At 38.2% G+C, this 139028-nt stretch overlaps 1 protein-coding gene across 3 annotated transcripts; it reads left to right on the top strand.

Annotated features, from left to right (window-relative positions):
* Positions 1-17453: 17453 nt before the first annotated feature.
* Positions 17454-83303, top strand: ETV1 (ETS variant transcription factor 1). 3 transcript variants are annotated; one of them, XM_030500637.1, is made up of 13 exons: positions 17454-17613; positions 18139-18272; positions 19076-19163; positions 20960-21007; positions 30847-30900; positions 50494-50623; positions 52162-52350; positions 56209-56456; positions 68274-68342; positions 70758-70826; positions 73894-74063; positions 77799-77900; positions 80412-83303. In XM_030500637.1, the coding sequence occupies exons 2-13, from the start codon at positions 18228-18230 to the stop codon at positions 80631-80633; spliced, it is 1434 nt and encodes a 477-aa protein (XP_030356497.1). In that variant the 5' UTR covers positions 17454-17613; positions 18139-18227; the 3' UTR covers positions 80634-83303. The 3 variants fall into 3 exon arrangements, with proteins under 3 accessions (XP_030356497.1, XP_030356507.1, XP_030356518.1); XM_030500647.1 differs by having other exon boundaries at positions 17476-17664; XM_030500658.1 differs by lacking the exons at positions 17454-17613; positions 18139-18272; positions 19076-19163; positions 20960-21007 and adding an exon at positions 21058-21542.
* Positions 83304-139028: the final 55725 nt, after the last annotated feature.

Raw genomic sequence — 139028 nt, 5'->3', positions numbered from 1 at the left:
TGCTTAAGGGTTATACTTTAAAAAGTAGATCTTACTGAAACCTTTTCCCAGGTTTTCCTATTGACTTTAAAAACAAAAAAAAAACCCACCCAAAAAACCACAAACCAACAACCCACACACATATTTGTTTGCAAACAGCACAGGTTGAACAGCTGTATGATGCTACCAGGAGTTGATCTCTGCTCTTGGGGGATGGACATGGCTGCAGTGTTAGAGGGCAGATGGAGGTGTGCTATGTAGCCCCCTAACTGTTGTCTTCTTATGCAGGAAGGAAAATATATAATTCTGGATAGTACTGTCCAGCATGGGTGACATCTTTATCACCCTCCTACTTTTGTATTGTCTGTCCCCAATGAATCCCTTTCTAATCTGTATTAGGGATCCAAGATTTAGTCTTGTGGAATATCTGTGTGGTATACTGGTTTATCACCTTCAGAAATGAAGTACTGGCTCAAGTGACAAGCCGCTGAATGCAGTGGCTGCTTGTCAAAATTCTCTACTTTGCTATATTGCAGTTTCATAGCAGAGAACGGGTTGATTAAAAATGTGTGCTGATTACTATACAGCTGGGACTTTTTAACAAAATGGCTGCATACTTGTGGTACACCAAAGAACTGAGCTATGTTCTCAGGAGCACTTAAACTGTGAAACTATGAGGACTCTTACTTGTGGGGATGAGGTTCCCGCTTCAGTCCCTCAGCATGCTCGGCTGTGTTCCTTGTGTGGGTGATATTTCTGGGAAGCATAGGAAAGTTCTGTGAGTCTCTTTGGTCTGATATGGTCAAGAGAAGTACAACACACTCTGCTGCTTTTTTTTTTTCTTTGTTTCTTCCCACGCACTTCTTCTGTTCAAATACAGTAAAAGGCAAATACACCATATTGGTTAAAAACCTCACAAACATTTGAATTGCATTCTCTTTTCACTTTAAGGAATTTATTTACTCCAAAAGCTAGGCAAATTAGGTGAACTGGAACATACAATTAACACAACTTGCCAAGCCTAAAGGAGTCCAACTCTAAATACGGTCATTGCTACCACCTTGTCAGTAGTGTGTGGTGTGTGTGAACTGAAGTCTAACATCAAAATTCATTTTGGCTTGAAATGTGAGAATAAGTTTTTCCTGTCATCTCCCTCAACATTTTTCAAAACTTTTCACTGAAATTCAGAAGTACACACAAAAGTCTTAAGCAGAATTTCTGACTGTAAGAATGTCAGGTATATGTTATTTTGGATATGCCCGTTCTATCTGACTCTCTAGTGTTGATATAGTGACATTATTTTTTTACTGCATGTGCTCTTTGTTTTGCCCATTTCCTTGGGGGAAAAATCAGGTAATTCTGTAAATCAGACTCCTCAGGTGATATTTTGCATTTCCCTACCACGCACACACTTCAGGAGAATGTTCTTCCTTTTCCCAGTTTCATTGAATATAAAGGGTATAGAAAATTAAAAGATTTGTCTTCTGTCCTTTGGTATGTAACTAAATAATTGCATATGACAATTCTGTGTTTTCCTAGTCCCATCTCAAGACCCCTAGACCCCACTAGTATTAGTTACACTGACCATTACCAGGGACAGCCCCCCTAGACAAAAAGAGTGCTGAGCTCATTCTGCATAATGCCATCTGTATGTAAATTTTAGTCAAAACAAGAAAATTAATATGAGTTCTGTTAGAAAATCAGACAAGTATCAATAATTAAAATGAAAATAAAACCTGTTGAATCAAATTTGTACTGACAAGTCAGATTTGGGTTTAGAAATAGTGAAAAGTTTCTCTGCTCCAATGGTGACTCACAAAATTTGACCAATTAAAGCAACAACAGTCTTAGCTCCCCCCCCAGAATAAAGGAAACTGAGACAATCCTTTCAGGTCATGCCAAAAGTCATGCAGCAGATGACTATGGAATGAATTGGTCAGCTCTTGCAGTTTTCCAAATCTCTTCTTTAGGATTGCTAGATGTGGCTTATTTGATATTTAACATTTTTGATAGCTCTTTCTGTTTTACTATAATGGTTACTAAACCACTGTGTAAAAAAACCCCTGCTATTAATAAACAGCATATGACACCATCATCATCACTCTAAGTAAGGAAGCTACTTTTCTTCGTACTTGTCATTCTGATATTTACTAATTTATCTTAACAGTAATAAATAGGATGACTGTGGTTTTGCATTCATGCTGAGGTGAGTTATGTTTAGTATTTCACTCTAAAGCTATGTGTAGTATTTTTCTAATAGTTGATTCTGGAGATGTTTGTACAGATAAGAGAGAGCTTCTGAACATGTTTCTATATACTTACATTGCACCATTAAACATTCAGAACAGCAGATGATATCCATATGGAAAGCATGACAAATATAAGAAATGCTATATTCAGACAGAAAAATAAATTGTGTTTAGTGGTCTTGCAAAAGCACCACTACAGTTGGCAAGAATACTTTTCTTGTTGACAGTCTTTGCTCAGAAGCCTAAGCCTAAATGCTCATCAAGACTCAACTGCACTCTTGCCTTAGACATGTTCCCCTTGGAAAAGCTGAGGGATGTTTGTCAGACAGTACTGGCAGCACAGATTTCTCTGCTATATTAAACCTAACATAAACCTGCTACTTTTAAAATGCGCAATGTGGATACTTCTTTGGATTGCCATTCCAGCATTTTCCCAAAGCACACAGTTCCCTACATGATGATGTGTTTTGCTGCTGCTGTTGTGGTTTGGTTGGGGTTTTTTTGGTTGGTTTGCTTCTTTTAAGTAAATGCCAGAAGTATCTGGTCTCTATTAGCTCTGATCATAGAGGTGCTTGTGCTTTCAGGAAAAAACTCTGAATTTAAGCTCTGATAAGGGCTTTTTGAGTGAACTTGCAATATTTCATAGACTGCACAACCCTATAACTTACACTTAGCTGACTGCCTCACATGCAATAAAAGACCTATGGCTAAAAAAAAAGCCACAGGATAAATTAGAAATATTGAAAAGTTATAATAAATTATCTCAACTAGTCTTGACTTAATACGCTGTTGAAGCAAAATGGCATTGAAAGACTATTGAAGAGCCTAAGCTAGTTTATGCAGAAACTACTTCTTTATCATCACGTGCCTTCTGGAGAATCAAAAGCCATTAGGAAGCAACTGCTAGTTGGAAAATGGTGAAATAACATCCCTTTTCTAAAGCTGTGGAAGGAATTTTACAAACACTGGCTCAGAATTGTGACCTGAGATCAAGTCCTTTCTTCAATTCTCAGGAAATCAGTGCAATCTACAGTTACTCTTTTCTAGTCAGGAGGAAAGCTAAAACAATTACAGAAGCACTAGTTCAACTATCTGTCACTGTACTTTATGCTGGAAATTAGGCCAGCATCCCTCTTTGTAGCCACTACTGTTCTGGACTAAAACTATGTGAATAATTGACTTATCTTGAGTGACTTCCAAAAACTTGAAAGGTGAATTTGTTTCAGAACAGCTAAAATATTTTTTTTAAATTCAGTCGTCAAAAAATATCTATAAACTTAAACCCTGTTATTTAAGGTAATTCAGAGTATTTCTACCTACTATTTTTTAAGTGTCAGAATAAAAATATTTGTATTTGCTCAGAGTTGGGTGGTGGGCTTTTTTGTTGTTTATTTAATGGGAAGAAATCAGGAATACTTAAAAAAAAATTAGTGATACATTTTAGTGTACCTGAAGCTGGACTGGAAAAAAAAGCCTCATCTAATAAATTTAACTGAAAACCAGTATAGCAAAATACTTCTGGTGACATTAGGAAAACTTGATGTGGAAAATACCAGAATGTCTGCTACATGGAGTATCCCACCTACCACCTTTAAAACTGGAGCTGCAGCTCAATCATCTCTCCAACATTTTCCAGTGGTTTGCTTATCAAATATGTGATAGCACACAGGAGATGTACAATTTTATAAGGGATGATTTAAAAACAGCAACAAATATATCTGTTTAATTACTGTGGAATGGTTTTAAAGCCATGATGGTAACTATGTGAATTTCACAGATGAATTACTATTAGAGAAGAGAAAGGATCTTCTTTAGAGCCTGTGTGTCCTGGGTTCAGCTATAGCAGTCATTTTTCTCCTTCTTAGTAGCTGGTGCAGTGCTGTGTTTTTTGACTTTCAGCCTGGGAACAACGCTGATAACACCGATGTTTTTAGTTGTTGCTAAGTAATGTTTACTCCGACCAAGGACTTTCTCAGTCTCATGCTTTGCCAGGGAGGAGGGGAAGCCGGGACGAAGCAGAGACAGGACACCTGACCCAAACTAGCCAAAGGGGTATTCCATACCATGGCACGTCATGCCCAGTATATAAACCGGGGGGAGTTACCCGGAAGGCCCAGATCACTGCTCGGGTTGGGCTGGGTATCAGTCGGCGGGTGGTGAGCAATTGTATCCTCTCCCCTTGTTATTTCACTAATCGTTATTATCATTGGTGGTAGCAGTAGTGGTTTTGTATTATACCTTAGTTACAGGACTGTTCTTATCTCAAACTGTGGGAGTTACATTCTTTTGATTCTCCTCTCCATCCCTCCGGGAGCAGGGGGGGGAAGAAAGGGGGGAGTGAGCGAGCGGCTGCGTGGTTCTGAGTTACCGGCTGGGCTCAAACCACGACACCGTGGACTGAGTAGCTTTAATGCCCCTCCCAGTTCTCCACGATATATAGTCATACAGAGAACGTATTGAACTAATAAAAAACTAGACTAAAGCAGTAATAGAAGAAGTGATATGTATGATCTAAGGTCCCAAATATATTTCAAGTTCGTGCTGAGAAGCTGCCCCACACCCAACAGATATGACAATTCAGGATTAGAGATGCCAAACAGTTCTGGTTAAACTATTAATGCAAATAAGATAGTGACACATTTCTTGATGTTTAGCATCATATTTAGATAATCTATCCATTATTTATTTTTTTTAGTAACCAGTCAAGTTCAGGGGCAAGTAAATGGTCTGCAGGCAATTCACAACAGCTTCTAACAGGTTCTGATCATGGAGGTGCCCACAGGAAGAAACCAAGCACTCTTTCCATGATCTATTGCAGAAGCAAAAGGCTAAAGATAAAGAGAATAGATCTGGAAAAACTAGCCAGCACCACAAAAATAAAGCTTAGGGCAATTTGCAACATTTATTAACAAAATATGTTTAAACATCTGGGAAGTTCCCTACTTTCTGTGAACTTCCAAATGCCTTTTTTTTTTTTTCCCTTTAATATAAAAAAGGAAGAAAACAAAAGAAAGACATTGATTTATCAATTCTCACATTTTTCTTATTTCCTCTGGATGAGGAAATAGGACTGTGTGTGCATAATCTTCATAAAGGAACTGTGAAAGGAAAATGCCTTGACAAACCTGTAAGTCTCTGGCTCCTATGTGCTGTTACAAGACAGAAGACTGGAGAGGGACTTTTTACAAGGGCATGTAGCGATAAGACAAGGGGCTTTAAACAGGAAGAGGGTAAATTTAGATCAGGCATTAGCAACAAGTTCTTTACCATGAGGATGGTGAGGTACAGGCACAGCTTGCCCAGAGAAGCTGTGGATGCCCTGTCTAACCTGGCCTTGAACACTTCCAGGGATGGGTCGTGCAGCAACCTGGTCTACTGGAAGGGGTCCATGCCTATGGCACAGGGGTGGAACTAGGTGATCTTTAAGGTCTCTTCTAGCCCAAACCATCCTATGAGAAGGAGGAAGAGAGGATTTCTAGTCGCATTTTATTTATAAACACCTACTTTGAAATTCAGGTTTAATTCTCTGATTTCTTTGGAGCAGCAAAGTTTCAGTTAAGTTTTCAAGCTGAATCAGAAACCATAGTTCAGAAAGCAAACCTAGGCAAAGTTGCCTACAGAAGAGACTGTATGCATAGAATGATTACTCTTATAGACCAACAGATTCTCTCATGATCCTCTTTTTTTTTTTCTGTGAGAGGAAATGTGGTTTTAACCAGCTAATGCAAAGAGCTTTAAATATAGAAAAATCTTTGTATATTCATGTCAGTGAAAATGAGCACAAACATGCAGAGATCTCAAGTCCCTAGGAGATACCAAGTAGTTGAATAGAAAACATTTGATTTGTGTGTGTGTAAAAAGTTTGAGTAGTGGAAATTTCTTTAAAGAGGACACCAAACTGGTGCTTAGTTAGCAATATCTGGCTTGAGAATAATTACTCTTTGGATGATGAAGGCACTTTTCACGCATTCAAATGCAGACCATTGGCACAGAGTGGATTCATCTTGCTTTTGATCAAGGTAAGAGAAGATGCTTTGATCAGAATAAATTATGTTAGTGATAAATACAAAATTTGAACGACCTCATAATGAATCATGATGATTGTTAAGAACATTTTGCTACGGGTTTGTGGAATTGTTGGGAAAGAATGGAGAAAAGAGTCCTTTTCATTAAATTTTTTTTGTAAGCAGACCTTAGAAAGTTGAAAATTATTTTTACAGAATCTAACAAAATTAATAAATCTCATGGTCTATATTGTAAGGTTGCTGAATGGTACCTTTGAGGGAACAAAGTATTTTTGTATCTGAAATGACAGGATCTACAGAAGATGTTTTCTTGAGCCTAAACAACAGATTGGTGTGTCTCCATTTTCTTCTCTTTTTTTTGATTTTATTTTCAATTGTATGTTTGAAATAGAAATGCTCTTAAATTGTTCACCAGTTTTGAACATGCAGAATTTCCAAACATTTGCTTCCCTTTTTTTTAAGGTTGGTCTTCTTTTCCTCTTTTATTCTATAAAGATATACAGAATACAAATCAGGAAATGTTAATTGTAAACATATTTATTCTAGTTCTTTATAGGAAACTTTCCGCTCTATTTAATAATAAAAAGGTGTTAATACCTTCATGTATGCCTAAATATGGGAACATTTTAAATATGGGGAGGGCGTTTTTCCTTGCCTTTGTAACAAACATCCATCTGAAATTGGTTGTCTTTAAGAAGTGACATGTTCTATTTTAGATAAATAATTTTGAATTTTTCTTTCTCTGAGTTTTCAAGTTTTCAGCTTCCAGGCTTAGTTTACTTTCTTTCTGCATTTGCTGGTCTGATTCAATATTTAACTCTGGAATATGGATAAGTACTTTATGGACCTCCATACTTCTACTATGTGATTCAACCAAAAATATTTAGATACATTTTCATTTTACTATTGTAATTTGTTGATAATTTAAATTTATATATATAACTGAGGCATCCTTGATGTCATTTGAGCTGAGTTGCATTGTGCATGGCTCTAACAATTTACTCATTGCTTAAGTTTTTGAGCATTGTCCAAGAATGTACTAACAAACCAACCTGTATCTGTCAACTACACCACTTTTACTATCATAAGGGTAGAATTGTGAATGGAATATTTAGGTTTTGCATAATTTTAGGCGTGTCTGTGTGTATAGGTGCCTTTTTTTGCATATGTCACTGCTCCTTTGCATCTATGTTGCCCAAGGAACTTGTACCAAAGATGGCATCTTTATGATGATGACAACATGAACCTCCCTAGGAGGCAAGGATAATTTTCATCCTGTATCTTTTGGGTTTTGAAATTAATATTTTGACATCCTATGAAGAGAACTTGACAGTAAAGAATGGTGTCTAGCCCAGAGAATGAGGCAAAAAAAATCATTGTATCAACTTAGAATACTGAAAGTCCTTCTTGGAAAGTTTTTCTTTGACTTGTAGTCCACTGCTAGCCCTCAGACACTTGGTACATGTTTTGCTATGAATTATATTTGCTAAAACTAATTTAGTAATCTGAGTTGATAAAACAAATCAACACTAAGAGAAAGCAAGCAAGAAAGTTTCACAATTCAGGTATGTTTTCCTTTGTATCTTCCCGGTAGGGGGTGGGGAGGAGAGAAGAGGAGAGGGAGTCACAGTGACTCAGGGGACTGTGCTTAGTAAATTTGAGCTTTCCTTTGTAAGATGTGAATAGAAGCCAGCTTTCTTCCTTAGGCCATCATCAAAAGCATAGTGATGATAATAGAAAGAGTCAACAGAGTTTGTAACAGGAACATCCTGAATAAAGTACTAGATATCAGAGATTGTAACCTTAGATATAAGAAGTCTTACATTCTTATAGTTTTCCCGAGGCCAATCTACAATCTGAGGACTTCTATGTTGTTCTGAGCTTCTGTTCTTATTTTTTGCACTGGATTCTAACTGAATGAGAAGATTTTTTTAAATTTTTTTAATTTTTTTTTTTTAAATATAGCATGGCCCTGTTCACAATGGGATTCCAACATTTCCTGTTAGAATGTGATCTACCATGAATTTAATTAATCTCCAGTTCAAACTGTTCTGCAGGCCTCTAAAATTAAAAAGAAAAATAAACACAGCAATTAACATTGAAAGAGAGCTAAACTTAGCACTTGAAACTAAAATTACAATAAATAAAGATGAACCCAAACCAAAATTGAAAAAATGAATGCCAGTGAAGCCTATTATGTTCAAAAGCCAAATATGATTACTGTATTTTAAATCTTAAGAAATAAAATGGATCATGATACGAATGGCAAAATGTAATCACATAATCTGAGTCCTATCAAAGATAAACTGTACCTTTTATATTGCTGTTTTTCTTAGAGATGTTTATTTCTTCTCCTTTCCTCTTTCTCAACCAAGATGTGATTTCGAAACACAAGCAAATAAATGTCAAATCCTTCTGCCTCTGTTCTGCCATTCCATTTCTGAAATTCTGCCAAACTGAAAATTTCCATTCAGACTGACTGGCATTTGTTGAACCAATTTTTATTTTTTTTTTTTTCCTTATTATTAATATTTTATTTTAACACTCTTTTTCAAAAGTAGTGGAAACTTTGTGCAACCCTCGCTGTGTTTTGCTGCATGACATTTTAAGAGCAGCTGCTTCTGTGGATCTTTTTCACAATAGTACATTTTTTCCTGCAGACGCTCTGAAAACCCCTCACAAAAAAACTTCAGTTACTTGTAAGTCTTGGCCTATGGTGTTTCCAAACTTGCATGTAGAGCAGGTATCACCCAATTTAACACCATGCCAACCTAACAAATACAGAGACCAAATAAAAAGCTACAGTAAAGAGTAAATAAGATCAGATGAAAATTAGTTAAAATCCATACCCCTTCCTTCTCCTTTAAAACAAAACAGAAGATTGTACAGACTTTGGTTTCAAAGTCTCTGCTTTGCTGCTCAGTTATACATTTTAATGATAAAGATGAATAGGTAGAATAATATGCACAAGGAAATAGATGGAGCAGAATGGATTATGAGCAATTCCTTATATAAAAAACGCTTTTCACATTTACGGTAATTTCTCCAGCCTGCAATGTCTTAGAAAGAAACTTTAAAACCATGAAATGTCACTATGCTACAAGAATCCTCGCTGTGGACAGTACGCATGCTGTTTGCTTATTAAGGCGGCAGACAGTTTTCAGAAGATGTACTATTTTAGTTATAGAACTGATTTTCTATTTTCGTGTATCAAAAAAAGTCATCGGTGAATTTTTCTATGGATGTTCAGACCTGAAAAGCCTAAAACTGTGTGGATCCGGAGCAAGATATTTAGAGAGCAAGATGCTCCTTTTCTGAGCAGCTTCCTTTAAGCTGGAGTCATCTCATCTTGTTTACTTCCCTATGGTGAATCAGCAGCAGTAGCAAGTGGGGCTAGACTATATTTGCCCTATTTAGTCCTTGCTGCATACAATGGGGCTTCAATTCCACCTCCGGCTTTCAGTTCCTTTTTTGTTTGTTTGATGGAGAAGTTTTTCAAATATAATTTATTCTTCAAAACAGGCAAAAAACATTTATGAGGAAATAAAATCCAATATGAACCAGCAACTTAATGCCTTATTAAAACATGAGACTTTAAAAAATGAAATTCCTAACATTCAGTGTTCTTCCCTTGCCCCTCTTTTTCAAATACTGAAAACTAATGAATTGCAAAGTTGCGAATGATGGTAACCTTGTGCACTTTATGTAGAAGCCTCTAAAATCAGAGCTGAGTTTGGTGACCCAATATAGCTAGGTCAGTGAAGCAATGAAGTCCTTGAATATGACTGAAATCCTCCCAGCATGCAACATTGTCCCTCTTATTGATCTTTGGTATACTCACAAGAGCTGAATTATGCTTTCCTATCTCAGTAACAGATTTTGGGAGGTGCAAATGAAAGCACATTAAATTCACTGAATGAAGAGATCACTTCCTGCTTCTAAATGTTCTGTGTCTGTTACCTTTATAATTCTAAGGGTTCAAATGTTATTGTGTTGGTACATCCTCTGTGACATTTACTATTTCTGTGGAGACTTGCATAATTCATTTGGTGGGACTCTGGCCTGTAGTTCCCATATGTCCTATTGCATCTGTACATATAATTTTAGGCTCCATTTTTAGGTTATTTCTTCCCACTGGGATTTTCTTCCCAATGAGGAATTTGCTTACCACATAATTGAAATAGTTTTTTAATCCTCAGTCTAAAGCTTGCTAACATCAGGTTTTCCCAGTCACTGCCTACCTGCAATTTTCTTATCTCTGAACTTCACTTTTTTTTTTTGGCACTTCTGCCTGCATGTGCCATATAGTGCTACCAAGGACTAGCTCCTTGACTGTACTGCCATCCTTCCCCTGGTTTCCATGCTCTATTCAACCATCTTTCATAGAAGCAGTCTGCCTTCAGCTCTTTGCAATGTAGTTTAACAGCAGTATCGTCTGTTCTAGGCAGCTGCCTAACAGCTTTAATAGCCATACAAGCAATAACAAAGGCCTGCAGTGACCCACGTTTGCTGCTTGCTTTCTGCTTTGTATGGGAAAAGTTCCTATGGAAAGGTCAGGTACCTCATATGTTGTGCTCTTTCAAGTGCTACCTTAAAACCTCTGATTTAAAATGCATCTGTCTGGCACACAGAGAAGCCATACCTAGGTACTGCCTATTTCCTTACCTCTGCCTCTCAAGGATACCAGTTTGGGGTGGGAGGGAGGGCACATTTTCATTTCTGTTTGATGAACAAACACCTATGCTCTCTAAAGAAGGCACCAGAAGCTTTATTAATGCTGCAAGGCTGGCATTCTTGGCAATTAAAAAGTATGGAATGTACTAAATATGGCAAACTGAGAACATTATATATGTGATCTGATTATCCTCACAGAATTTATTGTTCTTTTCTCCTATGTTAGCTACTCCTTAACAAATTTGAGTTCCCTACTGCCAATGGACACAAAAAATTAATCTCTCGCCTGAAAGTTAAGCGGCAGCACATACCTCTCACCTTCTTGCCAGCAAAGCAGCTTCCTCATTAACTGAGGATTGGGGCAGGGTTTATCTCTGAAACAGCATTTGCAACAAATATGCTCTTCAACTAATGTCATGGTTTACCCGGGTCTTTTTCTAGGTTTGGTATTCTATGATTCTTTGATTTGTTTCTGCTGTAAGACAGGTTTTTACTATTTAGAAAAGCATTAAGAAATACTATTCACTATCTTTTAATTTTTTCTTCATATAAGTAACCTATATCTGCTTTTCAGTGTCTTGCTATTTTATGTGCTTGGAGCTGGGCTTAGATTTTGTTCCTTTTCTTTGACTCTAGTATTGTTTCTTTTGGAATACTCAGATACTGTATTCAGACATCTGGGTATAAGAGTGGGAAGCATGCAAAAATGGATGGTTGAGTCTTAATGATTTTATGAGTTCACATGTGTCTATGTACCTCCTGATGGGAAGATTAGGATATGAAGAGGAGAGAGTCACAGATAGTTAATGTATTAATAGTGCAGGTGTGATAATGCCAGTAATATGATGCTCGCTAATAGTACACTGTAGCTGTAACTGCCAAAATATATAAATGAACATTTGTAGAGAGAGGTTACATTTTTTACTAGCCCAGGTGATCCAGTTACTAAAAAAGAGCAGATAAACTTAAAGCTTTTTGGGTCCAAAAGCTTGTTTGGTGGTTGGTTTTGTTTTTTTGGTTTTTGTTGGTGTTTTTTTTTTTGTCATTATAGCAACTTGTGTAATACATGGCGTTGCTTTTTCCTACAGACCTCTTGCTGCTATATTAATACCTGTGCTTGAGCTCTGAGCATGTCCAACAGTGATCTTGAGTAAGAGTCTGTAATTCCGAAAGGGCACTTTGTACCATATTTGTGTCTTCTGGATTTCAGGCTGTCAGGAGGGCTTAAATCATGAGCGAAGCCATTTAATGTGTACTGAACAACTTAAGAAATGACAGATTTTCCAGCAAACTTAGTAAACACAGTCTTTAAGCATTTCTCTTCCTTTTTCTTCCTTCATGTTTGTCTTAGACTACAAGCCTATAAGGAGGTTTGAGGTTTTCTACAACCCCTATGATCTATAGTGGGGCAGAAATACTCTGTGAAGGATTCTGAAATGTTTGCCCAATTCTCTCGTGGTATTCACAGGGGAGGACATGCAAATTAAAGCCATCTGTGAGATTAGGGGTTGTGCACAAATTCTTTGACTGGCCTGATATTGAAATTACTTCTAGGCTACTTCGTTATCACTTAATCATGGCTGGCCATTTCGTGAGTGTAATTGCAAGGAGAGCAAGCTGGAAACTTCACTGACCCTGCAAAAACCTATTACAATTTACATTTATATGTTTTTACTTGGCTTGTTCTTCCAGTGACTCATATATTGCTATATTAGATCCTGGGCTAGTAATTTTTAATTTTATTTTGATCTGTTCAGTTGGTCAGGGAATGAGCATTGTTGAGACAGGATATACTGATGATTTATGCAAGTCAAACTGTCATTTAGCTTGTTCTTTGGTAGCTTGTGGTGGAGGACTGCTTAGTACTTTGGTTGTAATGGTATGCAGAGCTGAGTGTCCTTTCCTGAGCATCAATTCACAGGTCTACACGACCCACTCCTGTTCTGTAGCAACTGTTATTGAAGTTACTATGTATGTGTAGCACCCTTCACCGATTCAGAAGGAGCTACATTAGGACAATCCCAGGAGCTAGATGCAGCCAGGATCTCAGAATCAAGAGTAGAAGACTTTCTATTTTTTTCAACAGTACTTCTCAAGTGAAGGAAGTATCATTGACTCAATTTATAGGCACAAAAAAACCCAGTGAGATGACAGGGGTTGCCCATGCAGGGATTACCCAGAGGACTACTGTCAGAGACAGAACAATACTGAGGTTACTTTGCTGCAGAAAATAGGCCAGTGCTCTAAGAGAGTTGCCAGCCCTTCTCCTTTCAAAAGCTTTTATAGTCAACCCTAAGTTTGAAGTCTTAGTTATGATGAAGGCTGAAAATAAACTAAATTTATTTTTACCTTTCTGCAATACAAGATTTGTTTGGGCTTTTGGTTTCTTACACTGCTTGTGGAATATCTTAAATTGTGCCAGCCAGGAAAACTAAAATTTCTAGCACATAAATGTTTAATGAAAATTGCCTTGCATTGCATCATCAGGTAAATGGGCATTTAAATGCAGTTACTTATGGAGGCCTCTAGGTTTGTGCAATGCTAGTTCTAAATTACAGTATTGTATACAATGTGTTATTAATCCATATGTTAAAAACAGTCAAACTGGGCTTACTTCTTTGTTTTCTTTCCTTCTTTCTTTGAAGATATTTGTTTGCATGTATTTTTAATTCCACATCTGATAATTTAGCATATGGATATAATGATTATGTGTTTTCTTACTACAGGTGCTTTCCTTTTTCCTAATTTAAGGTTCGGTCCTGGGCACTGCATTTGGATCAAAGGCTTTGCAAAAAGCCATGCTGTTGGGCAAGTATCTGCCCTATTAATTTATCTGGTTTGGTTTTTTTTTTTCTTTTTAATTTTGCTATTGTATACTACTTTGTTGTATGCCAGTAGCATCATGATAAAACAAGCACTGTTAACCTGCTGAAAGAGTTAGCATCAGGAGGTTAAAATGTGGTCAAGGGTTGATTTACTAGACAGAAATCTCATTAGATTTTCAAGGTTTTGCTGTAGTCAGTCACACAGTTAGTTGTTACTTTGAGTTTGCTATAGACTATGTTTTAAAAGTTGCTGTTCAACAGCTGTTTGGACTGACAGCAACCCTTTTGTTGTATATGAGGCCCAGAAGTACCTCAAATTTACTGGGGAAATGCCTGGAAGGAATGCTTGAGCTAAACAATTTCAGAAAAACAACTAGGATTTTTTTAACTTAATGTTGTTTTGAAATTTACTTGCCTATTTCAGTTGTGACTATCTTTTTTCTGAAGGATTTTCTTTGGTGTAAGCATAACTTTATGAAGGTGTCCAACAGCTATATTTTTTCAGCATGAAGCATTTTTAAGTGTAATTCTCTGTCATGTTAACAAGTCAGTTCATAATCTTATTTTATATGCATATATATATATAACACTCAGATTTTATCATACTGGATTATGTGATAGTTTATTTCATTATTTACTGTGGTTAAATTCTTCTCACATTTTCCAGGGGAAACCGGTGTTTATCAAATCTTCTCTTTGCTCTGACTGTCTGGATCTACTTCTGGTTTTTAATGTTACAGCAATTATTTGTAGCTCCATAGTGTGTCAAATCAAGCAAGAAATATATATTTCATTGTCTTCTTCTAGGTAAGTGTGTGAAGTATATATTGCCATTATGAAATGGAAATAATATATGATTTTCAATATATATATAGTGAAGCTTTATAGTGTAATTGAACTTGTTTCTAAAAGAAAACAAGTATCTTGCTTCTAAAGCAGTACCATCAGAAAAGCTGAATTTTTAAAGCAATTATTTCTAGTAAAATAAATTCAGCACATTTTCTTAGAATATTTTCAATTTGGCAGAAACTGCTCAGACCTTTCAACTAAAAATATAAAGTGATTTTGGGGTTAATTTTTGGTTTTCTAAAAGGAATCTTTTTTTTTTTTTTTTTTAAAAAAGGTATTTAAGAGTATTGATTTCTGAAAATAGTAGTTAAAACGTAAGAACTTTATTAAAACCAGGCCAAGGTTGTAAGAATTTTGGACAAAAATGCAAAATTAAAAACTAGTTATAGTGGCCACACCAGTTTACATGTAAGACCGGTATGATGGGTGATGGTACAAGACTGCAGCACACAGTCCTTGGAGTGAGTTGCCAGTAGGTGTGTGGGTGGGGGTTTTTCTGTTTTGTTTTGTTTTTTCTTGTAAGCATCTACCTCTTAACAGTTAATGAAGTTTTCCTGAGTACCACTCAGCACAGTGGATGAACGGAGATGAGGATAAAGAGGGCTTCAAAATAGCTTTACTCTTCTTTTCTCCCCAGCATGTGTGAAAGGGACAGCTGGGGGCAGGTGGGAAGGAAGAGGTGTGCAATGTGAGGAGTGACAGCAAGCAATACAGCATGTCTCCTACCAGGACACCTTTAATGCATAGCTGCTTTTGGAGTTACAGCCCAACTTGGAGCATGGAGAGCTCAGCTGCTGCATAGTACCAACCTCCTTTGTAAACCAGGGTGCCAAACCTGGGTGTGTGTGTGCTGGAAGCTGATCATGGTACTATGCTAGCAGTCTGTGAGCTGCAGGCTATGGTGGGGGGAAGCGCAAGATGGGATCCAGTGGTGCAAATACCTAATGGGTCTGAGGTCCCTCAGAAACTTCAGTTGAGGCTGGTTTAATCAGCTCATCTGACTGACATACCAACAATTTTTAGTGCACTGTTTAAAGGTAAGACAATCCATCACTGTCTTTGGTTTAGAAGAGTATGTGGTAAAGTTCAGTGCTTTGGGAGCTGGCTGATGGGTTGCTCACACATCCACTCAGCAGGGTGGGGTGGACAACTGAGGCCAAACCGCTTCATCAGCTCTTCTGGTCCAGGGATTAAAGTGGCCACGTGCTCCCCAGGGGCAGATCTGTAGCCACAGCCTTCCCACAAGCTCAGTAGCTGCTCTAGTCTGGGTATGAGTATAAATAAGAAAATGATGGCCTCATTATCCAGGAAATTTCATTTATACCTGGAGCATTTGGTGGAGTTTTATTCCTCTATTATATCACAAAAGTGGCTTACAGGAGCAGCAACTCAGAGAGTTGGCCAAGAACACAATAAAATGATTATAGGTTTATATAGCGTTTAGAATATCATTACTTTCTTGTAATTCCAGGTGTGCTGGGGTGTGTGTGTGGAAACAGAAGCATTAAGAACACAGAAAAGAAGCTGATGGTAGTGGATGTTTTCCCTGGCAAGGCAGTATGGAAAGGACAGAAGTGGTGGGAACAGGGTGCTTTCCTCTTCCGTGGCTGGAGGGGACAAGTGGCAAGTGAGTATTGAATAGTGAGATCAGACAGGAGGAGAAAGGAAAAACAAAAGAAGGATTGTGGCAAAAAGTAATACGCTCCAGGATAAAGCATCATGAAACAACTGTAATTTTCAAAACATGGTACAGAAAAAGTAACCTGGATATTGTCAATACCACTGCAAGCAATTTATGCAAACGCAAGTTTCTTTAGTTGCCTTTATACCCTCAGCTATAAAGAAAGCCCTCTGAAAGGGCTGAGGGCAGAGTTGGACTTGCTAGCTTGGGGCTCTGCCTGTTAGTTGCTGAACTACATCAGATCATAATTCGTATCTCGCAGCAAGACAGCGTCATGAATACCTAAATTTAACACCTGATTCCTGTGCTACCTGGAATTCAGTGCTCAAACAGAGGACAAATATAGCTGCTACAAAACCACACAATCTGCTTTGGTGCGTTTTGGCAGTTCAGAGAGGGAAGAGCTTTTGGACACAGCCCTCCAACAGCCACTCTATACAGAGAAAAGAAAGCTCACTTTGAGAAGTCCTCAGAAATTCTGAGCTTGATGGGTCCTGGCACTGCTGCACCAAAAAACCCCCCCTAGATCCGGTGCCTGGATGCTGCCAAATTCTGTCCACAAAACCTAGAAATTATGTCATGCTAGTAGAAATAACAATTGCTTTCTATGATTCAGCTGGGGGGGGGGGGGGGGGAGGGGGGGGGAAGGAGGAAAAGAAAAAACAACCACCAGCCACCCTGGGATGCCACCGGATCCTGACGGAGCGGTGCGAACTCCCCGCTGTTGTGGAGGGAGCCCCCTCACTTCACCTCGGAGCGCCCGCGGCGAGTGGCGGGACTGCTCTGCCATCCGAAAAGGCGCGTGTCTGTGGTGGTTTGGTTTGGTTTTTTTTGTTTGTTTGTTTGTTTTTTCGGAGTCAGGGAGGATAAACTTTTTTATTATTTTTTAAAATAAATCATCTGAGGGGAGGGGGCTGCCTCGCCGCCCCAGGGGGGGGTGTAGGGGACATGGTGTTCCCACAGCAGCATCCCGGGGCTGGGATTTCCGACCCCCATCACCCCCGGCAGAGGAGCGCAGGGGAGAGCGGTGACTCGACCCCCGCGTCGCCGCCGGGGCCGTGGCTGGGGACAGCGGGGCCGGGGCCGGTCCGGGGCGGGCGGGCGGCGCGGCGATCCGGCGATCCGGCGGGGGGCGCGGAGAGCCAATGGGCGGCGGGGATCCGCCGGCGCGGCTCGGGGGCCCCTGGAGGAGGAGGAGAGGAAAAACCACGGGATTGAGCTCTGTCAGTGGCGCTCGCCGCTTCCAAGGGGGGAAGTGCCGGGGAATAATTAATGTTTTTATTAAATTTGGAGGGAATTTTTTGCAGCCGATCGCCGCGCGTGGCCTTCAGGTGGGTCTTCCCCGCAACTTTGTCCGCCGCCCCTCAAGGATTGGCGTGGAGGTGGGCTGCGGAAGCGATCCTGGGGGGGGGTGTGGAGGGGGAAGGTGGCTCGGTGCGTGTGGTGTGTGGGGGGGTGCGGGGTGTGTGTGTGCGTGGCTGCGGCTGGCGGGCGCTGCCGCCGTCGCCTCCGCGGCGGCCGTGAGGTGCGCGGCGAGCCCCGCCGTTCGCCATTACGAGTTGAGCACACGTTTGCGAGAGTCGGGGCTGCCGCTGGCGCGGATCGCCCGCGGGTACGGCGGGGAGTGTAAATAAAACCCTGCCTCTCCCTCGCCGGGCTCTGCCGCTGCCCCGAAGTGCTTTTGCGCTGTGTTTTCCTGGCAGAAGCGTGTAACCCAGGTGAAGGCAGAGAAGGGAGGGTTGTTTTTATGAATGGGACTTTGAGGTTAATTAGCTATGCAAATTCAAGCAGTTCATTCATGATTTTTTTTTTTTTTCCCCCCTTAAATCTAAAAGCCATCTTGTATTCCCCTCTAGGCTGATCGGAGTCCAGATCCCCAGGAAATCTCCATATCAAATGCCCAGTAAATAAAACACTGAGCTAAGACTTGTGGAAGAGCTGCAGAATGGATGGATTTTATGACCAGCAAGTGCCTTACATGGTCACCAATGTGAGTGATCAGTTCAAAGTTGGTGTTTATAAACTTGACTCCGACTTATTTCTGTGAGGGAGTTCTGCAGACAGAGTATCTGCTTTGTTACCGCTGTAGGGGCGACTCTTCGTCTGGGAGCTCTGCCTGCGAGATGAGCCTATCTTCTTAGTTATTTCAGTAAAGCATCATGTTCTTTTAAAGACAGTTTTGGGATGATTAAAAAATCATGCACATGATTAGCGGATGAGAGAGGCGAGAGCAGCAGCAGCTGCATTCAAAGTTTCTGGCTGCGGTTGCCTGCAACATTCAGAAGAATGAAGTTGGGGCAAACGTTAACATTCTCCCTCCCCCTCCCCCCCCCCTTTTTTTTTTCTTTTTATTTCTTTCAGGACTCAGCAAACAGTGTTATAAGTAACACAGGGAAACAAAGCAGTCTATTATAATCTCCTGTCTGGGTTCTCCTGTGTAGTTTATGCAGAGGGGATTTATGTGCTATTGTGTAGGTTTGTGTACTTTAAATGCTAAAAATACATGGTTGGTATTGCATTGCTACTTGAACACAGTATGTGTGTGTATGTACAAATAGATGTCTACATAGATAGATAGAATTGTGTTGCATTTAGACAGAGGAATCTTTTGGAGGATGGTAGGTGCTCAGCTATGTCTTTTGCTGGAAATTGGAGGCTGCAAGACAATCATTTCCCTATTTGAAAATGTAAAGAATTTGTGCTGGCTTTGAGTATTCTTGATTAAATGAGGGGAAAAAAAAAAGACCAAGAAACCCTCAGATTTCTAAAGTAACTGATCTTTCCTGTTTATAGAATCCGCGTGGGAGAAACTGTAATGAGAGACCGACAAATGTCAGGAAAAGAAAATTCATTAACAGAGACCTGGCTCATGATTCAGAAGGTGAGGGTTTGTCATGTTCCCCCCGCCCCCTTCCCCTTTTCCTCCCCTTCCTTAATGCAGAGAAGCTTTTTGAGAGCGCTTTTTTAATTTATTTTGGAGATAAATATATCGAGATCCCTCTGAATAAACAAGAGAAGAAAATTGTGTTTACTACTGCAAAACAAACTGGCAAAGGCAATAAACTGATGAAGTTGATACTCTTTCCTGGACTTAGCCTGTTGCATTTTAGGTACACAGATGTCATGTGGCATACATGTGGCACACGGATGTCATGCACTGAGGCCAAGCCTTTGCAGCATCTGACACAAGTTATGGCACCTAGCTTTTTCACCTTCAGGCCTCTTGAGAGTCAGGGCTTTCCTCATTCCTCCTATCTTTTAACATCCTTTTCACTGGTGTCTGTTTAGTGGTGGTAGCAGGAGTAAGAATGCTGGTGTGGAGACTTGGTTTTCACTCTGGCTTTACTGTAGAGCTAGTAGTCAGGCTCCTCGTGTCTGGTAGTCTGTTTCTGTTGCTCTGTAACACTGTTAGGGTTAAAAATCCTGGGAAATTCAGTTAGGGAAGTCTAGAGTGGATGAAGTTTGGGGGGGACAGAGATTTGTAACTTAGTCTGATCAGTAGCCGCTCACATGATTGTAGCTTGAGAACTGTAGCAATACAGCAGTAGCTGTTAAAACTTCTTTAGGTTACAAGATCAGTATAGATGCTCCATCGACACCCCTGTAAGTACGTAAGACATATAGGAAGGTACATAGGGGCTTACAGCTTAGCCCAGTATAAATCTTAGCGGGGTGAGGACACATTGTTTCACTTTTCCAAATCACTACTTACATGTTTGGAAAAGTTTATTCTAGGGTAGGTTGAAAACAACTTTCTGATTTTCAGGTAAATGATTTGCCAACACGAATGCGAGGTATCAGTCCACAGGATAAATGAATAGCCTCTGTCATTCAAGTGTATGTAAATAGTTATCTGTCAGCATTCATAAAAGAGGAAGTCTCTCAAAATACAGTAACTTAAAAATAAACCATTTGTCAGTTCAAATGTCCTGCTTAGTAAACAAAATTTTCGCAACTGCCTTTCTGAGCTTTGCAAATAAGCCGAATGCTTTCTGGTTTACACTCATTATTAGCAGTTGATTTCAGTGAATTGCAAAAAAAGATAACCGGCTGCAAAACTCAGTCCATGGAGAAAGTGGTTTCACTTTAAAGTACAGGGAGCGCATCATAGAGGAAATAGTGGTGATTCTCTTGTCATGCAAGGTAAAACATAATGGGAAGTACAAAAGATTTCCCATTTCTGCCCATTTCTGATGTTGCAGCATCTTAGGTCTTTGCTGCAAAATTTTTATATGGTAGTTATGACCATACTAATAGAAATCCTCAGTCATTGCTCAGGCAGAACTCCTGGTTGAAGTCCGAGAGAGCTTTATCTGGGGCAGATATTGCAGGAGGAGGCCTGAATTGTGTAAGGAGAAATAGTTTACCTGTAAGAAAGATCATGATTTTTAACTTTTCTATGTATTGCTGAGTGAGCCTTTTATACTATAGAGCTTGGTTAAGATTCTGGTTATTATTTCAAGAGTTGATAATGCAGTAAGTACTTCTTTTGTATTAATAGGTGTAGAAAAAAATCATTAACTGGAACCCAAAAATACCTACTTTGTCTGTTTGTCTGACTGCCAGATAGAATTTATGTACATTGCTCTTTAGGAAAAACATATTTTCAAACATATTTTAATCTTATGAAGAGATTAAAGGTGTGAGTCTTTTATCCATGTCTTCATCTTTTTACAGAACTCTTTCAAGATCTGAGCCAATTACAGGAGACATGGCTTGCAGAAGGTAAGGGAAAAAACTGCTTGTAAAAATAGGAAAAACAACTCTGGAGGGGAAAGAGAAAAAAAAAAAAAAAAACCGAGTCCTGAACTTGCTGTCTTAATGTTCAGCCCAATTAATTGAGCTCTAAAAGAGCCACCTCATGTGTCATGCATACATTAGAGCCTCTGATGAGTTTGTCTTTGGGGACTCTGGGGCTGCTCTACCCAGTGTCATCACAAATTACCAGGAGAAATTGCTTCCAGCTCACAATCACATCTGCTTTTGGCAAGAACTAATGCACCAAGACTTCAAGTTCTAAGCCTCTGTTCAGATTTTAATTGCAATTGATCAGGTTTATATTATTGTACCTCGAGAGACTACATACAGCCAGAACTGGGCTTGCTGTTTCCTTTAGAGCAGCACATATAATTATTTGGTGTTCTGGTGGAGTACTTTTCTGATGGCAGAAATTAGTTTCTCTGGGTTCATCAGGACGGGATGCTTCAAGATTTAAGTGCAAGTGTCTTCTTTCCACCTTGTTCACAACACAGAACGTTAGGTGTGTATGGAATACTTTAAAAGTACTATTTCTTCTATTTATTTTTTATTTTATTTCTTCTTTTTTTTCTTTCAGAAACCTTTAAATATTTTGCATGTTATTTTTGTCTTCGTATCTGTAGTTGTGAGATTGTGTGCTGGGTGATTAGAAAACTGTCATCGGTCTGTTTTACACCTGCTTGTGCTTTTAAGTATTTCAAATAATGTTGCAGAGCACATTCTATTGAAGAGAGAAGGTTTAAGAACAATAATGTAGAAATCTGAATTTAGAGTAGCTGTTGAGAGATTCATTTAACAATAACAAAAAATGAGCTGCTGCATTAAGAGAACTTTAATAAAATGCAAGGTAGTTTTCTGCTTGTTGAAGTGTATTCTCTTCAGCAAAATTTTCTGAATTTTTTTACTTTGATGTTTACAATACTCTTTATTGGAAACAAAGATTTTTATGCATTGTCTCTTAATATTTCTGGTTGAAATTTTTATGTAAACTTCTGCATCTGAAATAAACACGATTTTGATGCAAGTTAACATAATCTCTCCAAATTTATCCTGATGTAAATGGATGTGAATAGTCACATATGTTTGATTTTTATCGTGTACTGGACTATGCACAGCTGCTTATAGAATAGATCTGGTTTTTTTGGAGAGGAGGGTGGAATGCTTGCTGTTGTTTTTCATAGAAAGAGGGAAATACTGCTGATGACTACTTGCTTACTAGATTCTGTTTTAATTCAGCTTTATATGTAGTAAGTCAAGTTCTTAACCTATAAGTAAGTTGTGGAGTATTGTTTATTTTGCTTACATTTTTATTCTCCTAGCATTATTTTTAGCATGTGGTTATTCTATATCTAATAAAAAAATCCTCTTTAAATTATGGAACAGAGGATATATTTTTTATGAATTAATATGATTCTTTCATAATCACTGCAAACAGGATGTCCTGTACTAAGATCATTTTTGTAGTATAATGATCAGATACAACTATAACTGTGTCTCCCTGTGGTAATTTTCCTAAGGATGTCTTTATTTTGTATAATCTCATTCATTTTAGCAAGCCAGAAGAATGTTAAAATACTACTCAAAAGATACTATTTTTTGATGGAGTGGAGAACTTTTAATCTGATTTTTCTCTGGCATGGATGTTTTTGTTTCTGAAAATGATTAAATTTCTTTGATCATAGGTCAGAAAAATGCAGATTCATAATGCATGTGCAGATATTAATGTAAGTTTGAAAAATAATAGGGAATTTAAAATTGATTTTCTAATTTCTGTAGGTACATAAATTACTGTAATGGCAATTTTAATTCTGGAGGCACTGCTTATTTTAGACTAGAACGAATTGTTTGAGAGCCTTTTTTTCTCTTTAGCTGTGTCTGTGTCACTGAATACATTTAGATAGGTTTTGATAGAGAAAGGTGTCTAGTCCTGCGTCAGCTATGTTGAGGAACCTTTGTAAAAGCAGGTAGTATCATCTGGTAAGTATTTAAAAAAAAAAAAAAAGTTGCCTTTTCATCTAGCAGGGAATAATAATGCTAAGTAGTGTTATATTTTCCACAGCATATTACAACTAAATATTACAGATTTTTTTCAGTGTTCTAGAAATACTTTAAGAAATATGTGTGTTTCGGGCCACGCTATGGTTTTAGCTGTTCCATAAAACACAAACTTTGCACAGCTTTTCTAAAGGCTAAACTAAACCAGCACTGAAAAGTCATGATGAGAAAATCAAATGTTGAGCTATTAACTTGATCCTAAATTTTTATTAAAAAAACCCACCCCAAACAACTTTTGGTAGTCTTTATAGTATACTAGTGTTTGAGGATGTCGTAGCTCTGCTCAAATGTCTGCATGGATGAGGTTAGCCAGGAAAGAGATTTTGAAATCAGACTTGTTTACCCATTGCTAGATGTGTCCATTTATGTTCTTCTGGACCTTCATAGGCTAGAAGTCTGCCAATTTGGCAGCATCAGTAATGTTTACATATTTCTTTTCATAATGCTCTGGAGCCAGGGAAATGACCATGAAATTTTAAAACATCTTGACCCTTTTTAAGAAAAGCAGTGGCAGCTGACCAGGTTTCTCCCACGAGTTCAGATCCCCACTGCGGAGTAACCAGGTCAGAAAATCTACTTACTAGTTAGGAGAAGAAAGTGAGTTGCATTTTATGGCACATAAAAAAGTGCTAGCTTCTTTTTTTTTGTTTGTTTGTTTTGTTTTGCTTTTCCTGAAGCTGTCCTTACTACATCACATATTTTAGCCTGGAGATTTTTACAGTTAGTGTCACCTGTGACAAGCTGATGGTAAACAAGTAATCAGAAAAGAAATGTATTCTTTTCCTATTGAAAATGGTGGGAGGTTCACATGTATTAAAGAATTAATCCAAAATGTAAACAGTTTAATTCAGTACCCTCTTTAATGCTTCATTACTCTATAATTAACAAGCTGAATACTTACAGAAAACTTACAAATGTATTCCACTAGCCGAATACCAGATTTTTATGGAAATGGGATCTGCTTCTTACTCTGTATAGTACTAAATGTGTAAGAAAGAATCTGAATTATTTTGATGTAAAGCTTTCTCTCAATAAGGTTTCATCAAGTCAGTTGTTATGCAAGGACAGGAGATGACAGATTATAACTCTTTCCTGATGCCAGAAAGTGGAAGTGAGAAGCCTTTAATAATTGTTTCAACCTTCAAACTTGAAAGGAAATAGTTAAAATTGCCTATTAGTAACCAAGGCAAATATTATTCAGATATTATATTTAAATAAGCTGATGGCAACATTTTGTCATGATAATATTATAAAACAACTTTATTGATTCCATATATTTTTGGAATCAGATTGGTTTTGGCAGATAGCAGTTGTTCAGTGACTTGAAAAAAATGGTTCAAATATTAATCTAATGTTATCTCATTGTGGTAGCTGTTACTTCTTATTCTGGAATAAAATGAGAGAACAAACTCTTGATGTTAAGAAAAAACCAGGTTTTTATTTAAAGAAGTGGCTCTTCTAGACACTAGTTTCTCCTACAGCTTGAAAGCAAAGCAAAGAAAAATGATGAATTTGTGCACTAGGTCTGCTTCTTAGAGCAATAGATAATACCCTTCTCAGGTGGTAATGAACTGAAAAATAAAATACAATGTTCTTTGAAAAAATACAAAAAGATTAAGGGAGCAGTAAATGGTTTGAAATAATAGCTACAGGTAATGGGTTCATGCCTCTACTGCAACTTAGCTAAATTGAGTGGATGGCTACAAGAAGTTACCTATATTTAAAAGCTTGTTCTTGATGCCTGAAAGCAAGTTATTTCCCCCAAATAATACCCAAATGTAGAATGAACTTTAGGAAACAGGTTTCTGCCCTGTTTCCGACTGTGAAAGATGCACCAGCATCGCGGTGATGCCTAAGCTAGTGTTGACTTCTAGTTTATTTCTTAAATAAGAAAGTAAGAAAATAAGTAGTTGCTTGTTCTCAAAATACTATTTTTAATAAAAGAAAGTACTAAAACTTCCAATATTAATCTAGAGTAGCTTCATTTAATTCGATGAACATGTGTCGCAGCTTACCCTGGCTAACTAGTGTTCACTGCCAAAAAGTTGTAAAATTTACCCAGTGTAAGGCAGACGCTGTGTAACCATATTCAAGAGCTATTCACGTTTTTATAGGAGCAAAAATAGTAAAACCCCAGTAGTTTAATACCCCCGTAGCTGAAATCTGTCTGATGGTGACACTCTAAAAAGCAGTGAAAAGGTTTTCGTTTGGAATCTGTAATACAAAGAATAGCTTTTTTTTTTTTTTTTTAAATTCTGTTAGATTCTAGTGATCTAACAGATTTGTCTTTCAAGTACTCATAACTCTTGATCTTAAGTATCTGTGCACAAAAAAAGGAGACAAGGTAGATAAGGCAAAATGGGGAGGGAGCAGGATGCTCTTTAAAAGAAATCCAAAAGAAAGAAACCTACCAGAAATGTACAAGTCTGAAAGTCTGTGTAGTAATAAAATTTTTAACATTTTTCTTGTTTGCTGGAGAAGGAAATGCCTTTTACTCAAAATAATAATTTTCAAAGGCATAGTGGGGTTTGCGTACCGTGAGGGATGTAGCGAAATGTTAAATGTGAGTGTTCCTTTTAAGGTTACTTTTTTCTCATTTTCAGTATAGCAGCAAATGAAGAGCAGATTCTGCAAACCCATCTTCATATTCCTAGGGACTGTTCACATAAGGAAGAATTTTGAGATCTGGAGCCAGTTTTGAACTGCATTTAAGTTCATTAGTCAGAGCATTTCACATTATGTAAAAGGAGTTTGGGGTTGTTTTGACAGCAAATCCAGTGCTTATGGGAAATAATATTTTTTACCATCTTGAAATTTGTCACTGTTTTGCCTTCTGACTGCTCCTTTGTTAGAAACAGTTGTTCCTGGGGAAAAAAAACCAAAACAACCAACCACCCCCCCCCCCCCCCCCCCCCCCCCCCCCCCCCCTCTTTCAGGAGTACTTACACTTTATACAATCTTTCAGATACTAAGAAGTGACAATGAATCAAAAAAACCTCAATAGATTCATTACTGTTGAGGCCTGAAGTCTTATTTTAGCTGGAGCCAAAATACTACTGTTCATATATAATTTCCTGCCAATTTCAATTCCTTTTGCCACTTTGAATAAAAGATGGATATTTTAAAACGAGTTGTTCTTAGCTCTAAAAGTGAGCATGAGGTCAGAAAACAGAGTACCGCAGGAAGTGTTCTGCTACCCAAAATAAAGTTTTAAGTGAAGCGAGGAGGTTTGCAGCTTCTTGTTTTTCTGGAAAGTTTCCGTTTTTTAACAGGAACACCTTTCCCGGGAGTGCAGCTGAGCTTTTGGAAGCAGTTTGTGATTGGGAGAAGGAAGAGTTAAATTTAAGCCCTTTATAGTTTGCTTAACTTTTCATTTATTAAATAACGTTCCTCAGCAGGTCTGTGCTGCGTCTTGAGACAAAGCAGTGAAATCAGTGTGTTTATGCCTAAAGTTCAAGTTTACTTTGCTGTAGCTTTCTGGAAGGGTGTGACATGAAAAGCTTGTGGTTGGGGCCACATGGTTCATGCTGGACTGTGTTTTTGTGAATGGAGGCAGAACTCCAGTTCTGACTGCTTGTCTTGAGGAATTGCTTCGGAGATCAGCTGTCTCATTCACTGGCAGAAAGAATGACTCATACATCTTCTGCCTTGTTTGGCTTCAGGTCATTGTTACAGTGGATAGAGCTGGTTTTAATTAAATATTAACTCCTTTTGTCCTGGATGCTTGTTAATGGGGACTACTTATTTTTGTTTACTTGCAATGAAAGCAAGTTAACAGGCCTTAGTTCTAAACTACCCCCCACCCCCAGTTGCTCTCTCTTTGCAAAATGAGCCGTCAGCTTTTCAAATGCTTTTTAAAGCTCTAACAACTACAAACAAGTATGAGGTATTTTTGTGCTGCGAATGTTTGCTTTTGGCAGACCGGTTTTTAACTCAGTAGGTAGTGAAACTGTAAAATCTAAACTGATAACATCTTCAAGATCATCATTAACATTTCTGTACACTTCCCAAATCCTCTTGAGACATTATAGCTATAATCAGAAGAAAAAGAAAACTTTTGGTAATAATCTAGGCTGAGCTGGATAGTTTATGCTGCAGATGTTGTCTGCTTCAGGAGTCCGAGACTTGATGGCTCTGAATGAGGAATGAACTAATGTAGCTGCTTCTGCTATTAGCAGTAAAAGCCACGTGCTTAATATCCTTCAAAACCTTTTATTAGTCTTTTGGAATATACTTGCCTTCTCAAACCCCCATAATTAAGTAGCTCAGGGAAATATTCTCATTCAGTTAGATGATCATTTCAGATATCTTTTTCAATTTTCCTCTGAATGGCAAAGTTAAAAAAAAAAAAAGTTTTGGCGATTTATGCTTTGTGTCCTGCGTTGAGTATGTTAACAGAAGACCAATGAAGATTTTATGTCAGCCTTGCTGAATTGCAGAATTTGTGAGTAGAAGAAAAGAGGAAATGAATGGCATACATATATAAATGTGCAGACAGTCGCAACAGTGTAAGTTGCATTTTCCTTTTGGACATTCAGGTTGAAGTGTCTTTACCTGTCTGTTTAATTTGATGCAAAGTCTGCCTGTAATTATCCAAAGTCAAGGTACAAAAGCCCTCTTCCCTTTCACTAGTGGGATGATGTATCCCAACGATTTGCCCTCTCACAACAAGATGATGGTGGAAGAAGTCTGTGTATTGGGCTGATGATGGTTGCTTGCTGTGTGATCATGTGCGAGCTTCAGTTCTGCTGGTTTAAAAATAATATCAGATTGAACAAAGGAATAATTTAAGTTCTCCTTTCCAGCAGTTAGCAGGTCCTTTTAATTTCTTCGTATAGGATTGTGGGCTTGTTTCTAAGGTACTGATGGTACTAAAATTGGATTCCAGTAGGAAATGCATGTTTCTTGGTTGAACATTTTGAATGTTATTTGTTTTGTTTATATTTGGCAAGGTCTTAAACACTTCTTAACTTGCTGTATTCCTTTTCCTACAGAGGCTTTTAAGGCTATGTTAATATTGTATTAAAAATACATTTTGACAGTGTAGTCTACACCTATGTCTAGAGTACTGACAAAATTATGGGCTTTGATCTCTATTAAATATGTCTTCATAAATTTTGGGGATCCGTGAATGAAATATATTTTTCTTGTTTACTCTAGACCAAATTAGGGGTAATGACAGTATCTCTAAAGTAATATACTGGTTTTCTGTGACAGTTTAACCAGATGTGTTTTATTTTCTTCTTACTCTCTAGCTGGGAAAAGAAAGGACCTTATTTACTGATACAGACATAAAACTCTGCATGAGATTTGTTCTGGAGTAAGTCAAGTTAAACTGATAAAACCTGAATACAGCACCGGTGAAGCAGCTTGGTGCACAGCATACGGTCTGGAAAGATATTATATAAGATTGCTGCCCCAGTTCTGCAATCACTAAATGTAGCCTTCTGATTTCAACAGGAGGGTTTTGGTTTTCTGTTAGTCTTTTTCAGATATCCCAGATTCACAAATTTTTTTATATATATATATATATAAAAGAAGGCATGTGTGTGTATAAAAAAATAGAGTCATACCGGCTTCCTTGCTCCATTTGAAAATAATACCTAGTTTAGGAAAAATGTGTGGGAGGTCTTCTGTAAACACTTGATACAGTTAAGAGAATTACTTTAACTCTGAATGTACTCACAGAGCCTTCAAAAACAATTGGAAATGCAAGAAGTCCTTAGGAACTGATTTTTAAGTGGGTGATCTTGATTTCATAATCGGACTCTTCTGTGACAGTCAAATATTTGGCATTTTTGTAAGGAAAAGGCAGTGAATTGCATGAAATGTCAAAAATTGCAGTGTGTTAGTATTTGGGCTTATATTGGTTCTGAGTTCATTTTTGGTACAAGTTCTGTGGTTTCTCTTGAGGAAAGAGAAACTTAATGCATCAAAACTACTGGGAATATTTGGGTTGGTAAAATACATGCTCAAACTTTGAGGAGCTTACATGTCCTCAGAAGTACTGGTTAGTTCTAAAGGATAGGTTACTGTATTTTTTTCTTTTTTTTTTATTAAAAGACCCAAGCAAGAAAGCAACAGTAGCTATGCTTTTTTACAGAATAATGCTGATTACACTTTGTGTCTTTATCTTACTCACACTTCTTCTCAAATCTGTGTTTGCAGATTTCCCAAGGTCATTTGTTCTTAAGGGGAATTTGTTGCGATTAAGACAGTAGGGCTTTAAACATTTATTTTAAAACCGAAAGCAAATAATTTTTCGATATAATGAGCCTGATTCTGGACTCTTTATCCAGGAAAAAAACCTCCCAGATAAGTTATTAGAAATATTTCCTGAGTAAAGAGTGGAGGTCTGGTCCATGAAGAGTACCATAGTGCACATTAAAAATCATTGTGAGTAATTATAATTAAATGTGTATTTTTAATTCAAACAAATTCTGTTAAAACTAGCAATTGCACCTGTTGAAAGGGGAATATATGCTTCTTAAACTAAAAAGTGTTCTGAAAGGCATTAAAGTTCTATTTTATCATTTAATGAATTTAATGGTTTGATAGTCACAGTTTCGATACATGATTATATAACCAGTATTTACCTCTCAGATCTTGTTGGGTAACCAGATCATGGCAGATGTTAACTTTTAATTAAGATCATATCAATTATTTGGTTTTGTCTTTAGACAAGATCTGTGTAAATGAAAATATTTTTAAACAGATACTTTTATGCAGCTTTGCTGTGGTGTCTGCAGTTAGTATGTGTTGAGAAAAAGATGTCAAAGTTCAGAGACGATAAACTGGATCTCTCCTCAGGATGTACCCAGAATCAGTAATGCTCCAAGGATGCTTCTTATTGTAACGTTGCGCAGTTATCCGAATGTATACACCTGTAATACATACCTATTCAGTGGTATTCCAGCTTAAATGGTTTAAATGAGTTTGCAACATAGCATGAGAGATGGCTGATGTAGATACAGAATGAAAATGAACTGTGGTATCACAGATGCAAAATTATGTATCAGCAGACCATGAAACAATTGTGTTTTATAGCTCAGGTTTGTGATGAAAGTTTCCTGAAAGTGAAGATGATCTTGCTCGAGGTGAATGGATATTAATAATGATTCTTTCTTTAAGTAATTTTTTTTTTTTTTTTTTTTAATGTCTGAAAAGTTATCATTCAACCAGGAGTTCTGTGGTCTGGTAAAATAGTTCTTTTTGAGTATTTAAAACAATAACAAAAAAACCTCTACTGTGTTGGCTGACTGCCATGAAAAATTGGAATAACTTTTTAAGTAAGCCAAGGGTGTGGTATTTTGGGGTTAAAGATGCCCAAGTGTTAAACACTAGGATTTGGTTTTATGCAGACCTTCCATGCAGATATTTTGAAAATGAGCAGAGATGGGTTTTACCAGTGGCATGGTAGGTGCAGACCCGTGTGCAGGCAGTGAGGCAGGGCCAGTGCCAGTGTCGGCCTTTACGTCCTCCCATCCCCATCGCTCTGTGCCAGGGCTGATCTGGACTTGCAGTGCACCATACAGCTTCACCCCAGGGTTTATCTGATATTAAAATGATGCGCTTGCCTGATTTTCATATGCAACAACGAGGAAAAAAAAAATCCTAGTTTTAATCTTGGCTGTGCTTCAAATGAAGCAACAGAGTCTTTATTTATGCTTTAATGGCTTCTTTTAATTCTGTCCTTGTTTTTGTTTTTTTTTTGTTTGTTTTTTGTTTTGTTTTTGTTTTCCTTTCTTCAGCTCAGGTACCTGACAATGACGAGCAGTTTGTGCCAGACTATCAGGCTGAAAGTTGTAAGTATAGTATGAATCATCACTTTCTTAAAAATCTGTATTTGTATATTTATATTTGGGTCTTTGTTATTTATTGTGTCGTGGCAGTAATGTAATAGCTCCTTTCACTGATCAGTGGCATCAGCAGAATGAATAGATAAAGCAGGTGGTGTTTTGATGTGCAGCTGAAAAAAGTTGTTTGGACTGAAGGTGTAACATTTAGCAGGGTGCCCTCTCTTGTAATTCCCACCCTCCAGCCCCAGGGAAGCAAGGAAAAACATTGTGGAGGAGGAGGGAGTTTCTCTGTCCATAAAGTGGGGAGAGGAGCATGTTGAGCTGGTACGGATGAGATACTGTGGGATGCTGGAGGCAGCTCTGTTGAGCAGAAATTGGGCTGCTCAGTGTGTTCTGTGTATAAATAAATAAATAACATTTTCCACATAATCAATCAACAGCCACTGCTGAAGCATTTTTAAGTCGTCTTAGCATGTGGCATTTTGTCACTCAAACAAAATTGCCCTTTAAATTAATGGGAGGAAGCAGGATTTATTTTAAGCTGGATGCTTTGTATTGTTTGCTACTTTACTTAACATGTGCCCAAACTTTTTTTTTTAGCCTGTACCCCTTAAACCTTGCTTTTACCTGCTACTATTCTGTTAAATGCTGGCTCTCCTTTGCTGTACCTGCAGTCTGGTTTTGCGTGGTTGCAAGGGCGTAGTAAAGAAATAGCACAAGAAACGTTATCTGACAAAGTCACAGACTTCTTCAAGCTTCTTTATGCATCTTTCTTCCTCATGGCAAGGCTTCTTTCCATCATCAGAGGTCTCTCCTGAACAGCGTCTGCTGATTGCAGCAGAGCGCATGGTAGCTTTTCCGTTTTGCTAAATAACTTAAATAATTTATCCTATCAGAGTGAATTACTGCAGTTCACTAAACCAGATAGCTGTTAAATACAGCACTCATGTACTGAAATTTTAGGATTAAAATTAGAGAGATTAGAAATAATTGCATTAAAATAGTCCTTAACCCCAAAACCAAATTCAGATTTGTTGAGTTTCTTATAAATCTTTTAGAGGAGGTTTTTTTCCAGTTATTTAGAAACTGTTTTAAGAAGAATTTATTGAGAGTATTTATGTCAACATTTTATAGGGGAAAAAAGAAAATAAAAAAAGTTTGTTCAGTTGGTTTTTTCCTCCTGGACTCTTAGTGTACCTGCGCAGCAAGAATTTATTTTTGTTTTTCTTCTCTAGAAATTCCTGTACATATACTAACCAACAATAGTGGTCACTTTCAAACTTTTAAGTTTGCCCTTTATAACAGTTGTTTGGATTTTTTGCCCCACCTCTGGCTTCAAAGACTTTATATTTTTTATTATATTACAGTATGAAAGGCAAAGCATCTATAAGTTGAAAATCAGATATGTTATCCTGCATATGAAGCTGTGTCCAAATATAGTCATGTATGCACGTATAAGAGTACAAAGTTCAGCTAGGGCTTCTATTAACCCACAATTATTGTTACACAATAAGTCAATGATTCTTGGAAAATAATTTGTGAACTGTGAATGAAAAGCCCCATTGAAGCTGGTCACTGCTTTTGGTGATAAAGAAATTCTCCTAATATGGCTATTTTATAAATGCCGTTGTATTTCAAAGTTCCTTAGCTTACACAGTATTATCAAAGGAACATTTATTTCTTCATTTCAGTTGGTTTCTTTATCTTAAGTAAAGGTCAGGAGAGCTTCCTGGAGAGTTACTCTGGCAAAGGTTATGGAGTTTCAGACATATACTTGGGTATAATGTATATAGCTGTGGGCTCTGCGAAACAGGAATGGAGATCAACATAACCAAAGCCATGGGGAAATTACTGCTGCAAAAGTAGCACAATTGTGACTGTTTTCTCTAGGATCCAAACGTGCCTTCAAACTCTGTTATAATGACTTACTATATATAATCTGTAAGTCTGTACAGTACTCACTCTGTTACTGGCAAGAGCACTTGGCTTTTGTTTTTTTTTTAATTATTATTTTTTTTTTAAACATGGGAGAGGATGGGCAAGCTTTCATAGATTCAGTGTTTAATACACTCAAATCGAACCAAAAGTGATGAAGGACAGAAGGGGGTCACAGCTGCTTTAGTTCAGGGGCAAGCGAACTGTGATTTGCTGCACAAATTTCATTTATGGAGCTGCATATAGGTGTGGGGTGTGTGATGTGCAGAGTATGTAAAGAAAACTTAAGTGTTCCACTGGAACAGTTACAGTCTGCAGTCAAGGTACAAAAATTAAGTGAGGTTTTATTTCTAGCTTCATTGCTTGAGAAGTGGGCCTTAAACCTGAGGTAGATTTGTGGTCTTAAATTGGAACTTTGGTAACAGTAGCAGTGCTTGGAATCTGTGGTTAAAACTTCCTTGCTTAGAAATCACCAAGTCAGTCAGCTCCTGAAGCAAAGGTGTGAAAAGTAATGCTGGAATTGACACTGCCAAGATCATACACTGTGTCCTAGCGCTAGCAGCATTAAATGCCTCTGAAAGTGCCAGGGGTTTTGCGTTTCTGTTCTGTAGTAATGATTTTAACTAGTGAAACTGCACTGGTATTAGTAACTAAGGGAAACATTTAGTTTAGATTAGATATACAGTCCACTTTATCCACTTAGGGATTTAACTTCAAAGCTAGCTTGAGACCATGAATATTTCAATTATGAGTTGCTATTAAACTTCAATCAGTTTTCAAAAAGCAAACATAATATATATATATATTTATAGTTAGGTGTGGGCTTTAGATATTCTGAGTGAGATCAACAGTTATCATAACTTCGTGTGGTATTATTGACGTTACTGGAATTACATGTATTTCTGCTAAGTAAGGATCCAGCACATCAAGCTTCCCCTTAATGCTTCAAACTTCAGTTTACCTGTTTAAAGCTGAATTTTGGGGTGTTTTTGCTACTCTGCTATGTCCTCTGGAAAGAGGTCCTTCCTGCCATACTAATATTAGAAATGTCTGCACTTCTAAACCTTTCTTTTTTGTCACAGCATCCAAAGTCCCATCTTGTCCATCTTGTATTACCTTTTTATTAAATATTTTTTTGACTTTGAATACCTGTCACAAAGAACCTTTTTGTAGTTTAGCTCAGAGTGAGCAGAATGAAGAGTAGATAACAACTGGCCTGTTCAGGTGAAATTTGAAAAGCAAATCACAGTTTAGTTTCTCGTAACCTTCTGTTTTCTGCATCTGAACTTTCCTAACGACTCTTCTTTTAGCAATTATGTGACAAGCTGTGTAAAGCAAAAATGTAAAATCTGTTTTTCCAAAAAGGTGAATGCTGCTTTTTTTTTTTTTTTCAATCAGCATTCTGTATGTGACACTTCTTCCAAATTCTTACCTAATTCAGAAGACTTAGTTTTTCTGTCTTTATAAAGTCAGTATTCACATGTGGAGAAGGGTGACCTGTGTTAACTTCCTCAGATAAGGTTTCCTATTGTTTCAAGTCTGTTTTCATATACTGAGGAGGAGCCAGATCCTGAACTGTTTGTAATCGGTGGTGAGGCTTTCAGATACTGTAGAACAGCAAGGGCTTTCCAATCCAAGAGTAAAGATGAATCAAGTGTTCAGTTTGCTCGAAGTCAATAGCTGTTGAGATGAAGATTGCTTGCTCCCATTGTTTGGATGGTTTCTATGACAGACAGAAGAGGAAGTAGGTAGGATTTGCTGATGTTTAAAGGATGTAGTTGGCAGAGAAAACTTGGTATTGTCAACAATACACTGATTTGTAATTCGACCTTGGTATAATTGGTTATAAATGGGGATTACCCTGCACCAAACCAGATTGCCTGGTGTCTTCATAGCATGATCGTGTTTTATTTTAGTTTAATAATACATATTTACATTGGTCTGTTCTTCCAGAATTTGGTGGGTTTCTTTTTCCCACTCTTCTTTTGCCCTAAAATGCAGGTTACCCATTTAAAATGCATTATAAACTCTAGCTTTTTGCTTTTTATTTGTTACTGAATTTCTGCTAATGAGGATTTGTGCTGTGCTTCACCTTCTTTATCGGTTTCCTTCCTTCTCTTTCATTTTGTTTCTGTATTGTTTCCCTGACCATCGTATCCTTAACTTAACACTGCCAAGGGGTAAATGTTAATGTTAGACCACAGCTATTGACAGTAAATGGGAAGGACTGGCTGTAAAATCCATGCTCCTCCATGTCTGATTAAACTTCAAGATAGGAAAAATACTTTTTTAGTAGTGATTTTGTCACTGATCTCTCACAACCTTTATTCTTTCTCTTACCTCTGTTTTTTTCCCTCCAGGTCTAGCAAAGAAGCTCTTTCAATGTAGATGCCAGGAGCCTTAAATTATTCAGGGATGTGCTTTTTAGATGCTCTGGCTTGCAATCTTTAAAAGCCTGCTAAAGAGAGATTCTTTACATAGGCTTCAGGTAGCTGTATTCTTCTGTCATTTTAACTAATGGCTTAGGATATTCCAAATGCAGTTTAATGAGGAAAAGCTTTAGTATTTATTTACATGTTTGCAGCATACAAAATCTTTTTTTTTTTTTTTTTTAATTTTATTGCACTATTAGGTGAAAAAGGCTTCTTTTGTTTTCTTTTTCTTTGTGACTTAATTTCAAAAGCGAATTTCAGAGCTAGAAGAGTATTTCCTGTTTGCTTTAGTACAGTAAGAGCTGGTGAGCTATCAGTAGAGGTTATTTTTCACTTATTTTGACATATTTTGGAGGAAAAAACCTACACGGCTAAAACAAAGTAGAAAACACCAGAATAATATAAGTTCTGGTGGGCCTACTGAAGTCAAAAGGAGATCTGGTTACTGGGTTTATTTTTATTGATGATGCAGAAGAGCTTAATTTTGCAGCTTCTAGAAAAAATTTTAGTGGACTGAAAAACATGACAACTTTTTTAACGTGATGATTCACTATATAGGCAGCTGGTAGTCATGTCTTTGTAGTGCACAATATCCTAGAAACTGCATTTGGTAGCGTTTTGGTTTTCTGTGCGTGGCAATTTGCACACACCACGTGTTTTCAGTTCGGTGGGGTTTTTTGGGGGGTTTTGGGGTTTTATTTTGTTGGGTTTTTTTCCAGGTTTTATTTTTCTTTTTTTTTTTTTTTTTTTTTTTTTTTTTAGTGTCTATGTGGCTGGAATCATCTTTTCTTTAAGTGTGACTCTGCAAGTGTGGCACTGCAGCAGGCAGTCCGACACATATCCTACAAGGTGGTGCTAGTTATTCTTGGTGCTTAGCTATTCCCTGGTAGGGCTTTCTGCTGCAGCTGTGTTTTGTTTCTTGCCACTTGTCTTGAAACTACTTCCTTTCGTAGGTCGGATGTTGTCAAATAGAGAGACATTTACTTACTTATTTTCGTGCATGCCTGACTGACGGATTCTTTCTAAAGGGCTGCAAGAGTCGTGGCTCCGTGGTTTGTTCTTGCTCTTAGCTTTACGTGACCTTGGGCATGTTGCTTAACATCTTTGTTTCTCGGTTTGAAGTAGGTACAGAAATGCATGTATCACTCTGCCGTAAGATACACAGCTTTCTTAATGATCACTTACCTAGACATCTCAAAAGCATTTTACAAAGAGAGTCCAATGCAATTGTGGTTGTAAGAGCTGGAGAGGTCAGAGTGAGAAGTCGATGCTGACCACCTTATCTCCCTCCCTTCATAGTTGCCTTAGCCTCACTTCATTCATTGTGTCCCTAAGCACTTGTTTCCTTTGTTTAACGCAGGACTGAAACTGTTACCAGCTGTTAACTTTTTTCTTTTTCTTTTTTATTTTTTCTTTTTTTTTTTTTAATTCTCATTCAAAAGAAATTAGGAATTGGTGTGTTTCAGAGAACTCTGTGGGCTCGTTTTGTGGTTCATCACTGGGCATTAGTCTGTGCTAATACGGATTTTTTTCTCCCCCCTTCTTCCTCTAGAGGGTTTTGGGAAATATTTAAATCTTCCATAGTTGTGACCTTTTGCATAATTACAAGGTTTAATTCTTGAAAAAGTTTTACCAACAGGCAGACTGTCAACCATAATGCCTTTAACTTGCAAACTTAATAATAGAAAATTTGTGGGTTTTCTTTTATTTTAATAAGCAGTTTCTGTTTATTTGCTTTTCTGCTTGTGTTTTTATACTAAATTTCTGGCATTGAAGGTGCAAGAACTTTAAGTTCTCCTGGATTGTAGTAGCGGTAGCGGCTCACAGATCTTGCAAATACTGATGGTGGCTATAGCACCGTGAAATAAATGACAAGACCGTATCAAGTGCATAGCTTTTGATTTTTAAAACTTTTAAAGTGGAAGTTATTCCTTTCAGAGTGCCCCGCATGCCGTAATGTGAATTTTTTTGCTAATGCAAAGGTACCTCTGGGCATCCCAGCAGAGACACCAGCCACCTTACGCAGATGGGGTTTAGCTCTGCCAGCCGCTGTGAACCTGCTGGTCTCCAGCTCTCTGGGCCATGGATGAGCCTAAGCAGCTGGACAGGGCTGCTCTTCCCGGGTTTTGTCCCTCTGTCTCCCCCCTGGCCTTCTGCTGGCATGGTCCTGCTCAGCTGACTTAGTTTCCTTTCCTCAGAGCTTCATCCTCATTCACTGTTTTATTGCAGATTAAAGGCTTGGGTTGCATGTGGAGGTTATCAGCTAATGAATAAACTTCAGTCATCCTGTGCTGTGATAAATCTGTCTCATAGATCAAAGATGAAACATGTAGACCTTTTTTCTTTCAAATGGTAATTTCTTAAGGCTGTCAGATCACTTCCTAAGGTCTGTTTACATAAACCCAAAAACATTAAACATATTTTATTCAAATGTTGAATTTTCACTTTTTCAAAAGTGAAAATTCAACATTCAAATTCAAAATTCTTTTTTTTTTTTCCCCCTATTTCCTTTGAGGAAGCCTCCCCTCCTCCCTTCCCCATAAGGACTCTCTGAAGGTCCCATCTGTGGAAATACAGGCGAGCCTCACATTTCAACTTGTAGTCACAGCAGTATTTTCCTAACACTACAGTTATTTCTGTTTTAAAACAGATAGTTGTTTAGTTAATTTCATCAGGAGTATGTATATGTATTAGAGCATCTGTTCAGTTCCAGTTGTATTAATCAAAGTATGCAGAAATTTGTTTCAACTTGTTTCAACTGTATTTTCACACAAAAACCCAACAAGGCAGATTGAAGGGTCTTCATGACTCTATTTTGATACAAAACTGGTATTCTCCTTAAACTGCTTTCCATGCAGTGTTCTTGCAAATGTGTTTTGTATTCCAAGAGCAGCCTAAGTAATGATTTGAAAATCCATAAACTCTGGGATGGTGTAAAATAAGGAGGCAGGCTGCAAGCTGAGTCCATCCACTTCTATTTATTTCATATGTTTCTGTCAGTAAAATGTATTTACAGTCTGTATCACTTTTGTGTCTTTTTTTCTTCTGCTTGCTGCCTCAGCAACTGAAGACAAGTCAGGCTCTCCCACAGACTGCTGTGAAGTTTTCAAAGGGTATAGCAGGAAAAAAAGGGAGGAGAGAGCAACAGTTCTCAAAACATCAGTTAAACATTGGAGAGTCTGTGACACATTCATGTCATGTAGGACCGATATCGCTTGCCCTCTCTAAGTGTACAGGAAAAACAGCCCTTGTTTCAGGTTCTGTGTCCTTTTGTTTTGGTCCTAGGCATTTCAGTACTGGCAAGTAATTACGGTGAAGCCATTTATAAGCTGATAAATCTGCATAAGTTATGATAATTATTATTTTTTTGACTTTTAGATGTTGTCAGTGTTTTTTCTAGGAATGGTCTAAACTGTTAAATGGGAAACTGGTTACTTTTTCAAGGCATGTGCTCCAGTCTTTTCCCTGAGAAGGATTCTTTTCCTTTCACTTATTCTTGATGTTCTCATATTCGGCGCATTACTCTTACCCGTTCCTGGGTTATAGTTTGACCTTGACAAGGTGAATAGAGAAGTGAACTGTCTTGGTAAAGGATATCTTTATTCTTATGTATCTATTTGTTTTGTAAGCTGAGGATTATACATGTTAGAAAAGAGTGAATCATTAGCAGCTTTATGTCTTCTTGTCTTTTTTTCCCATGGCTGTTTATGAACTTATTCAGCAAATGTGGTTGCCAGTAAGTTAATGTAGTGAAATATTTTTTAGCAGTGACATTTACTGCCGGGTCCTGCAGTCACTGAATAGGAAGGTTACTGACTGGCCAGGTTTTTGTCTTAAATTTATATATTATGAGTTGTCATCAAGGACATTTGAAAAATTATGTGTGCAAAAACAATTCCCAGTATTGCTAATTTGATCCTCTTTGCTAAAATGTTGTTTCCTTTCTGCTTCTAAAGTATACCTAAAAGAGATTAAAAGTTCAGGGCTGTTTTAATACTCTGTCTTCATGCTGAAACAGAGTGTGATGTTTCCTTATTTACCCATCCGTAAATAAAATTTCACATGACCAGAGCACTAATAGAAATTGAGACAAAAAGAGACTTTGAGAAGTATCAGTATTCAGTAAAGACCAAAATTTCAGGCATTTGGGATTAGAATCTGGGAGCTGGATTTATGCAAGCATGTGTGTATATACAGTAGTGTATGCTCAGTGTGTATATGTACATATTCTGTATATACATGTATGTATGTATATATGCATGCATATAAGAAATATAATTGTTATTCTTCCTGACTGCAGACACCTGTAAAATAATCATATAACTTCAGGAACAATTGGCTTCAGAAGAAATGTGCAGGGCATGTATTGGTAATGTATGTTCAGATTCAGTAATAATGCTTTAAGTAGCAGCAGAAGCTTTAAAGATCGGTGCTGAGAACTAGAGCCTGGTTGCAGGTGATCAAAATTCCACTGGCTTCAGAAAGAGCACTTTGCTAAAACTCTTTGAATACCGGGCTACTTATTTAAGAAGTCCTGACTTTCTGCTCCCAGACGTAACCACTTCTGAAAATGGCTTCTTTGTTTCCCTGTTGAATCAGTGATAAAACTTGTGAACTGGATTTTATTGTTGACTTTTTTCAATAGCCCACACCTTTTCCAGTGGAGATCACAGTTTTTGCAGTGGTTTTTGGTAGTGAACTAAAGATGTAGATTTCAGATTTTAATGAACTATAAATTAGATCTGTTACAGTTGTCTTACTGGTGAGCATTTGTGAAAATTTGACATTGAAGCATGAAGACCACATGTATTTAGAATGGTGACAGTCTCATTCTTCCAATGAAGTAAACAAAAATCTCATTAGCTACACTGAGTTAGTGTATACTTGTTTTATGAATGTATACATATTTTTATTGTTAAAGGCAAAATAAAATTAAAAATTATCTTTTCAAAATGTATTTTTGTTCCTTTTAGTGCCTGTCATTGGGAGTTGCCAATATAAAAACAAATTGTAAATAATCTTTTAAATTAGTTGTTTGATTCATGCTAGAGAGCACTCACTGTGTAGTCCTTTTCGTTATTTATTGGCTTCTTTTGCTTTCGCATATTCTTGAGTAGCTAACTGACAGAAAGGCATGATTATCCTTAAGGATAATCTTTTATTATGATACTCTTTTATTATGAGGATATTCCTATTTTATAGGGAAGCAAACTGATGCTGGTTCTGAAGCAAGGCTCCTAAGACTGAGCTACTCAAAATTAGAATCAGCCTTCTGATCCAGTTGTTTAGGCTGTGAACAGCAAAAGGCAGAATCAGAGGTTAAATCCAGTTTCTTTCACATTTTGTCCAGCTGCAAGTACAAGATCAGCAGCCTTCTCATCTATAGCTGGCTACTAGTTCTTGCATGAATACATCAGAAAAGAACAACAAAAAAATAATAACTACATTGATGTAACTTGAAACTTTTCCATAAGATGGGAAATGAGGCAGAATTAGTTCCTCTTTTGTTTTCTGCTGTGGGCATGCTTTCTTAAATAGCAAGTTGATGATACCTTTAAAACAATAAATACATAAAACACAAAACGGCTTATTTTAAAGCTTATTGTTGCTTCTGGCAAAAATACTTGTTGTAATTTCCAAAGTTTTCTTCATAATTCTGTTTTTACAAAACCCATTAAAATCCAGTCCTGAAACCCTCAAACTGCAGATTTACCTGAAGTGGAAAGTGTGTGTTTATATAAAATGCTGGGATATTATCTCACTTGGATATTTTAGTAATGGAAGTTATGTAGTGCTTAGCCATTACCTCTTACAATTCAAATTAAATTTTGGAAATTGCTGCAAATGGAACTCCTGTCCTCAGAAAAGCACACAGACGCTGATTTAGTGGCCAGCTCTTCTCTTTGCATTTAACTTTATTGATAATTCCCAGGTAGGAATACAATTTAAGTTTTCTCCCAGGCTTGGTTTTACATTAAGATCTTCCTCTTTAGCAAGAGTTCTAAAGGTGGATCGCCTCTCGTTGCATCTTGCCTGGGAGCCTTTGGAGCCATGTACATTATAAAGAACTGTAGAAATAAATGCCCCTGATCTCCTCCAGGGTTTTAACTCTGGAAGCTAATGCAGATGAGGAGCAACCCTGTTTCTCTGTGGGGTCCTGAAGGTTGCAGATCCAGTATAGAGGGATTAAAAATACTTTAGACTTCCCCCCATCCCCAATCATCTTATGCTGTCCATGGGTTTTAGATCAATTGCCACAGAACCCAGCTGGTTTAGTTTTTATTAGGTTACTGCTTCCTCCTCCAGAGAGCCCTGAGCCTCTGTTTATTTTGGGGGCAGGGGGAGAGGGAGAGCTCTTCCTCCTGCCTCACCTACTTTCCTCAGACATCAAAGCAAGCCAGTTTGCTCCTCCTAGCTTAATCCTCCCTTTCTCCCTCCCACCAATGTTCTGCAAATTTCCTTGTTTTCTTCTCAGAGTTATCCAGTGTCCGTGGTATTTGTCAGCAGGTTAACTTTTGCCCTGGAGGTACTTGCTGGGAGGCAGAGCCCCTCCAGCGGCACTTTCCCCTCTGCTGCCTGCAATTGTGAGTCTGGTACAGCTGGACAGGTAACTGCCTGGAAAGGACGGAGAGCACTGAATGAAGGGGACATAAATCAGAATAAAACAGTGCCTGTGACAGCATTTCTGTGAGATTGCAGCTTTCAGAGGCTGAGAAACTGTGTCAGTAACTGCAGCTACTGCTGCATGAAAATACCTTCCAGACAATTCTTAACTAGAAGCTGAAATCTTCTGGGGGTGGAGGAGAAGAGGGGTCAGCTAACCAAAATTGTGTCAAACTGTTCCTTTGCTTGCGGGTAAAAGAGTAGATAGTGTCTTCTAATACCGTATGACAGTTCAGCTGGTTAGCAGCTGCCCAAATGTAGTGTTAGTTTAGGCCAAAGGACCTATAGTGTCCTAACAATGTGTTTACTAGCAGTCTCTTGGAATTGCTCCGTCTTGGTGTTTAGGGTGTAGGTTAACTTTTGTTGATATTTACTGAAAGCTTCTTCTCTCCCCCCTCCTCTAGCCAGGTGGATTACCCTTTTGGGTGGGCTTTTTAATTTTTACTGTACTGAACATGCTTGCAGACTTCAATTTTCAGCCGGCATGGGCCTTTTAAATGAGAAGCCAAGTGGCTACAAATATCTGAATTATCTCGGTGGTGCCTCCAGCACTTGCAGCATCACAAAGCTGCAGGTGTACCCTCAGTAACTCTGATGAATATTTCAGAAATTGCAACTGCGCAGACAAGCAAATGAGGGGTATCTTGCTCTAAAAATGGGGATTTATAGCATTGAACCATTTATTAAGCTGTGTGGGTGCAATCTCTAATATTGTGCCCCCCTCTTCCACACTGTCTGGGAACTCCTCCACCTCTCAGGAATGCATCCGTCGTGACAGGGGGGTTTTGGATTAGCTGCCCAGAAATAGCTAAACTGGCAAAGATTTTTAGTGTCTTAGCACACAAGTGTTAGAAAAACACATTTCAGTTAAAGTATGACATTTATTTCCATTGTGAGGAAGCATCTAGAAGAGCAGGGACAGGAGTGTCTTGTTTAGGAGTCAAATAAGCTCTGCTGCAGGGAAGTGGCATAGGTCCGCATTGTAATGATGATTTTGTTGGTCACTTTTCCCGTGTACAAATGCCCTCATATAAACCTGTTTTATGGAGAGTGTTGCAACTTTGATGTGCTGTAAGTACAGTGAAACTGTCTCTGTTCTCTATTTCAACCTCAAAGGCTTTATGTTAATGCCAGATCATAGTAAAGGTAGGGAAGAATTACGGTGGTTTTATAGAATTAACATAATCTAGAGGTGAACAAGTGATTCAATTAATCTAAAATCAATTTTCATCAATATTTGTGTTTTGGCTTTTAGTCCATAATCTGTAATGATTTTATGCTTTAAAAAAAAGAAAAGAAAAGAAAAAACCTCTCTTACTCCAAAGCCAGAGAAAGTTATTTTAACAAACAATGTTTGTTGATATGGATGCACTACTGAAGATTTTAAGGTCCAGAACTTCCCAATATCAGTTGTAGGAAAAAGTGCTCTTATTTTCCACCTTGAAATTCTGTCGTAGTGAAGAGGAATAAATTCCAGTTTTCAGTGCAATTCATTCTCACCTACTTGCTACTTCTTCCTAATTCAAATTCAGAATCAGTATTTTATTTTTTTTTTCATACCATGTCATCAGAGAACAGTCCATGTAGACTTTGAGGATAAAATCCCACAGTTTTGGGCTGTCTTTTATTCTTCACCCCCTATCCCTCCCCACCCCCTGAGGATTTTAAAGACTATACTATTCTGTAGCATTCGTGCAATGCAGTATTCAAGTAGACCGTTAATTGACATGCATGGTATTGTATGCTTTAGGCAGTAAGAGAAAATAAGCAATTTGCTTCATTTCGCAGAGTGAGTAAAGTGCATTTGTAGTTGCATATTTTCCAGTAAAGGTGACAGATTACTTCAAAGCTGGTATTTTCTTTTTGTTAAACAAGGTTCTCAAATAGATCCATCTTGCCCACGTATTCTATTCTTGCCAGTTGGCTTTGAAAGCTGGTGCTTGGGCTCATCATTCAGAACTAGTTTCCAAAAAATGAGGTCCCATGCTGTTTCTATCTATTGAGCTGGTAGGGGCTGGAAGGATCTGATCTGAAGCCAAGGCGAAGACTGAATTGATGGAATCATATCTAATGGGTTTGCCAAGTATTGCCCAGTCATGAAGTTCCACTTTCAGGGAAAGAGCACTGAGATGAGGGGTAGCAGTGCATTTGCTGTGATACCAGCTATCCTCCGTTTCCCTTCCCTGGACTTAAAGCCAGGCCACCACATAGGAAAGAACTAGCTTTTTGCGCAGTGAATTTTCACACATTTACATCTTATTCCTTCTGCATGCTGCTTCCCCATTTTCTCTCCCCGTTACATACATGCATTTGAAGAAGAAAAAGCTTACTGCCCTTTATTTTATATATTACACATATTTTGACCATACGTAATGTATCATCGCAGAGGCATGCTTGCACATTCGGTAGGTTACTTCCATTTGACTCTGTCTGCACACACACAAACACCCAAGCACAAATGCAGACTGTTTCAGGTGAGTGGTCACCACGCAGTGGGACTAGATGGAGGCCAGTTGTCTGTAGGGCAGAATTCTGCCTCTCAAGCAAGTTCTAGTTTTCTAGATGCAGCCATAGGATGGAGATCATGCACTTTGAAAAGCTACCTCACAGGATTGCTTAGATTCTATGCCCCACACCCCACACCTCCCTCCCTACCCCCCTTTTCTGGCAGCGTTTGTTTGAGAGGTAGTGAAAGCTCAGGACTCGTCTATGTTCATATGTTCAGTTTTTATGTAAACTGCCAGGATAGTCTCTGAAACCACAGTGATGATACATCTCTGTGTGTCACATATCCAATTTGTCACCAGCTTCTTCCAGTATCTGGCAGAGAGCAGGACCTAAATGAAATCCAGTTGACTGGAGCTCGGCTAAAATCTGATAGAGGTGACTTGATAGATCAAATGGTTGAAGAACTTGGTGGAGTCAGTGTAGATGTAATCTGTTCAGCCACTTTTAAATCAGTCCACAGTCTTCAAGTCTTGATCATCTTTGCCGCTGTTGCAGTGGTCAGGAACAAAAAGGGTTTTTTGCCATTGCCTAGGCAAGAGATTGCCTGGGGTGAAAGCAATCACAGATCTTGCCTCAGTCATCCATGCTTGCAGTCAGTTCTGTCTTCAGCTGTTGCAGTGGTCTGTGTGTGTAGGCTTTAGTTCAAAATCACTGGGAACAGTTTAGCTGGAAAGACTCAGTTACCAGCCTTTACTGTCTTTCCATCCTCCTACCTCTCTTAATGTCACGTCTCCAACATAATGTTTTTATTTCAGTTTTTGTTATCATACGAGGCTGCATGCCGCATTCAGCCGCAGCAGCAGTAACCTCCAGAGTACTAAGGAATGGTCAGCAGAGTCTGGCACCTGCTTCAGCTAATTCCTCCTGTGCATGCCAAAGGTTAGCGGCAGAATTTCTCAATGTATAGTGGAATGAAATGGAAAGAGCATCCTACTTTTGCATCCCCTTGTCTGTAATCAAATGCCTGTTAAATGGTTGTTGAAATTCGGAGTGTAACTATCTACGAAAGTCTGTAGCTCAAATCATAATGATCTAGAAATAAATAATCAATAAATAGCCTGCAGAATGCAGAAAGCTATTGTTCCATAAGTTAAATACACATTTTTGAAACCTCTTCAGAAAATATGTGTGAAGCCTGGCATTCCCACCTAAATACATTCTAATGACCTAGGAGGTCATTAGAAAATACTTAGTTTTGTAGCTCATTGCATCAACTGTGCAAATACCTATACTGAATGTATGGTTCAAACGGTAAGTAAGTGTTTCAGAAATAGAGCATTTCAGGCCTCGTATGAACCCACAATATTGTCTTTGGATTTTTTTAAAATGCCTACTGATAAGAGCGCCTAGGTCATTACTATCACCTGAGAAGTAACCAGCACTTTACCCTCCTTGATGAACCCTGTAATAAACTGTTCGTTTATTGAAAGTGGATTTTTTTTTTTTAATAAAATGCCTACCTGTTGTACTTGCAGCATAAATAATTTGTTTGAATCATCAGGTGAGTGCTGTTAAGTTATAGTGAGCGAGGAAAATTGCAAAAACACAAATTAGGGTCCCTGTCCTTAAGTGTATTTCAGTTTGCATTTTGATAGCAGTTTAGAAATGTTATCGCCTGTTTTGTCACAGACATAATTCACATCTTTCTTCAGGCACTGTAAACAAGAGAAATGGTTTAATGGCTCCATAAAAGGCACTCTGTGCTGATAGCTGAGATTAGACCCTTTAGTAATGGATTTTTGTGTGTTGGGGGAAGGGGAGGGCTTGGCAGAGGTAAATGTACTGGAAAAGAATCTTGGAGAGACTGATGTATCTGAAGTGCCTGCTGCATTTCTGTGTGTATTGGGAGATAGATTTAAAGTGTGACAGTGTTGGCTTTATGAGTACAGGGGCCTTTTCTTGCCTTTGAAATTTTACCAAGTACTACTTGGGTCACCTCAATCAGGCTAGCACCTGGAGTTGTAGTGGTATTAATGTAAATGTTTTTACATCTTCTGTCTTTTCATCTTGCTGTTAAGAAAATCAAATCCCCTCTATTTTAATGTGTTCAAGAAATCTGTCTAACATTGCATATTAACAGTTTTGCTTCAGTAGATCATAGAAATGAGATAGTTTATTTGCGATATCAGGTTTAGAGGGTGATTTGAGAGCGTAAATGTGAAAAGCAGTTCAGAAACATGCAGCAGAGATGTTTTGGGCATGACTTACTGTGACTTGCTGGTTACTTTCTTTTCTCTGCAGATACATAAAGTCCTTGAACTTAATACATGTAAATGTAGTATCACTTACGAGACATCAGAGTTCACTAGCACAAGTAAGGTTGCTGCTGTCAGTTGATTTTATACCATATAATAAATGCTCTGGCCTTACAAGTGTTGATAATAACACATCTTTGCCTCTTTGGTCAGTGGAGTCAAAATTGCCTGCCATTAGTTAGTATCACTGAATTACCAGTAATATTTCATGCCTTTTAAAAATATGCTTAAATTAATTCTTCTTCAGAAAATAGAATCAGATTTTATTTTATCTTGTAGGCAGGAATTTGAAGTTTGAAAATTATAACTTTTTGCTCAAAGCAGAAATGCTTTCCAGTTTCATGTAAAATATTCGTTGTTTCTTCTTCATCTTGAACAATCATTTCTTGAATTGAAAAATATTTTAAACTATTGCTTTTATATTTGATGCAGTGCATTTCTGGGACCTTCTCAAAAGAAGTGATTCAGTTCTATCTGTTTCTCAGCCTAGAAAATATACAAAACAGTTCCCTCTGAAACAAAATGATTCCTCCTTTAAATTCAGAGTTCTTAATAAAACTGTTCTTTGAATTTAAACTGGGTGTCATGGACAAAATGTTTACGATTAGGCTGTTGACAGATAGCAAAGGAGAACAGCACTTCAAAATGAGGGGTAGCAGGTTTCACTCTGTATTTTTGCATGTTCTGTGTGAGTTTACTTTGTCTTTGTGGGGACATCATTATTGTTTTGTATAAAATCTAGGCCTGTACAACAGCACTTCATGCATAACATGCAAGCCATCTTACTCTGCAGATACAGGTATATTTACACACAGAGAATATGCATACAGTGAAGTATTATACCTTAATCAATTTGCTACAGATGGTAGCAGTCCTTCTGCTTGTCTTATATCTGCATGTTGGCTTCGGAGAAGCTCCGGACAGGGTCTGTGGATTGAGTCCGTTCCGATACCTATAAGCCTGACTTTTCCCAGTAGCTGAGATGAGGTGTTGAAGCCGTTTATCTAAATACACGTTGTGAGATTGTTTGTCTTTCAAGTTTAGAGGTAGTTATCTGTAAGTAATCACTCGGGATGAAATCTTGGCCCTTGGTCACTTCTTAATAAGATCGTTATTAAGGCAGAGTGCCTGTTACTTTAATAGGGTTGAGACTCTGTTCTGGGGTTAAGTAAAATGAATTTGCCATCAGGAAGAAAGAAGTGGTGGGGAGCTGGTTGTTTGAAATGTCATTTTGTTAATTTGGATATGATGGTAGCTTGGTATGCTGCACTAAAATTAGATGGTATAAATAAGCAACCTTGCTCTCCTCAAAATAAAACGGATTGAAAACATAGTATAAAATTGAGCTTAGCAAAACGGTGTATGTTTCAAATCTGTTTTAATAGGTGCACTATAAAATGAGTGTCACACTAAAATGAAGAGTGATGGGTGGAGGGTTTCAGTGATGATACGAGAACTGTTTTTAATGTTTGAAATTTTAGTGTTGGAGTAAGTCTGTCATCTTCAGCCACACTTAAGATGTGGTTTGACAGGTCAAGTAGCTTTCAAGAAAGCCCCCCAAAAATGCAGTAAGTATTTTTCTCAGGCTTTTTTCCTTTCTGCCTCTAACAGTGTACACTCAAGGGGTTACAGGTAAAGCTTAGCGTGGTGACTGTGTCAGGGGACTGCCGGAGGAAGGCTTTAAATTTTACAGCTACATTATCTTTCTGGCCCTAGTTAAGATAAAGATCTAATATAAAATCACTTTGGACTGTAATGCTTTCCCTAAATGAAATGAAGGTGTTAACCTACTTGATTTGATACACTTTACCCTGGCTTATAAAGCTGGGAGGAAGGTGAGGTAAACTTTAATTAAAACTACAGCACAGATGCCTTCTAGCACTGTGCCCTGTACCTTGCTAGGACTGTACAGTAAGCAAAATAAAATGTACCTCGCAGCCGAGGCAGCAGGCTGGAGCCGTGTTCAGTGAAAGTAATTTAATTAGTGTTGATCATGACTCCAGATGATGGTGATTTGATAAGGAATAATTTAGTACTTAACAGCCTTTTACATGCACCAACTCCATGTGGGAAGGTAAAGCAAATTGCACAAAATGAATGTGCTGCTTTCACTTGTGCCTGTGCCAGTGAGCTGGAAAACTGCCTGTTAGCAGACGTTCAGGCTCTCAGCGCTGTGATGAAATACCCAGCCAGTTCTCCACACAGGGCTGTGGTGTGGGAGTCTCTGTACTCCCGTTATTTAAAAATAAATAAGGGAAGTAATTTTTCATAACAGATTAACTCCGAGGAAGTAGCAAAGTTAAAACTAAAAGAAAATAAATTAAAAGATAGAGCAGCATGTGGCCTTTGTGCGAATATGTGATACTGGCTTTAAAAAAGTCTTGTTGCAGTCGTGTTTCAATTCTCTGATTCAAGTCAAAGAGATCACCTGCCTTTGCGTTGGAGCCACTGTCCTGGCATTGTGGGGCTCACCATATGCATTAAATGCGTGGCATGTGTTATCTGACCAAGACGTGCAAGGAGAGTCAGCAGCAAAAATTCACTAGCAAACACGAACTGAACGACGGGATGTCAGCCTGCTTTGCAGTTATGGTGGAAAGCTGACTGGGTTGCATTGTTAAATTTGAGAATCTTTATCCAAGAAGTCTGTATGGTTTTTTATTTTAGTGCAAATTCAGGCAGTTTTACTCAGAAAAAGTTCTTTCCTTGTGACGTTCACTGCTTTTCATCTCTGTTTTTTAAGTTACTGTGCTGTGTCATGTGTATTTGTGTACCTGTTTTACTGTGCTTGTCCTTTGTAGTCTTTCCAGGTAATTGATTGTTATCCATCAAATATAATAGCTCGATAGCAGTTGTAGAGACAATTCTTGTGAGTTTTGTGAAAATATGTGGCTAAATAACATAGTGCTATCCTGTGGATGTCTCAGCTGAAAGGCAATAGTAAAAGCTGTCATGTAACAGGATACGAGAGGACCCGTTTGTGAAAATGTTCTCTGAATGTTGCCCAACTGTGGGAAAACCCATGGTGAGAATCTGGAGTCTAGATCTTACTCACAGATACTTGTAAATCAGAGTTTGTTGGTTCTGATGCTCATTTCTTAGCATTTCATTTACCTTCCCCTCCCCATCAAACACATGCATATGTATGCAGGTGCATTAGTATCAGAAAATAGTGTGTAACAAACTGTCTTCCCTAAGTTCAAATGCAAGGGAAGGGGCAAGATACTACTTGATGGTGTATTAGAATGTCCTGCTTTTGTGCTGAGGTTCCCTATACAGGGCCTGCTTGCACATATGTGGATTTCCATGGAGGTGCAAGTGTCTGTGTCAGGATAGAGCAAGATGTTCAAACTATGGTGGTGTGGTGACAGCATCAAAAACTGGTGATAAAAATGGAGTAATTTTTGTGGCACTCTTTGAAGTGAACTACTGCTGCATTTATAGCTAAAATCTACCTCACTAATATTACTTAGAAACATTTAGTGCTTGGGAAGTATTTTCCCTCTGACAACATTTACTGTAGTTAAGCCAAATATAAGTGGGCTGTTATTTTCCTGCTAATGAGATGGATCCTGGCCATCATTCTATTAAACAATAAAATTGCTAATAGCCAATGCAAAGGATCTCTGGTGTCTATTTTTCAGTTGACACCCAAAGAAATACTTGAAATGTTTATTTCCTACATTGTTTTTAGTATTACAGTGGTTTAATTAATCATGTGTTTAATTAGCAGTGTCTAGCTTACTTGAGAAAGATCATTGTTAATATTGACTTGGGTTTTAATTACATTTTCTTTCACTTTCCAGTGGCTTTTCATGGTCTCCCTGTGAAAATCAAGAAGGAACCCCATAGCCCATGTTCGGAACTTGGCTCCGCTTGCAGTCAAGAGCAACCATTCAAGTTCAGTTATGGGGAAAAGTGCCTGTACAATGTCAGGTAAAGCAGTCAGGAGCATGTTTACAGTGAGAACTGCTGAGTTGAATGAGGTCTGACTAAAGAGTAATAAAACCGTAGTAGAGATCTTACAAAAGTTACCTCTTCAGCAGATGACAGACTGATGAGATAATGCATTTAGCTGATGAACACTGATGGAGTTGTTTACAATTGTATCATCAAACACGTAACCATTTTAAAGCAGCGTTTTTCATCAAAATGCATATTCTCTATTCCTGCTCCATGGGAGATGGCGAGAGTTAAGAAACACAGGGTGCAAGCTTGAAATAGAAGGAAGGAGTGTCTTGTTTTCTGCGAGTTGGGTTGAAAGTGCTTTAAAAATGCATTATACACATTAGGAAAGAGAGAGATCTGTGTCACAGGCAGGAGATTGGCAGGTTTGAGCAACGCATTAGGTATTTGACAAGTTTTGCAGATGTTATCTATGTGTGTTTGTGGGTGATTACAATTTACAATAGTATTTCATTAAGCTTTGCATCTTTGTTACCTATTCAAAAGCAAGTTGCCTTCTTTTATAGGGATAGATAATAAAAGCTTTATTTATTTGTGGTGGTGGAGGGGCTCGATATCGCTGCATTCTTTATTGACTTTCTTTTGGTTTGCACTTACATGTCACTCCTTCCTTTAGTGTCAGCAGTGAAGGGTTTCTTATTGGCATTTCAGTCTATTTTAGAATCTTTCATCTGGCTTGTGAGTTTTTAGTCTCATTAGAGTACTACTAAAAGTGTTAGCACTTAAAGCATTTACATTTAACTTTTTGGCTATAAAAGGAGTTAAAAAAAAGGCTGGTCACAGAGGAGTAATTTTGATTTCAAAAATTAAAATACATACATTGATAGATATGATGGGTATAAGGTATGTGACATAGGCAAGTATGCAAATTTGTGCAAAGTGTCTGCCTAAGATCTGCATTTTTCCTGTTTAAAAGGAGGGATGATCTAAGTGTGCTCAAGTCCTTTCCTGATTCAGGACACCTCTGAAAATAGCATCTATGTATTTGTAGGACCAGTGCTTTATTTCTTTTTGCGGGGAGGGAGGAAGGATCCTGTCAGGAGAGGCTGCTGTCATCCTAATGTGGGTAGCTAGGCCAACATACCATTGTTATCCCTTCCCTCTAGCTGTATTGTTTTACTGTCTCACTTTGTGGTTTGTGCAAGCTCTAAAAAAGAGTCTTGACAGGCACTTCTGGTTCTTCGTGCTCTAGTCCAGGTGCTTCTACTTTTATGTATTTTGTATGCCTCTTGTTAGAATGTCACTGTAAGACTGCATCCTTAAAAAATACATATCTGTGCCCCAGAGAAGAAAATGCTGTGTAGAACCACTTGCCTCTAACATGATTTTTTCTGTGCTCTTCTTAATGTAAAATAGAGAGTTCCTCTGCCCCAATCTGATAAATTAAAAGCTTAGAAATATGATGCTCACTTGTTTGTTTGTTTTTTCTCGTTGTAGATAATACTTTTTCTTCTTTTTTTCCATCAGAGAAAATAACCTGACCTTTCTTCCCCTTGCCTTACTGCTAGTGCCTATGATCAGAAGCCACAAGTGGGAATGAGGCCCTCCAACCCACCGACGCCATCCAGCACTCCTGTGTCACCACTGCACCATGCCTCCCCAAACTCAGCTCAGACTCCTAAACCTGACCGGGTTTTCCCTACCCATCTCCCTCCATCCCAGTCCATTCAAGATAACAGCTTCCCTATGGACCACAGGTAAAACACAAAACATGTGAAGAACCCGTACAGAAAGTGTTTCAGTTGTGGATGCAAGTCTCTTATATAGGGTAGCACTGGCTTCCTGCCCACAACTATTCCCTTTTGGTTTGAGGGACCAAGGTGAAAACGAGCAAGGTTCAAATTGTCAGAAATATGTGTGTTTTATGAAAGGCTGGCATGCGGCTTAGTGCACTTCAGTAGGAGTTCATATCGGCAGTGGCAGTGTTTTAATGACCTGCTGCTTCTGTCTGGTGAGGGTGAGTACAGGGTGCTAGATAATCTCATCTAGGCTTCCTTTCCCATGAAAGATTGGGCCAGATGGCTTTTCAAGGTCCCTTCCAACCTGGGCTATTCTATGATTCTGTGATTCAGTTGAGGCTACTAAGCCCTACGAGGTAATGAAGTTACTAGCAGGCATGATCCTGGCTATAAATATCTGGCCTCTTGCTAAGTAATTCACCTATCTAAGAGATAAGTGTCCATGTTATGTTACTGCTTCAGAATATTCTCTGGAAGGGTGGATCATTTTTCCAACCCCTTTTGAAATGTAGCATTTCAGACAAACTAAGATGCCAACATAAACTGTGCTTAAATAACATTAGTCTGAGTAAAAGCCACAAGAGCTAGAGACTAGAATTAAAGTTTAAACTGTCCTTAAGTCACCCTGTTTTGTTTTGATATGTTAGAAATCCCCAGACAACTGGCTGGCTGTCTTAGCTCAGTTGTGCACCAGGTAGCTCAGTGGATTTCCCTGATTTTTGAGCCCAAACACTTGTTTGTGGAATTCTATTTATCTTCACCTTTATCACATGAACCTGTTTTTGTCTGCTGTGTTGTGTGGTTGCTCTGAGCATGTAAGATTTTAGCTGTATGTAAAGAGATATATATGTTCAAAACTTGGCTTAGCTCTTGAATATCAGCAGATTAAGAAGCACCTGAAAAGAGAACCACAGTTGTCAGGAGTGCAGTTTGCAAGCTTCTGCTCTAATAAGGGCTGTTATTTCCAGGGGTTTGTGCAGATCACTTCTGAAGGGGGTTGCTAAGGTTTATGTTGCTGTTTTGTGCTCTGCTAAGATAGTTTTAAATACCACCCAGGGTTTTCTGCAAGCCGTTCTGGCAGTGAAGAAACACTGAATCGTCCCCTTCAGCTGCAATAGTCACCATCTTTCCCCATCCTCCCTCTTCGCCGTGGGCTCTGGTCTAACCACGCAGGCCCCCAGTTGAAGTCAGGCAGCGGTTTTGATTGCAGGATGGTGGATAAATGTGTTTCTGTACATACACCAAAGCCAAGTTGTCAGGAGACTGAAATCTCCAGAAGCTAAATGGCTTCTGTGAAGAGAGTAGTAGTAAGATTTATCAGATGAAAAAATCTTTTGTTTTGTAGCAACTTGTAAAGAGAGTACTGAAGCTATATGTCAGCTCTAATGTGAGTATTTATAGAGATTTGCATACACCTTAGTGTATTTTTCTGTGTACGTAACACTTGCTCTGCACAAGCTTTGTAAGCTCTTTACATGATCCCGCTCACCTCCGTATTTGATATGCATGTTCCTTAGGGCATTTTGCACTAATGTTTCCCCTCTGTAAAAGAACATCATGTGTTCAAGTCAAAATAGCTGACTCAGGCAAAAAAAATCTATTTTTTCTCCTTTTTTAAAGGAAGGTACAATTGTAGGATATTTTTTCCCATTTTTATTATTTATTTTGAATCTTCTCACTTCCAGTTTGAAGGAAATGTGTGCTTCGTATTTTTGTGAAATTCAAATCTTCCCAATTTACAAGGTGATATGCTACTACAATGAGTGTATTCAGAAAATGTCATGTAAACAAATGACCTACCTATGTGAGTTCATATATAAATTTATAACTCAGGGCATATTTCTTTAGAACATGCATTGGTGGCACAAGATAGCATTAGTATCTGGAACATACAGCCCATATATCTTCATACAGGGCATGAATTTATGAACGATAAGTGGTCCTAACAAGTACCAACAGGAATCAAATCCACTTGTATAAACAAATGGCTTGATTCCATACAAAGCTTCCAGTACAACAAGTATTATTAACTTCCTTTGAGGCTTTGTGAGTGAGCCTGTTTCTTATTTTAACTTCAAGTTGCAATTTTCTGATTCACTCCTTGACAGTTCTTAATGATAATTTCTGCTTCTTTTTTTGGCTAATGAAAAAAGGAAAAGAGGGAAATGAATGCAGTGCCAGTCAGCCTAACTGTTTCATAATACATTTGAGTTTCTAAGTTTATTTTCTGCAGGTGTAGGTGGAATTGCAAAACCCAATGCTACAGTGCAGTACTCTTTCTACTGCAAAATATTGTATTATATTACAGCAGCATTTAAAAAAAAAAAATTTGTCTCCACTACTACATTGTAATAGTTTCTGTAGCTCCCACGGTATTTGTAATTAAGCTATGATAGTAATTATTTGTCAGACCAAGTTCAGAGCAGTATTATGACAGATGTTAGTAGAGTTTAAATTGTTTCAGAAACACGTACTGCATATGAGTTGGTAGTCAAGGATTATATTGCCTGTGCAATCAAACCCCTGCATTCATCTTCACTCACCCAGTTTTCTCCAAGAGAACATCTGCTTTTGCTTGCGTGAACCAAACTTGGTTTAAATCCAGAGTACAGGGAGCTGAAGAATGATCAGTTCACTTGCAGAGAAGGGCACAGGGTTGAGGTGTTTGTTTGTTGGTTGGTTTGAGGTTCTTTTTTTTTGTTTGTTTGTTTTAAAGTGTGTCTTGTCCATGATGAGTAACAGCAGGACTAGCAGGCAGTTTGCTGTAAGAAAGTTGCATCTGCTGTGGTTTGGTGCAGACACGGTATTACTGCAGTGATGGTTACCATTGCTGTGGTAGTCTGCCGGAGATGACAGGAGGACTTTGTGCTGTTGATCAGGGCATGGTGGAAAAGTAGCATCCTTGCATTCTTCTCTATGCTTCTGAACCTGTAGATATCCAAGTAATGACATTCAGTCCTTTTAGTTCAGGTAGGTATGTCTTGTGGAAGAAAAAACAAGCTCAATTTCTTGAGTAGTGTATATGTAAATGATGTTAATTTAAGTGTGAATTCTTCAGTCTACTGAAGAGCATTTGGGAGTAGTGAGTGGCAGCGTGGCTTGTATGGATGACTTCTTTAATGTAGAAATGTCCAAGGGAATAAATTAAGGCAGGATGGGAATTATTAGGCATTGTTTTTCTTAGCAAAAGTTTGCACCCTCTCCTTTTTCTGGGGTGCTTACATTCCCTTCCTATTAGAGCTGGAATGTAGTGCCAGCCTTGCAGGTAGATCTCCCGCAGCACTATCCCTGAGAGGACAGAACTGTGGACTTTCACCCTAGAATGGTTCCAGATGTTACGGCAGACAGTGCTTTTTATTCAGAACGTTTGTTGTGGTCAGAATGGTTTCTGTGTAACAGTAAGAATGGTAAGAGTAAGGTAGAGCGCAAGTAGTATGTTGCTAATGCTTGTGAGAGAACAGAAAACATTGCCCAAGTCTCCTTTGTCTTACTATGGTAGGTTGTCAGTCTTTCTACTGGTTTGAATCTGGTGCATTTCCTGTTTGCCTCTTCTGTTGAGAGAAGATACTGAAAGCCAAACGGACAGTGGGGGGAACAGGTCTTAGAGCGGGTATTAATAGGTGGGCTTTTTTGTTTCTTTGCTTGTTGCTGTTCTGCAGTGCAAATGATCCTGATGGGAGCACTTGACATGTTCATAAGCAAAATGTTTGCTACTGAGAAAGTGATACAGCCACTAATCATGACCTGTGATGATCTTTGGGAAATGGAATGTAGCTCAAGTCCTTTACATGACTTCTCCTCTAACTTGTGTCCTAGATTTCGCCGCCAGCTCTCTGAACCTTGCAATTCTTTCCCACCTTTGCCTGCAATGCCAAGGGAAGGACGTCCAATATATCAGCGCCAGATGTCTGAGCCAAACATCCCCTTCCCGCCTCAAGGTTTTAAGCAGGAGTACCACGATCCAGTTTATGAACACAACGCTATGGTTGGCAGTGCAGCCAGTCAAAATTTCCCCCCTCCTCTGATGATTAAACAGGAACCGAGAGATTTTGCATATGATTCAGGTAGGTGAGACTCTCCTTTAGTTCTGCATAGTAAAGTAATGTATGAATCTAAGCCAGTGCTATTGATGTTTTGATGGTACAAATTGAAACTTGCTTTTTTGGCTTCTAAGTCTTCCAGAGTAAATTATGTCTGAGATAGATAGCTTACACAATAGTAAGATTGCTACATAGTACAGTGTAACTTGTGCCACCATTGCTTGTTCTGTAAAGGATTTCATTTTCCAGAACTCTCTGTCCAGAAAGTGCACAGGTTAAGAAAACCAGAGAAGAAAAAATCATGGGTGCAAAATTGAGCTTTGCTGAAGAGGGGGCTTGTTCTGTATTCTCTCATCTCTGACCTCTGTATTTGTGTGCTCCATTTTTATGAGCACTTTCATTTGTCTGCCAGAAATAGAGGACTCTTTCTCCTCTTGCTTGCACTACTTTAAATCAGGAGTAACTCCGCTGAAGTGGGGTTTATACAGCTATAAAACCAATGAGGGAGAAGAATCAGCCAAATTGGTGTCAGCTTCTCAGTTTGTGCATACTGCTGTGTTTTGTGGAGGTACATAATCTGTGATGCCAGGTTGCTGATGTAGAGAATACGCTGTTGCTATTAATAATGTTTATTATGATTGTGGCAACTGGAATGGAGCCTTATTGCTCTATGGACAGTATAAAACAGGAGGCAGTGGCAGAGCCTGCTCTCAATAGCTTCTGGTCAAAATAGAAAAGCGATAGAAAGGATAAAAACATAAATCAAGGGAATAACATTGTAAATGTTTGCTGCAATTTAAACATAATATTGATATTGTACTTGGGAAAAGAGGGAGAATTAGGGAAGCAAAAAAGGAGTTTAGTAATGAGTACCAAGTAACAAGGAGAAGGCGGCTGGAATGGTGGTATGGAGAGAAACAGATTATAACAGCATGGAGTGGGCTAGCTGGGGTAAACAGTTACTCAGTATGGAGCAAAGAAAATGCAATCAAAACATGTTTTTTAGTTTTAGTGTAAGTGATTTCTGCAGCCTCTGTTCCGTCTTTGCCTCTGTCCTGCCCTGTGTAAGCTACACTGTTGAAAGGGAGGGATTTCAGTGAGTCCTTACTGTGCTTCTTGGAGGAGGGTACCTTTCTTTTGTACACTTGTATGCTGAGTTGGGCAGGGAGAATGGGTGGTCCTGTCTGACTTCAGTCTGAGCCTTCTTCTGGGTGCTGCAGTACCCGCAGTGCTTTCCTGCTGGTTCAGTCTCTGCCTACATGCTTTTGCTGTTAATTTGGGAAAGGCTACGTGGTAGCTGAGTTGGGGTCTCCTTTGAAAGTTTAGCCCATGACAGACTATCTTGCAATTTGTTACAGTCTAGAACTGGCTTTTGTTGTCTTCTCTGTAGCTAACCTAACATTTTCTTTTTAGTAGACTGTTTTGTGGTATCATTAATGTAAAGTGCTCATTTTAGAGTTGATTTCGATGTTAGAACAGGGGAATTTGGAAAGTGGAACTGCTTTCTCCTTTCTTATTCTTGACAAACAAAGAACCAATCCTTAGGTAATTTGAGTTAGGCTAACTCAGGGAGGGGACTGGGGTATATTTCCAAGCTGAAGTATAAGACAAGATGAAGATGAGTTTAGATTACAAGGATCAGATCTAGACCTTCACCTCTTTATTGATGAAGGTTCTGAGATACGTGTCTTCGACAGTTGTGTATCTTTAGTCTTACAGAACAGCATGGGAGAGACTGCCTAGTTAATGTGGCAATAGATAATAAATAGGGGACTGCAGCTTCAGGCACTGCCAGTCCCTTGCAACCTTCACAAGCACTGTTATTCATCCTGCTAAATTAAAGGGTGAAAAAAGGCCCTTTTATAAGCATGCTTCATATTTTGCTAGGAAGTGGGATCTCCTTATTGCATGCTATTTCTTTAAGTCTGGGTTGGCTGCTAGCATTTATCTTTCTTTGGAATATTCTTTATGGAAAAAAGCAGGAAATTTTATTCTAAAAGGAAGATGTGCAAACTTGTATCCCATCCTGTCATACCTTTCTATTTCTTTTTTTTTTTTTTGTGCCACCAAGATCAGCATTCCACTTTATAGTAATGACGTTCAAGCAAAATTGTTGTTTCTTTTGTTGATGAATAATTAGGTTTTAAAAACGTAATAGCTGTGTAACCAGTGGTCATGAAAAATTAATCTGTTGGTATCAGGAAGTACTTTTATTGGCCTCAGAATCACTGCATTTAAGTTGACACATCTGTACACTCCATAAATTGCAGTCAACAACTGTGGTCTGTTGATATTTTGTCTTGTTGCCATCTGTTCTCTAGAAACCATCATTTTCCATCCTTGCTAAGAGTATGTTAAATAACCCCTTAGGAAACATAATGTATTTGTCACTGAGTCATTGATTTCATTTTTCACCTATGGATGTTCAGGGAAGGAGGAATGCCAGAGTGAAAAGTCTTTTTTTGCATGGTATTTTATTGCAGCTCAACTAAGAATATAGAAACATATTTAAAAAGTTCATTGTAATACACGAAGATGTTCCTTTTGGGACGTTTCTGAAAGAGCCTCATAAAAGTTCATTGCTTTCGTGCACTATACTTTTATATTTTGTGGAAGCTGGTGAATGAAAAGCATTATTATGGGATGATTATAACTCTATTAAAACATGACATTAATTATGACATGGGAAATGGCAGATCAATTAGTTGTAATTGTAATTGCAGGTATGTAATTTCTATTGCAGAATGTTTGAGATAATGGAAAAAGAAAAATGTCAACAGAGTAGAAGCTCCTCCTTATATGTTCACACTTCTAGCAGTCACAGTGCATCATACATGTTCAATCAGACTTTATTTTCTGCCATAGATTTTTTTTCTTTCCCCAAAGGCTGCCGGTCGGATGTATTTAGTACTTGATGCTATATCTAGCAACTTTAAGCACAAAGATGCACCCAGAGACATGTAGTGCTTTGAGATTTTGCATCATTAGTGAGTATACTCCAGGAGGCTTCCCAAGATCTTTGTTCAGAAGGGCTAATAGTGGGCATTCTTGTACAGTTAACACTTCCAGAATTCAGTTCATGTATTCAGGTACTTCAGCAAAAAGGCCAAACTTGAGATACCCCATCTATTCTGGGCTTTATTTTTACACAGGTTCTTTTCAGGCTTGATCTTCCCTACTTAATATAGTGCATTTGCAAGTAGACTAAGGTATGACTCTACATATGCATGTATCAATTAATATTAAAAATCTAGTTTAAAAATGACATCCTAAAATATTAAGTTTATATCTCACATTTTATTTTTACCAATTGAAATAGTTGTTTTAGTTGGAAAGTTCTTTAGTGACCATGTCTTTGGGAACTTCAAAATTTGTCAGACAGTGGTGTTAGAGATCAGTAGAGGAGGAATTTTTGCTTGCATATACTTATTACTGGTTGCCAGAAATCTATCTGTTGAAATCTAGATTTCAACAGATAATGCTCAGTCATTCGTGAGCAGGTTAGAGGCATTAGCAGGGCTATTCTCACTGTTATATTTCAGGGTAGCCTCACAATTAATACTCTTGAACGGACCTTAGAAAATTTAAATTCTCTCCCTGTCACTTCCAAAGTTTACTTCCAAAATACTAGTAGCATCACTTTTAAAGAATTAACTATCCAGATAGAATTATTAGTGTCTTGCTTTCTGAGTTGCTCATCCCTTAAATTCCTGAGGCTTCACAAGCAATAAATACCTTGCGTTGGCATGTGAGAATGGATGGGGAACTGCCCCTCTGTTAAAAGAGATGAGCAGAGGCAGAGAGATACTTCAGAGATATATATACCTGTTTATTTTGGGTACCCAGTTAGGACTGGATAATTTCTTAAGAACATTATGTATTACATATGTTCAAAGCTCAGCTCCTAGGGACTTTATTTGAAGATTAGGGTCCCTGTGTAAACACTGCAAAAATAAGAAGTATGTAATAGGAAAAATCTGGCAGAACCATCGTGACTACTTTGGAAAACTTTGTTGGAGATGGAATGGGCTTTATTGGGGCCTAAAATTGACCATTCAGCTGTTTTAATCTTGAGGTCATCTTTTCCTTTCTTCAAGTGTTCTGCCTCATTAAGTACACAACTTCCAGCCTCTGTAACAAATGAAGCAGGGGCTCCACCTGCAAAGCTGTTTACAGCATGGCTTTCTCTCCCCCAAACAGTTCTGACCTGTGCACTCAAGAGACAAGAGTGCCAAGGCAAAAGGCTGTATCATAATTCATTTGCAACAAAGGAGTTGTATCAAGGTTGCACAGGAAGTTGTGATAATGACACTTCTTAACCTCTCTTAAGTTTGCTTTTACAGGTATAGGATGTTGTTAGCATTCTGCCATCTATGTTATAAATGTTTGCTTACCTAATGACTGGGAACAGAATAGAAAGCAAGACTCCTTTCAAATTCCTAATGTGGTGTTTTTTGAAAAGAAAATCAATGAGAGTTAATGTGGAAAAAGATCCATAGTAGTACATTCTTCCCTAGAGATCAGCTCACGTCCTTAAATTTGTGAATTTTCTGAACAGTGTGAGAGAATGTTTAAATTAAAATTTCAAGAGAAAAAAACATTTCTTGAAAGTACATTTATTTGCAGATTGCGTTTTTGTTTTTTTTTTCCTTTCCTTTTCTAAACAACAATTTAATATTCTATTGTACTTCTTGGAAGCAAAGTTTACACATTTAAAGACGGTAGTATGAAGGAAAAAAAGGAGATCTTATCTGTCTGAATCAGTGGATGTTTGCTTTTTCAGGATATTCTCTAGTGCATTGACCAGTGCAGTATTTAGAGATACAACTTATGGTGCTTCTATTGCTGTCTTTAATTATACTAGCTAATTTTTACAGTGCTTTGAAAATGTGCTAAGTATTATTACTACAATTATTCTCCTGGAAGATTATTTCACAGATTAATAGACTTCACAGTTAAGAAATATTTCTTGATTGTAAGTCTAAATTTTCCCTTTGATCAGTTCCATTCCCTGGCTCATAGCTACACTTCTTTGGCTCATCGTAAACAATTCCTTGGTATTAACGCACCACCTCTAAATCTCTGTAGACAGTTTGCATGTATACTCTTTGTCTGTGTGACTCGTAGTTGAGATCTTGTTTCATAAATCCTCCAGCTGTTTAATCTTTTACTCAAATTCACTCTAGGTTTTCCTTTTCTTTCTTTCCTTTTTTCTTTTTTTTTTTCTTTCCTTGTCAGTCTGCAGATATTTGCAGTATTTTTGGGCATAGTTTTATAAAATTCTCTGTGAAACAGAACTGACTATCCTTTTCCTGGATATGGTGTTTCAGTACGTGCATCTCGAAACTGCATCGCCTTATGGCCCTAAAGAAGTTCTTTTACACAGCAGTACAGTTGTTCTAAATTAAAACCCGGCTGCATAAAGGCAGAAGGGGAGAAGGAATAGGAGTTTGCTCTGGAGTTCAGCAGTTTTAAGAAGTCCCTCCTCATTTTTGGTTTTGCAGTTTTCCCAAGTCTCACTTCTGTGGTTTAAAGTATTTCACCCTCTTGTTTCAAGAGCTTGTCTTTGCTGTGTTGCTTCAGTGAACGAGCATGGATTCCGTTCAGGAGTTAAGCTGCACTGCACTTTGTACTTGCTCTTAAAACACAAATCTGCTGTTGATGATATGACAGTAGAAAATAAGAGCATTTTGAGGGGGAAGCTTGGGAAACCTGGGCTTCAGAAGATTGCTGTGAAAGGCAGAATTTTAACTTTTCACTTGCTTCCGTCAGCTGATTTCCTCTATTCACTCATTCTGTCTGAAAGAAATCTGTCATTAGAATAGAATTCATTTTGTAATACTATCTTAATGAACAAAGGAAAACATAAATACCAAGTTAATGTGAACATATAGGCAGGAGACCATACATCTATTTTGCCTTTCAAAGCAGACAGTACGATCTGAAAAATTGTCCTGCAGTCCCTGTTTTTCAAAGAAATGGATAAATATCCTCTAAATCTACAGTTACAGTAAGTGGCACTGGCTAATGATTTGATTTGAGGATTGAGAGCACAGTCTGGATTTACTCTTTGTGCATTAACGCAGGTCAAATGGACACAGGCTGCATTTTAAATCAGTAATGGAAGGCTGAAGCCTGCTTTAAACCAGTCAGATCAGCCTTACCCAAGACCGATTGATCCCGAGAGACTGAGCCCTGTGAGCCTAGCTTTTATATGAATGGACTCTGTGCAGCCTGAAGTTTCATTCATAAAATGGATGCTGAAGGGAGAAAAAAAAAGGCAACACAACCAACCCACACACGCCAAACCCTGGAATGTCCATTTATGCGGAGCTGAAGGGTGTAGTGTTCCCTCAGCTGCTGCTGTTGCCAGTTGCCTTAAAGTAATGATTAATGCTCCTTGGCCCTGCCTGCCTGAAACCCGACACCATTTATGGCCTTGGTGTGTTTCTAATGTATAGTGAATGAGAAGGCTACATTCTCAAATCAGAAACATAAACAGGAACTGGTTGGTCTGAATTCCATTCAAATATGTCACTTCAGCCGTGCAGTGTTTGTCCAACTTCGATTTTACAGGCAGGGGATGGGGCGGGGGAGAAAAAGCAACACAGACATTTTTGCAGTAAGATTACCAACAAAAGGAGTGAGGGAGAGAGAAAAATACTGCTGTCTTTTGTTGAATTCAAAGGGAAGCGATGTTTAAAATACATTTTACAGTTACTGAGGTTAATAAAAGCAAATGCATGATTTTAAAGTATGCTCAAAAGATCAGTTCCATGTGGAATTTCAATTCGGAGCTGAATGTATGAGCCTTTGTTTTCCTGTTCTGCTGTATAAAAAGTTACACATTGCCTAGACAGGCTGTTGACATCTGGTCTCAGAAAATGCATTAGATGTTGTCATAGATCTAAAAACCAAAGTTGTGGAAAGGAAGCTGTTTGCTTAAGGTTTTGGTTGGTTTTTATTTCTGTATGTGTGTAATAATTCCACTTAGACACGAGCTGGTGGGGCCAAATGTAGTTCTCCGGTAGGTTTTTGTCAAGTGAGATGTAGGAAATTAAACAAAACAAATTATAATTATCTAGTTTTTGGAAGGGAATGTGTGTGTATCTACGAGTGCACATTCTCGTAGACAGGTTTTCTTTTTTTTCCTCTAATTGCTGCTGCGAAGACTGGTGGCAGACAAAATGATGAATAAAACCTTCAATTCTGAATGTTTTAAATGGCATAATGAATTGGGAAAATAATACTTAATTTTTAGACTGATTTTTGGAGATGATAGTGACTATTTTCACCCCTGTAACTTCAGTGTACTTACATTTTTCATACTGAACATGCTAATGAAAATTTAATGCTGACTTTCGTATTGCTGGGATTTTACCAATTTGTAGGACTCTGTTGTAATTACATACTTCTGAGGAGATAGTGCTTTTAAAGGTGGTTGAACTAAAACCTGATCCACCAGCATTTGAGTTGTGAAATACGCTCCAGCAATTGCAGTACCGGGAGATGGTGATTAGTTCTAGTATTTCTACCTGCATATCTCTTTTCAGAGAGACGTACGAGTTTTAATCTAAATGTGTTCTGCAGGTTTACAAAATCACAGGTTTTGTGATCAGGAAGAACCATTTGGTACTTCTCCCTGCAAAACACAGGTCATGCATTTTTCTTAGGGGTGCCTGGTGCCACCTTAGCCGCTTGTTGCAATCTGGTTTGAAGGATTGCCTTTCTTACCTAAAAAGCCATATCTGTTTTTCAGTGATTTCAGTATTGCTCTTCACCCTTTAGCTGGTCAGAGCTTCTTGGTGGTGGTAAACAGCTGCTTTCCACCCGGAGGCTAAATGTGTTTCAGCGGTGGATGAAGCACTCTTTTATAAACAGTTTGTCAGTGTTCTTGGAAATCCATGAACAGAAAAAGTTACTTGCAGTGTGATTGTGATGTTTTAAAGTTTGAGGCCAGAAGAATGATGCATTCTAGCTTTTGAACATCTTATTTTAAAAAGGCTGTGTTTGGCTCTGCACTTGGTAAAAATCTCTCCCACTGCACCAGCCACTTCTCCATGTACCAGAGAAATGCCTGTATTGCTCAAATAAGCACTTTGCAAAGCTCTGCAAGGCACCGAGGGAAGGACTGGCATACTCACAATGTGTGTGGCACAGAGTCAGGCTGACCCGTGTGAGCGGCACCTGGGAGCTAGGTTGGTCCCAGCTATCTGAGGGGCTTGGGCATGCCCTTCTGTGCCTCATAGCACAAAAGGAAAGAATTTGCATGTATTGCATTCTGTATTTCTTGCTTATAGGAAGACAAGTGGCACAACATGTTTAAGCCTGTTTATATAGATGGACCAACTCTGCAGTTTTAGTGTCATCATTTTGTTTTATACCTGTAGCGAAGTAGGCAAATTTCACATAAGAGTTGAAGTGTTTGATGAATTTGAGTGACTTGTTAGCAGGCTCGCTGCATGAGGCAGTCACGCAGCAGTGCACCGTTGCTTTCATCTGAGCTACCACACGGATAGCAAGGCTGGGCAAGTAGCTTGACTTCTTTGCCCTGTTTCATATTGTACACGCTTTCTAAGCCTCGGTCTCCTAGTCCCTCTCTCTGCACATACACATATGTAATGCAATACCCTGGGCCTCTAGATCTTCAGATGATATTGATAAAGTGAACTAAAAAGTAATTCAGAGGTACAGTGTAACGTAACATGTCCTTTAGTTAGGAACGCTGTGTAAGGTCAGAAACTGGTTCAGGTTACCAGTTCCTGCTTTACTCTCCTTCATTCAGAAGACCGTCACTTCACCCCACTGCCTGCAGAGGCTTCATCTTCCTTGTGTCTTGCCTGGCTAGGGATGTGAACTGAAATATTCTGCTTGTCTCTCTGCAGGGTGTGATTGTGGGTCTGAAACCTGGTCCTTATCTCTGAAACACAACTGGAAAAGAGGATTTAAGGATTCCTCACTCGCTTTGAGTTATACAGGGCTAAGACAACATAACCCTTTCAATTCTGATAAGATAATCAATATGAAATACTTCCTTACCAAGGGACCACTTAAGGGTCTTATTCGATAATGAAACCTAGAACCTGTGCCTGCTAAATTCAGTAGCAGATTTTTCTTGTCCTGAGGAAGTCTGATTGGGCTTTTTCTGCTTGGATGTATTTATATTAAGGCACAGCAGAGCTTATTCCCAGTACTTTTCTCTGTGACAGTCCCAGATGAGAAGACATTTCTGCAGTGTCTAGATTACACGTAATTTTAAAACAACACCTACTGGGAAAAGATGTTTTCAAACCAACATGATATAAGGCCATATTCATTGTTCTAAGATGACTGCTATGTTGCTGTTAGCAAGAGGAGCAATGAAAAATGACCTCTAAGTATTTTAAATTAATAAAGATAAATAATTTTTTTTATGTCTCCATGTTTTTAGTTAGTTTGGGTTGTTTTTTTCTTTTTTTAAAGGGACTCTGCCGTTTTTGAGATGATGTAACTTTAAAATGTGAATTACTTTATTAAAAGCCTGAAATAAGCTGCTTTTGCATCCTTAAACCAGGCACATGTTTTTTCAAAGACTAAAAATTGCTAAAAGGTGATAGAATCGGTCACCTCGGACACTTGAATCCTGCACTGGATGTATTTTATGCCTACTTCTGTCTCATTTGTTGTCTTGAAACAATGCTTTAAGGAGAAGAAAACATATAATTGCTCTGTAATTTCTGCACTAAAATGTTTTCTTTTGAAGTAGCTCCGCTTAGCTTGTAAAAATACTTCTGGGTCTTAGTCAAGCATTTAGTACAATTTAAAACTGCAATGCTAAATTTCATTGGTTGGACTTTTTATTAGATAAGGTAGAAATGAAAGCAGCAGGCAATTTAATTAGCAGTAATTTTTCTGGGCAAGTCATTACTTTGATGAACTTCAGAGCAATGTTTATGGCTCCTAATTAACCATGTTAGTCATTTGATTGAATAATCACTTTGGAAATGTTTCTACAATTTGATTAGAGTCTGACCCACTCTGATAGTCATAAATTAACTGATAGCACTTTAGGATAACAAGACTGTAGTTACTTTACGAGAAATAAACTCTTCCTTGCTATATTTTTCGGTCCTCTGTGGACTGTTTAAGCACAAGCCAACTAGAAGATTAAGTAATGTTGGTACAAACAATGCTTGCCTTAAAAAGACTCCAGATGTTAATTATAATTGACTTAGGAGCATGGGAGATGAAACCCCAAATTGGCTAAGAACACAACTTCGTGGATGTGCGCATAATTCTTTATTCTGTATACTCTGCTGTATCACTCTGCAAGAGTGGAGTTCATGAGTCAAAAAGGGTTTTGCTGCCAATACTAGTGATTTTTTTACCTAAAATAGAAAATAGCATCTGTTTCAGTTCTACAACTTCCTTCTTTTTTACGTAGATTTTTCCATTCTCCTTAACATTCAATCTGCTTGGTAACATGAGTGATTCCTTGCAGGTGAACTGCTACTTATAGCCTTGACTTCTAGTCTACAGAGCTATACTTGACTTGTGTGATCACTGAATCACTGATTGCTGTGGTTGCTCAGAATAGCTGCCTGAGACGTTAGAGATTCTCGGGGCCTGAGGAGGCAGGCCTGGGCGTTTCATCGAGAGAAGAGGTAATGAAGAGTTCAGCACAGATGTGGAAGAGAGACCGTGGACTGTTAGAGGAAACTTATTATTAATGCCCCGTGTTTCACTTGTTTTGTGAAGTCAGTGTAAAACCTCATTTTCTTATCCTGCCAGATCTTTGATACTCATCACTAGTCAGTGAACAGTGAAATTTGGAATCACAGTCTGAAAGAGTGTGTAGGCAGTGTTGGAAAAATAATGTCTGCTCTTTCGACCTCTGTTTGCATCTCTTAAAGAGTTACAAGTTACTGGTAACAGATTGCATAGCTTAGGGTAGGAGTTTATCACAAGATCAAATAGACTTTGTTAAGCAGGACTTTTGATATCCAAGAAGTGGGTTAAACGTAGTCTGGAAGGGCAAACATTTATGGTGTATTTCTGTTTGCAAGTCCCTGTGCACAGGATGTGGCTACTTGGGTACAGCGCAAGACATGGGTTAAAAATGGAAAGACATTTAAAGTACACCATTTTCATTAGTTCTGTTTGTTTTTTCTTATTATTCTTGCAGATTTGAGTAGAGGTGGGGAATGGCAAATGAATGTCTGTATTACTTAGAATGTGCACAGTAATTTTTTGGACGGGTGTGTGTCTTTTTTTGTTGAAGGATGTACAAGCAGGGGGTAAAATAGATGCATCTGAATTCCGAGATTAAATGCTTAGCAATAGCAGAAAATTTCATTAACCCTTCAAATCCTTAACCAAACCCTAAAAAGCAATATCCTACTCTGAAGTCACCCTGACATTCCTTGCGTTAATGTAGAGTTTATAAGTCTCCAGTGATTGGCAGGCTTTTCTGTGTAATTGATGAAAAATGTTAGGTCACACTAGTTACATAGAAACAAAAGTACAGGGTTTAAAATACTAGTAGTCTTCTGTGGATTTTTTGCTCTGTCATCTAAAGTGTAATTGTCATGGGAGTCATCTTTTAGCAAGGTTGATTACAGTAAGGGTTTGAGTTCAAGTGCCGGTATTAGATAGGATCTATGATCCTCACATTATGATTTCCTTCTCTGCCATGCCTTGTGCGTGCTGCTCTGAAATGCTGACTGTGTGTTGACAAGTTTCCCCTCGCTGTAACTTGCATCCTTTTTGTTGTTCTTCTGCCTGCAGCCTGTCTCATTGATAACCTGAACACTTTTAATTACAGACAGTCTTTTGATTAGCATTGTCGTCTTCTCCTTTCAGAAGTGCCTAGCTGCCATTCCATTTACATGAGGCAAGAAGGCTTCCTGGCTCACCCAAACAGAACAGAAGTTAAGTTTTCTATTAAGTATTGCTTTTGTATGAGAGAAATGTAAAAAATTAAAAAGCCTGGAGGGATTTGGGGTTCATTGGTTTAATTCTGCTGCTGGGAAGACTCGCATCATCTTTCTTTCCCTTCCCAGTCTTGAGTTTCTGGTGCACTGATTTTTTTTGCTGCTTCTTTTAGTGCCACGGGTTGATCAGGGTAGAAGCAACCTTTTTTATGAATTTACTCATTCTGCTTTTCAAGGCCTCTAGCAGTTGAAAGGAAGAGACACTTAAGAATTTGTCCATTTCACCCATTCTGGTCAAGTGATATTTTCCAGGCTATTGGTGTGATAGGCTCAGTTAGCTGTTAAGTAATCCATTTCATACTTCAAATTCAGTGAAGGTTTTTGGCTTTTCCTTCTGTCACAACTTTTGCAGTGTTTTGATGCTGCTTAGGCCCAAATTGTACAGCCATATGATACATACCAAAACTCTCAGTGACTTCAGTAGGGCAGGGCTGAGATCATTGTCAGAATTAATAATTCTGAGTTAAAAGCACTTTATATGTATTAAAAATCAGAACGCCAACAGAACTAAGCAAAAATGACTACTGAAAGAGAGGTGGTACCCTCCACTCCCCTGCTTTGGTGTATCTTTCTTGCTAATACAGGATTTTTTGTTTGTTTGTTTAGGGTTTGTTTGTTTTTCTCCTAAGGGGCAAATTTCACAAACATGAGGGAAATTGGTTTTCAGATTGATGGGAATTCAGACAGATGTATGAATCAGAGTCCTCTAGTAAGACTTCATTCACTAGTGAAAAGACACAACTGGAAAGATAACAGATCTGGCTAAAAGCCCAACTGCTTCTGGGGTGGAATAAAGGCAGAAATAAAAATAAAAGGTAGTGTTTAACAAGGAGGGTGAAACAGGAGATGGAAATTTATAACAGTCTTGGTGTATGAAATTACATGAAGTATAGAAGTTTGATAAGGGAGGTGAAAGACATCAGGGAAAAATCCACAAACTGCAGGTCTAAGGTCAACAGATTTGAGTTTTAATCACAGCACAGATTGTTTTTCCCCTATCTTAGCCATGTTATGCACTCATAGGTACTTGGAGGTGGTAAAAGTGTTATGAATGACGTAGAAAAAGCAGTGATGTTTGATAAATATTTGGGGTTTGTATTTGGAAATCAGTCAACATGATTTTATGGAATAAAGGTCATGTCAAATCTGATTCTATTCTTTGCTGAGATTAAACATTTGATTGATAAAGATACTTGTATGGTATACTTAGACTTTTTATGGCATTCAATTTGCCACTGCATTACATTCTGATTAAGAAGTTAGCACAAAGCAGTATCAATAAAGTACACATTAAATACATTAAGACCTGGCCAACTGACAGATCTAAAAGTGGCTGTCACTGGGCAATCATTTCTGAATGGATTTTTTCTATTATAGTTCTGTAGGAATTGATACCAGGAGTGTTGCTATTCAACATTTTCAGTAAAGATAGGGAACAAAGTTAATAGATAACTTTATGGCATAGAGATAGAGTGGTAAATAACGGGCAGGACAGGGCAGTCACACAAAGCAATTTGAATTGTTTGGTAATGTGGGCACATTAAACAAAATGTTTTTTTAATATGCTTGAATGTAGACCAGGCCTATGGAAACCAGGAAACAGTATATTGGAAAAAATGGTTTTGAGATGGGCCTCCTCCTCCTAGGCTTCACAGTGGGAAACCAGCCCAACCAAACATTGCAACCATGTGGCAAAAAAGCCTTCTGTAATATTTGCACAGCCAAAAGGAGGGTCATAGGGTGGCAGGAGAGGAGGAGATGTTTTGTCTTGCTAGGTACTACTGGTGAGGCTGAAAACTGGCATGCAGTACAGTTCTTGTTTAAGCAAAGCATTAAAATAATACTGAAAAGTGAGAGTGTATACAGAAGAGAGTGCTAGAAAGAATGCAGAGTTGCAGAGAGTGTCTTTTAATAACAACAAATTAAATTTTACAGAATAATCTTAATTGGAAGAAACATCAAGGTGGGGGTGTGACTTCTGTGAGTGTGAGGAGGAAATACCAAGTAGGACATTCTTAGTCTCGCAGAGAGAAGACCCGCAGGAACTAATGGTTAAAAGTCAAAGCCATGCTAGTTCAAACAGGAAATGAGGCTAACATTTTGGAATAAATCGTAGAGAAAAATGGGTGCTTTTTCATTTTTGCAGGTGGAGATTAACAGTCTTTTGAGAATGTGCACATTAATTAAACACCCCTGTACTGTGGCCAAAATGTTGCGATTGGGCGGTGTGTAAAGGATGTAGGATGTTAATCTGATTCCTCTATGACTTAGTGTTCCCTCTGGCATTAAGCCTATGATCTCCTCTTTCTCCATGCATCTTCTATATAAACACCTCTCTTTCTCTAACTTACAGGCTGTATGTATGAAAAAGGACCTAGGCAGTTTTATGATGACACTTGCGTTGTTCCAGAGAAGTTTGACGGTATGTATGACATCTCTCTCTCTTTTTCTTGTGTGAGGAGATGAAAAAAGAAGAGATGAGGGACTTTTCTCTGTTGCTGATCAAAAAAGCTCGGTAACATTCCAATTTAGGCTTCCTTAACACACCATTTGCAGTGCGCCCAACCAAAGCTGACCTTTGTCTCTGGAAACCAAAGTCTTCTCTTCAATAGGATGTTGTTTGACTTTTGCCAATGAAAGATGCTGTATCCAGAGTTGTGGCAGAGGAACTCAGTTCCTGCACTGTTGTGAAGTAATAGGAGGATTTCCATTGCACTGATGATCACATACTGCTTGTTGTTTGAGATTTAATGAAAGTTGTTCTTATAATTAACAAAACGTTGCAGAAAGACGCAGCTTTGGTTTTACTGAGGAGTAAGCCTCTTGTCTTGCTGTCTGTGAAGTAATGAATAGTGGGGAGTGAGTGTATAGGGCATTTTTGTGTTTGTGTCAATGTATTTGCACTGGGTTAAATACTGTTCTAGTGTCTTATTTTTCAGTGGGATTGATAACAAATCAATGATCTTTTCACTATGCTACCCATTACTACAGTTTGGTTTTTTTTTCCAAGAAGGATTCTGAGGTCAATTAAAATAAATGGCCCAAATTATTCTCAGTTACTCTGATGTAAAATCAGTTTCCTGGTGTAACTCAGTTGATTTCAGATTTATTTCATTATAGACAAAGTAGATGGACTCAGTATTTCTTGCCGGTGACTCTGTTAGTCTGCAACTTTGGGAAGTAATTTGGAGACCAATTACTTAAATTTGATAGAGTGGCTTCTTTTTGTTAGTATATGTCTGTCCAGCTTTATTTATTTTAGCAGGAAAGATTAGAAACTTTCTGATAAACTTGTGAACAGCTCTCTGACCATAGCTAAAAGTCGAGCTGGAAAACTCTTAGGGTTTTTGTCCTGCTTTATTTTGTTTGTTTTTCCCTGAGAATCACTTACATGGATTACAAAACTACTGCACGTCTAGCAGCATTTGTTGTGTTTGCTGAAGAACAGGAGACTCTAAAATGAAAGTAAGCTGAAGAATTTCACATCCCTCAAACAGAGATACCATGTGCATTTCAGGGTTACAAGAATAGCAAAGGAATAGCAAGAAATAAATGAAGGATTTTAAATAACGCTACACCTAACTGGAGATTGCTCAATCCAGTATTATGTTGTCACTGGATTGACACATTCACTGAAAGGGTGATTTATTGAATGTCTGCTTTATACTCCAGCTTTGGAATGTATGTTGGTTTTGTTTTAGTTTTTAGTTTTCCTTTTTAAAGCACATTGTGTCAGCATTTTTCCTCCCCCAGAAATGATTGTGGAGCTGATCTTTTTTCAGTACCAGTGGAAAATTCGTATTTACATTTATGGGAATGGGATCAGATTTTGTGCTACAAGAAGTTAAAACTCCCAGGAGTAGCATTTTGTCTATGTCTTTCTTGAAAATCCTTTTCATTTGTTTGGGTTTTGTACAGGGAAGGGAATGAAAATGGAAAAGCAGTAAAAATAAAGTACAAGAAGGTAATGTTTGGAAATATTTGAGTGCTTGCAAAGTAAGTAGTCTGTTGCTAGCTTCTATGACTGTCCGTTGAGAGAACACCTTGTACTCTAGAAGACAGATGTTGTGGTACAAGTAGTTGTGTTTATACTAGTAGCAAGAGGACTTTTGAGGAAAAAACAGCAGATGTATCATCGTGTTTTGGCCAGTAAAGCAAAAGTGGAATAAGCCCAGGAGTAGTCTTGATGTTTCAGAAGCAGATTCTGAGCTGCTTCATTTGAAATCAAAGATCAGCACAGGCAAAGAATCTGATCCTCTCTAATACAGCACTTGCTATTTGTGCATTGCTCAGCTATCATTAAAAAAATCCTGTCCTTGAAAAAGAAGGCCTTTCAGGACTGGAACTTGAGCCTTACATAAACTAAAAAGCTTCGTGTTAATTTATTTGTTTTCCACAGCTATTGACTCAATTTCCTTTCCTGATTACAAAAGGAAGTGCTCCATTTTTGATATTATTATTCTTTCTTTCACTACATGAATCTGTTCCGTGATGGCCATCAGAGCATTCTAATGTTGTGGTCAAATGTGAAGTTGTGGCATTCCGTATTAAACAGGTCACACTGCTTATTGCGGGGGTATTGCTGTTCTGGTAGTCGAAATGAGGAGGTTTACCAGCATATCATGAATTGCTGTCACTGTGTGTAGAAAAAAAAAACCTCTCTGCTTCAGCATCACACCTTTCAGCTGTTTTTGTTTGCATGAGTTGTTTAGTATGAATATGATTAAGAAACAGCAGAGACACAGTATGGATGTAGCAGGATGGTTTTTCATTGGCAGTTTGTGGAACAGCTAGCAGAATATTACTGTTTTTTAAAAGCTTCCTCTGGACTTGAAATTTTAGAAAAATTAACTTATGCTTTTCTAAGGAATACTAATCTACTATGTAGATACGAGTAAAAGTAACTTGTGCTTATATGCAAGTCCAATATGCCACAGAGGAACTCGCATATCTGCAGGATTTGCATACCTATACATAAAGCACATGCTGTTTAAGTCCAAGTCAAATACTTTGTCAAATTTTCCTTAGAAGCATTTGCATGCAAAAGAAGTTTCTCTCAATAAGGCTTTGCAGCTTTATGAGGCATACATTACATTTCCAAAACTGGGGCTTGTGCAAAGTATAGTACACAAATGCAGTTCTTAAGACATCAGAGTTGCTTACAAAAATAGTTCGTGCTCTTGCAGATAGAGGATATTGCAAAATGGTTTGCAGGCGAGACTTGCATGTATCTGAAGTAAATGAGGATAGGCTTAGGGAGAGTTCCATAAATCATGACTGAATTTAGGTGCTTTTTCGTATATTAATATGTTATTTTAAGAGTGTTTAACAGCAGGTAGGGGAATGTTGCATTTGTGGGTGGCTGGGTAGTAAGAATTCTTTCCCTCTGTTTTATTAACCCCAATGATTGCTTTGCTGGTTTATCTGACGAGCGGAGTGCTGATGCATTTTATGCATTGTTCATCGAACGTTGTTGCTATTCTGTTCAGGTGATGTCAAACAGGAGCCAGGCATGTACCGCGAGGGACCCACATATCAACGGCGAGGCTCGCTTCAGCTGTGGCAGTTCTTGGTAGCTCTTCTTGATGATCCATCAAACTCTCACTTTATAGCGTGGACTGGTCGAGGCATGGAATTCAAGCTGATTGAGCCGGAGGAGGTAGGTTAGGCCAGGCAGCATGCCCTGACATCCACTGTCCCATCCTGCAAATGTAATAGTGCTCCTTCGGACTTAGGCCTTGTTTTCCTTCAATATTTTGCTTCAGTAGCACTCTAGAAGGGTGATGATGGAAAGGACTGCCAGGGGAAGTATTTCAGTTAGGACAGAGCCATGGTTAAGCATAAACTTGATTCCTAGTCCCACAAAATAATAAAAATATTGCAAGTGCTGGAGTTACGAAGTACTCGGCATAAATTGTGGGGCCTGGATTTTCATGAATAGCCATGTTCCAAAATCCTTCGAGAGCTTGTCCCTGAATAGTCTTTCAACACCAAATATTTTTTAATGTGAAGTTGCAAGAATGTGGAAATTTTAGGAGATTAAGATTGTTAGGCAGTAAAATCTCATCAAAATTATATAAACTCTCCTCTTTTTAGGGTCTTCTTCAGTCTTTCTGCTTATCTGTATCCTTCGGTTGTTTAGCGCGCGCTTAGATCCTAGGCTTGCAAACACTCAAGCACATGCACAGCTCTCCTGAAGCATGAAGGACTCATGGGGTAGCTAAAATTACTTGTATTCATGAACATTTGCTGAAGCATGACTTATTTCACTTGTGTGATAAACAGGAATAAATTGCACATTTTATTAAGTAAACTTTTTTGGACCTAGGTAACATTACATTATCTATCCTGTGATCTAAACAACCATGGAAACTGTTGGAAAATTGTGTGCATGTGAATTTTATTGAAATACTGATTCGGGTGATTTGAGTAGGGTTGTCAAAAAGTAGTATCATTCTGGTTTAGTTTTTTGCACCTTGGACAGGATTGGGTAATAGAGGAGACTGCAGCAAATTGTCTTTCAGGATCCCCTCTGAGATAGAGCTGAGTAGGAATGTTTGGGGGTGTAAGGCTGCTTGTGTGTTCCACCAGCTATTTCTGCCGTTTGCCATCCATCTGCTGGCATAAGCAATCTGAAAGCTTTCTTGCATTTAAGTTACATCGTGTGCCAACAGCCCTAAGGGGGTGATAGAGTAGTTGGGGATGGCGACAGGACCGATGGCCCTTTGCTTCTTGACATGATCTGGCAGAGGGGAGGTTGCTGCAAGGATCCGTGTGCTGGCTCTTGTTTGTCTGAGCATCTCCAGCGCTAGTGATGGTCACTGTGGCAGATCCTGGCATTGTGCATCTGAGAATTTAACCACAGAACAGTCTTAGTCCATTTCCTACCAAAACTTTGCTGATAAGTCTGCAGCCTTAGTAGCCTCCATGGACTTCGTAGTTGTGTGACCTGGCCTGGAACAGAGTGAAATCTTTGGAAAGGCTTTTGTCTGAGTTCAGTGAATAAGGTATCTAATTTTATCCCCTTCTCAGTACTTTCTACCAGTTTTGTTTTGTCTTGTCTTTAACGTATATCCAAAGTTTTTCAATGCTGAAGAGTTTTATTGAAAAATGGTTTCCAGCAGATGGTGCAAAAACTTTATATATTTTATTAGCTAAGGAATGAAAAGTAGCAAAGCAAACCCCTAAGGTTTCCTTACTGTGTAATTCCCTGAAGAGCTGGATATTCTGATTTAAGTTAACCAGATCATCTGTTTGTCTTTGTAGCAGTTGCTTTGTGTTTCTGAGCAGCACTGCAACCAGAATCTGGAGGAGGCAGGCTACTTGAAACTTGCCTCACTTCTGTCTGTTCTTAGAGAGTACAAAGGGGCCTAAGTTGGTTTCGTATGAATGTCATGGATCTGACAGCAACTGTCAATTAAAATAAGAATAGCCAATAGGAAGTTGCACACTTCTGTTGGTTGCCAGGTGTAAATTGACGTGAAGTCAAAGAGCTTGTTGGTTCAGCTGTGGCAGGTTAGGATGTTAATGACATGTCCTTTCCATCCCATCCCTTTCTGGAGGTTTATGCCCTTGTAGAAAGGGTGACAATAAAAACGAATATGTATCGTCTCCTTTAGCACTGTAGTTCATTCAGGAAGTAGGTAACTGTGGGCCGTGGAGCTAAGAATTAGGTGTAGGTCCATTTATGCTGCTTTGTCACAGAGACAGCAACCTTCAGCCCGAAGGTGGAATGGAAGGCTAGAAGCCTGAAACCCTTCCACAGCATTTACGAAGTCTTACTCTGTGCCATTCAGGGATAGGAAGACTCGCATACCAAGACTATTTCTGGACCTGCTTGCTTATTTAGGGATGTCAAAATGCCACACAATATAACATATTCTCAACCATTATTTTGTTGTTAGTTGTCTTCACTGTGTATTGATTTATTATGCAAGCCTGTGGTGTTGTGGACTTTTAGGACTCTGATTAATAAAAAAAAAAAAAAAAACCTTGATAGGATAAACAAAGAGTGATGTAGGCATATGTTATAAAAATGAGTAGGCAAATCAAGGTTATGCATCTAGCCCAAATCTACAGCTGGAATAAATTGACATGATTTGAGGTATGTTTCAATACAGCTATAACATAGCTGGATTTAGCAAGGCCATGATAATTTACATAAGCCTGAAAAGCTGCGCCACTGAAAGGAAATAATGCTTTCAGAAGAAATTTTAAAAATTATTGTCCAGACGGAGATCAAAGTCATGGATTTTGCTGTTGTTATTTAGTCCCCTTCAATTCTCAGTGCTGCATGTTGTCTGTGGTTTGCATCAAAAGGCTCCAGACACCTATGGGAAGGTTTTGTAGAGCACTCTGCAGAGAAGCTGCTTGGCTGTTCTCTCCTTTTTCCAGAGCTGTATGCATATGCGCCTCAAACATTTTTATAAAATGTGCTTTAAAGAGTTCATCAGCTCTGACTTTTTTGTCCCTCTGGTGACATGATAGTCATTTGTACAGCCAATAACTGAAATGTCGCCAGCAGCCAATTCTGATTTCAGGTGGGGAATAAGCAGTTAAGCTCTTTAAACAAAAGGTCTCTTTGTCCAAAACTACCTTTGGCAATAAAACAGGAAGTATAGAGGCAAGTAGAAATCGTAAGTCGGAGCATAAGTCATATTGTTCTCTATGGAGTGGCTTCAAGAGTTGCTTGCAACTCCCTTTTTATTGTTATTTTTTAAGGGAAATTATACAACTGCAACTATGAAGTTTCTGTCCCGTTCTTCATAGTGCGATATAGTTTTTCCAAGTGATTACCCCACCTCCTCTGATAATTCATTTTCTTTGCTGAAGTAACACTTAAGACTGGGAGTTGGCTTTTGACTTGTATCTCCTAATAATCTCACTATCGCTGTCATTCCAAGTACAGTCTGTATTAGTTAATGAACTAAGTGTGTATGCATGTGTGTTTCATGTAACTTGGTCTTCTGACAGCAAGGAAAACACAGGAATAGTACAATTACTCAACAGCATCAAGCTAAAGAAAAGTTTGCATCTTTTATGTAAGTTTTCTGGTGGAACTTGATAAATATTTTTTGTCTATAGTCTCTTTATGTGGCTTTATTTTCTTATTGGTTTTCTGTATTAAAACACACACACAACACCTTGTCCCTCCTCCCCAGTCCTCCACCGTATTTGCAAATAAGCAAGTCTGCTTCAAGTTTTGTGGATGACTCTGTCCAATTAAAAATCATAGTAGTACATGAGAAATTCAGGTCATGGCAACCTTTTCTCTTGTATTTGTTCATTGCACCTGCAGGGTTCCCCTTTGTTCATCTCCAAATAAAGTATCTGATCATAAGATCTGCTTGTTAAATGCATTTAACGAATCAATGCTAATCCATTTTTGTGACAGGTGGCACGTCGCTGGGGGATTCAGAAAAATAGGCCAGCTATGAACTATGATAAACTTAGCCGATCACTTCGCTATTATTATGAAAAGGGAATCATGCAAAAGGTGAGTAGCTAATTTGTGTTAAATTTCACCAGCGTTGCATGTTAATCCATAACTCTGCTAATTAGGAGTATTTGTAACTGCATTGCTTAGGTAGATTTTTCATCTATTTAGGCAAACATTAAGCCTTTTTTACCTACCAGGTCCAGTATATTCACCAAGATTTTTTTTTCTATATAAAAAATGTCTGCGGTTTTAGTTCACACAATGCACAAAATGATTATAGGGAAAGAGGTGATATTCAGAAATATCCATAAGAGCTTCCTGACACCTGGGAAAGGCAAACAGTAGAGTATGGTGTGAATAATTTTTTGCAGATCTAAATTAGCTGGCCAGCACTTGGGTACTCTGGTAAGTGCAAGATAGGGGAGAAAAATGATACCTATTAACATACAAAATACTTTAATATTTTACCAATTGTGTTGTAATAATACCATTTTTAAGTGGAATTTAATATTTTATAATAGGCTGAATTATGAGAAATATTTAACAATAATTTATATATAACAGTCTGGTCTTGCTGACAGTATTCAGCCCGTCCTTCTACTGTGGCTTGCTGATTTACATGTATGTTTTTAAATCTTGCTATGTAGTACTATGTAGATTGAGAAATCAATAGGAGAGACCTCTGCTGCATCTACAAAACTGGCAGGTGTGATCAAAGATCATAATGAACACCTTGTGCTTGATCCATATCTTTTCTCATTAGTTTTGTGACCTGTGATGAGTAACATGTTTGAACTTGCCATTTGCGATGAATGGAGCAGTGCTCTCTGCTCAAGTTACTGGGTAGTTTTTCCAGTAGGTTTTGTGAAGTCTGGGTTTGGAGTTGCCTGTTACAATTTCTTTCGCTTTGATTATGGGGTCGTTGTTAGTGCTCTCCTTTTTCACTGTCCAGGAGTCAATGACAGTCTGGGCTAGTACTGATTTATGGTACTTCACTAGCACAGCACCCCATCCATTTTTGTATGTCACATAACTGTGCATTGAGTCTCTGTAAAGCAGACTGGCGACTGGGTCTCCCTGGGTCAGGGAGAATCAGAAATGCTTGATTTTGCTGGGCAGTGTTCAGGCAGAGGGGTTCCCCGTAGCACGTTACAGCTCAGCTCTGTAGGCAGTTGTTTGGGCACAGTTCAAAGTAGCATGGAGGCAAGAACAAGTAGCAGAGTGAAATAAGTTGAAAAATGTGGGAATAGGAATACCATAAGGCTGATAATGCTGCCCAACCCACGCATCCATTACATATGGAAAGTTTACAAATACTTCTGACACCTAGCTTACTACCTCTTAAACTACTTTACTATCTACATGAATGTATTAACCACACATTTTAAAAGGTAGTTTGGGTGCTTATTTTTCTAACATAGCAATGCTTGAGGTTTGCTCTGGGGTCACCCTATCTGGCCAGTTAGTGTATGTTAGAAAGTAATGGTGGTTGTAGATTCACAGTGGATTTCTTTACTGCAAGGTTTATATACGCATATTTCCGCTTTTAAGTATAGCAATGACAACAGGTAATGCAAATGCCCAGTTTCTGAATGCAGCCATCAGTTTGTCAAACTTGCTGACATGCGTTTGTTAAAAAAAAATTCTACTGCAGATAAAGCATCTACTAAAACTTCACATTATTTGTAGACTAAATTAGCTGAAAGTTTGAGGAGGTGCTTCAGACTGTTGTGCACCAATAAGAATAGATTTAAGTTTGCATCACTTCTGCTACCTTCATTCACTCACTTCCAATGCTGTGCTAGCTAGAATTGCACGAAGCAGACAATACAACCTTTATTTTAAAATATTCTTGATAAACCATGAGCATGCAGGTTTATCAGGTTTTGGTTTGTTTCGTTTTGGTTTTGGTTTTTTTTTTTTTCTTTTAAATAAGACCTGTATTTAGCTTCCAGGAAGATGCAGCAGAGACATTTAGTGCTATTTCTGAATAAGGGGAAACTGTAGGATCCTTGGACACATTGCCCCTCTGTAAGCAAATCCAAATGTCCCAGCTTTGCATGAGCAATTGCTAAGTACATATTAGCCTACGTATTTGCTTACACTGTCCCTGTACAATCAGCATGCACTATAACTTAAGTGCTTTTATACGTAAGTATGAATCAATCTGTGTAAAGTGAAATTCAGATCTCTATCATGCAATGTGATTCTTTTTTCCACTTTGCACACAGAGTGTTGGACTTAGTCATTTTATTTTGCCACTATAGTGACAAATTGTTTACATTTTCCAGTAAGAACAGTTCCATTTGTGGTTAAGTATAGGAAACGATTGCAAACAAGTGTTCAGAAGTAGAATACCTAGTCCATCAGGATATCACATGTGGCAAAATCAAGAGCGTTTTGCACAGTCTGCTTCTGCAGAGCCCTGTTGTCTTGCTGGGTCATTGCCTTACCAGTTCTGCTGTCGCATTATTAATTGCATAATGAAGGTGGGTTCTTCACAGCACTTGGAGTTGTAAAACCACAAGGTCTTACGCTGCACCTTTTTCTCCCTTCTGTTGTCCTAAGGTGGCTGGAGAAAGATATGTCTACAAGTTTGTTTGCGACCCTGAAGCGCTTTTCTCCATGGCTTTTCCAGACAACCAGCGCCCCTTACTGAAGACTGACATGGAGCGGCACATCAACGAGGAGGACACTGTGCCTCTATCCCACTTCGATGAAAGCATGGTCTACATGCAGGACGGTGGCTGCTGCAACACCCACCCCTATAATGAAGGCTACGTCTATTAACAACAGTGACAGTGAAGGGGATGTTTCCCCCCTCCCTTAGGCTTCTCCTCTTTCACAAGACCCAGAGGAAAGCTGAATCGACTTCAGTTTGTTTTTTAAATAGTACACTAAAAGGGGCTTTTCCTGTTGCATTACTCCTATGGTCTGCCATGGACAGCGCACTTTATTTGAAAGGGGAGGGTTGGAACCTAAATGTTATTCTATGTAACAGGAGGAAAAGGGTGGGTTTGCTTTTTACTTAAGTTTGGGAAGGGAACATACAGGTTTTAAGTACAAAAAAGCTATATCATGTCTGTTTTGTTTCATATCAGCATAAGATATTGTACATTTTCTCTGGGTATCCGTAGTACAGTTAATTCTCATTGTGCAAAATAACCACTTGATGATATCAGCACAGCATGCCTAGGGCATTTGTTTCTTGCCATTCTTAATTGTCTTTCTGCAGTTATAAAAGAGAAGCAAAGCATATACCACAGCATTTAATTTAGAAGCTTGCAGTGGCAGACCTTGCACCTTGCCTCTGAAAACAACCAACTATCTTAAGAGTTTTTCTTTTCTTTTGTTTTTCTTTTTTGTTGTTATTTTTTCCTCTTTTTTTTCCTTTTCCTTTCCTTTTTTTTTTTTTTAGTGGCCTCATGAAAAAGTTGTATGACCCCAAACAACTCTTATTTAATGACCAAGTGGCCGTAAGTACAGTGACCAAGCAGCAAATCTCTGACTTCAGACTGCAAGCTGCATGCCGTATCTGGTGCCATGTTGCTATACATATGGCCTATGCTATGGCTTAGACCTTTCAAGATCCATTTGAGGGCAGTAGTTACATGTGGTAGGCTTTCTGATGATCATGTCAGCATTAAATACAGGATCATGATTGGGAGGGAGAAAACATTTGCTATCCTTCCATTTCCTTTGGTACATAAATAAGTTATTTAATCAATAGGAATTAACTGTACTAAGTCACATATCTAATTATGCTGTTTAGACACAGCAAGCACTCCTTGAGAAAAATATCCAATACACTAAATAGGTACTTTAGTAATTTTTAGACACGGTACCCATTAATATGCATTTAAACCTTTTACTGCTGTGTTATGTTGATAACATATATAAATACTAGATAATGCTAATGCTTCTGCTGCTGTCTTTTTCTGTAATATTCTCTTTGATGCTGAATTTACTATGACCATTTATAAGCAATGCTGTAACTACAGGTAGCATTTCAGGACAAAATAGATGACTTGAACCATTTATTGCTTAGAAAATAGCTTACGCCATAGCTGTGCTATAAGCAGCATTTATGCACATCCACAAATGACTAGTAAGCTTCAGCTTGCTAAGGAAAGCTCTGCAGAACCTTTTGTAATTTTTGGTGGAACAGAGACTCAGATGAACTGTCAAACAATACCATGAAGTCGCTGTATGACGTTGTAGTGCTGGCACTGATGTTACCAATCAACTTGTTTTGGACACTAAATGTAAATGTGATCAGATATGCTCAGAAGACAATTTAAATTTTAAGGTTGGGGTTTTTTTCTTGTTATTTTTTTCGAATTATTTTTTTTTGAGAGGGGTAATCTTGAACACAAGCCACATGTACTGTTATGTATGTAAAATGAAAAAAAAAAAAAAAGCCCTGACAAAAACCTGAAAATTTTAACTATTTATGAACACCTTTTCTGAAATATAATATTTCCTAGTTTGAAGGGAGGGAGAAGGGGTAAGATCTGGATTTCTTTTTTTGCTGGTGAAACTTAAATAGGTGTTACATGGAGTATTTACTTTTCCGATATTCCAAAGAAGCTGGAGGAAAATGAATGCATAACCATAAAACAACAAGAATAATTTTCATCATAATGGATAGATTTCAAAGACAGTCCTAGGTGGTGGGTTAATTTTCCATCCTCTATCAGTTAAGACACTAGTTAAGCTATGAATATTTTAATATGCAGTTAATTAAAAGTAAAGAAGTAATGGTCACTAGCAACCACAGGTGCATAAAAAACATTTGGGGAGGTATTTAATTTACTCAGATCCTTAAGACAACATATTTTATGGGAGTGTATATATGCCTTAATGTGTCACCTAATTCTGTCATCTGTAAGTCTCAATGGCACTTAAATTTTCAGTGATCAACCCAGAATCAGAAGTCTGAAATTGCAGAATTAGCAAAAAGGGAAGGGAAAAGGTTGAGTAAGAGTGTTTAAAACAATGTGGTTTCCATTGAAATAAGGTTCAAATGAAACATGCTTTGATGAAAAGTCCTTGGATTGGTTTTGGTTCTTTAAAGTCAGCACGGAGCGCCTCTTGCCGACGGCAGGATGTGGGTATTTAGGGAAGGGGGTTGGACAAAAAAGGGAAAAAAAAAAGGGAAAAAAGTAAAAAAGAGGAAAAAAAATGCATCAAATGTGTAATATTTAAGAAGAAATATATATATATCTGTATACGGTAGTGACTCACTGAACAAAGCAAGCAATCAGACCAACATTACATGATCTCTCAGCAGAAGATATAAAAGTCTTTCACTGAACTGATTAACCCTTTTTAAAATGTACCTAAGAGGTTTATTTAAAGTCTGTTTTTATTCCACTTTTTTGTTTGTTTGGGGTTTTTTTGTTTTGTTTGTTTGGGGTTTTCAGGTAGAATAATAAATCTGGCAGCTGATTTCTGCAAGATTGTTGTGTATTGGATTCCTGACTATTTGGACTGGAGAGGCCCCTGCAGTAAGGTTTTCCTTTTGGAAGAGGAGATGATGGTCTGTTCCCGGTGCCTAGAATGGCTTCCTGCAAAATGTAACCCCCCAAAAAAAAGAGAAGTGAGGAGTATGTACAATTCGTGTGCATGTTTATATGAATTACAGCCAGGAATTAGATTGCCAAAGGATTGTATTTGACTGACAAAAGGAAGGAGGATGGTCTATGTAAATTTAGAGAAAGATTGATTCGGACTAAGAACACTTACACATTTTCACAGGGCATTTTAATATCCGGCTGAATTTGAATGTGGTGTGTTTGGGGCTGGGGTGTGGATGCTAGGTTTTCTTTTGGTCATTTGGGGTTTTTTTTGGTTTGTTTTCAAGCTGTGCTACAAGTGAAGGGAAGATGCAGCCTTCACCTCTTTTTTTAGGAGGAGCTGTAATGGAGTTGGCTTGTGTGTGTTTGCTTATGTGTCTTTTTGCTGGCCAGAGCAGTGAGCAACCCAGGGTAGTGCCACTGTGAAGCAAATCCAGGAGGCATCATACAAGACCCACACACTGTGGTACGGCTATAGGTGCTCACGCTTCCTCTGCTATGACAGTCCAATTGCACTGGTAGCTGAATGGAGGTGAAATTAGATAAGGACTTGGCAGATCCCTCAGAATCCATTTGAGAGAGTTAAGATTAGAGGTTTTGGGCAATGCACAAATTTTGCTTTAGGGATATAGCTTTCCATGACAGAGAACCGTAAGCCTTTTCTCATCAAGGTCGCACCAGTCTTAACTTTCCCATTCACCAACTATAGTGCAAATCTTAACATTGCGTTCTCTGAAAGTGTGAATTTCATATGCTGGTCAGACCAAATCTGCCTGCTGTGGTAACTAGGGAAAACTGGGGTACAGGAACATTAAATATCATTTTCTTCAGTAATTCCCTGCAGAGAACCTTTTTCTCAGAATCTTTTTGTCTTTGGGATATTCTGGTACCTCAGACTATTCTCCAGGGATTAGTGCTTAGCATTTTATTGCCCTCACTGGTTTGGGCTGTAAATCCATCTTCACAGGGACATCATCATCTAGTACATATTTTTGCCTCGTTTGCCTTTTTTTTTTTTTTTTCATTGGGTTATTTTTTTGTTTGCTTGGTTGGGTTTTTTGGGGGGGAGTTGTTTTTAATAGCAGGAAATAGACCAGTTGTGCAAAAGGTGAGGAAATCTTTGAATTGTTAATGAATGTACTCTCCCTCTGAAGAGTGTTATCTGCAGTTCATGTACTACAGGTAATAGCACCCATAAGCAGCCCTACTCAGTGCTCACATTAGTAGCAACGAAGACTTCTACAAATAATCTCTGTCAAAGATGTTTTGGGAGTTTAAATTAATATGGTATCTTACATTCTAAGAATCATCACTCTGAAATACCCCACTTGGATCTAGTTTTAAGAGCCTAGGAGATCAATTTTTCAGTTCTCTTTAGCTGGCCATTTGGGGTTTTTTGGTTGTGTGTGTGGTTTTTTGTATCTCTTTAATCAGGGGCTGCTCTGCTTGGAAAGGAGGTAGCAGGTGCCTGTGCCTCAGAAACCCCAGTTTAAAGTCCCCTATGTCTTGCTAAGATTCCAGTCTGAGAACTGAAGCATCTGCAATACATTACTGAGCCCTGCCCTCCTTGTTCCCTTAGAGAAGAGGGAACTTGTTCTCTTCTGTTGCTTCCACTTACAGGAGTGGTAATCTCTGGCAGACCAGCAGGATTCCCAGGGGAGGACCACAAAGATGATCAGAGGGCTGGAGCACCTCTCCTATGAAGACAGGCTGAGAGAGCTAGGGTTGTTCATTCTGGAGAAGAGGAGGCTCTAGGAGACCTTGTAGCAGCTTTTCAGTAGCTAAAGGGGACCTACAAGAAGGCTGGAGAGGGACTTTTTACAAGGCTATGTGATAAGACAAGGGGGAATGGCTTTAAGCTGAAAGAGGGTAGATTGAGGTTAGACATTAGGAAAAAAATTCTTCACTATAAGGGTGGTGAATTGTGGATCTGTGGAACAGGTTGCACAGAGAAGTTGTGGCTGCCCCATCACTGGCAGTGTTCAAGGCGAGGTTGGATGGGGCTTTGGGCAATCTGCTCTAGTGGAAGGTGTCCATGCCTATGGCACGGGGGGGTTGGAATTAGACGAGCTTTAAGGTTCCTTCCAACACAAGCCATTCTGTGATTCTATGATTTTAAAACTACAAGATTACCCAAAGGATGCCTGTCAAATCTCTAATAATCATAAATGCATCAGCAAAGTGCTGTACCTTACCACCCAGCTTTCGTAACTGCGTAGGTAGGTGAAGTTAACTTCATCTTTTACTTCAGGAGGTTGAAATATTGGTTTCCCCCTTGAACACCAATATAATTTCTGTGGGAAGGAAATATCTGTGCCATCTTCTTATGTAATGGTGTGAAAATGCCTATGAAGAGTCTCATTGACATTTTCCCAAAGAACTATTTTTGTGTGAAAATGACACAGCAAACATCACCAAAAGAAGGGGTGAATAAACTCCAAGAAGGTATCCATACATCATTTTCTCCAAAACTATAGCGTTATTTACCCTAGAAATGTTATTTACCCTAGAAACGTTACCATGTCTTTAATACTGTTGCGGTATTCTCCTTCATACACACTTTCATTGGTCTGACCGCAAAAATACACAGCATACCCTAAAGTTCTTTCTTTTTTTAAGTAAGTGAGCTTCCTGCTGTCAACAGAAGCTACAGGAAGGTACCCCTGAGGCAGGGTCACAATCAAGCATTTGGATCTGGGAAGCCACAGTTCTGTGTCTTTGCTCTTGCAAAGCTCTGCGGGCACTTCTGCCCATATCTGTGTTTTTTAATTGCGTGGTAGAGAGGTAATTACAGCCTTGGGTTGGTTTTTGTTTTGTTTTGTTTTGATCTTTGTTAGTTTCTGAGTAACCGTTATTTGTTTTGGTTTAAAAGAAATATCTCTATGTACTCCAGGTAACCAGGTAGGTACTTGGGCTCCAAAGTAGCATTTTTGCTGTGTAATGCACAGTGGAGGCTATGACAGTTCCTTGCTGTTGCCCTAAAAAGAGTAGAGCAGATTTCACTGTTCTCTTTTCCCTTCCCCTCTCTGATAGGACCCAGCTGATCTATCTGAAGATAGTTCAAACCAATTCTTCACTCACCCATGATATTTTAGTGAACAGTGTGCATACTAGTTAGTACAGTGGCACTTTATAGAAGCTCAGGTATAGAGAGCTGAGTGTTATAGATGTACTCCAAAGGGCTCTCTATGGTGGCTTTCAGTCAAAGCTTTGCATGTGGAGTGGCATATGGCTAGACGACCTAAATAAAGGCAGAAGGAGGTGTTTTTGCAGAGGTGCCAGCTCTGCAGATCTTGAGACGTTTGCTGAAATACGCAGTTAAGGCTACTGCCTGGCCGGCTGGGATGAGCCTGCCCTGGAAGATCTGGTGAGGTGCTCTGTGTGCACATAGAAAGCCAGAGAGACATGATCCCAGCACGCCTGGGTGAGGCACAGAGACAGGAAAAAGTCTGTCGGGGCAATCTGGCCCTACCAACTAGCTAATCCAGAGCTGATTAGCGCAGGAAGGAGGAGGTTATATGACCAGTATAGTAAATCAGAGATAATTATTTGAAAGACATGCTGCAGGAGAATCATAAGAAATGATGGAAAGTGATAAACTCTGTAAACAGCAGTAATTTTTTTAAGACCCCAGTGCTTCTGGGAGTGCTTCAGGAAAAGGAAGAGAAAAAGTAAAATACAGAAAGGGACAATAATAGATGACAACAGGAGTCGTAGCATGAACTGCATTAGGGGACCTGGAAGATTGCAGTGTTTTAGATAAGGAAGGGACTAAGATAAGTACGGAGTCAGTAAACGGAGATAAGAACAGGAGAGAGGAGGTAATTGGAGGCAGTGCTCTTTGTGGTCATTGGGCCAAATGTGTTAGGCTAACAGAGCTGCATGAGGGCTGTGTTTAGCCCTGGTAGTATATCCCCAAGGACAGGGATATCAGAACTGACTTTAGAGTGATTTTGATAATTTAGTAAAACCATTTGCGCAGTCTTTGGTAACTGTTAACAGAGCAAATAAGATAGTAGGATATGCAGAGAGTGTTCTGGGCTATAAATGCAGTGACTTTATTGTCCCACTATGTTTAAAAAAACAAACAACAAAACACATACACACACACAAAAAAGAAAGAATACCTTACAGGATAATGGGTCAGCTTGTGAGTTGGTGTAAATCAGCTTTGTGTCCTTGAAGTCAGTTAAATAGCTTTATGCTAAGAGTCTGTGGCCTGTATTTAGTAATGTGTATGCCTGTCTAGTGTGGTATATGCACAGGACACTTTTTTTACTTGTTACATTATTCAGAAAGCTATACAAGTGATCAAGATCTGGGCCATAGCATGAGACCAATAATAAAAGATGAAATTAAACAAAAATATGTCTTCTGAATTCTACTGATGTAGACAACTCATTCTTTTTTTGTATAAAGCTCTCTGCTGAAGCTCTATACACCCCTTTAATCCTCACAATGATCTTTTGTGACCAGTGCTGGTAGACTGTAGCCCTCCTACAGACTGGAGTCCGCGCTACAAGTGGCTCAGCATTGGTCTCTGCAAAGGTAGCTGGGATTTGTGGGACCAGGCTGCCTTCCCAGCTGTTCACGAAGATCTTGTGGACATTTACAAGTTTTTAAGGAGTGCACTAAGCTTCCAGACATTCTCAGGACTAGCAAATTTCATCTACATTGCAGATTTAGCCACAAAGGCTAGACTTGCAAAGTAATTTCAGCTGCTGCTCTGCTCTGCTCCGTATTACAAATCTCTGTGAACCCAGCTGCAAGTTTTTGGGATATCTAAGGGCCTCCACAGAACCTTTCAAAAGCTTTGGTCAGCTGAACCAGGGCTTCTGTGCTTCTGTGGGAATGAAATGTGGGAGGAGACAAATGGGTGAAAAGCCAGATCTGCATCTACAGAGAACTAGAATGAAGAACACCTCTGTATTATCATTTTAGATTTTCAGTGTGACACTGCAGGATGGAGTTCATAAGAGTTGAAGCAGTCGAATGTTTCCTTGGAGCCCAGAATAGATGCCTACACACAGAAAAGGACCAAGAGTTTTATGCAGTGCATGCATGTGCCTACTCAGCATTCAAGCTGTCATGATTTATTTTTTTTCACATGTTTAATTCTTCCTAATACGTAGGGGAATATTCTGCCCAGTAACAAGTTATCTTTTAAACATTCTAATGCTCTACTTCATAGTACATAAAGTTTCTTTGTGATTCTAGCCTTCATGGCTGAAGAAGCATTGCCACATAAGGAAAGGTCAATTCCTGGAACTTTGCAATCCATTAAACTGAGTAGTTTCTATGATCATAATCTAGCCTTGGGTAAGCAACATAGCTTGGCTGTGGCAAAACCAGTCTTTGAACCTCAGTTTGACTTGTTAATACTTTATGCCAGCTAAATGCCAGGAAAGCAGCTCCACATGCCATGTAACCTTCTCTTGCTCCTCTGACTACTTCAGCAGTTTTGAACCCACATCTAAGGTTATGTGAGACCTAGAAAGATAATGAGAGATGTCATAAGAATAAGCAAGGCTTACAAATGGCAGAACCTTACTAGCAGAACCTTAAAAGGATTCAGCTTGGGACAGATAGTGGAGAAAGAACAAAATCAAGGTCTGTAACATCATGAATTGTTTGGAGAAGAAAAATAGGGAATAAAAATCTACTGAGTCTCTTAACAGGAATTTGTTGTGGGGCAATAGAAAAAAAAAAAGTAGTTGAGGCATTTAGAGAATGTTAAGGAAGTAGTTCATCACATAGCATAATGATTCATTTGTGAAATGTATTGATGCAAGCTATTTTGGGTGGCACAAGTCTTAAACAAATTAAGAAAAATTGCTTAGACAAATCCATGGAAGAAATGGCCAACAATCATTCTTGACTAGGATGATGAAGCTGAACTCCCCAAATCAGGAAGTCCCTAATGCAGAGACTGTCAGACCTTTGGAAAACATGTCAGAGTCACCCTCTTCCCATATGCTCTTTCTAAGCACTGATGCTGGTCTGTCCTGGGATGGATGGACCTTTGGCTTCAGGTAATTTGGATATATCCTGGAAGCGACTATGATTTGAAATGAAGGCGCAAAGTTCTGGTGGCACAAGGAGTGTTCTGTATCCTGCATTTTGTTTGGGTCCTGCGATTGAACTAAAAAGGATGTAACGCAACTGGCTTAAGAAGTTTGTGAGTTTTTACAGTAAATCTGTACATTTGAACCTGGAATCCTTTGCCTGTAGGATTTGTTTTCCTTGGTAACAACCATACCCTTTACAAAGAGCTATTGTTGGCTTGCGCGTGATTGTTAAGCTGCTGACATTGGGGTCGGAGTTATTTTTAAAGGGAGCAGAGAAACATTGCTGCATTCGTGTTTAGCTGGGGACTGCATGTCTGTCAGAAAAGAAGAAACAAACAAAAAATCCCACCAAGAACAAAATTTGACCAATTAATTAGCGAGTAATACTCATTTTATATCCCTGCCACTTAACACCTAATATCTCACCACGTTTTCTCTCTGTGTGGCATTTTTGCATATAGCAAGCTAAGATGTTTAGTTACACATAGGGTTGAAGCAGGACTCAGGAGGTATAACTCCCCAAAACAAGGAGAGAGAAAAAAACCCCACACTAATGAATGTCTTTTCCTTCTCATATTGCCTCTAACTCTATCAATAACATATTCAATAAGACTTTAAGTTCCATCCTCAACAGATAACATTAAGCAGTACATATCCTAATTTCATCAGACTTGGGCTCTTGCTTAAAACCTTAGGTGACTTCATGCATTTATATCAATTGTATCAACAGACCACTGCATCTGACTCTCTGAAAGCAGGTGCACACAGAGATTTCTCATGACAAGGTGGTTTGGGTTTTGATGGAATAGTTATCAAACACAGACAACAAGAGACTCAAATCTCTCATATGAAATAATAGAAAAAAGCTCTGGAAATCATGTGTATGTGGTGTCTTCAGTTAGTAACATTTTTGGAAGACAAAGAGCAGGTTTATTTGGCTGATTTGTGTTTGGGGATGACCCTGTGCATAAAATGTAATGGGAAGTCAGTATTTTTGAAAATTTATAGAAAAGGATCTAGCCAGAGAAGCATGACCTGCTGACTCACTGTCTCAAAATGGCATCAGTCTAAAATATCATTGTAAGCGTGAGCTGAATTCTCGTACAAGTCCTAAATGGGGCAGACAGCAGTTCCATACATTAGGAGGACAGTGTGTCACATATGGCTGTATCCAGTAGGGAAGAGCAAAGAAAGAATCCTGAGACCATTAAGCATAAGAAAAGAAGATTGTAGCTCTCAGTCTTGCTGCAAATTGGCAACTGCAAGCTGTAAATTGTAACTCATGACAAATAAAAATTAGCTTGGGATAGCTTGCTCAGAGACCTTTAATTCTGGGGTGTCAGGTGAGTTCAGTATCTGTTGGACTGCACACCCAGGATGTCCTTTCTATCTGGAGACACAACTCAAGCTGATGAATTTTTGTGCTACATGAAGTGGTTTCAAATCTGCTAAGAAAAGATCTATCATCTGGAATGTTGAACAAGATGTGTTAAAGTCATCACATTAAAAACCACTCCTCTATACTGATAAGATAGAACAATGAGAATCGCTACATAGACAGCAACATTATTGATAAAGAAAAGGATCCAGGGGGCTTATATACCTAGCAAAAAGGACACCAAGAAAAGCAAGCCAGTCTAATGCCTCAGGTTTTTATTGTTTATGGGGTAACTGGTAGCTTCCTTTTTTACATAAAGAAAAGTAAAGGTTCCCCTTAAAAATTCAATAGCTATCAAGATTTCTAATCTTTTTCTTTATTGTCTTTATTGAAAGATGAAATTCAGATTTAAAGTTGAACCTGTAACCCACCCTTTACTGAATGCAGTTATTGCTATGCCATAATCATAGAATACATCACAAAGCAGCGTGGTATAATGTTTTTATTGACATGGTTATCAAGGAGATGTATTACCATGCCCAAGCAGCTTATTATTTCTGTGCTGTTTATTTGTGAAAGCAGAAGTACATTTTATGGCTCATCCCCCCAAAATACAGAATGCTTTTATAGCAATATTCCCAAGAATCTTTTGTTTTCTCTGACCCTCATTTGCTGGGGGGGTGGGGGGGGGGATAAAGGAAAAGAGAAAAATGAAAACTGTTGTTTGAATATTTAGGAATTTTTGAATAGTGATTTCACCATTTGTCTGCCAATGAAGTTATGAAGTTAATGACTGTGATGTAAAGTTTGAGGTCCTGACAAAGGATTTGACAGTGAGATCAAGGCAATTGTCTTAGAGAAGTAGCACAGATATGTTTGCTAATATTTATGCACTCAAACTCAAATATTAAAAGTGTTTATTTCAAGAAAAGTTATCAATGATTTCAGACATTTATAACGTAGAAGATGATGGTTTCTGTCTTGCCTAAGCTTCTACTAGAAGCTGAGTTAATGTGGTGGAATCTGTCTTAAGCTGTTTTCTTGCTGTATTTTGCTGTAACGACAAAAATTGCCTTGGATCCCTCCTGTCGTGGATTTCTCTGGGCTCAAGTTGTCCAAGGAAATGCAGGGTTCCCCAGCAATAGCCCTGTCCAAACTTTTTGCTGTTTTGATGTGGCTGTGGAAGTGGAAATAAAGGCATTAGGAAGGAAGAAACCTTCCACCTGCAAAAAGTGGGGCTTCTGAGACTTTTTTATGTTGTACTGTCCTCATCTATTTTCTGCGGAAAGGCCCAGAAATAACCGATGTTATAAATTTATCATACTAAGGCTACAGGAGGCTCTGAAAATGCCTTAAGAATATAGGCTTTGAGGACTTCGAATTATATTGTCCCTATCTGAAAATCTCAATGTGTAAAAACTTAAGATGTTAGTTACCACGTTCTGAATGGTTTTCTAGATGTAGAAAATCTGTCTATAAGGAGGATCTCAGCTTTAACCAAATTGTTCTATTTTGATTTTCAGTCTGTCGTGATTTGGGAAAGAGACTTCAAATTTTGTGGGAAAAGGAGGGAAACTTTATCAGGAAAGAAAATGAAAGGAAAGGAAGGGAAAGGAAAGGAAGGGAAAGGAAAAGAAAGGGAAGGGGAAAAGATTAAGTTTTCCAGGATGCTGGAATGTGAGGTTGCCCAGTGGAGCAGGAAGAAGGAAGTTAAAAATGCATGGATAATTACAGCTGACATATAGCTTTCTGATTTACTACATGGATACTATTCAAGTACGTAGACTTTATAGGCACTTTATATAATAGCCATGTAATTAATGTATATATTATTAATATACAAGTGCTCTTATTAAGACATGTCATTAATGATCCTGCCATCCTGAAGCTGTAAGATACAACTTAGTCTGATCCCCATAAGACATTTGTTCTGGTCTGTCAGAATTAGACAAAAAAACTGGAGTAAATTCTTCCCAGTACATGAAATCTACTAATAAAACTGTATGAAAGCAGCCAGTCACATAGTCCTGGAAAGGGGATGCACAGGGCAGTTTTTGGTGAGACAGGTAGAAAAGATACAGAAGTGGATCAAGGAAGACTTAAAATATACTGACAGCACTAAGATCTCTCAGAACAGACTAGAGGAAGAACTGCACCGACATATATTCAGAGTAATAAATATAAAACTTTCCATTTCTCCTTTATCCAGTTTCAAAATGGGTGTGGAAGAAAAGGGCTAAGAATCAGTTCTGAGAGGAAAAACATTTAACAGATTCCCATTACTGCCATAAGACAACCCATTAATTTGCTACCAGTTTCTGCCTAACAATAGAAAAATTTTCATCTTCCACTGAAAACTGTAAACCAGAATGTCTTCACAAGACTTCAAGAAAAAGAATGCTAATTAGTGATTTTAAGGTTAAGTAGAATAATTACAACATGTAGTAGAGACATTAGGATTGCAAATATAATCATCTCAGAAGAAGTTAGAGAAAAGAATATTTAGTAGTAATGTTTTAATGTACACAGTTCAAATGCTTTCTGAGTCTGCCTTAAGGTCTATGAACTTGATGTCTCTCTGCCTTTTTTACACCTGTACGTGATGCATGGTTTCCTGAATGCGTGAACATTCTCTGCACAAGTGGAAGCCTGAGCTATGGAGGGACAAAGATCAAGGGCCAAACACAATCAGAAGCATCAGGTTTTGTCATTTGCTGGCAGCAGAACTCCATAACTTGGTAAGATCTTCAGCAATTCACACTGGTACTACGAATTTTTCTGTATAATTTAAATAATCCAAGAACCCTGAAGTCTGTTGAATTCAACAAGACTGGGCCCAGGATATCCCTACTGTACCTCATTATCATATGGATGAAGCTAATCTTGTATGCCTTATTGTTTTTTTTTCATGTTTACTTGCTATGAGGACACTGATTCATTCTGCCTCTGCCCCTTCTTTATACATTTATTCTTTTTCAGAGGGTGTGAATCAAGCAAGGTCAAACCAATCAGCACAAATGCAAATGAAGACAAAAAGTAAGGAACAGGGCTGTCGTATCCAGTTGTTTGCTGTCTTCTCCATGCAAATCCAAGAGGGTTTTTTCCTCTGTGGCGTTTTTTTGAGCTGTAATAGGCTATTACTTGTTTTTATTCTGTATCTGTTGCCACCAGAACACGGTAGTCTGTTGTTTCTTCTCTTCAGATGAGAAAAGTAATGTTTTCTTTTTATCCCATGTAGTTCACTTGGCTTGGGTTCTTCTGTTTTACACTCTTTCATTGTAAAAATCCCATTTTCAGGAAACTTAGGCTGACATATCAACTTACTCAGATCAGTTAATGTATCTGATAGAGTACTGTGGCACAGAAACAATACAAAATGCAATTACTTACAATATTTAGTCTTAGTGTATGAAATATTTGAGCATAAAGACCAGTATTGGTATATACAAGGAAAGATGTTCATCATTAGCTTGTGACTCGGGCAGCCTGGGTTGTGTTTACGGCACTGCTGGTGCTCTTTTACAAAGCTCCTTATTTTTCTGTTACCCTTGCGACAAACAGGCAGGATTCTCCTGCCTTTGTAAAATGCTTTGAGATCTACAGATGGAAATATTCTATGGTAGCTAAGAATTAATGCCATTGACCGGTTATATCAGCCTGCGATGTTCATCTTGCAAATTTTCAGTCCTGCCTAATACCTTTGGATCATAGGCTTCTTAAAACAAAAAAAACCCTAAAAAATCTAAAACTAACACTGTATTTAAGGTCTCAGAACTTTTGGGATATCAGGCCACCTGCAATTCCATTTGAGAGAAATTAAAGTATATAGTTCACATATGTAAATAGTTTTAGTAAACCTCACAAAACTCACTTCTTTTCAAACCTATTGATAGAGTCATAACAGTGTTTCTTCATTGAAGCATGTCTTGTGTACACCTAAAGTATGACCGGGGAGCAGCTCTCTAAGGAGATATAAGTATCTATTTTGTGACTAACACATTATAAAGGATGTGGGACTTTAGTATAAAAATATGTTTGCATCAGAGATGGTGGGAAAAGCGATTCTTTTCCTACCATGTGTTTCAGCACATGATTAGCTTTCAGCCATGTGCAATGTTATTTTAGAGGACATTACCCCACTAAAAGTCACCCAACCTCAGTTGAGTTGAGATCACTTGTGTACTTTGGAGATACAGCCTCATGAAAAAGATAAGCAATTACCTGAGGATTCCATATTCCTAAGCAGTTATGAGTTTCCTAACTCCACTGCATGCTATACCATTTTTCCCTCACAATATTATGGGATAAGAAAGTTTATTTCCTGCTTTATAGGTACCTACTGAGGTATGGGTGAGGAACGGTCAAACAAGGATTAATTTGATCTGAAGCTGATCCAGCTGCATACAGTTCATCCAGAGGCTGTGCACTGGATGCAATTTCTTACTTCTTTACAAAGCCTCTAAGGAAATTTTCTGATGGGGGGGGCTATGTGACCTTCATAAGGAGCCGTGCATTCAGGCAAAGCTCCTGCACTGAATCCCAGCCCCGCTTTGGTTGTCTGCTGTGGAATTTAGCAGCCCTGCATAAGTGGATTCCCAGACTGCAGCTCTTTCCTAGACTGGAGTTCAAGATGGCTGGCAGGAGTTTGGTGGGAAGGGAGAAATACAGGTCCTGTGGAAAGCTCAGTGCTGTGTTTTGGCTGAGCAGCAGTTCCATGTCACTTGTGATGCAAGGAGTTTTGGGTGCCAAGTACTCCACTCTCATGTTTTGGTCCTACTATTTGAAATTCCTGCAAGATGTCTTGGCATTGGACATATGGGCCGATCCCTGATTTCTGCTGGAGTGCTGTCAGGACAGGCATCTCCTGCAAAACAGGACCTATAATGGCAGTTCCACTCAACTGAAAAGGGCAGAATCAAATTGACGATTTTGGAGGATCTATAATCTTTGTGAGAAAAAAGATCAAGCAGAGTGCTTGCAAATCAGACATATTCTGTGTTTGCTAGGAAGTTGTTCTATCCTTGTACAATTCCATTTATCTCTAAGGTATTTTGTAGAGTCAAAAGAATGATGGAGCAATCCTGAATAAGTAACATTTTTACTACCATTCCCTGGCTCACAAAATAGGATCTGTCACGTTTGCATTGATTTTATTCGTAAAGGAGGGCAATTCAGGACAGTCTTTGTTTTTCACTCTTACTTTTAATAAACTAATTAAGTAGTTAATAAAAACAGAAGCTAAAGATCTATTGTGTAATGCATCCAAATCACAATTACCTTTCTTTGAACATGAGCTATCAGAAGTACAGCATGAGCATGGCTCACATGAGACCTCAAAATTTGTTTGCTTTTGCACCTAATGCCAGAACTTAAATTCTCTTCTCCTAAGGCTGAAAGGCTAATGTATTAATTTACAGTGTCGTGCAGCTGCCTATTTGGTTGGGTTTTTTTTTCTTCTCACAGAAGGTTAATTTCCATAAAAGGGATTTTGATTTGACTGGGCTTATTTGGGCAAGATTTTATGGGATTTGGTTTCAGTCATGGTGTTTGATGTCTCATTGCATAAAGAAATACAGCACAAGGACAGCGCATACTGTTTAATTTTTCACTAAACGAGCCTATCAAGTGCCTTTTTGTATTAAATGTGTGTGCAGGTATATTGACCTGAGCTAGCAAAGTATCCTTCCATGTCTAACTCTTAGCAACATTATAAAGAATTATAAAGAACCTAGAGTTCTTTATCAATCTGGTCTTTGTGGTGCTTATTGTGAAAGAATACATATCAGGAGATAAAATTAGGCAAACTGGATAATAGGCAGTAGGAACAAAATAGTCCCATGTATTAGGGGCTCATAGTTAACTGGGGAAAATACCTGATTTCTAGAGAGTCACTGCAGAAGATTTCCACAGCCATATGTTAAAAGTGTGGTGACAGGCACACAACCACCCCAACAAGACAAAACAAAGTTAAAGTAGTTGATAGATATGCACTTGATCAAAGCATACAGCTCTTGAAGAAGTTTGTTTCTAATGGTCAGTTTGTAATTACTAATAATAATATTGATTGATAATAGAAAAAAGGTAAAAGAACCTCTTGATTGTAGTTACTCAGATTCCTTTGGTGTTTTGGGCTCTCTAGCATATAAGAATCAAAATGTAGAACAAAAATTTCCATCAAGAACTTGTAATATAACTAAAGTAGAGGAAAGAAAAGTCTCAAAGCAATAAACAAATTCATCTTCTTTAACCCTCTACTGGATGAAATCCAAGTTGGATTCAGTCCTCTACAACCCTGCTGAATTTAAAGCCATCTGCAGGGGGGTAACTGATGGCAACATTTGCCCCTGGAACTCATTTAGAAATACATCTTCATTTGGCACAATCCAGCGGAGATGAAAGGCAGCAGCACTTTGTGAGCTTTACTGAGCAAAAAGGTTTAAAGCAGCTGACAAGCCTCATAAGATATTGTTGTACCAGTTTGTATTGATTGTGCTGGAGGGCACCTCCTTGTGGAAGAGGATTGATTTTTGTGTGTTTTCACAAAGAGATTTTAATAGTCTTTGTACTTGCTGTCATGTCACAAAGGCCCACAAGCAAGACATGTCTGATATCACAACTTTAAATGATCAGCCCTTCAGCCTTCAATAAGCATCAATTAATATTGTATAAAAACATCTCCAATGTGGTTACACTGAAAACCAATTTTTATAAGTTATAAGGTCAAATTCTGCACTCATGCAATAGCAAAGCAATCAGTGCCATCCAGGAATTAAATTAGCTCAGCTTTAGAGAGAGATTAAGAGAAAGAGTACTCAGTTTCTGATTCTTTGTTAAGAAGGTCAAATTCTTTCTTAAACTCATGAAAATGTGAAAGCTGTTAATTGCAATCATTTGAGTAATTGGATAGAAAATCATTCCTAGAGCTTTTTCTTTTGCTGCTTTACTCAGAAATTTCATGCCTCTATCATTTACTGAGGTAAAAATTTACAGTGAAGAAATTACTAGCTAGCTAACTTTTTCAAATTTGGGCAGAAAAAGCACTGAAGAGAGTTTTCATGCTTTATATATGTAGGCATGGTCAAATGACTATAATATTCCTAGAGGTTTATCATAGATCAGTGGTACTACTATCAATACAATGCTAGTTCTCCATATGGAAAAGACCTGTAGAATTTAGCAGGGTTGAAACATTAGGTTTCTATTAACTTCAATGTAACATAAAAAAAGTTTGAATGTAATGGAACAAGAAATATTATTTATAGATTTAAAACCCCCAATCTTTTCAATAATAGGATAACTATAGTAATTTTCAAAGCGTGTGTCAGAAAATTGCTGTTTACTTCTATTGAGCTTTTCCATAAGATGAGGAAATCCTTGAAGTCCATGTCCAGCCTACCATCAGGCTGCAGTGGAACATCTGCTTTAGCAGAACTGAGGCACTGTTTGTCACAGCCACCCCAAACAGTAACTGGAGCATTTGTGGTTTCTGACGGTTAAAGTGGGTGATATGCCCCCACCCCGAGTCGGAATTTCTTGGCTGTTGCAGGTGCCACCATTCAATCATGAACGTGCTCACAGTGCATACCATGAAGTGCTGATCCCTGTATCCCAGCCATGTGCCAGTCCAGAAATCATATTCTCTTCCACTTCCATTCCTCCTGTAGTTGTAATTCTCATCTTCCTACTCCGTGTATCTTATCTTATTATAAGTCTGGAACAGAAACAGGTTTTGCCACTGAGCCTACAGGTAGTGCAATTCTCCTCTCTATTCTTCTATCCTATCCTATCTCCTATGATTTGGCTTTTAGAAGCAGCATTGACAATGCACATGCCCAAAGTCAGAGAGGGAAAATATTGTCTGCTGCTTTGTTTTTTTGTTTTGTCTTAGCAGTGCTCACAAAAGCCTTTTGAATCTTCTGGAGTGTTGTACATGTGAGTTGCAGCCATTATAATGTAAATCACAGATTAAGCCCAAATCAACATGGAGGTAAATAAAATTAATAGAACTACTTCTACTGACGTCCATAGTAAGTTTATCTGAATTAATAAGATTTCTTAAGTAAAAGCTTTTACTGTATGTTCATGCAGTATTTTTTGAAGTGGGATCTGGAATCTGTTTTTTACTGCTGCTGCACTAAAAATAGCACTGATGTAATGTACTTTGCAAATACTGAGCTTTACTGTGGAACCTACAGTTGTAGCTTCTAACTTTTTCTAGTTCATAACTTTCATTTTTACTCTCCCTTCATAATCACACAAGGAAAGACCAATTGCTTTAGTGTTGGGAAAAGTAAAGAGCAAAGAAATGAGAAGATGAAAAATGTTGGGTGGTTCTCAAGAAATAAAGATGGCTTCTATCCAGTGTAAGTCAAATAAACCTGCATTTAGTTGCTTGTTTGTAGCGAACATTGAAGACATGAGGGTGGACAGAAAAAAAGTGTCTTATTTTTAATGAAACACAAATCTGGAATATTTCAAGACAGATCATAATCTGGTCATTATCAGAGCCATCAAGACTATTTTTTTGCCCAGAACAAATATGCAAACAAAGACTGCTTCTTTCATACAATACTGATCAGAAAAGTAGAGAATAGAGTAGGGAAAATGTGGAAGACAGACAAAGAGAGAATGAGTAACACGACTTTGTGAATCAGCAAGTGTTGGCAGTGCTCCTTAAACTCTTAACCAGCTGGAAAAAGTTGGCTCTGACTGTAAGCTTGGATACAGAATACTCAGCAGGATAGCAGCATAAAAAAGCAAATATATTAACTAATTGTTTGAAGATTAAAATAAATTCTAAGATCAGCTAATATACATACAAAAGTATTTATATCCTATATGTTGTATGTTCAATATTTTGCATCTTATATGCAGGGAACAACCACTATCTCTCCCATGCATGTGAATCTTGATTTCTGATGTAAGATGATGGTAGGGATTCCATTATAGTACAGTTTTCATCTTTCCTTCAACAGCTTTTTTGGGGAATGGAAGGAGAACATATTGCCTCAGTTAATTTTGAAAGCCTGTGTTGTTGTTCTGTGTGTGTATATATATGTATATGACACAACCCAAGAAGTTTTTAAAAGGAAGATGCAATGTGAGAACAATGTTGACATTTTGGGATAAAAGCAGTCGGATCCATTACACTTTACCTAACTGAAAGAGCGGATCTTAAAAGCCAAGTAAAGATTTCAGGAATCAACTGCATAATTTTGTCACTCAAGGAGTACAGAAGCATGATCACAGAAGCTTTATAAATATCATTAATTAGAGACAGAAAAATACTGCACATGCTTATCTCACCCAGCTCTCTGCTATGTGACTGTTTCATACAATATGCATTCCACTGTTTTAAAAATATCACTATTTAACTTCCAACTATGCTTTTAAAACTAATGTTTAAAACCAACTGAGAAAATATTCCCATACAAATATGAAGTTTTATTCTTAGAATTAGTGCAGAATAGGTAATGAGAGCTAGGTAGAGCTGGCATGGTTGTATAGCTGATACTGCATAGAATTTAACAGCTACTATTGCATGTCTGAGATAGATGTCAAATCTTTTCTTATGTAGTCATCAAACATTTCATGTGATCTTGTACAGAATCAAAGAAATCCTTAGCGATGTCTTTCTAGTCCCTCTGCACCATTAGAGATAGAGCTGGATTATAGTTGTAGGACCTTGCAAAAGTCTCTGTGTGTATCAGAAGTTATATTTCTCTGACAGAAAGGTAGAGTGATGGTGATTACAGGTCAACCATCTGAGAAGAGAAATGAATGAGCCCAAGGGCTCAATTCTTAACCCAGAAACATAAGCGCATATACTTGTTTTGCTGTGTTCTTTGTCAGTTTAACTTCTTGGTTTGTGAGATGTTATCAATGATGCAGCATGTTTTTATACTAAACAGTGGAATTGGTTCTTAGGTTACATATTTTTACCTTGGTATGAGAGAATTTAAATAAATGAGTTTTCTTTAATGTTTATCAGGGGAAAGTGTGCTTAAAACTTATTGTCAAATATTTGTCATATGAACTACAGACAGCTAGGTAAAATGAATGAGTTACAGTTCTGTGTGCCCAGAAAACTGTCTTTTCATCCTAATCTTTACCTGACCTACTTTACAGAGATGGCCATTGTATTCATTTCTCTGTGCTCAAGTTCTCTGTCTGCAAAATGCAAGTAACTGCATTGATTCGATATTCTCAAATGAAGAATATTATTATTAAGCGTAGCAATTGATTATACAGCATTTTATAAAGCTAAGGTTTTCCAGAAATGGCTTCAGTTGGGGTTGAGGGAAGAACTAAGCATCCAAGAAGTACTGAAAACTCAGTAACTTTCATTTAGCTGTAGACTGATTTTTGGATCGTAGCTGTTGACATCCATAGAACACATGTAAATATATGACCAGAAGGGAAAGGCATTGGACTGGCAAATAGTAGGTATACTTCCCTAGAGATTATCAAGGAGGAAATAAAGTGAAAAAGAAAGTGGAGTGGATGGGAAGTAAAGGAAAGGAGGAAAGGATAATTCTGTGGCTAAAGCCATAGGAAGAATAAGGGTTGTTGGAGAAGGAATAGAGCTTAGGAGAATATCTAGAAAAGGCAGAAAAGAGAGAAGAGAATGGAAAAAAAGCTAAAAAGAGGCAGATACACATGAACAAGGACTCATTAATCATTCTTTCTGAACCATCCAGTCTTGCAGCAGTTTGTACACAGAAGCACTTACCTACTGCAGGAGGATGTGATAATGTAGAAAAGCAAATGTGGTTGTAGCCTGGATCAAGGAAGTTATCACCATGAGAAACCAAAAGCCATCAGTCCCATTGCTATGTTGTGCTATGTTGGTTATGTACTTCCAAAAGGACTTGTAACTACGATGGATGCACAGAAAGCAATAATCAGGACCTTTCTTTTCCTAGATTGCTTGTGGGACTGGAGAGTCTGCTATGTGCCAAAAGACTTAAACGAGTACAGTGGTTTCAGCAAAAAGGCATATAATTAGCATCTATGAATACTTTCTGTGGTTCTAGGCAGCAGCCAGTGCCTCAAACTGCTCCTTGGTTCTTGTTCCTCAGTTTCTAGCTCTGGTCCTATATAGCCCATAGCATCTATTTAGGATGCTGATGGAATAAGTGACATTTTCTAGGTGGTGCATCCATCACTGTCCTTGTGAAACCGGAAAAAAGCACCATAATATGACTCATTTAACATTAGGAGGCTTTTGGCTTTATCATCAGCAAATTTTACTAACTTCCACATATGCAGTAGATTTAGTTATACAAAAGCTAAATACAGAGTAAGACAGTGTTGTTAATGGTGGAGGAATGCTGGAATTGTGCATGATGTATAGATTTTCAGGTAAGTCAGTCACAGTAGAATCCAGTCAGTGAAATACTGCGGAAAGCTATTTGAGACAAAAATCTGCCGAAATCAGAGGAGTTCAAAATAGCATTTTAAAAGGGAAATATTGAGATTCTGAAAGTTCTTAGAAGTTGCTGCTAGCTAAATGAGATGGATTTTATGTCAAAAGTATGTATTTAGAAAGTAAAAAACCCAGTAATATTAACCTACTCATTTGCTACACTTTGAATAACTGTAGAGCATTTGGGGAAAAAAAAAGTTATATTTAAATGGACTATGGGAACTAATTGGTAACTAAAACATTGACAATATTTTTATGCTTATTAGCTCCTATCATTTTAGAGGAAGATTAAGTTTTCCACAGAACCCATAAACATTTAGTTTGTTGTAACTACAGATTTTAATGGTTGAAAAACAGGCTCATCCATCTGTTGGAGACCAGCAAAACAAATACCTCGAGTTACCTGTATAAGCTGCTTTCTCTGTAAATGTAGTTCTAAATAAGCACAACAAGAACTGATAATATTGCTCATTTTTTAGACAGGATGTCAAATTTAGGGTAAATGATGCTAAAAAGTATTGTAAAATGGTCCCTAGCCTCTGTCAGTGCAATAAAATGATCACAGCAGGTTTTTCCCTCATCAAAGCAGATGGCTTTAATGATTTTTCAAGCCATGCTTAATTCATCTGCAAACAACAGAGATCGGTTTGCAAATGTGTACTGAAAGAGAGAGATGTTACTGTTCATAAATACTCTGCAAGTTTGTTTTGCCCCATCATTAGAGGCAAATGGTGTTTACTTAAGATAAATTATTTTTGTGAACCGCCTCAGAGTCAGCTTTGCAGTTGCAATAAATTACCTGTAAAATGACATGAGCATCACCTGGTTAATGTGTCTAGTACAGTTGACCTGAGGGAATAAGTAAAATTATCTATTTTCTTTTGAATTAAAATTACAATGTAGAAATGATTCCCCTCTTTCCCAAATACTTGCTTATGTTGCACTATAAAGTGAATGGTTTATTTTCATAATTTTCTATTGTGAGTTTGTTATTGCTGTAATGTTCTTTAACACCAGGCAGAGAAAAACACATGATCAATTCACATATGTGTATATATTTTAAAAATAGCTTTATTTTTGTGTAACATCAGAAGTTAGAGAAGAACAATTGAAGAACCAGTCTGTAGTAATGATAGCTTTACACTCAGTAAATAAAAACATTGATTCTGGCTTTTTTATGTCCCTAGAAGTGGAAATTTAGTTATTCCTCAAATTATATAATTCCTCCATTTGCCTAATGGCAGAAATATAACTGGGGAAAAATATAATGTTTGAGTTTCATGAAACTGAACACTGAAACTTAGTTCAAAAGAGGCTTTCTCCCATTAAAAGTTCTGAATTTATCAGTAACTATATTGCTCCAGGCTATACAGAAACTGAAAATTTTGTTTCTGTTTATAGATATATACCAAAAGTCTGAAAAAAAGAGGTTGGGTTTTTTTTCCAGAACAGGCATTTATCACTTATAGATGTGAGTAATGTACCCAATTAGGCCATACAAGACTTGTTTTCTTTCTAAACTGGTCTTAGTTGAAGTTAAAATATGTCTTATGATTTATGATTGATGGCTTGCCAGCTAAACCATTTAAAATGTAGCAAGAATAGACAAAGGTGTTGGGATGACACTGACTATAATAAATAACATGAGATATGTGTTAAGAAAACTGTGAAATTAGATATTGAAGAGCATTGATGCTTGGGGTTGTAGATGTTCTTGATTTTGAACTGGAATTATAAACAAAAGAAAGTTGTATAAAATCATTTAAAAGAAAGTTAGTTGGAAGCATCATTCCTGATATGAACATTATATGTTTTTTCAGAATGCTAATCTTGGACTGTCTAAACTTTTGCACTCAAGCCTCATCAAAATGTTGAGGTATTTATGCAATTAATATGAATCATTCAGTTCCTTTCTATATCCTAGTCTGTACTCTTCCAAGTCATTCCCATCTGAGGCTGCTGTAAAAAGTCATGGTATCCACACCACTCAGGTGAGAAAGGCAGGCTTGGAAGTATGTCTGCACAGAGGATTTGGGTATGCAGAACACAGCTAATCTCAGAGGTGAGGACACTTGACTAAATAAGTAGCTATGCAAAAACAATTTATTGACCATCTTTATTTCAGTAGGTGGTTATGCAAAAAGCCTTTCCTGATTTCACAGGGCAGATTTTTCAGACCTTGACTTTCAGCCCTGATAAGATCAGCAGTAAGAGATACACAAGGTTTATACGCCAACATAAAATTTTCATCAGGCAGACAATAGAAGAGATTTCTTCCAAATAACCTTCTCGTTTCACTGTTAGGAAGGATATTTTAAAATCATCCTTATTTCAAAACCTTGGTGATATAACATTATTCATGATGGTTTTCTGGGAGGACGATAGCAAGCCCCTACATGCAAAATTGTGACATTTTTGAGCCACAGCAATTAGTTCAGTTATCTAACACAATACAAGTTAAAGCGAGAAAGAATGGGCCGGAACAGGAATAATCCATAACATGCCCCTCAATTCAGACAGGGAGGGGGGTCAGGGTTATAAAGATCGCATTCAAGTTGTCAGCAACAGTGTTAGAGAGCATAATTTAGCAGTGATGTTCATGCCTAATACCAGGCAAGCAGCTGGCATTCTACAAGAAATACACTTGAATAGAACACAGTTCAAGACATTCAAGACCTTTCTGAGAGGTGAAAACCTAGATGAAAATGCTGCCTCAAAGTATAAATGGAGGATCTGTCTAGCACTATGCTGTTGGCATTCCGTTAAAAAAAAAACCAAACAACCCACAACAAAAAACACAGTTGGAAGGTGGGAGGAGGGGATTGTATCCCGCTAAACTGTGAGTTTCAGTAATAAGGCTTCACTAAGAAAAGTGCAGCATAACTAAATTTAACATACATTCTAGAAGAGCAATCAAATCATATAGCCAGAGCTTCAGTGAATAATTCATGTGAAACCTGATGAGATAAAAGGACTGACATGAGAGAACACCATAAATAACATACTGTAAAAAGACTGAAGACCAAAGATCTAGTCTTTCATCAGCAGATATAAGGCAACATCCCCCTTTGGAAATGCTGGTTCTTCTCCGCTCGATCTAGTCAACTTGCATTTTCACAGTTTTTAGTTGAGAAACTGACAGAAGGCAAATTTCCCAGCAGACAAATTTAGTATTGCTAACTTGCTACTAACTCTAATTCTTGCCAATTCTCTAATTTTCTCGAATTGATGTTTTGCTGAACAGCATAATAAATATGGGACCTTCTTACCGTTTCTGGTGACTGTGAACACCACAACAACCCCTCCTGTTTCATCTGTAACCCACACACCTTTAACCATTTCCTCTCTTTGATGTACACATCTCTGCCTCCTTGTCTGAGTCTCACTGCTTTTCTTGATCTGACCTTCTAGGTTTGGGAAGAGAGATGAAAAGGACACACATGAACACACTGAAAGATTGAAAATCACTTTGCTTGGAAAAATGATTTTTTTTTGATATTTCTGTGCTGCAAAAGATTAATGTAAGTGAAACAACACTTTAAAAATAGTGATAAGCACTGCAATGAAACTAGTGGCTGCAGTGTATCTGCTGCATTGCCTAAAAGCCCGTCTCTGCCTCTTCCACTGCTATATAGCTGTGTTGCTCTTAGCTGGGAGTTTTGTTTGTGGTATTATTACTAGGAGCATCTGTTTTTTTGACTCTTTTTTCCCTTTTTTTTTTTTTTTTTTTTTTAACCTTCTGACTTTTGCAAGAACACCTCCTGGGTGACCTTTATCAGTATACACTAAACTGCAGCAGGGACAATCTCTGTTATTGTTTTTCTTAATCAAAAGGACACTTACGCTAGTGAAGTTTACCACAAAGCCATGCTGAGGATGATTGTAAAATTTCTTCACGTTGTAGATGTGTTATGCTATGGTGTGAACATTCTTTGAGGTGCAAACTGCACTCCTTCCTAAGTATTTGCCTTAGTCAACAGACTTCTGATGACATGTTGGGATGGGATGCAGGTGTGGTCCATTGTTTTCTTTGTAAAGAAATTCCCATATACAGGCGATAACAAAGCATTTATGACTCCAGCAGATTCCTTTAGTGTAAATGGTCAGAAGACCAGGATGTATGGTGGCCCATTGAGTGTGTTTCCACCAGTGGGAAAGGGTCAGCTGGAAATCACAGTGAATTGTGAACTATGCAGGTGCAGTATGGTTGCTGGATTGTTCTTGTATTTAAAATTAAACATACTCATGTGCTTCACTGGACCAAAACCAAGATGCTCAGCGCTATGCAAACCCAAAGCGCTTATAGCATTTAAACTAGATACAGTCACATTATTTTCCATTAACATGTTAATTCTCTTGAAAAATGCAGATGTCACAAAAAAATGAATAGTTCTGCCTCAGGTTGTCACCCCAATTTGGAATCATGATAAATGTTGACATATGGCTATTGCCTATACAGCATCTCCCCATTCCTACTTAGCTGTCAAAACCTCTTCTTCCTAGTCTGTTAGAGCCATTGTATCTTAGTGAACGTTTTCTAAACCAGCAAAATGACCTCCCACAGCCTATTTGGATTGCTGTGGCGGGCCAGTGTCTGGTTCACTGCAATGCAGTGGTAAGCCACAATGTCCCAAGAGATATTGGACTTTCTGGAATGCAAAACTGGCATTTGTCATTTTAGCCTCTTCCTTGTACGTTGTGCCAAACAGCTCTGCAAGTCCCTCCAAGGGGAAGGGCCAGAAACTAACCTTGATTAATTATTGGATTCATTAATCTGGCAGTTCCCTCTGTTGATACTTCTTTTTTTGTCTGTGAAGTTATTTCCCAGGCTTTCTATTTATAATGCATGTGATGTCCCCTACTGGTGGTTTATTTGTGGAGTATAGTGGTACAAAAATATGTATTAGAAGCAGACAATATTAATCCTAGATGTACTGGTTGTCTCTGTTTCTCTTGCCTGCAGGCACTGATTCATTAAAACTCAATCCAAAAAACAACCTTGTATTTCAAATAAGTAACTGAGGTCAGAAATTTGGCATGAAGCGCTTAAACTGATAGTGGAGGAAATTACTTTATTACAGAGTTAGGCTGATGTTTTCAGAGGCAAGAACAACTCCCATTAACATTGTTGGCAATCATGCAGCCTAATCCCAAGCACGTAATTTAGACAACTTCCCCCTGTGTGGGCAAGTGTTCTCAATGATTTTCTAAATTTATAGAAGCCTCAAAAGCCCATAGTCTCTATGTTTTGTTGTTACAGACTATAGTTAACTCCCAAAGGTGGGACTCCAGCATAGCAGCAAGCAGCACTTTTACTAGGTCAACAACATTCAGCTAAGAAACATTAACACGTATATTATACACTCTTATTTTTACACATAATTTTCATCGTTCTTTTTTAGCTCTATTCCCAATTGTATGTCTGAAGCACCATTGCTCTAATCTCTACTGACTAAGAAAACATGCAGCGGATTAGGCAGTAGTAATGATTACCAAGTGCAGGGCCCCTGCTGTTAAACTCAAATGACAAGCTCATCATGAGCTCTGTTTCTGTCGTGCAACCTCTTTACTTCATTATTCTCCAAGAAAGAAAGTTGGCAAGTCACCACTCTGCCCTTGATTTCAGAGCACAAAAGCTTCCAGTAAAATGTCTTCTTGGCTAGTATTTTCTGTTTGTAACTTTCAAGGACAGTATAGAAATTACTTATAAAATAATACCAACAACACCAACAAGTTGCCATGACCTATAAACTTGTGTTATAATATCTATTCTCTATACCTCAAATAATCTGTGTGAAGTCTGAATGCAAGTCAAACTCATAGTACTGCCACATCTTAGAGTTCATGAAGCAGAAGTTCCTTGTGGAACAGTTTTGTTCTGGAATAATAGAAAGTTGCAAAACCTGTTAACATGCCAGAAAGAGAAGAAGCTGGGGCAATAACCTAACATCTGGATATACCCTGAAAAAGTTCCTGTTTCTCAAGGACGTGAGAGTATTAATTTCTTTACTTTTTTGGTATTGTGATTGCTGTTAATCCTCATTGGATAACATTCAGCCCCTCACTCTCCCCACCTTCACAAAGACAGAGCTTCCAAGCTGTCTGTCAAGAAATCTTGAGTCAGAGAAACTGACAGCTGCTCTGCATTTACTACCTTCTGGTTTTGAGGCCTCAATCTGTACACATTCGTATGTAGCTAGATTAGGTATATTCCAGTGGCTCCTGAAACATTGGTCTGCTTGTTGCTGGCAGACAGCCCATGTATTCAATTACCATAATTTCTTCCTGGGAGGCAAAATGTGGCAAAGAGACAGTACTGTCTGCAAAATGAATGAATGACTAAATAAATAAATAAAATGCACAGAACAGTCTTCTCAAATCATCACCTTCCTCTGTCCTGGTTCAAGCAATAAGACTATGTGAACCATGAATGATATGCCACATCTAGTATCTGGCAACATGGTTGCACTCATTTGGCATTTTAATACAAAGACCAACACAAAGATATCATAACCAGGAGTGCTCAGAGTCCCAGTTTCCTCCAAGGAGGTTGAGGTTGCCGCTCACTGATAATGCCCAGGTGGCACCTAGGCACCTTTTTGAGGATTGATGTAAAATCAATCCTGAAGCTGTGCATCCTGCCTTTGGTTGGTGTTTTGGGAAGGAAGAAGCAATAGCTACAAGGAGCTGATAAAACCTGACAGGAGCAGATCTGGTATGGACTATAGAGCTAACCTGGGTGGTGACATGAAGCAGGGGTGGAGACCTACAGGGCTCAACCCAGTCTGTGAATGGAGTAGTGGTGTGTTGCTGTCTGGGTTTGGCCAGGATAACAGAAAGGCTATTTGCTCTTGATAGAGTGAAAGACAAATATTTGGAGTAAGATAATATTTGTCTGAGAAAGACAAATAGGGTGTGGATGGTGAGTTATGTATGAAAGAAGATAGGAAATCTGTATAAGTCATGCAGGACAGGTGGATAGGCCAGGGAAAGTGGAAGAAAAGCAGTTACCAGTTGACAGCTGGGAGTACAGAGAAGATAAAATAGTGGGAGGGAAGAGGGCAAGTGGAAGTCTTCATAGGGAAGAGAATGTGAAGATTCAGGAGCTTCCAGTATTTTTGACTTCACTGGGAGGAGAAAGGTAATAGTGGGCAGAGAAGGAAGACATTGTTGCTGATCAAGCTATCTTCCAACAACATTTTTTGGTAAAAAGATAGACATGACTCCAATAATGCCTTTTTTCTTTTTTTTTTTTTTTTTCCCCATTTAAAGATGAATTTTCACATTGCTATTCCAAAGAAATGCCATTTTTTAAAGATTCTGGCAAATACAGAAAGTCCATTTTTTTGATCTACTTATACTGGGCTTTAGCCATGTTGTTCTACAGAGGACGTAATATATTTAGATTAGGAGAACCAGATACTCTTCCTTTCTAAAACTTCTCAAATTCTCTTATTGTAAATTCTTCTTTACTTTGATAGCTTCCTCCTATACAGAGGCACCTTAAGAGAGGACTGCATAACCAAAGGAAGTCAGTTCTCTGGCATGAAGGTTAGAAGAAATATTTACTATATACCTGTGGCAAGAAAGAACCTCTTTAGTTATACTGCTTTTATTTTTTTAACTTATTGTCAGTGTACAGTTTAGATTTTAAAATAGTGGAATCTCTTCACCCTGTGCTTCAGCTTTGCTATGTGTACAAAGAAAGGTTATGTGAAAGGACTGCTCTAGACTGAATACATAGCCCTGCTTGTGACAATTGACCAGCTTCTTCCTGGCAAGCCCAGTCCTCTCTGTATTAATTTCAAAGCTGATATGTGCAAATTGCCTTGCACTGGTAATAAATACATTCCTGGTAAAAGGCAAAAAAGTAAATTAATTTCCTCTTGAAAGCTGAGGTTGGTGATGAACAGTTCAGGCTTATACAGTAACTTTCTAAATCCTGTTGCTTTTATGAAGATGGTTCAGGACCCATGACTCAATCTTTAAGGTATGGTATTCCTAGTTTTTTAATAGGCCTAGTTAAAGAGCATGTACTGATTTATAAGACATCTCAATAGGTGTGAGCTCAGGTGTATAGCTGAAATAAAGGTGTTATGAGCACCTCATTTGGAAAAGAGATCAATATCAGTGTATGGGTAATTTTCACAGAATTAGAATGGCTGAGGTTGGAAGGGACCTTTGGAGGTTATTTGATTCAATCCCCCTGCTCAAGTGGGACCACCTAGAGCCAGCTGTCCAGGACCATGTCCAGACAGCTTTTGAATATCTCCAGGAATGACATTATATGATTAAATTTTAAATTTAACTTTCAAGTTTCTGAAAGTGCTCCTCCCATTGTTCCACAGCAGTATACAAGAAGCCAAGGCCACAGGCCCACCTATCTCTCCCCAAGCCTTCAAAAAGTAAGTGTTTTTCTGCTGACTCAGCTCCATGAACTAGCTCACAGTCAGATCACAGAAACACCAGCATAGGTAAGAAGGAGGTAGTGAAACTGGATGGTCAGGGCAGAGATGAAAGGGAGACAGGGCTGTGGAAGTTTGTCTTTGAGTATGACTTAACAGTCCCGTACATTTGACATAATGGGAAGAATTGAAATGCTATGGAATTACGTATGGAATATGTATTATTACATACAGTACTACTACTATATGTAATATTACTAATACATTAGTATTAGTAATTTTACTGATAGTATTACTTCTATGGAATACAGATTATTCTGATCTTGGTATGTGCTGATGAAGAGCTGATTCCTCTCTTGGTCCACGCAGTGCCTCTGGCATCTAAGCAAGGCAAATATTCAAGTGTCTTTATTGGATTTTAAAAATAGTCTATTGAAATTGTAGGGTAAGGTAGAACACAATATAAATAACAATGGCAATCATATTGATAGCTAGGTCTTTGCTATCCAATCGTACTATTTCCTTTGGTTAATACCCTTAGGATTTTATTATAAGAGGTTAAGTATTTTTCTTCATAAATCATGGACAAGTTAAAGTATCTTCTCTCATTCCATGTCACACTCAGCTAGCAGAGTCAAACTAAGTTACTGCAGGGACTTCAGAAGTAACGAATTATTTTGTTAATGTAATGAGCAAACATTGTGAGAATATAAAAATGAATTAGGTTGAAGTGATTGTTGTATTTGCTGTTTCAACTGTTTTGGATTTTATCAGAAGAAATTTATGTATCTCTTTACTTGTGCCATATATATTCCAAATATTTTCCTCACCTGTTATTTCTTTAATTAAACATCATTATTTCAACCACATCACTTTTCAGCGTAGAGCTCTACATAGGCAATGATTTGTGAAGGATTACTTGATCAGCTTACACTATAATGGCCTGAAGTAAAAAAAAAAAGAAGAAGAAAAAAAAGGCTTACAGTAAGGTAGTGTATACGGGTAACATCAAATTGGCTCTACATGCAGAGTGTTGAGCCTGCTATCTTGGCAGCAAAAAAAATATTGTTTCAGTTTCTGTATGTCAAAGGGCAATAACCAATCTGCATATAAGCTGTGTCTTGTATGTGAAGATTTCATCCAAAAATTGGTAACAAAAATAAAATTTGTAACTTCCATTAATTATACTTCAGGGTAAATGGGCTATTTTGAACCAACAAAACTAATGAAACTTATTATGATTAACATACCAATTACATAACTGTCTCTGCATCCCCCTGTATTACCAGATACTTTATAAATCCTGAGGCTTAATCATCCAAGTTGTTTTCCATTGTGTGCCTGACCAAGGGGACTATGTACAACCTTATTCATATAAGGAAAACAGGTAGAATAACTACACTAATCTCTCCAACTATATCGTTTTAATCCCCTCAGGTACAACCTACCTGCAGTGAACTGAAGCTGACAGCACATCAGTTGTGCTCAATCCTGCACAAGTGCTGCATTGCTATAGCTGGAGGAAAAACACCACTTTACGCATTATTAATGTAAATATAGGGGCTGATAGAAATGTAAAAGAGGAATATGCAGTAAAGTTGGTGCATGCAACTGGAAAGCATATGTATAGGGTCTGGTCCTCTCATCACCTCTCCATGCAGCATGGTAAAACACTAATGCAACATGTGATGTGCTGGTTTGTGCTCTTTGTCTTCCATGAAGTTAAACTTTCCCTGAGAAGGTTAGTGTAATTTCTGTTTGTGTGGTGCTGTAATGTACTGAGCATTTCCTCTCCATGGGGTGATCTTTTTTTTCTTTAGCTATGCACTTCCTCATCCTGGCATCCAGACATCATATGTCTTAGGTAGACCTGTCTTAAGCCCTCAAAATTAATTAATTAAATTAATAAAGAATATTAATACAAAATTTATATTTACCTTTTTCCTTAGTTGTGCCAAGGATGAGGAGCAGGGACCTGACAAAGTTCGGGAGTCTGCTGCTAGAAGGGCCAAAGGGGAAAGTTAACAAGATAGACAGGCTATGGAAAGTTGGACTAGCTGCTTGTGACATTTGTGGAGGAATAAGAAGGTACGGTCGGGGCTTGTGCTTTTTGGGAATCCCTCCCCACCAGAAGTCACAACACATACAATCCAAACCCTAAGCAGCAGGTACAAGCCTGGCTTTTTTGGGACTTGGCATAAGCAAAGAGGCAGTGGGGTCACGGCTGCTCCAGTCTGTTGACATAGTTTTAAGTCTAGGTCTAATCTTCTATATAGTGTCACAGTTCTGTAATAAGAACACCTTTTTTGTATTTCTTGATGCCTTTGATAATTTTGTTGATCTGCTGGTCTCCTTGGCAGGTCCTCAAAGGCATTTATATGCCACCTTGCTTTTAACTTATTGAGCATTAGCTACCTAGATGCAGGCTGGGCAGACAAACATATTTAAGGACTGAATGCATGTTTCCTTTACTGAGTACCCTTTGCTGGGTATCCTTTTCAAGTGATCACTGCCTTTCCTTACTTTCTTTGCTATGGTACAGGCTTTAGCTATGTGTTATGCTGCAGTGTTTACACGTTTCAAAGAGGGTATTTTATTAAAATACCTTCTTAAAATACCGTAGGGTATTTTATTGCAAGGTCTGTTATGGTGAACTTCAAGTTGAGCATAAAGCATTTTTCCTATTGACTTCACTTAGATTTAGGCCAGGCCAAGGTGCTGGAGGAGGGTGTGTGGGGTGGGATTTATAACGATACAGAGTTATACAAATTCCTACATCTGGGTATGAGAAAGTAGGGGATGATCCTTTGAGATAGTTGTCTGCTGCTTATGAGTGATGTGAAAGATGCTCTGTGTTCTGCCTGATGCTGTACTGGGTACCTGAAAATGACAGCTGGGCTAGGTGGTTATTTTTAATTCCTGAATATGTATATGTAAGGTGCATCAGGACTACAGTTTCACTTGAAATTGTATCACCTGACGCCAGTGAGTGTCCCAGCTTTCATCCAAAAGGTTTAGGGACAGCAAGCATTTTGAAGGAACACCCTTCAATTCAGGGTTTAATTCCCCCTGTTGGCTTCACATAGCCTAGGTTAGAGGAAAGGGTTGGACTTTTGGCATGTAACAATGTATCCGTGAACTCTGGATTTCCTTAGGTCCAGGCCTAAGTGTGCTGTCCAAGCAGAGAAATTAAGGGCAAAGGGAAGGAAAGATGGGGAACATACTTTGCATGGCTAGCAGGTGGAGTGAGACAGGTCATTTGGCCGCTAAAGGTGTAACTGGTTGAAATCCTGTGCCTGTGTTCTACTAGTAACTGGACAAAATAACACATTCCGGAATTAAACGCTACTTCCATCGTGCCATTTTCCAGGGAAGCTGAAAATTTTTTATTGGAATAGGTGACTAATAACTGTAATTCTTTACACATACAAAACTGTCTGAAATTTTGAATGAAATTTTAAATATTCGTAAAGCTGTTCATGTTACAAACAAGTATTTGTTACAGTGAAACTGAAGCAAACAAGCAAATCAAATAACTCTCTTGCTTCTAAACATTCAGATTTTGATTGGCAGGTCTGAACTTTTGACAATCTAAAGATTAAAGTTTCTTCTTTGGGACCAGCTAATCCTTTTCTCAAAGAATAGTGAATGGACTAGAGCTTAAAAACAAAAATAAAAAATAAAAAAAAAAAAAAAAAAAGAGAAAGAAAAGGAGAAAGAAAAAAGCAAAATAAGCCTCAGAAATCAAGCAAAGTCTTTCTGGCTTCTATTATCTCTCTCTCCCCTTCTCTCTCCCTACTTTCTTGCTCCGCCACTTGACTGTATCACACTGTGTTGTTGGTTGCTGAGGTGCTGCTTCACCTTCTGCAATGTTGCTTGATCTTTGATTTCCTGTGAAGCACAATGAATCTTACATTAGAGTGTGCAAAGTCAGGTGGTGCACCATCTGTTCCCAAGCTCTGAAAACACTGAGTAACAGAGAGCAACAGAAAGCAACAGCTACACCAGTTTCATCAGAATATTCATATTCACACCGTAACAAACAAGCAGATGACTCTGTTTTCAAGCACAGAAAATCATTTTAGTTTTCTGACAGTTACCTATTAAATCTAACATGTTGAGGGTTTTTTTTTTTTTTTTTTTAATTTTTTCATTTTTTTATTTTATTAAAATATGTTTAATATTAATTAATGTGGCTCAGTCATAAAATATGTTAACCAATTCATACTACTTAGGTGATTTGATATTATGGAGACCATGTGACATAGACTGCAAAGTAGTGTTAATTTAACTGTATTTAATAGCATCTGTTCATGCAGTAACCAAAAGATAGCTGGAACAGCTGCAAAACTCTGGTGTGAACATAGTGAAGTGCAGGTAATGCAGAAGATCCGTGGATTCCTAGCCACCAACCTGTGAGAGTATGTTTTTTAAAACGTGCGCTAACATTCTGTTAAGAAAGCATTATGTGTATCTGTCTTGCCATTAGAAATCTCTATGCTCTCTTACTGAACATTGATTACAAATCACAGGCTACAGCTATTTCAACTATATGCTTTCTTAACTGCAGTTTAATCTGACAAAAAAGAAATATCTTGACTGCCTTAGAACATTCTTATTGGTGGAGAATTATTCAGCCATAGAGTCAAAGTTGCTAAGACATATGCTTCTAATTCTTTAATGTTGCTTTCTATATTAATGTTAGAACAGCTTAAGCCAGATTTACATGCGCCCAAAATTGCTTTAACTACTTTGCTAAACATTGTGCTTGTTATAGAAGAACCTAGAAGAAAGATTTATCATATTTTTAGAAACCATTTAAAAAGCTTCATTGATCTTCCTGCACTTTAAATTTCTAACAAACACACTTGTTTAGAAGCACTATATTACAAGGGGAATATAAGTGTTCAGAAAAAAGTGTTTCTGGCAAAAAATGAGGAAATCAGGGAAAGAACAGACTTGTTTGATACTGGTATATCAGTACCCTTTCTAACGCCCTGTGTCTCTCAAAATGCAACACTAACAATAAAGTTATCTCATGGATAGGTTTGCCTATTCCAAATTGTGCTCATGATTTGATGAATGATTTTGAGAAAGTTACTAAGAGCAACAGTTTATTCAGAAATGAGTAGGGACAACAATGATGATTTTGCATATACAGGATCTTTGACTCAGAAATGTTCACGTATTTTACAACCATGAATTTATCTTGCTTCATAACTTCCTTGGAGGATTACATATGTCTAGCTGGCAGCCACACATAGAGTTGTATAATCATATAACACAAGAGTATACTAATATTTGTATTATTTTACATATATGCATATGCATGTATGTGCTATATGGATTATACATAATGTATATAAATGTAGCTATACGGACAGACAAACATACAAACACCCCCTTTCTCATGAAGTAGGGTAACTACATGGTTGTAAAACATTTGAAGATGTCTGCATCAAAGATATTGTACTGGCACAAAGGAAAAAAACCCTGCCTAAAAAAAGTCAAACGACTTAAAAAGCTGACACAAACATAGTCTGTGGACTTGACAAATGTTGGAAGCAAAATTGATTTTGCATTGTCTGAATTTGGAATGACTGATGTTGAGATCTAGCTGTTAGTGTGCAGAGGAGCTAAGACTTTTGTCAGATTGGGATAAACATAGAATATGAAAATAACATGCAGCAGGAAAAAACCCAGTTAAATTAGACATGACCTCTGATTAAATTAGACATGACTTCAGCCTGGGCAGAGTTTAATGCCCAGCTGGCTCAGCCCTACACTTCATGTCTGATCGGGATGATCAATTAAAAGATTTCTCATTGCTTAATGTGGAGGTATGTCCTAAATCAATGATACTTAGAAGTCCTGCAATCAGGTGTCCTAAGCTTTTAACCTTTGATAATTGAGCTCTAAGAGGTGCTTCCTTCTCATTCTTCTCCTTGAAGCCTTCAGGAACCTGCGTCAGTTTATTCTTTGCCTGTTAATTGTTCATTTGAATGTAAGAGAGGATGACTAAACAGCAATATTTCCATTGAACTCGTTGGATTTGACTGCATTGTTGTTGCTTGGGGTCAGTCCTCTCTGAACCAATGTAAACACCTGGGTGTCATGTATGCTGGAAAAATGCAACCAGACATTAACCTGTTAGTAGGAGAGCAGGTCCGACGTTTTCCACTAGCCCGTGTAGCAATGTCTATGAATATAAAGCACAGTGTAGGGAAAATTGAGCTACCTCTAAAGGAGGAATTAGGAGCAGTCCAGCTGCAATTTTTCAAGTTGCATCCTGGCTAATTTATTTTGCTCTGAAAAGTAAATGAGGGATGTCTATCTAATCTGACTCTCCTACAGCTATAGCATGGCTGTGAATGATTTACTCCTTCAGATGCAAGGAAGCACAGGCTCTGGTCTAAAAACAGGCTACTGAGGCAGAGTTTGGGTCATGAATTTGTCCATTTGGGTCATGAATTTGTCCACTCCCAATGGAGGTCTGTGACAGAACTAGAACTAGGGGGCAAAACACTGCTATACCAAGGTGACAGGAGCCTTATTCCCATCCTTTCTATGTCATGGCAGCTTTAGGCTGGCTAATGATCCTTGTGGTGGGTAAAGAAAAGGACACCACACCCTCCCCACTCCACTCACACTTCTGTGCATGTAGGTTCATTAAGCAGTATTCGCCCTGTTCAGTTGAGGCCAAGTTTTGAACTGATCCTGGTTCTATCCATTTAGATATGAGAAGAATTTTCTGATAAACATAATGATGACTAGGATGGTTAATGTTTTCCAATAGCTAGTCTCACAGTCAATCAATTTCAGGTTAACTGAACATTTAAAATGAGAGTGGAAGGGACGTGTGAAGCTGAACAGGAGCCTGGAAGTGCAAAAAGTAGTCCCGAGGGTGGGAAAGAGATTATCATTCAGTTCCTTCAAGTGCTGTGGGATGCCAGCTTCTGTTCAGAAACTCCTAGGATTGTGTCATGTCTGCATTTACAATGGACTGGCCTGAACTGGGGTACACATGCATCTGGAGAGAAACTGTGTGCAAAGTCCAGCCAGTTCCAGGGTACTGGCACTGGAGGCAGCAGAAGGTGAGTATATGCTTCTAGGAGAATGTGGACAGAGTGGGGAGGGGGAGCTGGGGATGTTGTGAGATTGGACTTGATGTATATATCTGTTTGGATCTAACACTTCAACCATATAATCTTTTTCTCTGCTGCTTTTAAAAATTTCATTATCTATTGCAATATACAAGCCTAAATTAAAATTAATGATGACCCAGTGACTTGAATAGGTGATGGCTCTAAATTTCAGGGAGCTGAATTTGCCTATGTTCACATTTCCTTCAATTACAATGACAGTGGTTTTAATTTAGACTAATATTATCTGGTACATATTTATCTTTCTGCTGCCAACTAGAATCTCGATGGAGAACCTGAGAGATTGTGACATAATTAGTAGAGATAATTTCCAAAATGCCAGAAGTGAGTGAAGTTGCAGGCAATCCCTTCTCAAATTTACTTGCCAATTTTTTTTTTTGCTAAAATGTGTTATGATTCCCATTTATTTAATATTTATGAAAAACTACAAAGTACTTACCAGTAGCTATAATCTGAATTAATCAAATTTTACTATTATACCTGTTTATGACTTCATTAATTAATTAGCATTAATTAATAATGTTAAATATGTTTATATTTATTATTTTGTAAGTGTATTCATGTATTAAAGGCAGTTTATTAAAGAAAGTAGCAGTGAAACATGTTAAGACATGTTATCATTGAAATAGATGTTGCCCATCTGCCTTTTAAATATACTGTAGAAACTTGCAGTGATAGATGTAACCTGAAATTATCCCACAGCTGAAAAACTGTCATGTAACAGATTTCAGCCTGATACAAAATGTTAACAATCTCTACCACTACTTACCAGGCTCTAAGCCCTAGCTGAGATTTCACCAGAGTGGACATGTTTGGTCTGAAACACCAGAATGATACTGAATCGCTGTTTAACATATATATTCTTTTATTCCAACTACCGGAAAGATCAATCCTGCTCAATACAAAATTTCTGAATGTAGAAATTCATGCTAGAATCTATGCACTAATACTACATTAATACAAACATAGGGTGACAAATAGCTTCTCATTGCCAAGAACAGTAGAAAGAATCTTACTTCTTTTGGCCAGATTAAATCAAATGTCTGAGATAACCCTCCTATTTTGGAAGGTAAAATCATATCAATTGTTCAATCTGCTAGAAATTACCACTTAAAAATTATAACCTAATTTTGTGCTCTACCACCTGTGCTTAAGGAGAAAGTGCATCTCTATTCAAGCCCAGTTGTGAATATGTATCAGTCAAAGGTTTTATACACAGTTGACAAAAACTGTTATTTGTCAAGACATATTTCTTTTGTCCCAAGCTAATAACTAGTTTCATTTGCATCAGCTTCAGACAGTATGTGCAGAGCTGACACTGCGATTTTGCGTTTCCTGACTGAAAATAGGCAGGTGAAAAAAAAAGGAGAAAAAACTCTCAGTAGATATTAGAAAAATCCGAATTGGGTGGTGTTCATTTTTCTGAAGAAAATTCTTTCTCTATTTGAAAGACAGCTGATCTTGACTTTTTTTTACATGTCATATCATATTTTGAGAAATCGCAACGTCTTGAAATTGATATTTAAGTATAATAAGTATAATACTGTTTTAATGGGAGTTGAGTTAGAGCAGTATTGTGTAATACTTTGGCAATGCCTAATAACTTCTCAGCTATGTATATTCTTATGCCTTCACATGTGGGTGGTAGCTTACCCATCAGCAAGAAGGCTACCATATGAGGTAACATGCTTTGTTGCTTAAAGTGCCTCGAGATAAGTTGGGCTATTTGAACCTAGTCTGATTATATTAACTGCTTATTGTAGTTGAACAGTAAGTGGGTGTTTTTAAAAAAGTAAAATAGGTAGGTGACATTTGACAAATAACTAATTTTCACTGTAGTTGCCTGATTTGTTTTAATGGCTCAGGAATGTGAACTAGCACTTGCAACCCTCTTAGTAATAAGAACAGTATTGAATATGAAGAAGGACAAAGAAAAATTATTTCACCACTTGTTAAAGAGTTACAAAAATGCTTTAGATCTGGGTAAGTCTGATAATTGTATAAGTTGAAAAATTCCTTGAACATGAGCATAATTTGGAGTTCAAACAAAGGAACGTGGACTCTGATCTCCTGTTCCTACCAGCAGCTGAGCTGAATGTTATAGTAAACTCGAAATGACAGACCCTTCATATTTAGGATTCATGGAATAATGGAAAGAAAAGATTGGGCAAACTCTTCAACTTGGCAGTGGTTTTGTGAACTTCCCCGCTGGTTTTCAGGAATACTGACATTACTTGTGTTTCCTTATAAGTGGAATGACCCAAGAGTCCTGTATATATGTGTACATAAGTATTTTGTTCAATATAAACCAGACATAATGTAAGACTTCACAGTATGATTTCCCAGATTTCGTACAGCCAGTAAAATGAGTTGTTTTGCATTTCAACTCTTTACTCACCTCTTGACATCTCTATACATCACCACCACCACTACCAAAAGGAGACACCCTTCCTCACAAACTCAAGTGATACCATTTTTCTACTTGTCCTCCTGTTGTATGTTGTACCTTCTAGATCAGCAAGAAAGTCTATTTTTGTGTGAAAAACCATCCATAGGTTACCACAGATGTTCAGCCGGAAGTGTCTAAGAAACTTGAACCAGAGGATACAAAACCACCAAAACTCACAGAAAGGGCAAGTCATATCAAAAGTTCATAGTATCTGAAAAAACGGTGCTGGATTTTTCAGGAATAGTGTTTTATTGCAGGTCAGTATTTCCTAAATTCATGAGCTTTTAACATCTCCATGTATGCAGCTATACTCAGCCCAATGATGTACTTTTTGTTCTTTGCAGACTATCTTTAATTGGAAAATTGTTTAATAAATCCTCACATTTTATCTCATCAAAGAGAGACATAGCATGTGTAAATATTCATTACCACTTCATGTTTAAAACCACTTTGATAAATTAACTTCATAACCTTTAGAGAACAGGAAGAGACAGGAAGCCTGGATGTAACAGAGACAGTGCATAAAAAAATGGAATAAAAAAAGTGTAACTCAACCCAGTCATTTGAGAACATGCTTAGAAAGATTTTGATTGTGTCTATTAGTAGAAAGGAGATTCACATCAGCTCTCTTGGAGGAGAAGATGAGTTATCTCCTTGAGCTGCCGATCTCATTCTTCTCTCTGTAGAAGTAGTTTTGGCCACTGCCTTAATATAACTTTAAGGTCACTGTGAATCTAACTCCTGCGGATATTTAATGACTACAGATAATGGCATACCATAGAAAGTTGAGCTGTCCTAGACAAGCAGCAGATAATATCTCTGCCTGCTGCCCACTCCTTACACTTGCATACCAAGCACTAGTCATCTAAGGCTTTAATGACAGCATGTCTTAGTCCAAATTTGACAACTCAGTCTGGTCTCATGTAAAATACTGTTACGATCATTTTCTTAACTCATTTCTTCAGTCCTTTCAAGGATCAGGTTTGTCCTTTCTCTGCATCTTTTCCCACATTTGTTGTGGGAGGTCTGCACTGCTTGCTTTCACCCTTAAGGTCCTCCAGAGCCTGTCTCCACTCCTCTATATCTTCGCTATTGAGACCAAAGTTTTCACTATTCACTTCTTGTATCTTCAATCACTTTTGTGCTTTCTCTCCTTCTGTTCTTCATGCTGGGGAAAAGCTCCCTGTAACTGCATACACAGCTACTTTATCATCCTCCTTTCACTCCCTCCTTAAAAACCTTTTCTTTTGGGCCATAAATCTTAGCAAACATCTGACAACAATTATGATGTGAATGTGCTTTGGCCTCTATCAATCGTAGTAACCAATATTGTCTCTTTTTTCCTCGTATTCTCCTGGATGTCTGTATGTATCTGTTGTCTCTTCTCATGCATTTTAGCTATGTCTCCATAATATTTACAAAGCTAGCCGCAGAATAGAGAAAATACCTGAAATAATTCTAAATTGAATGGTTTGATCATGAGTGGTAGTTTTATGTACAGTATAGACATGTCCTTATATTTTAAGCTTGCTGAAGCAGAGCCTGCAGGAGTAGCATCACTTTGGTTTGTAAATAGGTCTCCTAAGTATGAAGTCAATGCAAATAATTACTAATAATGCCAACAAGAAAATCATCCTGTTACCAGAGAAGCTGATTAGCAGCTGAAGCGAAAGTAGGGGTCTTGTCTGCATGAAGTGTTGAGAAACAAGCAAATAAAATATCCTATATCACTTTGTACCAGCCCTCTTCAAGGTTTGCTTGTGCTAATGCTTACAGCATATGCACATCATGCAATTTCTTCTGGTTTAATTAGAGATCTGTGAGGAGTGAATTCTCTGGAGATAAAATTTTCTGCTTATCCTATACACTAATTATCTGCTTTTTTTTTCTTTTGAACAGATATTTGATATAAGAATCTACTGTTCTTGAATAGAAAAAAGAGTTATTCTGACCTTAGTGACATAGTGCATAGTGAATGAATATAGAGAATGTGATGAAATATAGTTAGACCAATCTTTGGAGTGCTCAGATAGATACACAACACAAAAATAATTATATGAGGAATCCTGGGAGATTGCTACCTTGTTTTAAAAAATGTACTGATATAAATTTAATTGCAAACCACTAGATGCTGTTATCCACAAACCAGTGAGGCTTGCTTTCCCAGCTAGTTTGGTTCATGTAGTTTATTGCTGAAAAAATTGCCGATTGTTTTACAATAGAGGAAGGCATTATTGTTCCTCTCTGTTTCAGCATTGTATGAGAAACACTTCAGGTGCTGATGCACCTTAAACGAGCTCTTACAAAAATTAAGAAGGTTGAAGGACAAAAATAATTTGAGCAAAAAAAGAATGGTCAATATTAGAAAAAGATGATACTGACACAGTAACAACGATTAGCAGCAGCTGGGTGCTACTGTTCAGCTGTTATCTGTCCATTTTGGAGATGTGAATATTTTGACATTTTCTTTCAGAATGTTATTGCATGAACTAGGTTTGGCTGTTGCTATAAGAAATATATTTACAAGGATCCTTGCTGCAGTGTAACAGGTAGGACTATGATGTTGTATTATAAATTCTCCTTCTGAGGATATCAAAACAAGAAAGTAGTACAAACTCTGGCTGGTCACCACTTTGCTGTGTGGTCAAATCAGTCAGATTAATCACCCCGTTGTTCAGCATTGGCTGTAAAAGCTGTGTTTGCTTTGTCTTCAGCCGCACACTGCTCAGCTGCGCACAGCATCGAGAGGGTGGCAGGAAGCAGGCACCCCTCGGGCTTGGTGATGGGAGCAGCTCCTGGAGCTGTTAATTTGATGGCCCCTCAGGCTGTGAAGGGCATGGTCCCCCTTCACCCTCCTAGGGGAGCGCCTCTAACCGCTAAGCTATTACATGTGGTTCCTCCTTTGGATTTATTTTTGAAATAAAACAATGAGGTCTGCTCATAGAGCAATTGCTAAAGCTTTCCTCCAGAGAGGATTTGAGACTAAGGTTCCTGAGTAGAAAGGGAGTGTCTGTCTGCTCGCAGCCTGGACCTGGGAAGGGAATCAAAATTCTAGAGGGGAGAGGAGATTTCAGACATGATTGGCATTTCCTATTAGCTAGACATAGCAGATTCTCAGCTCCTTAGGAAACTTCCCTTCACTATACGATTTTTTCTGGGAGCATCTTTTGGAGGTGCCTAACTTTTTGCCTAAATGGTTCTGAGAGCTTAGGCATGTAACTCAGTCTCAGGACTCCAGTCGAGGGGTTAGAGGCGCCTGGTGCTAGCAATGGCTTGGATAGTAGCAAGAGATTCTTGCCCTGGGTCATGTTCTCTGCCTTCACTCTGATTTATTAATTACCTTGGATCTGATAAAATATGACTTTTCAAAGGGCTCAGGAAGAGGGCGTTAGGATACAGGGAACTTTTAACCTTATTATTAGACAGTGTCAGGCTGACAACTGAACTCTTAATGTGGCAGTCACCTACTTCATAAATTTCTGACCTTTCCTTAATACTGGAGCACTTGTTTAAACCAGGCAGAGAACCAAAACTGTAATTTCATGTGTAACAAATCTCCAAACAGAGGCCTTGCACCAGTTTTGTGCCAGTGTGACTTCCTGGACTTCTGAGGAGTTATTTTCAATGCATACTGATTGGATGAGATCTAAATCAGGCCTGTAATAGAGCAGATAGTTCAGTTTGATACCCTCACTTCTTTGTGTTCCAGTCTTTATTGTAAAGTTACTGTATTTATGAGGAAAGCATAAATAAAATACTGGCTAATACAGTGAAAGTACTGGAGAAGGAGTATTTTTGTATATATGTATAAAGTTTTACACATATATAAAATATATATGTATAAAACAAAACAGACTTGGTCACTTGGATAAATCCCATGATACTTTCATGGAAGTAGGAGCATTAACTACAAAATCCCAGCAGATTTTAATTCCTCAGTCTTTCCATATAAATGATCTTGCACTTGGAAGTTAGAACTGCTCTTGCCTGCACCTGGAGACGGGCAGGTCTCCTAGTAGCCCCCACCAGCCAGACTGAATTTTCAGGGATGCTAGTTTGCATCATTGGCATATATGGAAATCATAGCTTCCAATGAACGGGGACAGTTAATGACATTTGTACAGACTAGGCCACTTTGTCTGATGAAACATAGATATCTAAATTCAAAAGAGGGAATCAGAGAGTCTACTTTCCATCACTGCCTAACTCTGATGGCCAGAACGAAAACAGATAAGTGGGACAGCAAATCTTTAGCTTATTGATTAAGGACACCAACATGGTGCATGTGAGATCTGGGGTTTGATTTGTGTTCACTGGACTGTTTATCTCTTGTTACATTCAATGGTCTGTCTGATAACAAACAAACAGACAAGCAAGACTGGACCATGAGAGTAAGACCCTGGTCTTCTGCTTGGATAGGCGCTGTCAGAATGTGCTGAGCACCAATGCTGCCCTGTAGAATCGGGCTTCTTGTCCAGCCCTGTGGCTACTGAAGGGCTATCTGCCCCAAGCAGGGCAGTACAGTTGCTGGGGCGTCCCAGCGCCTTTGGGACTCTTCTGTTCCACATGGATTCTTTCTTCTGGAGGTAAAGATGTACACTTGAACCCCTCAAAGATTGCCAAAGAAACTGAAACACAATTTCATTGACTTACAGGCAGGACTGTTGTGAAAAAGGTGTGCTGTGATGTAAGAAGGGATAGACGTCTCAGTAGTTTTGCATTAACCAGAAGGGCAGCTCTGAGGGCAGCTGTAACTCAGCAGGGCCCGGCTTCTTGATCTGGAAAGCTTCTGAAATAAAACTTAGAAAGTTTGAGCCATACCCTTGCACCCAGGTCATGGTTCCCTACTGAGTTTGCAGGAGCATAGTCCCCTGCCTTGTAGACCACCTGCCTGACTTCAGAAATGGTTCAGGGAGCTGGGCATTTGCATATGTGCTCTGGCTTACCCTCCTGGGCTGAAGTGGCATCTTTTTAGTCAGTAAAATGCCTATGTTTTGTTTATTATTGTGGTCTCGAGTATCACTTGGTGTTAAACCTGAGGCTGCCTCTACATTTCAGTTGGGGGTCTAGAAAGCTAAGCCCTAGAATAATATTTCATCTTGCTGCTGGAAATGGTATAGCCCATAATAGGCTTAGGCTAACTTACCTCGTCTAGTTTACCTGGTGTTTGAGCCAGATTGCCTTAAGTTACATAAAGGTATCCCTATATCAGTCTGATGTTTGCAGCAGAAGGTGCTTAATTGTGGAATTCTCCACAGATTTAATTAATTTAATCTTGAACAGCAGATAAGATGAATCATGAATGACTATTTTTGTCATAACATTTCTGATTAAAAGATTCAAATTTCAGATCACCTTTTGTGATGCTGGCCCAGCTACTCTTACAGAAAATACTTTGAAAGGGAACCTTTTTTACCACAGAACAAGTTTCAGAAGCAGAAATATGTAAGAAAAGCTAGACAAACAAAAAACATTGACTTTTTGATATCCTCATTTAGAAATCCTGTAATGTAGAAAATTAAACCTACCCCAGCCAGAATCAGCCCGGGTATCATGTCAGTTATCATGAGACTGGCAGCAATCATTGGGAATACATCTAAATCTCTTTCTCTCTCACTGTCGTTCATTTGGGTGCCTATTCATGCATAACATGATAGCCCTGGGGTGCAATTAATTTTAGCATCTACAGAACTTAGTATGACAAAAAACATTGGCAGTGTCATGTGCTTAACTGAAGGTTGTATGATATCACCTTTAGCGAGAAAAAAAGAAAGAAAATTAGACATTGACAAAAATTTATTAATTAACTTAATAATTAATTAACGAAGTCAATTATATTTTCTGTTAATGCTTTCCACTATTCTGTCTGTTGTTTCAAACCTTGGGAGGACTGTCTAGCAGGAAAGGTGTTCAGTTCTGGGGAAAGATGGAGGGTAGATAATTCTCAATGAAAGCTAAGCATAACTGAAGTTGACTGTTATGCTGCTTCACATAGGAACTTGATTTACATGTTTCCAAAGCAGATGTAGAAGAGATATTCTACAACTTTGAGTAATACATAAAGTAACAATAACAGTATTCTCTGTGAAAATAAAGAAAACCTATCTATCGCTGCTAAAATTTCAAGTTTTACACTCTCAGCTGAAAGATAGTGTTATCTTATCCTTCTCTTAGTTACCAGTGACAGCAAAAAAAAGGCCCAGCTTACTCAATGCAGAGGTTCTTTGCAAAGTGACAAAATAAACCGATGAATAGAAAACTGGTACAGGATGAATTCTTCTTTCTGGTCATGTAGAGTGTACCATGGTCATGGTCATGTTTGAGGATAGTTCTTCCTGAATCAGAAGCTCCAGGGTCCCTGTTGTTGTCCTGTAAAATAAGCAGTTCTGTTGCGCTATGTCCTTTTCAGTGTAAGATTTGCCTTTCTAACAGTTTACAAAGTGGTTTACAAATATATTTTTATATTTTAGGCATAACTGTGGCAGAGGAACAGAGATGAGAACTGTGATCCAAAACATCTCAAATTACCTCTCCTGCCTTTTTTCCCAGAAGACGAGAGAAAGTCAAGGGGTCTTCTCACATTAACAAGAAATTTTCCTCCATCATCCTGTTGTGGGCACGAAGAGGTAATGTTTGTCAGAACTTTTCCCATTTTTCCAGCATCTGCCATAATTTGTAAAGGGGAAGGTCCAGCCATATGGATTTATCTTCCTCTCCTTTCCTTTCTTGAGACATAGGAGGTCACATACATAGAGGCACATTTCTTAGTGTCCCAAGTGGACATGGTAGGACTAGTCATCTCTTGCTCTATTGGGTTATTGTAAGTAACAAAACAATTATTTGCAAGGACATTGGGAAGATATTTAAAAAAGAATACTAGTATCAAAGTAGTGCACATACTTTTAAAAATATCATTGTAATAACAATTTATATGATACAAAAAATTTAACATGTATGTAAAATGTAAAAATGAACTAAGATTCAGTCATCTTTTGAAGGACTAAGAGCAAAGCATTGATATCATACAATGTAGTGGTAATCCTAACTCTGCTAATACTTTTTTATTTTTTAAATGAGGAAAAAACTATTGCATGGTTAGCGCTACTAAAACTATAAGGTCCAGATGGAGCTCTTCACTTGTGTAAAGTCTGAAATACAAAGACTTAAGTATATGATACAGTAAAAGCCTCTAAACTTTCATTCTGCTCATCTGCCCACTGCATAATTAATGCACAAAAAGACATTCTCTTTTCAGCTTCTGAACAAGGAGTTGGTGTTTCAGTGTTATAGTATGGTTTGAGTCATGAAGAATTTGTTAGTTTTACAAGTTATAATACATAATATTTAGTGTGGATTAGCATTATAATTATTATATGGTAGTATACAGTACATTATTATATTATTATATTACTATATTACTACATTATTATATAAAATAAAAGAGAGTAGATTCAGATTAGATATAAGGAAAAAGTTCTTTATTGTGAAGGTGGTGAAGCACTGGAACAGGTTGGCCAAAGTAGTTGTGGCTGCACCATCCCTGACAGTGTTCAAGGCCAGGTTGGACGGGGCTTTGAGCAACCTGCTCTAGTGGAAGATGTCCCTGCCCATGGCAGGGGTATTGGAACTTGGTGATCTTTAATGTCCATTCCAACTTACACCATTCTATGATTCTATATCATATGTCATTATAAATTATATGCACATGTTATATATGTAATATCATTATAAACAGCAATTGAAATGTTGAACTTTTTTCAAAACGTAGTTGCTGCTTCTTCTTTTATAAAATTATTTCCCTGCCGTTAAATGCAGGCATGATATACTCAGAAACTTCATCTTATTCTTCCATGTGAATCCCTCTCCAGCTTTTATTAATGAAATTGTCAGACTATTGATATGCATTCTATGCACTCTATGGGATTAGTTTCTCTCGTGCTTCCTTTTCTTCTCATGAGATATATGGGAGGCCACTTAGGAACATTGTTTCCTTTTGCCCTAAGCAGACATGGTAGGACTAGTCATTCCTTGCCTTACTTAGTTATTATTGATAACTGTGTTGTAGGTCTAGGCTACTAGCTAGGATACTGGGGAGATTTTCAGGAGTAAGATGATTTTCAGAAGTTAAGATGAAAATAATTTAGGTTATCTACTGTACTGTCATAGGTAGATTTTAAAATCATACCATTAAAGTTCAGTAATCTTTTGATGATATAAGGATAACTGATTTACCTATGTAAAACATAATTGCCATGCTGTTATGAGACCTGGTTATTATTTGCTTTAATCCAGAATGTACTTCTTCCCAATTTTAAATATTTTTATAATTGTCATTAACAGAGATGCCTCCAGGGAACAAATCTGTCTTCACAGAGCTCAGATTTTGGTGGCTCAGATGTTGGACATAGACTTGAGTCTTTCCTACACATTTATCTGATTTCAGCTGCTGCAAATTATTAGTATTTTTAATAATTCAAATAATTTCAAGTGAGGTAAAGCCTGAAATATGACTCTGGTTCTTCCACATCAGTTGCTCACTTACTCACTATAGTCAGTGCCTCATTTTCTCAAGAATAACTAGAATGGTGAAAAAGTTTCAGAATTATTCTTCATGACTGTGTCTTAAAGTTCATTTAAAAACACCATGCCATGATTATACATGAGGTAAAAAAGCAGGTGGTTTTGTCCACCATCCTGAAAAAAATCTCTTCAATACCTCTACTCAAAAATTGATGACAGCAGGAGTACTTATTCAGTTTGGGTTAAACTCTACATTTCCAATAGGAGTGACATTTTGAAAGCTCAAACAGAATATTTGGTGACACAGTGAAGAAATTTGATGAATTACAATGCACCTTGTGATGCAGTTTCAAATGCATAAGGCCAAAGAACATCAATAAGTCTGAGTGGTCACTATCTCTCTATAGAACCAGATGCTGCTGGCTTACTGTTACTATATGCCCTCTGCTAGAGAAGCCATTGACTGACAATAGCAATCTTATTTGCTGTCACATTTTATACTGAAAGAGGTTGTGACAATCTATTCAGTCTAAACACCTTAAGCCTCCATACTAGCTGGGAAGCATTTGATCATTTCAGTAGAAGGTACCGTAGAAAGCGTGCCTAATGTTATCAGTAACTTTCCACATGTGATTGGAAAAAAGCTTGAAAAAGTCATTCTCTTATGTCAGCAAGGTGCATTTTTTTGTTACTGAATTAAAATTAGCTTCGGTCAGTTCCAGGATGGGAAAGCCCCTTCAAGGGCGCCATTGCAAATTTCATGCCAAATACTGTAGTGCTCTTAGGGATCTATTCAGCTGAAATTATACACTGGCTTCTACGGATCTGGCTTTTGTACCCAGATGAGCCATCAGCAGGGATACCAAAGAGGGAAAAAAAAGCATCTTTGTTGAAACAAGGTGTCTCCTTGGCTGGGCTATATGTGTGTATGTATACATACATGTATTCTACCTTCTATCAGTGGTGAAGGAATCACAGCACTGCAGAAGAAATGCTGTTCCCAGAGAGCTAGAGGAAACATGGCTTAATTTAAAAAAATGATTCTTCTCTTTCAACCAGCTTAATGATGGTATATTCCTTTAACCATTGGCACAGAAGCTTAGTACAGACACTCTCGTTCCCACATACTTGGATGAGAGGCTGACCTATTGTACTCAAACATGATGCACATACTGATTGTCAGCATGCCAACACTCATGCCCATCTGCTAGGGTGGCACTGTGCCCACCACAAAGGTGGGATGCCGTTCTCAAGAGGCCTAGGTGCCAATTGCCTATAGATTTTAAGGGATAGTTTAAAGAATAAAAAAAGTGACACTTTCTTTGTGGGTGTCCTTTCTGATGCCACAATCTAGTTCAAACCTTGTTTCTGCCAGGCAAAATTTTGCTAATTCTGCCTTATAGCAAGTATAGCAGAAATATGGTCTTTGAAACAATTCACAGACAAAATTCCAGATGAAAAAAAGATAAATTCTTAGAAATGTTGCTAGGCAAAATCAGCAACCATAAGGTAGAAACTCCCCCAAAGTTGTACCTACTTTTAAAAAAGAAACAATTAGGAAACTGCTGAAGGCATAAAAGTCAAGAAACAAGTATCTGCAGGGAGGAATCCATCTTACCCACTGCTGGGACATGAAGCTTCATACAGCTGTGTCTCTCCCTTCTTAGCTCTCCTGGCTTTATTTTGGAAAATGCAGTTTCTTTCAAATCAAAGTGGTTGCACACAAAGCTCAATATGCAATCAGTCAAATTTGCAAAAAGACTCTGTGTGTACCAAAACAAATGCCTATATTTCTCCTCGGAAGAAATGAAAAAGAGCTGGGGTGGAGGAGGGATATGATTCTCAGATCGTTTAAGCTTGTTTCACCTTTTTATTTTGGCTTAGTCAGCTTTTATGGATATGGAATTTCAGTTTGCTAAATTTTTTTGACATGGAAATTCTTCTGAATTTTTCTACAAGCAAGCAAATATGGTGCTTTGATATTAGATGTCTGGATATCAATAAACTTGAATCAGAAACACCCTTCTGTGTGAAATACATGGGTGATGGCAGTGGGAAATCACACAGGTTAAGATTCTGCTGGACGTGTCACAGCCTAACACATGTTAAGGGGTCATGGAGAAGAAAAAGTAGGAAAGTTAGCGTTGGTAAAAGTGAGGGAGGTAGAGTCAGATGAATCTTGTTGCTGAGTTTGATCTATTTAACAAAAAAACCGTTCCTCAAGTCGCCATCCGAATCACTGCCTTATCTAGGTCAATTATTATTAGATATAAGTCCCCAAAGCGAGTCAGGTGTGTTTGACTCCTCAGTCATTGCTGAGGGCAGAGTGACACCCCACAGAGAGATGCCCACTGCTTCGCAGCAGCATGTCTTCTAGGGCCCAGGTGTGTGCTGCCACATCCACTTCTTGTGGATATCATGCATGTGTCTGTTCTGAAATCTGAGGGAGCACAGGTCTTTCTCAGTATCATACTGTTGATGAAAGTTATTCTTTTAGAACCTATTTTGCAATGAATTTTTGTCAAGTATATATGTAATACTTTTCACAAGGAATGCAAGAAATTTTGTGATTCCTTCGGCTTTTTTAAGTGAAGATTTAGTTTGCACACACATACAAGCCTGTACATATTTATTTTACAGTAGGCAGAGAGAAGAAAAAAAAAAAGCTTGTTTCTGTGGTATGGATTTCAGAATCAGTGTTGAAAAGTCCGCACAGCACATTAGCAGAGCAACATCCTTCAAATTCCATACCTTAAGCCTTAGCATTTAGTCTTCACTCCAATCTGTGCCAGAACATGAAAGCAGAAATGGCCAGTTACAACTCCAGCAAAGAGGATGAGGGATCTGTTATCTCCAGATAGAAGTTTTTCATAGGTAACATAGAAAAGGAGAATATGTCCCACACATCTGCACCAGCAAGGAAAAATTTTATAATCTTTTTATATCTTGCTGAGAACTTAATTCTGTTTGAAAACTTTCAGGAACAAGTTTAGATCTCTTCTCACTCTGCTAATTATGTTGTACACTTCCAATTTTCCAATTTTGAAAATGACTAAATGTGTTTGTGGTATGGTTGCCATTAACACACATTATTAAGCTCAATAGAGGGTTAACTGGATGAAGTATAATGGCTTCTGATTTACAGAGATCAGACTAATGCTCCCTTCTGGCCATCAAACTTCGTGAATGTGATTTTTCTCTGAAAGGTTTTGGTCTCCTCAGAACATTATTTATAAAATAAACTAACCGGAATAAGAAAAAAGTCTGAAAAGAAATTGCTTACAGCTCATTTCTGTTTCTGCTGCCTCTCTTGGCCTTAGCATGATCAAGATATGGAAAATAATCTGCACATTAAGCATGTACACTTAGCTAATTTTACAAAAAGCTTTGAGGTTGTATTTGTTATGTCTGGCTTATATATAATGAATGGGTTTATTTTCCTCTCTTTCTTCCTCTTTGTTTTCCTGCAAAGCAGAGACTGCACTAGCGGCCTACACCCCCAATCAATGGTGTCTGCACAATTAACTACCAGGAAAGAGCCAAGCCCACTAGGTAGCTGACAGCTGCTTGAATTTAGGCTGACACCTTTAAACAGGAATAGAGATAGCAAACATAGCTGATGCTGGGATATCTCCATGGGGAATACAGTAGATTAGCTAGCTCAGGTTGTAACTTCTGTTGCATAAATACAATCTACTGAGCATTTCCTGGGCCTGATCCCTTGAAACACCAGGCTGCAGCATCTCCAGATGTCACTGAATGTGCAGGCAAAATGAAGATAGTTCTGTTATCCATAGCATTTCCTTACAGTTTTTGCTTTTGTGGATCAGGTCAATCATTTTTTAAGTCCACTCTATGAAGCTAATAAAAGAGTCTTTCAGATGCTTAATTACATAGGGAAAGGAAAGAAAACAGACGATGCACATAAAGAGCATAGAAATTGATCCACTGTCTAACCACAGTGCAGGACTGAATTGAAGAGCAATAGTTTCTGACTGGACAAACTCCAAAAGGAACTCAGACATTAGCATGAAGTAATTTAACTTTCAATAGGACCTCCTTCCTTCCTTTCTTCCTTTACTCTCCTCCTCGGTTGGTTCACAGTTTATTCAGGAAAGAGTTCTAGAGCTGAAAACCTTAAGTATAAATGAAGATAGTGCCAGATGCATCTTTTCATGTTACAGATCTTTTCAGCACGTAATGAGAGATGTAGGGACAGACATTAAAGACAATATACTTTCACCTAAAAGGACCAGTCCATGTCACTGTGCTGACATTTTAACCTGTCTCATAGTCCTTTAAAATTAATCTTCTCAAGAAGTAGATAAGATTTCCTAGTTTGTTATGATAAATGCAATGCTGTGTTAGGAACTAGAAAATGATTACTTATCTTAAGACTGTGTGCAATATATCCCACCAAGGATGCAAACACTGAATTGATACAAGAGAAGCAGTCTTTGTCATGAGGGTTTTGTGCTCTAAGGAAACAAGATAGTCGAAGGGAGAAAAAGAAATATCAGCATCCCGATCTGAGAGAATGGAATGCGGAGCACAGAGATTTTGAGCATTCAGCATATGGACACGCAGAAATAGGTGGCTGCTGTTGGATTTAAACCAAATCTGACTTTCCATCCAATCCAGCTCTATAATTGTTCATTTCATCTGAAAAATATGCCAATAGAAAAGTCCTGTGCCACATTTGGTAGTAGACTGAGAATGTAGATCTTTACGCAAGAAGGTTTGTTATCAGTACTGGCATGCAATGTGATGTCAGCAGAGCTATATTCTCAATTTTCTTCAAAATTCCTTAAAAATAAGAGAATACCATCCATTACAGACTGACAATGGCCTCCACATTCAAAAGCTGAATACATCAGCCTTTCAACCCTTACCTGAAGCAAGGTTTGCTTGGGGTTTCTTATTATTTAGTTAGTTAGTTAGTTAGTTAGTTTGTAAGAGCACATGAAAAAATAAATCTAAATAACTTGGTGTCGAAGGCATAACCAAAATGTCTATTATAGCTCTGCAAGCTGTTCAGAGCCATGGTTAACTTTGTTAGCCCTCAGAATTTTTTGGCACAAAATAGTCTTCAATTGATATTGATTAGTCTGTTCTTATTCTGGGCATACAAAACAAACTAAGAGGTTGTAATCATTCTTGAAAAAAAAACCCGCTTCTTCGAACCAGAACAGCTGCTCCAAATAATTTATTATTTATTTAAACAATATGCATAATTTTTCCATGCAGCTTACTGTTCTAAAAAGCTATAATACCCATATTTAAATGCATTTATCTTAATTCCATAGTAAATGAAAGTACTACATGAAATCACATCTCACTTTTGGTTTGTAAGTGAAAACCTAGAAACAACTAGACGTTGTTTTGCTGAGTGATAGGAATGAAGGATGTATAGAAGATGAGGGTGCTGATTATTCATGTAGTTGGATGACTTGCTTTCTCACATAGTTGCATTTACCTCTGTTGTTTCTACGTGCTCTTCACCTCTTTCTTTTTGCTGGGTTGCAGACCTCTCCTTTTTGCCTTGTCCTTCACTACTGATGGTCTAGAATCGTGAAAATATTTGAACTGGTATTTGCAGTAGATGGCACCCTTCTCTCTTACCCAGTAATGAGACAAGATGTGGATTGCTTTGAATTCGGTGTCATTGGGGGAGTATTCAAAGCAGAGGCCTGGATTAGTGTTTCGAATTTTGAATCCAGTAACATTCTCAAAGAGAGAAAGAGGTGTCAAGGACAAAGTCTGTTTTGTTATTGCTTTGCATTGTCAACTAGAGATTGTTATTCTTCACTTTCCTTTCTCTACTGTGAAGAGACAGTACAAATGACTGCTACTTTTCTCTCTTGTATTTCAGTGATACATAAATGCTGTTACATCTCATTTATGGAGCAACTCAGTATGTTTCATTAGGGAAAGGTAAAAAGCCAGATAGTGTTTTTTGTCTGCTCTAAGCACATAGGGTGAAATTTCCCTGGGTACAGGATTTGGATGAAGCTGGTGTATATGGTCTTGTCCTCAGGCTTACATGTAAAGAATGCCTGAGGGAATTCCTTGAATCATATTTTGGGCTGGGAGAGGTAATTTCCATAGTACTGAATGTAATAGTATTACGGTTACATCAATATCATCGTGGATAATATAAAGGAATCTCTGCTACACAATGTGTGGCTGTACTTATGTGCCACATGATACGTAGTTTACAACACATGATCACTCTGCTGCCTATTGTGCTCTAAACCAGCTCCACTTCTGCTTTTAGTGAAGTCTTCAAATCAACCAAAGCAACTTCCACTGCCATATATTTGTGTGGCAAACCAAACACTATTTTTAGAAGCTGTCATTTTTTACAAACCAAAAGATATGTAGCAGAAAAAGCTGTGAAAAGATAAAAAAGCCTATAGGAAAAACTGATCATTGAAGTTATAGAAGATAGTTCTTTAAACCAGTAAATTTGGAGATGGTGGTAAAGCAATAATGAGGTGAACAGGAAGACTCAATGTGAACTAGTGATGAGGCAATTAGCACTGGACTTGGGAAAGCCAGACGCAGCTCCCTGCTCTGCTATGTTGACACCTTGCCACACAAACCCAATACCCCTGCAGACTGAATCCTGCAGCTGTGTCTTGGGAAGGTACAACAGGAGGACAGGAAATATAGGCTGAATAAGGTTGACAGGGGCTAGGGAGGCAACCTCCGGGCACTGTGGTATGGGGTGGGAGGGTGCACAAAGTAGGAAGTGTAGGACTGAAGATGGGATTTGGACAGGTACTCAGATCATGCAGCTCCTTATTTGTTCTTACCACAAAAGCAGTACCACACTTCAATTTTTGCTTCATGAATTATTATGGCTACCTCTGGGATAATTACCTAAGTGAAAATAATTATTATTGCCATCTATTGTCAGTAAGCAAAGCATTTCCATTTCATGCCCTCATGCCCATTAATTGCATCCTTAGCAGTGGTCTTTTGCAGAAGCAGTAGTGGCGAGAAGTGAGATGCAACTCTTTTCCAGAAACTCTTTCAAGCAGCAGCTTCCTGGCCTGTTGAATGATTCTTCACTGTCACCCTGTAGAGTTGGTTGTGAGTTGCAGGAGGCTTGGCCCCTGCACAGCCTGCAGCACAGCCTGTTCACAGTGCTCTCTCCTGACCTGAATTGTCTGATGAAGGGCCAGCCACATTTACCAGCACTGCACTGAGAAAAGCACAGGAAACACTTCATCTCCATTCTCAGCACCCTGGTGAAGGGGGGCAGGCTGACTGAGGAGGAGGAAAGGAGAAGTGGTAGCCAAAGGGGATGAGGGTCCTGGCTTTCCATTGGTGAATTGATTTATGAGTTTGTTGGAGCTGTAGCCTGGTAGACTTGAAGGCTGCAAGGTATGTTCTGCCTCTGTAGCCATGAGGAGACACTTGAATTAATTTGTAGATGAAGGAAATGGAGCATGGGGGTTATTCAAAGGTCATGATATTCCAAGTCAAGTTTCTAAAGGTTTGCATCCAAATCTGTTCTGAGTGAACTAAGTAAAGCCGTTACAGCTTGAGTCACCGCTTTGTGCAAAAATCATGGTAGCAACACATGCCTTAAAATATCACAGGGAATACATTTCCCTGTTAAAATATGTCTTGGACAAAACAGCTTATGCTTTTCCTGTAGGATATATTTACAAATTAGACCACGATTTCCACCTTTTAAATCTTGAAGAATTTTGAAAATTTATATATTGAGCCAAACTTGCTTTTTGGATGTTTGAAAATAGTTGTAATCCCTAAATATGAAATCTCATTATAATTTCCAATGAATAGCATATTTTATACTTCATACATCTTACAAACACTGTGTGTCTATATTTATCTTTCAAAACAGTAGTTAGATGAAGGAAGGAAAAATGCCTTCCGCTGAATTTGAGTTTCATCTTTTTTTCTGAATTCAGTTTTATCCTCCAAACTTTCCATGATGAATTTGAACTTTGGATTAAATGAAAGTGAACTGAACTCTCTCTCTGCTGTCTGTAAGAAGGTCTTTCCTTTTGTTTTGTGCCTGAATATAACTAAAACATGATTTTGTACAGATTCTTTTTGTCAGACTTTCCTAGTTTTCTATCTAAACTGATCTCTGCATTCACAGTGGAGCTTCATTAAAGATCAGGCCAAACAGTCTTTAAAAAGTACAGGGCTTCAAGGATAGACAGATGGTGGCTTTCATGATGTCAGGAAGTGTCAAATATTATGGTTGGCTGCAGAATGATGGCTACTTTCCAAACAGATTGAGAAACAGACAGAAAGAGCAAGAACACCATTTGTTGTATTTAGATACATTGTGAACAGAAGGAAGCAAGACAGAGCATACTTTTACACATCTTTTTTCCACTCCTTGTGAAAACAGTTTAGGATTTGTTATGTTATATTAGCCCTATCATTATGCAAAAACATGTGAAAGCCAGAGATGCTGATATACAAAAAAAAAATGTTTCCATTGTGACTTTCTGCATTTTTATTTGCATTTCACAGCTATTTTTTTTAATATTATAGTCAGAGAGAAATCTGTGATTTCACTTAAAAAATAACCTGAACAACCCAACCACAAAGCTGTGCTATTAAGATAACTTGCAGAAAAAAAAAAAAAATTTTTTTTTTCTTTTTTTTTTTTTTTATTAACCTATGTGCTCTCTTGAGCCCCTCTTTGGGAAAGCACTCATTTAAGTACTTAAACTTAGATAATTGCTTTGGTGTTGAATACGTGTGGGTTTTTTTTTTAATATCTGTCTTGATGTTCCTGGAGTTGGGATTCAGAATGGGACAGGTTTGAAATATAACAGCTAAGTAGCAAGGATTTAAAGAAAAATATTGAAAAAGAAAGGTCATGCAATGGTCTGTGCCTAGATGGTGGCTGAAGCTGCACAGAAGCTGAATGGCATCAGCAAGTCAGAGATTGCTGGTGTATAAAGGATGGGGCAAATTTTGTTCCTAAAAAATAATTAAAAACTATAATTCTTATCTAGGGTTTTTGGCCTCATGGAATTTAGTGTGAAAGACACTGAAAGGCATATGCTTAGTGCATACTATTTTACCTTGGGAGCCTACATCAGGTCAGCATTTTGACAAAGCAAACTGAATGTTCCTTAAGGCTGTCATCTTGAAAAGTAAGTATTTTATATGGATTTTATGTGCTATATCGCAATTACTGGAGTGGCTGTCTGCCCGTGTGGCTATAAAGGAGAGATGTAAGGATGCTCATTATACACACACTCATGGATTAACTGAACAACTCTGCAGTTGCCGGTGCCTGGGCCGGACTATGCCTCTGGGTCTGAGGTCACCAGTGTTTGTGACAGCTTCTCGGGGATAAGCAGAGCTTTGCAGGAAACACAGTGCATAACCTGGGCAATAACGGAAGGGAGCTCAAAAAATGGGGCAAGCCACCAAGGCATGAGTTAGCATGTGCTAACAGTCTTGGTTAGGCTGCTTTGTCAGATGGCTAAGCAGCAGCTGATTTAAAGATAAGGAAGGGAGCTGGCCTAGGTTGGGAGGCATAAAGAGGAAGAGAGGGCCTGTAGAGAAGAGACATCTAAGAAGCTGGGAACTAGGACAGGTACCCTGTGTGTGTTCATGCTGATTTTATTTATTTATGAGCTTTTCCATGATACTCGTCACTATCTGTATATAATCACTCCTTTCCTCCTCATTGCTCTCTCGGAAAGTCTTTTTGTTTCTCCAAACTATATCAAAATACTTAGAGAGAAAATACCTGCTTATATTTATAATAATTAAACCCCTGTAAAAATAAATGACCACATTTTGGGGATATTCTTTTATTTTTTTAGCCAGTTCTCTGTTCAACAGTGGTCTAGCTGAATCCATGGAGCCATCATGTGAGAATAATTTTACACTTCCAAGTTCTATCAACATTTACAAACAGCATAGCAATTATGGTCCACAAGGAATCCCCTTAACCAGAAACCTGTTGCTCTGTGGAAAAAAAAAACAAAACCTGTAGATTGGAGCTTATTCCTGGCTTATTAAAGCTCAAGTTTTGATAAATGGTGCACAATAGAGGGATTGAATTTTTCTGTTCTTCTCCTTTTGCCAAATTTGATGTACAATTCAGCATTCCCCCTTTGAATACTGGATACATTTATTTTTTATCTTTTTCTTATTTTAGTCCTTTCTGTCTTTTGTAAGG

The sequence above is a fragment of the Strigops habroptila genome, chromosome 1, assembly GCF_004027225.2.
Source record: "Strigops habroptila isolate Jane chromosome 1, bStrHab1.2.pri, whole genome shotgun sequence".
NCBI lineage: Eukaryota > Metazoa > Chordata > Aves > Psittaciformes > Psittacidae > Strigops > Strigops habroptila.
The sequence above is the reverse complement of the archived record's forward strand: the minus strand, read 5'-3'. Positions and strand labels throughout refer to the sequence as shown.

Bases quoted from the DNA above. Each gene is read 5' to 3' on its own strand.
- ETV1 (XM_030500637.1), top strand. From the start codon at position 18,228: ATGGATGGATTTTATGACCAGCAAGTGCCTTACATGGTCACCAAT. The intron at 52,351-56,208 runs GTAAAACACAAA...CTTGTGTCCTAG, and splicing joins AGCTTCCCTATGGACCACAG to ATTTCGCCGCCAGCTCTCTG. The intron at 70,827-73,893 runs GTATGTATGACA...TATTCTGTTCAG, and splicing joins TGTTCCAGAGAAGTTTGACG to GTGATGTCAAACAGGAGCCA.